Source organism: Hyperoodon ampullatus, assembly GCF_949752795.1.
Source record: "Hyperoodon ampullatus genome assembly, chromosome: 15".
Taxonomy (NCBI): Eukaryota; Metazoa; Chordata; class Mammalia; order Artiodactyla; family Ziphiidae; genus Hyperoodon; species Hyperoodon ampullatus.
This window is the reverse complement of record NC_136928.1, coordinates 50,680,404-50,824,582: the sequence shown is the minus strand read 5'-3', so window position 1 is coordinate 50,824,582 and position 144,179 is coordinate 50,680,404. Positions and strand designations below refer to the sequence as shown.

Here is a 144,179-nt window from a genome sequence, read left to right as displayed (position 1 = left end):
AGCCTTGGTCCGGGAAGATCCCACATGCTGCGGAGCAACTAGGCACGTGCGCTACAACTACTGAGATTGCACTCTAGAGCCCACAAGCCACAACTACTGAGCCCACAGGCCTAGAGCTCATGCTCTGCAACAAGAGGAGCCACCACAATGAGTAGCCCCCGCTCACCGCAAGTAGAGAAAGCCCACACGCAGCAATGAAGACCCAAGGCAGCCAAAAATAAATAAATAAATAAATAAAATTTATTTTAAAAAAAAAAGGAATGGAGCATTGATCCATGCTACCACATGGTTGAACCCTGAAAACATCATGCTAAGTAAAATAAACCAATCACAAAGGACTACATATTTTATAATTCCATTCATATGAAATGTCCAGAATACGCAAATCTCTAGAGACAGATTAGTGGTTGCTTAGGGCTAGGGGAACAGAGGGATTGGGGGATGAGAGCTAGGGGTGCACAGTTTCCTTTAGGGTGATGAAATGTCCTAAAATTAAATGTGGTGATGGCTGCAAAACCTGAATATGCTAAAAGCCATCTAATTGCACACTTTAAATGGGGAAATTGTATGGTATATAAATTATATCTCAATAAAGCTGTTACCCTCCAAAATGGCTCTTGAGGTACCTGCCCAGTCCGCGTGTGGCAGGGGTAGGGGTGGGGGGTTGGCCTCCAGGAGGCCCAGGGCACATGATGTAGCTCCTGCTACTCTGGGAGAGAGTGTGCCCTTCAATCCGATAAGAGGGACCTCACTCTGGGCCAGCACTTTAAGAGGGCTCCCCTCTGATTCTTATCTGGTCTCACCCCTCCCCACAGGGTAAAAAGTCTGTAGGGCCAAGTGGACGTGCCCACCACACTCACACCTCCCAAGAACATACCCTAGGCATATAGGACTAAGGAACTCCTTGCCCAGAAGGTCCCAAACCTGTTTCTCCAGCCTGCAGTCAGTCCTCTTCCCCACGTCCATCCTCCCTCCACAGGGTAGACTGAGATGGTGGTGAGCATAAAAGAGGTGTGATTGGAACCTGGATATGTAGGCTGGATGCCCACATCAGGCCCTTCCAAGGGTGAGGCAGAGCTGGGGGGTGAAGGAGAAGGGGACAAGCCATGGGCCATGAGTGCAGGGGGGCGGGGCGGGGGTGGTGGTGGTGCTGGGGCCAGGTCTCCCCCAAACCACCATGTTCCAGCATGGGGATCAGAGGAATATGAGCATTCTCAATTCAAACTTGACCTTCTAGGTCATCATGAAGATGTATTTTTCAAGATAGGAAGCTGGAACATTTAACAGTTTGTTAGCTCGCTTTACAGGTGTAAGATACGTAAACACATGGCTTGTGGACCTCCCTTTGTCCTCGTGCTCTGGACCCTCTCAAATATAAAGATCTGATGCTGAGAGATGCTACACTTGAGAGAAATCTATCAGAGCTTTTCTTTCTAATGAATCCTGCTGTGGGATTTCCCAGGTTGCATTTACTGATTTAGGAAACAGTTCATAGATTCTTCGCTCCAGGCTAAAGAGAAAGCTGATACTTGGCTGCCCACAACCTTGAAGTTTAATGATTTCTCTCAACGTCTCCTCAGCTTAGCCCATGGCTTAGGCACGTAGTGAGGGGTAGGCTGGAGACTGGGTGGTTCCCTGAGCCATACTAAGGAATCCGTGTCTGTCTGGCTCTCTTGTCTTCAGTCTTGCTGTTGTTGTTGTTGTTGCTTTAGGATATAATGTAATAGAGTCCAACTGGCAAGGAATTCTAGCAGAGGCTCATGGGAAACATCTGAGAGCAGGGCTGGGGCAGGCCAGAGAGTATCTCTTCATCCTTCCTCTGTATCTTCCTGATGGACAAAAACTCTGGGGGATCCTGTGCTAGTGCCTTTAGGGTACAGACCTGCAAGACACACGGTCTCTGCCCTCCAAGAAGTTACCATCTGGTTGCAAAATAACACTGACACTGATCATTAAAACACAATATAAAAACCCCAAAATATAACTTAGGGTGTGACATAAAGCGTTTTCAAGACTTGAGATCATCTCGTCCAGAGTTTCTCCTTGGCACTGTTGACACTTTGGGCCACATTATTCTTTGCTTGGAGAGAGGGGGAGCTGTCCTGTGCACTGTAGGGTAGTTAGCAGCATTCCTGGCCTCTACTCTCTAGATGCCAGTAACAGGCTCACGGCCCCAGGTGTGACAATGAAAAGTATCTCCAGACACTGCCAAATGTCCTGTGGGGGTCAAAACTGCCCCCAGTTGAGGACCATTGCTCTAGTATAAATACCCCTCCATCATTTCCAGTATAATTAATGTCTATAGACAGAGAATTGCAGGAAGCCACATGATGGGGAGATGATCGTGGGCTGGAGGAGCCTGGTTCTTGGAGGAGAAGGCAGCACCTGAGGCCATCCTCAAAGGGTGGGTAGGGTTTGGCGAATCCAGCTAGAAGGACAGCACTCCAAGAGGGGAGACAGTATGCTCGAAGACAGAGAGGCTAGAACAAGCAGCGTGCCCCACATGGTTATGAGGTTGTGCAATGCCAAAAGGTGCCCAGTCGAGGGGACAAGTGGGCACTGAAATGCGGCCCACCCTCGCCCGGCCAAGCCATGCCCCTTGGCACTGGGCTGCATCAGTCCACAGGAAGGGGAGAGATTTTCTTAGTACAGAGGTGTCTTGTGAGCCCCACCTCATATGCTCACGGTGCTGTACTGCCCAAAGAAGGCCTTTTTCTAATGACAAAAGTGCCACAGCAGCAAGCCAAGACCCCACGAATGAGCACACCCTGGGATGGAGAGGATAGAGAGCCAGCAAAGTAGCCAGCCCTCTGTCAGGGGCGGATGGAGACTCTAGCTTTCTCGGGCCCTCGATGGTCCCACTATGCTCCTCTCCACTCTGATTTCTCTGTGTGGGGCCCCCCAGCCCCCCTGCTCTGCAGAGGCCCCACATGGAAGAATAAGAAGGAAGATCTTTCAAGAGCTCAAAGTAGGTTGAATCAAAAGGAGAAGGAGGGGCTTCCCTGGTGGCGCAGTGGTTGGGAGTCCGCCTGCCGATGCAGGGGACAGGGGTTCGTGCCCCGGGCCGGGAGGATCCCACATGCCGCGGAGCGGCTGGGCCTGTGAGCCATGGCTGCTGAGCCTGCGCGTCCGGAGCCTGTGCTCCGCAACGGGAGAGGCCCCAACAGTGAGAGGCCCGTGTACCGCAAAAAAAAAAAAAAAAAAAAAGGAGAAGGAAAGCTCTAAGAGTCTGGGTCTGAGACAGACAGCAGCCAGTGTGCCTGGCTCAGATCCTTGCTGTTTCCATCCCCTCCTCAGAAAGACCCTACAGAGAGCTGGTCACCCCTCAGGGAGGTCGCCTCTGCCCAGGGCACCTTTCCTCCTACAAAGAGACCCTGCAGGGACCCCTCGCCCCATCACCTTCCCTTTCTTTGCTCATCCATCCAGCAATGGACCAGCACAAACTAAGGTACAGGTGCTCTTGGGAATACATGAAGACCCTCCAAAGGGTACGTACTTTGGTGTAAGTCATTTTAGGAGCCTCACATGACGAGTCCTCAACTTCCACAAGCGCTCTCTTATACAGCTGTCCTGTCTGAGCACATGGACGAGGGATGCTGCTTGTTCTCCCTCTTGCTTCGCTTGCACAATCACCCTTCTCCCACTTCCCAAAAGAAAGGCACACTACTTACCTGTCCCAAGTCTTCCCACAGTGCATTGGCTTAGGGAAAAATGTATGGTGCAATGAAAGGACAGTCTAAATGCCAGCATCCCTGTGGAGAAAAGGGGTGACTAATGACTGGGCAAATCAACTAGCTTCCAATTCTCTGCTCTCATTCAAAGTGAAGGAGAATCTATTCTTGTTGTCAGCTGATAGGTTTTTAATGATCTACCCATATGATCTTTGAGATTAACTCAAAAGAAGTTTATAAAACTGAGCGACATTGCTACAACAAAACTCCTTACATTCCTTTGTACTTATGTATGTGAAAAGATTTCTGAGCTCAGCTCTTGCACCTATTTAAAAAACAAAACAAAACAAAATAAATAGAATTAATACTGAACCTTGACCCCTTCTAGCGATGAGTAATATTCATCCATGGATATATGAACTAATTGGGATAGGGAAAAAAAGCTTCTTCTCATTAAGAGATGTATTTTCAATTAATCTTTATTTTTTATGCTTCCTTAGTAGCTATTAGATTTTCTAATAGCATTTGTTTTGATTTAACTGTATATTAGTTGTCATGGTACAAATCCAGACAAAATATTCTCTAACATTTAGAATCTATGGTCACAAGAAATTTTAAAAATAAATTCATTTTATATGCATAGCTTGGTTGGAGAGAAGTATGATAGGGTGATGCATAAAAGATATACAATCATAAAAATGTATTAGGATAAAATTCTGTAGGGAACGTAGAAGGAAATATAAATTCAAGGAGGAAAAAGAGATGAAATTTTTCCAACTGTTAAGGCAGAATTTCATGTATTTTTTTAAAAGGATTACAGTGGGTATCCAATCACTATAGTATTTCATTTAGAAACATTTCTCAGAGTACTGCAACACTTATATCTTTAAATGTCAATATTTGCGTACACCAGAAAGTACACCCTATGTAACTGTTTAAACTATGGAAAAATTTTGTGTGTTGGCTCCTAAAAATGTGCAAAGGGGTACGCATATTTTCAAAAAAATTTTTTGGAGTCTACAAGAAAAACATTTAGAGCACCACGTCACAGAGCTTGGCTCTTGCCTGCAAGGGGAGGGCCTACAATGAATGCAAAATCAGCACCTTTGAAGATTCCTTAAAGCTTGAGGGACCTGAGGGCACCCTTAAAGCGTTGCCATGGGGGGTGAGGGCTCTCACTATTGTGAAACTGGGCCAAGGAGCTCCCCCTTCGTCCTGTCAATACCTTCCTCCCTCGTCTTTCTCTTCTCACTTGTTTTATTTGCAGCTTTCCTCCAAAATCCACTACAGATGCCCTGTCAGGTCAGTGTGAGATCTGTTCTGCTTTGTTGTGTCCCACCTCACCGGTCCTTTCTCCCAGAAGCCTTCGGGTGGGCAGTGTCCCCACCCACCCCCACCCCCAGCCTCGCTGGCCGCAGTCTAATACCCCATGTACACGCGCGGCACCCACTGCTTCCTCCAGTTTTCTCTTGCTTTGGGCTAGTCCTCACTTCCCAGCTAAGCCATAAGTTTTCTCATCTGTGTCTCCAAACCTCTCTTCTCAGCAGTAAGAGGCGGATAAAAGAATTAAGCGCGATGAAATTTGAACAGCGCCTGGCACCAAGCCTGGCCCGCAGCCAGAACCTGGCACCCAGCTGTATTCAGCAAATACTTGCTAATCGTGCTGTTGAATTTTCTCGCTGGCCAGTGATTAGGAAGTCTGGGCTTCCTAGCGTCCCCCTTCTTCAACCAGGGAACCAAAGAGAGTTCCCAAATCCCCAGGTCTCCTTTAGATAGCTTGCCAAGTAGGGGTGATAGAAATGCCTTCCCCCTCCCGCCACCGCTGCTGCCGCCGAGTCGGATCTGGGTGCCCTAGCCCAGGCTGGTGGGGTGAAGGGGGTGGGGGGAGCCGGGAGCTATGAGGTCATACTCGGGTCACGTGACCGCTGCCCGCATCTGTCAACTGTGGTACAATTACTAAGCCGGTCGGGGCTAGCGACATTCAAACCAGTGCTCTCTTCCTCCTCCCTCTCCCAGGCTCTGGTCCCTTTCACACCAAGGGACCGTCTCAAAAGTCTAGGACCCTGAAGGCGTTGGCTTCCACATGCTACAATTTAAAGGGCTGGGATAGAAAGAAAGGAGCGTGGGGAGAGAAAAAAAAAGTCCAAGACTGCACTTACTGCTGCTGCAGTTTGAAAACTGTGCTTAAGGTTCTTTAAAATCTTTTTCTGTCAAAGCAATTTGGCATATGTATTACAGAGTCTTTTAAAAATCCTCAAACTCTAACCCATTAATTCCAGCTCTAGCATTCTTGTAAGGGAAGTAATCCAAACAGGGGCAAAGGTTTCCGGACACGAAATTCACTGTCTTGTTGTTGAAATTAACAAACTATATAACGAAATTGAATAGATTAGGGTATAAAAGAACAATAAAATATTGTTCGGTTGTTAAAAATGGTGATTTCCAAGAATCTTTCATGACATTGAAGATGTATGAAAAAATGACCACAGTGAGTATTTGCTGAGCACTTCCTATGTGCCAGATATTCTGCTAAACGCTTTCTATGGATTGATTCTTACAACCTAAGTAGACAGATACTATTATTATCCCTCTTCTAAAAACCGTGGCCTAGAGAAGGAAGCTGCCTAAGGTTGACTAGCTAATAAAGTGTGAAAATTGAGGCTTAGCAGTTATCCAAAGGGTTTACCTAAATAAATGGCAGAGGCAGGATTTGAACTCACAGAATCTGAGTCTGGAGACCAGTCTTTTAACCTCTATGCTCTTAACTCCCTGCCAAGTAGTAACTAGCAAGAAATCAGTATGAACACTGCACACATACCATCAGGCCAGTAATATGTATACACACATGTGCCCCTACACACAATATATGAGTAGCAAGAGTGGAAGGACAGACACCCACATTTTCACACTGGTATCTGTCAGTGGTACAATTACAAGTGATTTAAGTTTTCTTTATACTACTCTAAATCTTTTAAATTAATACAATGTATATGTATTAATTTAACAAGTAGACAAAATATTAAATACAGACTGATTCCACTAGAGAGCCATGTGTTAATTATGGGATTATTTATTATAAGGAAAACTTGAAAGTAGCTCAAGTGTCAATTATTGTTTGAATAGTTAAATGAATTATAAAACATTAGGTGCAATAATTTGCAGGCAATGAAAATGAAGGATACAAAGATCAAGTGATACCATTATATGAAAAATCAAGGTACAAAATGGTAGGCATATTATGTACAATCATTTGAAAATATTACTGTAAAATATGAAAGAAAGGAGAAAAAGATAACTATATCAGGATGATAAAATTATATGTGATTTTTAAACTTTTCTGAACTTCTATAATGTCTTTTATTTCTTGTATACTAATAAAAATATTTTCATTGAGTTAAGGTTCCATATCAAAATTAGCATGGAGCACATGGGAATCTTTTTTGCCTTTTTAGAATGCTTTCTGTTTTATCTCATTTCATTGACAAAACACCCCAATGAGAATACTGTAGGCACTTTCTTATTCATTAAGAAAAGTTAAGGCACTGAAATGGTGAATGAGTTACTTGGAGTAAACCAGCAAATGCATGGCAACCCCTGGGACTAGAACCCAGGCCTGCAATCTCCTACCCCAGAACTCTGGCCTATAAACCACACCACTTCCTTTCTGTGAAGGGCTGCATGGTGCTGCCTAGAGAATACAAACTACTATTACAAGACTCCAAACTCTGAGATCCAAGTGTATATTCTCTCAGTGAGCAAGAGCCTGGAGGCAGGGAGCATGCATTGCCCTATTTCTGCTCTTTGTCTTCAGAGTGAGAATGTCTAAGGCCCAAGGCTTCCCCCGCCCCTCCAAACCCCTCCACACACACACTCCCTACACACACAGCCAACCATGTCCCCAAAAGCAGGCCACCTGCGAACATGACTTGCTCTTGGATGGAGAGAGAGACCAGTAGATGTGCAATGTATCCTCCCCAACACCCTTTAGTGTACAACCTTGCCCACGGCCCCCACAGGAGAAGGATCAGGGGCCCTACAGGCCAGCATGTGTCAAAGGCCAGTCTCAAACTAGGTAGGCACCAGACAAGCAAGCCTAGAAAGAAAGATCAGGACATACGGACAACCAACAGGCACATGAAAAGATGCTCAATGTCACTAAATATTAAAGAAATGTCAATCAAAACTACAGTGAGGTACCACCTCACACCGGTCAGAATGGCCATCGTCAAAATGTCTACAAATAACAAATGCTGGAGAGTGTGTGGAGAAAAGGGAACCCTCCTACAGGATTGGTGAGAATGTAAATTGATGCAGCCACTATGGAGAACAGTATGGAGGTTCCTTAAAAAACTAAAAATAGAGCTACCATATGATTCAGCAATGCCTTGCCTGGGCATATATCCAGAAAAGACAAAAACTCTAATTCGAAAGATATGTGCACCCCAATGTTCATAGCAGCACTAGTTACAATAGCCAAGACATGGAAGCAACCTAAATGTCCATCTACAGATGAATGGATAAGAGATGTAGTGTGTGTGTGTGTGTGTGTGTGTGTGTGTGTGTGTGTACACACACACAGTGGAGTATAAGCCATAAAAATGAATGAAATAATGCCATTTGCAGCAACATGGATGGACCTAGAGATTATACTAAGTGAAGTAAGTCAGACAGAAAAAGACAAATATCATATGGTACAAGTGACTTTATTTACAAAACAGAAATAGACTCACAGACATAGAAAACAAACATATGGCTACCAAAGGGGAAGGGGGGATAGGGATAAATTAGGAGCTTGGGATTGACATATACACACTGCTATACATAAAACAGGTAAACAGCAAGGACCTACTGTATAGCACAGGGAACTACACTCAGTACCTTGTAATAATCTGTAACAGAAAAGAATCTGAAAAAGGAAATATATATGTATATATTACATACATATATATAATACTGAATCACTTTGCTGTATACCTGAAACTAACACATTGTAAATCAACTATACTTCAATCAAAAAAAGAGAGAGAGATCAGAAGAGGTCAAGTGTCAGCAACAGTGGGTGAAGCCAGCAGTGGGGAGCTGGGGGGCTGAGGAACCCCAAGGAACTGGGTCATCAGGCCCTGGTCCCTCATTTAACAGAAGGAGATGTGACTTGCCAGGGTCACACAACAGCCAGACAGAGTAGAAGTAAACCAAATCCAAAGCCCAAAGGAACCAGTCAAAGGCCAGGCCCAAACTCTACAGAGCCAGGCTTCATTTATTCATTCAAGATATAACCACTGCCATTCCTGCTCACCAGATCTTCCTGATGTCATGGGTCCAGAGCCAGTACCCTGTCCCCAATCCACCCCCTTCCCGGGGGATCAGGTGACTCCCACGACTCAAGAAGAAAAAGAAGTCACAAGCAGGAGAAGCTACCCCTCCAGAGAAACAAATCCAAACTACAAAGCATGGAAGACAAACCAATGGGCTGAGTCCAGGGGCATGACAAGTCCAAGGATTCCAGAGCCCAGTGAGGAAAGCTTCCAGGAGGAGGAGTCAGGAAGAGGTATGACTTGAGTGGTTCAGAAGGATAGATGTGCTATAAAGAGCTAAAAGAAAACCAAAAGATTCCATAGGTATGGTAATGCACAAGAAGTTAAGAGGGGGAGGGAAGCCTAGGTTTACAAATCCTGATGGCAGGGGAGGGTCCCTAGTAAGGAGAAAGGGAGGTGGAAGTGCTTGGATAGGGTAATTTCTGTAAACAGTACATTTAAGTGTTTGTCCTCAACTTGGAGTGGAAGCATGGGATACCTGAATATTAGCAGTTCCTGCTACCGAAGACAAAGGTAAAGGTAATGGTACTTTCTGTCAGGAAAAGGGATGCCATTGGCCTCAAATGCTATTTACAAAGGGCTTTTCAGGAAAAAAAAAAAAAAAAAAAAAAAGTCTTGCCTATAAAGAGACCTGTCCATTAATCTGAGCTGATGATGACTGGGTGTTTGTTTTCCTGTTTCCATGGGATCTGTGGGGTTTCTTTTGAGCAAAGGAGAGGGGCAAATGCTGTGTTGGGGACCTAACAGAGAAGCAGGGACACAGTAAAATGAGGTCATGTCCCTTCCATGCTTGCAAGCCCTAAGTGGCTTCCCACTGTACTTAGAATAAACTCAGATCCCTTTAAGTGCCGCCCACAGGACCCCTGGGATCTGGCCCTGCCCCTTCTGTCTCACCTTCACTCGCTTGGTGAAGCCCCACTGACCTCCTCTCTGCCCCTCAAGCCAGCAGAGCTTTCTCTGCCTGGTGCCTCACACTGGGGTTCCCTCTGCTCAGAACGTCCTTCCCTTCCGTCCCCTTCCCCCCACCCTGCTGTTTGCGTGGATGCCTCCTTCTCCTGCCTTAGGTGCACAGGGCCCTACCTGAGCAGAGGCCGCCAAAGGCCTCCCTGCCCATAACCTTTCACTTCTCCATAGCACTTAGATCAACCGAAGTCACCAGCTGTCTACTTGCTCCGTGTAGCGAGTGTCCCCTCCTGAGCCCTCAGCCCTCTCACTTGTGCCCACCATCCGCATCAGCAGGTTCCTTCGTAAAAGCTGGGGTCTTAACTGCCCTGTTCACTGAAAGGGATGCGGTGCCAGGCAGAGCGCCTGACATTGGTAACCAGCCAGTAAATATTTGTGGAATGAATGAATGAATAAGAGGTCTGCTGATGTGAATGTAACTGAGTGAAAACCCAGAGCTCAAATTCCAAAGGAGAAAATCAGAATCTTCACACACTCCCTATTGCTTCCCTTTCTCCAACTGAGCCCCAGGGCAACTGGCTTCCACTTTCTCCTCTCCTCCCTCCCTCCCTCTCTTCTTTCTTTTACAGAGGTTCACGAGCACCTGCTCTGGCAGGTGCTGTGTGGTGGGCCCACCTTCCCACCCACTCTGCTCCCCAACATGCCCCCGGGGCCCTGACCTCATCCAGGACCCCAGTCTATCCCTGGACCCCCTCAAGTCACATCTCTTATACAGTCACCCCCCGGTTCCTCTTCTCTGTAGACCTTCATTGTGACTAAGCTCTGAGGACAGAACACCCTGGGAAAGAGAAACGAAGGATTCTCCAAGGAACCAGCTATAGCCATGTATTTGCTAACATATTTGTCTTGCTGGGAGCCAAAGTTTTGGAGCTTTTATACATTAAGTTTTTCATAAAAATGAATGACAACAACCCAGTCTTATCAGATTTTTTGTTTGCAATCCCAAGGGTCTTATTAGCTGGCTATGACCCAGGACTGCTTCCTTTCTTCCTTTGAGCCTCAGATTCAAATGAACATTTGGCTTTCAAGATCCCTTCAAGTTTTAAATTTTGTGTGATCTTGGGGCTGTGAATCCACTCAGGCTTGGTAACAGCCAGGAGTCATCAAACATCACCCTCTCTGGGCTCATCTCCCAGTGACAAAAAAAAAACATATGCCCGATTCCATCACTCCACGGGTGTGCAGGAGGAGGTGGTGAGCTGGGCCAAGGGTCTGCCAAGACTCTGTCTGAGCTGGGGATCCCTTCTGCTGCGTCTGCGGAGAGAATGGAGTAGCCTGCCTTCCAGTGAAAGGGGTCCCGTCCTGCAGGAAAGGACCACGGGGCGAGCTGTGAGGTTGTGTGGGAAAGCTGGGGGGTTGTGAGAAAGTGAGGGTTTATCATGCTTTAGAACAGAGCGTAGGAAGGTGAGGGTGGGAGGAGAGATTCAGCCTTTCCTAGTGTTGTCAATGACGAGGCATGATGTCAGAAACGAGGTGATGAACTGGGAGGGTACAGTGAAGGAGACAGGGGAGGGCAGAGGAAGGGGGCAAAGACTTGAGTATCTCCCTGGAGAGTTCAGTGAGGGGCTGCACTGGTTCCCAGAGCCATGCGGGTTGGGGTTGGCCCAGCATAGGTCTGCTGACCCCCTTCCAGGGATCTTGGGACCCTAGGGATAGAGAGGAAGCCCTGCAGCATCTTCTGAGGTTCTAGCGTGTGCTCAAAGTATCCTTTCCATTTCTGGCTCTCCAGGCAGCTCAGGATCGGAATTAAATCTACGCTCTCCCTCCACCAACTTATCTTTGTCGACAGCCTTCCTGCGGGGGGCAGGGGGGCTGGCCTTAGTGAGGGGCAGGGCCTGGCTGCCCGCTGTTCAGTCTCCCCCAGCCCTCCCCAGGCAGGGAGTGAGCCTGCAGAAGCAGCCTCGCCATAAGCACTGCCTGGGTCTGTGTCAGCAGCAAACAGCTTCCCTTGCACCTCGGGAGGAAGTGTTAATGAGGAGAGCGGTGGGGAAGGGTTGTGCCTGCCTGCGGTTGTAACAGTTTGCTCCTTTTGGCTCCTGGGGACTGAGGAACTTACACAAGGAACACGCCTTCTTCTAATAAAGAATGTGTGTACGTTTGTACCAGACAACTAACATAAAGGGCCCAGTGCAAACATTTCTAAAGCAAAGATCCCGACAGGACTGCAGCTGCCAGAAGGGACAGGATGGTGACCAGCAGCCTACACCACAGGTCTAGGGTGGCACTGGGAGCTACAGAAAGGTGAGGGCTAAGATTTGCCTCTCCATGGCTGAGGCCCCTAAGGACGACCCAGCCCATCCACAGCCCCCTGCCTTCACACCCAGGTCCAAAGCAAACCCCCTCCCGTTTGTTTCCCAGGGAGGGAAGGGATCCAAGAAGCCCCGACTGAAGTGAGTCCTGCTTGAGTTCAGGCTCTACCCATCTGCAGCCTTCCCCCCAGGAGCAGTAGAGAGGGATTTTCTTGTCAAGAACCATCGCTGGGTTACAGGGCAGGCATCCGTCCCCTGGTCCTCACCTCACATAATTGCCCTTTTCTATGGCACAATCCATGGTTGAAGAGAAAGCCTCCATCCAGAAACCAGAGCCAGGCCGGGAATGAAGAATGTAACAAACATAAATGTCTGTTCAGACGCTACTATGTGCACACTCAGCGTCAGCACTAAAAGAACAAGGCAGCAGGGACCACAGAGAAGAATGAAGACACAGTCCCTACCAACAAAGATCTGTGTCGAAAAAGATGGGCCGAGTAGACAAAGCAGCTGGCAGGAAATAACGGCAATGCATGGAAAGTCCTCATCAACGGGGGCTGTGGTCCTGGTAGCCAGGGGCTAGGAGGGCAGGCTTGGTTCACCACCGGTTTTTGTTTTGCTGAGGGGACATTGTGAGGGTGGAGACTGGAACCCATGGGGTTGAGAGGCTGAGGAGAAGGAGGCTGGGGAGAAAGAGTATCCGGCAGCTCTGGGAGAGAGACAAGTTTGGGAAAACAGAGAGGTGTTGAAGTGCGACTGGGGGAAATTTTGTCCCACATGTACTATGTAAAGCTCTCCTCAACTTCCCAAAAAACCTTTCATTAAAACTGTTTTGCAGGGGAGATGAATTAATGTCAATTTGGGAGACATGAATTATTGTCGGGGGCCCCAATAACGGATTGAGGCCAGCTCAGAGGGCCAGACCTGGGGTGGACCAGGGGGCTAGACACTCCTGGGATATACAGCTTGAAGTGGGGTTCAAGTTCCCAGAATGGGAGGTGGCTGGGGGCTCAGGCAAGTGGGAAGGGAATGCTTTGCTGGGCCTGGAATGATGGCTGGGAGAGAAGTGGGGGGGACTCTGACGGGGAGTCCAGGGGGGCTTGTAAGATGGTGTGAAACTGTGATGGAAAGCCTCAAGCCCTGGACAAGTGAAAGGATTTATTGAGGTGGAAGGCAGGGAGGTGGGAGCGGATAGGACACAGGTCACTGATTCTGATCTCTTCTGGCCTGTGTATCAAAGAATTTGACCTACCTCACCAAAAAGCTGGGGAGACTGTCATCTCTCACCTGGGCTGATAAACAGTTCCCCAACCGGGCTCCTGCCTGCAGTCTCTCCCACCCTCCAATGTGTCCTCCACATACAGTGGCACTAGAATAATCTTTTAAAAGTCCAGCTCTCAGGGACTTCCCTGGCGGTCCAGTGGTTAAGACTCCATGCTTCCAGTGCAGGAGGTGTGGGTTCGATCCCTGGCTGGGGAACTAAGATCCCGCATGCTGTGTGGTGCGGCCACAAAACTTAAAAATAAATAAATAAAGTCCTTCAATGACCCTGCATCACCTACACCCCACCCCCAAACACACATCAGATTTCATCTAATTCCTGAGCAGGGCAGGAAGCACACGTAATCAGGCTTTGTCCATCTTTCCAGCCTCATCCATGTCACTTCCCTTCACCCCTCACACTTCATCACACTGAACTACACACAGGTCCTCAAACACAACTTGCTTTTTCACACCTCAGGGCCTTTGCATATGCTCTCCCCACCCCATCCCCCACCTCTGCCTGAAGTTCTTTCCCCAGCACAACTGCCAACACCCCGGAGCGTTCTGTGAACCTCTCTCTCTACCTGCTACTGTATTTCCACAGTACGCTGAATACAGCACTTCCACGCTGTATCATCACCATGTTATCATCTGTGTATATGTCTATAATTAGTGAAAGGACAGGACCAGATGGTATTCTTTGCAGCCCAGGAGCTAGCACAGCACCTAGCTCATTGCTGGCATTCAGAAATTTTTCAACGAATGAGTCAATTCACAACTCAAAAGGGTCCACAAAGAAGACACCCTTTAAGGAGTCTGTCCAGCTGACAAGGACCCCCTTTTCTCTTAGAACTGCCCAGACACCAACTGAACTGTAGGTGGACATCTAATCTGAACTGGGCCAAATGGATTCCTTCTAAGAAAAGAGGAACTGACTCCAAGAAAAGCAAATTTGTTTCTGGAACTACAACATGTAAACTCAGGACCATGCAAACTCCACCATTGAAAATGGACAGTAGAGGACTTCGCTGGTGGTGCAAGAATCCGCCTGCCAATGCAGGGGACATGGGTTCAATCCCTGATCCGTGAAGATCCCACATGCTGCGGAGCAACTAAGCCCATGTGCCGCAACTCCTGAGCCCAGGTGCCGCAACTCCTGAGCCCACGTGCCACAACTACTGAAGCCCACGTGCTATAGGGCCTGTGTGCCACAGCTACTGAGCCCGCGTGCTGCAACTTCTGAAGCCCGTGCACCTAGAACCCGTGCTCCACACTAAGAGAAGCCACCACAGTGAGAAGCCTGCACACCGCAAAGAAGAGTAGCCCCCGCTCGCCGCAACTAGAGAAAGCCTGTGTGCAGCAACAAAGACCCAATGCAGCCAAAAAAAAAAGATAAAATAAAAAAATAGAGTATCAGTCCTTATGTTTAAAAAATAATTATAATAAAAAAATAAAATGGACAGTAGAAAAAGTCACTGCTTAAAAAAGAAAATGAACTAGCCATCTAGAGGACTTCAGAAAGCTTTCTGATGCCCAGTTCCAGCCCTCCCCTGAGACCAGGACAGATTCCTGTCCTGAGCTTCTATGAGACACCCCTGTTTACTAATAACCTGCCTCCTACTCTGTGTTTGAGCTTCATGGGATTTCTGTTCCTTATAAATTCCTGACCACACAAGCCAACCTTTGCCCTTGGCAGAGTTGCCTGGGGATTCTTTTTTTCAAAAAACTTTTATTTTAATACATAAATCACACTCAGGCATAAATTAGACTTATAATCACCATACACATGCAGAACCAGCTACATAATTTATGGGGCCCAGTGTAAAATGAAACTGTGGAATCCTTTGTTCAAAAAGTACAGTTAAAGGTACTAAAATACTTATAAAGCTTTTTCTTTTCTTCTGCAGTCTCTCTGTTGGCTTGTCATGGTGTTTATTTGCTATTTAATGTCTAAGTAAATAAAAATTCAATATAAAATCCTTAGCATGAATTTTATCATTTATCTTTATATTGTGCAATGCCCATATAAGAGAATCACCACAATGACTGTATTTCTTGGCTTCTCCCAGAAGATGCATCCAGCTGGTCACAAGAGATGAGCCCAAGCCCCCCCACAGACACTGAGTTGTCTAATGCAGAACTCCATCAGGCACAGGATACTTTACAGGGCAAGTGCAGACCCTTATAAGCTCCTGAAGATCCCTCCCCTAGACTCAGGCCCAGCAACCTTGACAACTGCTGGGCCCTCCTTCCCACCAGCCCCCAGATCTATGTGTTGTACTGAGGCCAGGGTCAGGGAAGCCAAGCCAGGTATCCCCATTCCAATAGGCTGGCTGATCCAATCCACAGGAGACAGGTGAACCCCAGGGTCTTTAAACCTCCACACTGAGATGTGCCCAGTATCTGGTGGGTGAGAGACCCACGCTCACCAAGTCACCTGCTGAATGTGCCATGGAGCTGCCAACCTGAGCAGAGATGGCCACCATTATGCCCAGCCCTAAGATTCTACGGAGCATACAGACCCTAAGATTCTACGGAGCATACAGACCCTCCCCGCATGCACACTGGGCAGAGGGCAGCAATGTGCACTAGTTGAGGTAAGGGAAGGCAGGGCCTTGGAGCACCAGGGCGCTGGGAAGTGGGTGGTCAAGAACCCATCCCAGGGAGATGGGTAGGCTTTGGGAATTAGTACTACGTGTGAGCCAAGGTCCAAGTCCCTGACACATGCTCCAAAGTCCCACTGGACCTCACTTATAAAGCACACATGCAAAAATAAAATTAAGAATTTCCAGACAGTGGCTATAAAGCATTAGACCCCCAAGTCCCAGGCTCTTCTGACATGAAGCTCTGTGTGACTGCACTCACCATACGCCCATGAAGTTGACCCTCTACACATGAAAAAGAGTTCTAGACCTTATTAAATAACATAAGAACAAGAAGCTGAGACAAAAGAAGAAAAACAAACTTCACATACATATTAAAGAGCTTTAGAACACCCAGACCCATAGGTCAAGAATACCATTCACATCTCAGTTGGAGGACGAGCTAAAGAACAGATGCCTCTACTCCCTTCAACCCAGACTGTAGAACTGACAAGAAGCTGTAATATGCATAGATAAATTGGAAATAGTTGCTAAGCACTAAGTCAGGCTTTATTCCAAAGTATAATGCCTTTAGCTAGTCAAAGGGTATTTCATGAAGATAGACTAATACCAGAGCAAAAAAGAGGAGGAGATATTACTGGTTTCCTTTGTCCTAATAACTCATGCTTTTATAGCTTAGAAGTTCAACATGAGCTTCACTTCCTAGAGGCTTAAAGAACTTCCTGTTGGCTCTGGCTCCAAACAAGGCCTTTCGTATTTCTGGTATCTTTTGCCGGGATAAGAGATCCAGTTGACTTTCCAGAGTATTGGAAACCATTATTCTCTGATCACCACTGTAGACCTCCACACCTCCAGCCGCATCTGTAGCCAGTTGCATCTTTCTGTCAACTTGGACTTCCACACGTTTGTGGGAGACTGTCGTGTATTGAGGGATGGCTTTTTTCACTGCAGCCTTCACCAGGAGGAGGTCCTGTGGCCTGCAGCGTACAATCACCACAGGCTCCAGCAGTCGGAGCAGACTCTGGAGCACTAGTTTATCCAGCAGCCCCTGGTAAAATCCTGGGTCTGCCACAATCCTGCTGAGTCTCAGCTTTGCATCATTCAGCAACTCTGAGATGAGGTCGTTTCGGGCTCTCAGGACTTTCAGCCTTGCCTGACTCCTCATGGTAGACATCTGGATTTTCTTCTGCTGCTCTATCTGCTTCTCTTTCTTCTCATAATACTCCATAAACTTCAGTCATTGGGTTTGCACAAGGCATCCTTTCTCAATGTTGAACTCTTCCTCAGCCTTGGCATCTATTTCTTCTACCTTCTCATTGGCTTCCTGCTCAGTGAAAGCCATCATGTGCTTAATCTGCTTCTGCACATTGACATCACTCAGGGCCATGGCTGCTCCTGGAAAGGGAGGTGGAGGGAGAACTGGTGGACTCTCTGGTTCCTTTGACTTAGGGCAGTTTCAGGAGTGTCTCCAGAGTTCCACGTTCTGAGCTGTGGAATGCATGAGGGGAGGAAGGATACAGTCAGAGTCCAAAGGGAAGGATCATGGAGATCATCTATTCATGAATCATTTGACAGATGAGGAAACTGAAGCCCAGAGAGGGAAAGCAACCTGTCCAAGGTCATACCCTAGTAGAACAGAGACCAAAACCTGGGTTCCCAGAGTTCCATTTCTACTACACTCACCACCTTTTTGTCATCAAATAATAATGAGATGATTAGGGCAGACCTCCAGAAGATTTCTAGTCAGCAATGGCTCAATCACAGATAGCAAGTGGAGAGAATGGAAATGCCAAATTAATACAAAAATGGAAAGTGTAGGCACATTTTGGGTTGGAGAAGGCTGGGGAGAGTCATAAGAAACTTGTGGTTAAACAGGAAGGTTGCCTTGAAGCAAAATCCAGGAAGGTTGCCGTGAAGCAAAAAGATTTTTAGAGCCTCAACTGATACAAAGAGACAGAAAACTCATAGGCAGATAGTGGCATCCTGGAGAGAACTGCAAGGTGGGAGGGGTTGAAGGTAGTCTTTTAACTGGAAGTGGTTTCCAAACCTAGATGTACATATGAATCACCTGGGGGACCTTTCAGAAATACAGCTTTCCAGGCCCCACTCCAGACTACTGAATTAGAATTTTTGCCAGTAGGGTCTGGGAATCCATATCTTAAAAAGACTCCCTGGACCCTCCTATACTGTTGGTGGGAATGTATATTGGTGCACTCACTATGGAGAACAGTATTGAGGTTCCTCAAAAAATAAAAATAGAGTTGCCATATGATTCAGCAACCCCACTCCTGGGCATATATCCAGACAAAACTATAATTTGAAAAGATACATGCACCCCTATGTTCATAGCAGCACTATTTACAATAGCCAAGACATGGAAACAACCTAAATGTCCACTGACAGATGAATGGATAAACAAGATGTGGTATATATATACAATGGAATATTACTCAGTCATAAAAAAGAATGAAATAATGCCATTTGCAGCTACATGGATGGACTTAGAGATTACTGCACTAAACGAAGTAAGTCAAAAAGAGAAAGACAAATACCATACGATGTCACTTATATGTGGAATCTAAAATATGACACAAATGAACTTATCTACAAAAAAGAAACAGACTCACAGACATAGAGAACAGACTTGTGTTGCCAAGGGGTAAGAGGTGCAGGGGAGGGTTGGATTGGGAGTTTGGGACTAGCAGATGCAAACTATTATATATAGAATGGATAAACAATTCAGTCCTATTGTATAGCACAGGAAACTATATTCAATATCCTGTAATAAACCATAATGGAAAAGAAAAAAAAAAGACTCACTGGGATGCTTAATGAGCCCAGGAAAATACATGAAAAATACATGAAAAAAATAAGACTAGCAATAAAGAGATGGAATATATTAAAAAGAACCAAACAAAATTTGGAGCTAAAGAATACAATAACTGAATTGAAAAATTCACTAGAGGTGTTCAACAACAGATTTGATTATGAAGAAGAAATAAACAGCAAACTCGAAGACAAGCCATTTGAAATTATCTATTATTGTTGGAGAAGCAAATATTTTTAAAGTGAAGGAAGCCTAAGAGACATACGGAACACCATCAAATGAATTAATATATGTAATATGGGAGCCCCAGAAGGTGAAGAGACAGAAAGAAAGGAGCAGAAAGCTTATTTGAAGAAATAATGGCTCCAAACTCCCCAAGTCTGAGGAAGGAAACAGACATCCAGATTCACAAACAAAAATGAGAAAGGAATCAAATCATGTCACTAAAACAAATCAGTGAAACACAAAGACATCAAGAGAGGGGCAAAAAAAGCTACAAAGCAGACAGAAAACAATGAACAAAATGACAATAGCACATCCTTCTTTATAGGTAACTATTTTAAATGTAAATTAAACTCCCTAATCAAAAGCTATAGAGTGGCTGAATAAATTAAAAACAAAACAAGATCCAATTATATGCTGTCTACAGGAGACTCACTTTAGGTTTAAGAACACACATAGGCTGAAAGTGAAAGGATGGAGAAAGATATTCTGTGCTAATGGTAACCAAAAGAGAGCAGGAGTGGCCATACTTATATCATATAAAATATATTTTAAGTCAAAAACTGTCATAAAAGAAGGAAATTTTATAATGATAAAAAGGTCAATTCACTAAGAAGATATAGTAACTATAGATATATATGCACCCAACATCAGAGTACCCAAATATATAAAGTAAACATTAACAGAACTGAAGGAAGTAATAGTCAGGAACACAGAAATATTAAGAGATGTCAATATCTCACTTCCAATAATGAATAAACTATCCAGAGAGAAGATCAATAAGGAAACACAGGACTTTAACAATGATATAGATCAAATAGACCTAACAGACGACATAGCAAAATATTCCACCACCAGCAGCAAAACACACATTTTTCTCAAGCACAGTTTTAACACTCTCCAGCATGGATTACATGTTAGGTCACAAACAAAGCCTTAACAAACTTAAGAAGACTGAAATCATACCAAGTATCTTTTCTAACCACAATGGAATTAAGCCAGAAATAAGTAGCAGAAGGAAAAATGGAAAACACAAATATGTAGAAATTAAACAACACTCTCTTGAACAACCAATAGATCAAAGAAGATATCTAAAGGGAAATTAGAAAATATCTTGAGACAAACAAAAATGAAATACACATACCAAAACTTGGGATGCAGGAAAAGCAGTACTAAGAAAAGTTTATAGCTGTAAAAGCCTACGTCTAAAAAGAGAGATTTCAAATACACAACTTAACTTTATACATTAAGGAACTAGGAAAAGAAAAACTAAGCCCAAAATTAGCAGAAGGAAGGAAATAATAAAAATTAGGGCAGAAATAAATGAAATAGAAAAATGGAAAAGAATCAATGAAACTAAGAGTTAGGTTTTGAAAAGATAAAACTGACAACCTTTAGCTAGACTAAGAAAAAAAGAAGACTCAAATATATAAAATCATTATACTGATGCCACAGAAATAAAAAGCATTGTAAGAGACCACTCTGAACAACCATAAACCAACAAATTGGAAAACCTAAAAGAAATGGATAAATTCCTAGAAACATACCATGTACGAAGGCTGAACCATGCAGAAATAGAAAATCTGAACATATCTGTAACTAGTAAGGAGATTGAACCAGTAATCAAAACCTCCCAACCAAAAAAACAAAGCCCAAGACCGGATAGCCTCAAAGGAGAATTCTACAAATTTTTTTTTTTTTTTTTTTTTTTTGCGGTACGCGGGCCTCTCACTGTTGTGGCCTCTCCCATTGAGGAGCACAGGCTCCGGACACGCAGGCTCAGTGGCCATGGCTCATGGGCCCAGCCGCTCCGCGGCATGTGGGATCTTCCTGGACCGGGGCACGAATCCGTGTCCCCTGCATCAGCAGGTGGACTCTCAACCACTGTGCCACCAGGGAAGCCCTCTACAAAAATTTTTTAAAAAATTAATGCCAACTCCTGAGAACTCTTCCAAAAAACTGAAGAGGAGGGAACCCTTTCAAATTCACTTTAAGAGGTCAGCATTATCCTGATACCAAAGCCAGAAAGACACTACAAGAAAAGAAAACTGCAAGCCAATATCCCTGATGAACACAGATGCAAAAATCTCAAAAAAATATTAGCAAACCGAATTCAATAGCACATTAAAAGAATTATACACCATGACCAAGTGGGATTTATCCCTGGAATGCAAGGATGGTTCAACATACAAAAATCAATCAATGCGATACACCACATTAACAGAAAGAAAGATAAAATCACATGATCATCTCAGTAGATGCAGAAAAGGCATTTGACAAAATTAAACACCCTTTCATGATAAGAAAAACACTCCATGAACTAGGAATAGAAGGAAATTACCTCTATATAATGCAGGTCATATATGAAAAGTGCACAGCTAACATCATTCATACACAACAGTGAAAAACTGAAAGCTTTTCTTCTAACATCAGGAATAAGGAAGGCAAGGATGTCCACTCTTGCCACTTTTATTCAACATAATATTGGAAGTCCTAGCTACAGCAATTAGACACGAGAAAGACAAAAAAGTCATCAAAATTGGAGAGATACAAAATCAACATATAAAAAGCAATTGTTTCTATACAATAAAAATGAATAATCCAAAAGGAAAATTAAGAAAACAATTCCATTTACAATATCATCAAAAAGAACAAAATACTAGGAATAAATTTAACCAAGGAAGCTAAATACTTGAACACTAAAAACTACAAATCACTGCTGAAAGAATTTAAGACAGAAATAAATGGAAAGACATCCCATGTTCATGGATTAGAAGACTTAATACTGTTCATACTACTCAAAGTGATCTACAAATTCAGTGTTATTCCTATCAAACTCTTAATGGCATTTTTTGAAGAAATAGAAAAAACAATCCTAAAATTCATGTGAAACCACAAAGAACCCTGAACAGCAAAAACAATCTTGAAAGAGAACAAAGCTGGAGGCTTCACACTCCTAACTTCAAAATATATTACAAGCCTACAGTAATTGAAACAGCATAGTACTAGCAGACAGATAGACCAATATAATAGAATAGAGATCCTAGAAATAAACCCACACAAATACAGTAAAATAATCTTCAAACAAGGGTGCCAAGACTACACAATGGGAATAGTCTCTTCAACAAATGGTATTAGGAAAACTAAATATCTCGTGCAAAAGAATGAAATTGGACCCTCATCTTACATCATATACAGAAATCAACTCAAAATGGATTAAAGACTCCCATATGATCCAACAATCTCACTTCTGGATATTTACCCAAAAGAACTGAAAACAGGATCTCAAAGAGATATTTGCATTCCCATGTTCATTGGAGCTTTATTCACAATAACCAAGAGGTGGAAACAACCTAAATATCTATTGATGATTGAATGGGTAAAGAAAATGTTGTATATACATTGAATGAAATATTATTTTGCCTTAAATATGACAAGGAAATCCTGTCATATGCTACATAATGGATGAACCTTGAGGACATTATGCTAAGTGAAATAAGCCAGTCACAGGAAAAATACTGCATGATTACACTTAAATGAGGTATCTAAAGTAGTTAAATTCATAGGAGCAGAAAGTAGAATGATGGTTGCCAGGGGCCAGGTGGAGGGGAATTAGAAAGTTGTGTTTAATGGATATAAAGTTTTAATCATGCAAGGTGAAAAAGAGATCTGCTGTACAACAATGTGCATACACTTCATACTGTACTGTATACTTAAAATTTTGTTAAGAGGGTAGATTTCATGTTATGTGTCTTTTACAATTAAAAAAAAAAAGAATGCTGTCCCAGAAAGATGCACCGTCCGTTCACCAAGCTTGGTGGAAAAACAACCCCGTGTTTCTGACAAAGACCAAGACTTTGGGTTCAACCTTACAAACTGTCGTTGGAAGTTAAAAAGAAAATGATTTAGCCCACCCATTCCCCACTATTTTAGGATGTAATTTTTCTTAAACTGCACTTTTGTAAACAGAGCAAAACATTCTCTTCTCCTAAATAAGACAAGTCCATTAAATATGTTTTTTAAAAAAGGGCTCTCTGGGTAACCCTGCTAATCACCAGCTTTGGAAGCCACCATGAATGAAAGCAGAGAGAGTAAGAGATGCAGGAAGCCCCAGGTTAAGTGTGTAAAGGAAAAAATGTACCAGACAAATCCTTACCAGTCCCCTGCCAAGGGCCAGCCTTTGCTTTGGCGCCGGGCGTCTGAAGGCGGAATGTGGAACTTGGAACACGCACTGGAACCTGGCACTGTTGCTTCCTTCTTTCTGCAGACCCTCACAGTTTGACCAGGCAGCTCGAATCCAAAAAGCCAGACTGTCACTGGGGAAGGCGGGCCAAACCAGCCAAAAGGAGGCCAAGAGGAATTTCCTTGGCACAGAGGGCCTCGGCTGGGGGCTACGCTTGCATGCCCAGAATCTCAATTAAGTTGGCACATGCTGGGCTTCAGCTCTGAGGTGGGCTCACCTTAACCAAGCTGTCAGAAACAGGTACGTATGTGAACCCAGGCAGCCAGTTTATTAAGTTACTAGTGAAAAATACAGCTGTCATGTTGGCAGGTCATGGCCCTCTTTTCCTGTATGTGAGTCGCATGGGAAGCCAAATCCAAAGGTTGTTTTAGTGAGAAACCAGAGCAAGAAAACTTGCCAGACAGTCTTTAAGAATGCCACACCAGCCACAGGGGCTGGCAGGCTCTGGTCCCTCAGGGAGGACATCCTCTCCAAGCCCAGACAGGGCTTAAGGAGGCATCGCCGGCTTCCACAGTATGGCTGCTGGAGTAAGACTGCTGGAATTCAGATCCTACTTCTGCACTTAACATTTGCATGACTTTGGGAAAGCAGCTCATGCCTCGAAGCCTCAGTTTCTCCATCCGTAAAATGGAAATAATAATAGCATGCACATCATAGGATTATTGTGAGGCTTAAATGAAAGAAGTGAATGTTTAGCATACTGTTAAGCACAAAGTTAATCTTCACGCTTGGTAGTTACTGTCATCATCAGCATCACTAGTACTACTACTAATATATTATTACTAGCTCTTCTCCGCTTTAAGCCTCATCACAGTCACTCTTTGTGTGCACAGAGTACTTATGCCTGATTTGATTTCCACTCCCTAAAATAAGTGGAAACACATCCTAGTCTTGCTTCCTTATATTAAAATTAGTAGCCCTGCATGGAGTTTGGGAACCTCACAGCACTTCATGGCACATTCACCCATGGTCTCAGGTGGCCAGCCATATCCTTGGTGATGGTAGGTGAAGTCCTGGAATTCCAGGGCTCTTGGGCTGAGGCTGGGGTAGAGTCATCCCACAGCCTGTCACAGTCTCTGAATCTGCAGTCCTGAGTTCTCATGCTTCTTCTGACTCCCACTTCTACTCAGGCTATCAGTGCTGGGACTTGAAGGCAGCTGCAGGGTGGGGCAGGACTAAAAGTCAGGAATTGAACAAGTAAGTGTCTCTGCAGGAACTCGGGTGCCCGAGTAATGTGTCTGGCAGATGTAACTTCCAGTCTGTCTGGGATGGGGATTATGAGCCCACTTGAGCCTGTGGCTTGAACAAAACAACAAAACGGACTAAGAAATGTGAAACACACATGTCTGCTCTTGCACAAGGGCACAGGATTCTCCATTCAGATAAGGCAGGCTTGCACTGTAAGTGGCATCCACCCTGCCCATCTTTGGGGCTGGGGGCCGATGTAGAGCTCTCCAAGACAGTCTTACTCCCATAAACTCTTCAGTACTAGGGTTTCTTCATTGCCCCCAGACACATCAGGCTCAGTCTTACCTAACAGCTCTTGATCATACAGTTCTCTCAACTACAATGCCTTCCTCTGCTTCTCTCCACTTACCTAAATCCCACCTACATCTTCAGCCCAGTTTGAGCCCCACTACCCCCTTGACCTCTGGACTCCTCCTCAAAATGACAGCATGGCCTATTTTCCAGATATAATTCAGAGCTGGATTCAGAGTCTTCTGATGCTCTAGTTACCTTCCTTCCTCCAGGAAATTCCTTGAGGACAAGAATCTCTTTCTCTAGCAGGGGCTGGATGCAGACAGGCACTGGTTAAACATGAATTGATTGGATTAAGGCCCTGAGGCTGAGGCGGGCGGCGGGGGTGGGGGTGGGGGTACTTTCTTTTTTACTGTGAAATGTAACACACATTCAGAAAGGTGTATGGCTTAATGAATTATTATGAGGCAAATATCCTGTAACCAGCACCGGGGTCAAGCAGCAGGACATTGCCAGCATCCCCAGAAACCCCTTCTTATGACCTTAGGGAAGAAGACATTTCAAAACTGATGATTTTGTATTTGTACGCATAAGAGGCATTCTTTTTTTTTTTTTTTTTTTTTTTTTTTTGCGGTACGCGGGCCTCTCACTGCTGTGGCCTCTCCCGCCGCAGAGCACAGGCTCCGGATGCGCAGGCTCAGCGGCCATGGCTCACGGGCCCAGCCGCTCTGTGGCATGTGGGATCTTCCCGGACTGGGGCACGAACCTGTGTCCCCTGCATCGGCAGGCGGACCCCCAACCACTGCGCCACCAGGGAAGCCCAAGAGGCATTCTTAGAGGAAGTGTGAGCTTGGAAATCTCTCTTCCCTGGCCTCACCTGTGTGATCCGGTGTGCACCTTGGGGAATCCTCATCACCATTAGAGGGAGGAAGGGGTGGCAGGCGTGCTTGGTGGGCAAAATGTGTCTGTCACCCTGGAGCCCTGCCCAGACCCTGAAACAACTGTTCCTCATTCTAGCTGGGATTTGTAAGTAAGTCTGAGGGTGGATGTGTCTGGATGTGGGCTCCGTAACCCTGGCCGAAAGAGAAGCAGCACCAAACCAGGGCCTCCAGACACTTAGAGATTACAGCGTGAGGAAGGGAAGGGGCTTTCCAGAGCTTGGAGCATGGGGCAACTTGCAGGGCCCAGGAAGTGGGCGAGGAAATTTAGAATACTAAATTTAAATACTAAACATGTGGGAAGGGGGACTTTCCTGATGGAGCAGTGGTTAAGACTCCATGCTCCCAATGCAGGAGGCCGGGGTCTGATCCCTGGTTAGGGAACTAGATCCCACATGCATGCCGCAACTAAGAGTTCTCATGCCACAACTAAGGAGCCGGCGAGCTGCAACTAAGTAGCCTACCTGTTGCAACTAAGGAGCCCACGTGCCATAACTAAGGAGCCAGCGAGCCGCAACTAAGGAGCCCATGAGCCACAACTAAGGAGCCCACCGGCCTCAACTAAGGAACACACATGCCACAACTAAGGAGCACATGCCACAACTAAGGAGCCTGAGAGTCACAACTAAGGAGCACACCTGCCACAACCAAACAAATATATAAATAATTTATAAATAAATAAATAAATAAATATGTGCGAAGGGGGCATTCCCTTTTCTGTCTTTCAAGAAATATTTGTTGAACATCTACCATGTGCCAGGCACTGTGTAGGCACTGGAGACAGAGAACAAGCAGACACCAGCCCACCTCCCAAGCCTACGACATCATGAGGGAGATGTACAGGTAAAGAGGAAATCACACTACAGTGTGATCTGTTAGGAATCACCAGTTCCAAGAAAGCTAAGCAAATGAAGGGATCCAATCCCTAAAAGCCCCTCCCAAGCTCACCATGGGCTCTTTTATAATGAACTGCTCTGCAACCAGGTACACCATGTAGTGGGTGGTTTGAGACACACCATTAGTGACCACACATGTTTTAACTGGAGGCAGGTCACCTGGAAAAGGTTAGCCAGTAGACAGTATTCATGAAGGAGGATTTATCCAAATAGGCAAGAATCGATCAAGCTGTGATGGATACCTGACTCGAAGCAATGCCTTGGGGTTTCCAGAGAGGACTTTGGTTCAGAAATTTGGAAAGGTACCTGCACCCAACATGGGATGGGATAAAAGCCAGGAGAGCACACAGGCTGTGTGGCCACAGGTTTCAGCTGAAGGAGTCGTCCTCTGAGCAAGGGGTCAAGCTGGGAGGGAGAAGTACAGATGGGCACTGAAGAACAAACAATTCTGAGAAGCAGGAAGAGAGAGTGAGATTGTCTAGACAGGGAGAACACTGTGGGCAGAGACACCGTGCTGGGAATGTGTAGGAGGTCTGAGTGCAGAGAACAGATTGGTGTGGCAGCAGCAGGCAGGCCTGCAGTGGCAGTGGGAGTGAGTGATGCCTAGAAAGATGGAGTTCAACTGGGGAAGGTTTGAAATGTCAGATTGAGAGCTGGGACATTAGGCTAAGGAGCCCTATCAAAGGCTTCTCAGTAGGGATGTAACTTGGCCATACCTGGGTTTAGAAAGATTAGCCTGGTGGTGGTGGAGGCAGGAGAGCCTGGCTGTAAGTAAATGCCAGGTCGAGACTGCATGGATGAGGGCTTGGACATGAACACGAGATGGAAGGAGATGTGGTACAAGAGCCAGCAGGTTTGATGACTCAGGGACTGGCCCTGGCAGCACCTGCTGCAGCTCCACCCACAGGGCTGAGCAGCTCAGCTCAGCGTGAAGATGTGGGAAAGCGGGTGTGATGCACCCTGCTCCCTCCGGAGCCAGCTGTGCGGAGAGAAAGCAGCAGCCAGAGAGTTCATTTGGTCTGAAAGTAAAAGGAGACACCCAGAGCGGAAATCAGAGAAGTGTCCACAAAGCTTTATCTCTGCTTCAATTGCTGATAACTAAGGGGCCACATACAGTTTTAATCTAAGAACTCCATCCCAGTGGCAAAGCAGGCTTTGGTTGGGGCTGGAGAAAGCTAATGCCCACTAGAGCCAGGCAGGTAATATAAAGGAGAGAACCAGGCAGGGTCAGAAACATTTCTCCCCAAATAATTTACATTAAGAATTCACAACTTAGGGCTTCCTTGGTGGCGCAGTAGTTAAGAATCCACCTGCCAATGCAGGGGACATGGGTTTGATCCCTGGTCCAGGAAGATCCCCCATGCCGCAGAGCAACTAAGCCCGTGCGCCACAACTACTGAGCTTGCGCTCTAGAGCCCGCGCTCCGCAACAAGAGGCCACTGCAGCGAGAAGCCCACACACTGCAATGAAGAGTAGCCCCCGCTCGCCACAATTAGAGCAAGGCCGCGCGCAGCAACGAAGACCCAACGCAGCCAAAAATAAATAAATAAAATAAACAAATTTATACATTAAAAAAAAGAATTCACAACTTGATTTCTCCTTTCAAACATCTGCAGGCAGGTTACTTCAAAGGAATCAAGCTCCCCCCAAGAGCAATTTGCCACAAAGTTGCATAGCTAAAGGTTTTCAGTAGTGGTTCCCCCCCACCTGCAAAAAAAAAAAGCCCTTCTGTTTCATCCCTGCCTAAAGGGCCCAGGCTTCTGCTGCCTTTTGGAAATGGGGACTTGGGGGGCACAAGATCTGATATTTTAGAGAAGCCGGAAATCCCATTTGAAAAGTAAAATCCATTTATCTTTTTTCTTTGTCTCATTGTGGTAAAATATACATAAGTTTTTATCATTTTAACCACTAAGTAATGTTCAGTGGCATTAAATATATTTACATTGTTGTGAAACGGACAACACCAATCATCTCCAGAACTCTGTATCCATCAAACACTAACCCCCATTCCCTCCTCCCCCTAGTCCCTGGCAACCACCATGCTACTTTGTGTCTATGAATTTGATTATTCTAGGAACCTCATATAGGTGGAATCATTTAATTTTTGTCCTTTGTGACTGACTTATTTCGCTTAGCATAATGTCTTCAAGATTCATCCATGTCATAGCACCTGTCAGAATCTCCTTCCTTTATAAGGCTGAATAACATTCCATTGTATGTACGTATCACATTTTGTTCAGTCATCAATGGACATTTGGGTTGCTTCCACCTTTTGGCTATTGTGAATAACATTCCTCTGAATATGGGTGTACAAATATCTGTTCAAGTCTCTGCTTTCAATTCTTTGGGGTACTTACTTAGAAGTGGAATTGCTGGATCATATGGCAATGCTGTTTACTTTTTTGAGGAAACTGCCGTACCATTTTCCCCAGTGGCTGCACCATTTTATAATCTCACCAGCAATGCAACAAGGGTTCCAATTTCTTCACATCCTCACCAATTTTTGTTATTTTCTGGTTTTTTGATAACAGCTTTCCTAATGGGTGTGAGGTGGTACTCATTATAGTTTTGATTTGCATTTTCCTAATGATTAGTGACGTTGAACATCTTTTCATATGCTTATTGGGCATTTACATATTTTCTTTGGAGAAATGTCTATTCAGGCCTTTTGCCCATTTTAAAAATCAGGCTGTTTTTGTTGTTTAGTTGGAGGAGTTCTTATAACTTTGTGGTCCTGAGCACTCAACTCCAGCTGCCAGCCAGGTAGCCACTCAGCAGAGCCCCCGGAGCAGGGTTTTTCAAAGTGTGGGCCGTGAAACCAAATGGAATAGAAAACCCAGAGTTCATTACAGGTAGTAAGTTTAAGTGTTGTTCTGTCAAACCTTTGTTAAATATATGATATATACGTACATACGTATGAAAATGTATGGGTTACTGTGATTTGCCGTACAAAACATTTGGAAAACGCTGACCTCATGTTAATTGAATCCACCCTCCTTAGAAAACAACCATTGTTACTCAAGCAGACCCTTGTAAGTTCTCCCATAATCGATTTATCAAAGTATTCGTCCCCCAAAACAGGCCTCTTTTAAGGTGGGGATGGGGGTGGGTGGGAGTGGTCTGAGATTCTGGCTACAAGACGTATAAGCAGCTTATATGGCTAATATCTATTGAGTGTGTCCCATGGGCTGGTTGGTCACAGGACATCACAGGATGGTAACCAAGGGTGGGAACCAGGCTGCCCCTGAAGTAGGAGGCCTCTCTCTGGCTCGGATGCCCCCACGGGCCATAGCTGGTGTCATGAGAAGTGCACTGGACGGAGCATCAAAGGTAAAAGTTTCAGTCCTGATGTCACTCACAGGCTGGGTGATCTGGATAAGGGTTCACAATCTGCCTGAATTCCATCGGGATAAAGACACAAAGCCTCATCTGTTTACAGAAAGGGTGTTAATGAGGAATTTTGTGAAAGCCAAATGATGTGAGGAGTGAAGAAGCTTTGTAAAGTGCTAGGTGAATGTCAGAGGTCGTCATTCACAAAACACCACCCCAGTCATCCTGTCCTTCCCAGAATTGCACTCCCAAGCTGCCTGTGGGGTGGTAGCGATGCGGGCCAGCAGTCAGCCCAGAAAGCCTCCAGGGGCCAGAGGGTGGGTTTGAAGTCAGTGAGGAGCCCCAGGACACAAGCCCATCAGAGGGAGCTGGCTGGCCAAGCCTCCAGCCTCTGAGCCAGAGTCAGGGACAGGACCGAGATAGCAGATGCTCTGCTTGTTCAGGGACATCAGGAGCAACGTTTGGTACCCGTCCCCAGATCAGGGGATGCATTCAGATGCCAAACGCTCCTTTAGTATTGACTTAACTCTCACTGTGATAGGTCCTGACTGGCTTCACCTCTGCTGAGAGACACAGCTCAACCCCAGACGCAGGGAAGGTACTGGTTTGCAAGGAGGAGAGTGTATCCACCCAACTCTGTCCCTCACCATGCACAGTGACTTCCACAATGACCTGGTTGGGAAAAGTGCTATTTCTGACCCCCTCTGCGCTCATCTTAACACTTCACCCAGAGTCTAGTACACAGCAGTAGCATTAAGCATTATTTGTTGGACCCACAGATGAATGGATGGGTAGTGAGGAAAGAGTCTCCCGTATAGACTGTCACAATCCTAGGGATTTGTAACTCTCTTTCAGATGAGGAGAGAGGAATATGAAGATGAAAGAGGTGCTGCAGTGGCCTGCCACAAGGGGGACACCTCCTCCTGTCCCACCCACATTCCTGCAACACAGAGCTCAATAAGAATTTTTAAAATGTAAATTATTTAAATGAATTTGCCCAGGGTCCTCTGGTTGAGACTATTCCACTCAGAGAGGTGATTTGAAGGCCCAGGCAAGGCTCTCACAATCCTAACCTACACCCCACTCAGGGATGACACTCGACATAATTAACGACTAACCAACCAGAGTAGTCCTGCCTCTGCTGGAACAGGGTCTTGAAGGCCTCCTTCTCTGCTGGGGACATTACCCTTTAGATGTTGAATGAGAAAGTCAGAGGGAGCCAGGGAAAGGCCTAGGTTGACTGGAGCGTGGTGGGGGTAGAGGTGGGTTCAGGGTAGGAAGCATCTACCAACCAACATAAAATTATTTCAGGGCCTTCCCTGCTGGTGCAGTGATTAAGAATCCACCTGCCAATGCAGGGGACATGGGTTTGAGCTCTGGTCCGGGAAGATCCCACATGTCACGAAGCAACTAAGCCCATGCACCACAAGCACTGAGCCTGCACTCTAGAGCCCACGAGCCACAACTACTGAGCCCGCATGCCACAACTACCAAAGCCCATGCACCTAGAGCCTGTGCTCCGCAACAAGAGAAACCACCCTAATGAGAAGCCCAGGCACAGCAATGAAGACCCAATGCAGCCAAAAATAAAAATTAATTAATTAATTAAAAAAAAATTATTTCACTATCTTTGTAAAGGGGTTGACGGTTAGTCCTGCCCCAATGACATCTGCTGGAAATTCCTATCTTCAACTGAAGGTCACAGGAATGCAGAGCTTAGGATACAGCTATGGTGTATTAGTCTTTTTCTCTTTAGTTTGGATACTGCTATGTCTTCAATGTCACAGGTACTTTCTTCTACAGTGTCCAATCAGCTGTTAAGCTCAGTCGGTGAATTTTTCATTTCAGGTATTGTATTCTTAAATTCCAGAAGTTTGATTTGGTTCCTTTTTTTAAAAATTATTTATTTATTTATTTTTGGCTGCATTGGGTCTTCGTTGCTGCGCACAGGCTTTCTCTAGTTGTGGCGAGTGAGGGCTACACTTCGTTGGGTTGTGCGGGCTTCTCATTGCGGTGGCTTCTCTTGTGTCCCCTGCCTTGGCAGGCAGATTGTAAACCACTGTGCCACCAGGGAAGCCCTTTGTTCCTTTTTATATCTTCCATTTCCTTCCTCCCCATGTTCACATTTTCCTTTAAATCTTTGGGTTTATTTCTAATTCCTTTTTAAGTCTTTGCCTGCTAATTCCATTACCTCTGTCATTTCTGGGTTTGTTTCTATTGACTGATTTTTCTGGTTACAGTTCTCTATTCTTTACATATATAGTGATTCTTGACCTTCTAAAATTTATGTTGTTTAATGTCTTTATTTTGTTGTTGTCCTTAAAAAAATGATGAAATTTGTTTTGCTCAGCAGTTATCATAATAGTGGACAAACTCGTTCTATATGAGGCCTGGGGGTCTAGAATTGCTTTTACTTCAGGGCTAATTTAGCCCTTCTACTAATGCATAACCCTTCTGGAGTTTCTACTGATTTCTCTGGACATTCTATATGTCTCTTCACATTGGCTGGTTGAAACTCAAACATCCCCCAGCCCTGTGTGAGCCCTGGGAACCAATCAGCTCATGTTCCCTGGCAGTTCTTTGCCTACCATGGTGGAGTTTCACTCTGTGCATGAGCAACTTAGTATCAGCAACAGACTCAAGAGGACACTCCCTCCTCTCTGGTACTCAGCCTTGAAAAGCCTCCTCAGCTGTCTCCTCAGCTGTCTCTTCGACTCAGCAAGACCACTATGGTCAACTTTGGTTCCCCCTTACTGTGCTGCAATTCAGAAAGTACTTCCAGCAGAAAGGGTTAGTAGTAGTAGAGCTTGCCTCATTTGTTCCTTTCTTTCAGAAATCACAGTCCTGTGCTATGTTCAATATCTGAAAACAGTGATTTCATATATTTTGTGCAAGTTTTGAATTGCTTACATTAGGAAGGTATATAGGTTGAACGTGTCCCCGCTAAGTTTGTATGTTGGAACCTAATGCCCAAAGTAATGGTCTTAGTAGGGGCTTTCGAGAGGTGAGTAGGTCATGAGGGTAGAGCCCTCATGAGTGGGATTAGCACCCTTATAAAAGAGGCCCAACAGAGTCCCTTTGCCCCTTCTGCCATGTCTGCAACCCAGAAGAGGGCCCTCCCCAACCATGCTGGTACCCTGATCCTGGATTTCCACCCCCCAGAACTATGAAAAATAAATTTCTGTTGTTTATTAGCTACCCAGTGTGTGGCATTTTGTTATAGCAGCCTGAATGGACTAAGACAGAGGTTGGTCTGGTAGAAGTGGGAATCTCTGCTCCCACTGCATGAAGCACATTCAATATAGTGATCCACTCCTCCAACCTCTTCTCAAGAGGCTGCGGTGCAAGGAACAGAAGCTGTCAGTGGCTAACTGAACAGAAAAGGAACCTCCATGGATCATGCATAGCACACAAGATCGTGGGCAGGCTAGTAAAGCTGCTCAAGACTGTCTTTACAGGAACCATGCCCAACACATGCCTCAGGACCTGCTCTGATGAGAAAATCACTTCTGGTATCATTGCTGCCACCAAATTCTAGATAGTCAGTGTGTACAGCGGTCACTTTTGCACCAGGAACTCAGTTACACCACAAGCAACACCACCACCCACCCTATGTGCCACTTCCTGTGTTTAGTACTGAGTTGTGTACCCAACACTAAAGCTGCAACCTACAGAAAGTGTGCCCTGTATTTAACTCTAGTCACTTTAGCTCTTGAGTCTGACAATGAAAGCAAGAGTCTGTAACTTTCGGCTTCCATAAGGGGTGATCTTTTCTTCCTACCACGACTTACAAAGTGGAAGATTTCCCAAATTCAAAATGTGCTTATAATACTCAGTGACCACAACATCCACTATGCAAGAACAATCATAAATGAGTCTTGGATGGTTTTCTGGCACTCTGAGTACTGAAGCCTGGAATAAAATCATTAATTTCATTTCTGGAAGAGGGATCTATGATCCAGCCTCCTTTGGACCTTATAAGAGGTGGTCATTCCCAGATCATATGAGTATTCTGCACCAGCAACCTCTAAAGAAGTGTCCTTTTGATGATTCAGCAATGGGGGCAATGCCATCAGGTATAATGACTGGTCTCCTAACCTAGGCTGCAGCAAAAGATAGTTAGAAATGAAGATCGGAAAACATTATTAAAGATGCTTGAGCCCAAATTCTCAGAGGCTGGGGTTTACTTCTGAGTTCCTGGTATGTAATGAACTGGATAAAAGAGATCTAGATGCATTCTAGAAACATAACTAGAAATGAAAAACAAGTGAGCCAGATTTATTGGATTTTTTTATCATTCTGATCATTAGGAATCATTGACCTTTAAGAAACTGCTGCAGTGTTTAAGCCATTAGTATCTTAGCTAAAAAATGGTGCAATATATATTACATCTGAGCCCTAAGAGAAAAGGATGCAGATGGGAGGTTTTAGTGGTAGGAAGGAAAAGAGGAATAGGTATGGCACATAGCACGATGCTATGAACGTGGGACAGGTGGAGTCTGGGAAGCAAGAGAGCCCTGGGGAATGAAGAGTCTGCAGTCTGCAAAGAGAAAAGAAGCATGTATGGAGAAAAGAAGCATAACTGAAGAGCAGAGGGGACGGGGTAAAAGGATGATAACCACTTTACCTCCTTACCAGTAACTCTAAGAAGGACATTTGAAGGGGGGAAAGTGTACCTACTATCAGCCAAGAATTAGGGATTCACACCAAGCATGGATTCATGTACTGACAAACCAACTGACTGAAATTTGAAACAAATCATAGATTTGACTTAGATCCTTCTCACTTCCTTCTTCCCTTGGAATCTGCTTTTCCTAAAGTTCTTTATTTCTAGTATAGCTTGGGGAGGCCTAGAAACTTTGACTGGTGGGCAACAATCCAGATGTAATAGATATTGCTGGTTGCCTCCCCAGCATATATTCCCCCGATGCCTGCTGCCCACTGTGCAGAAACCATAGAATCTAAGTGGGATTAAAATCCTGGCCTTGGGGTGGGCCCTGATAGGTCTAATCAGGATAGTCCCAATCCCTTGTCATAGTGATGGTTTCAGGGATGGCCAGTAGCCCAGGCCTAAGGCAACGAGCATCTGACATTCTGATGGCCACCATGATGAACTCAGCTAATCTGATCAGAGAAAGTCCAAGACTTTTGTGCAATCAGTGAGTCAAGAGAAGCTCTTTCTCCTCCTGGGCAGTGTGGTGTACGGGTGGTAATGCCTGGACCTGGTACAACCATTTCGTTTTCAAGAGAGAAGGCAACCTAAGTAAGAAGTTGGCCCAAAGAGAAGAGAAAAACTGAGAGAAGTGAAGAAAAAAAATAGATCCAGAGTTTTGATTAAGCCATGCCCAAAGCTTCAGCTACTTCTGTATGTTTCAGTCAAAGAAGTCCATATACTCCCTTTGCTGTTGAAGCCAGCTTGGGTTGACTTTCCTATTACTTGCAATCCAAAGCATCATGACACCAAATGATCCATTGGAATCCAGTTTTCCATTTTGGGGGTGAATGTGAGGGAACACAAACAAAATGACAGAAACTTAATGTCCTTCTGGAGATCTACTCTCAGCTTGATTTAGGCAGTTGGTCTCATGGTTAGGCACCAAGAGGAGATGGGAAAGTTTTTAAAAGTAAGAAAGAAAACTAAAATAAGGAGGATAAAAACAGAGGAGATTAAGAAGGAATGGAGAGGGGCTTCCCTGGTGGCACAGTGGTTGAGAGTCCACCTGCCGATGCAGGGGACACGGGTTTGTGCCCCGGTCCGGGAGGATCCCACATGCCGTGGAGCGGCTGGGCCCATGAGCCATGGCCGCTGAGCGTGCGCGTCTGGAGCCTGTGCTCTGCAACGGGAGAGGCCACAGCAGTGAGAGGCCCGCGTACCGCAAAAAAAAAAAAAAAAAAAAAAGGAATGGAGAGAAGGAATGCATCAATGGAATCATACGTCAATGAGTAATGCCTCAGAGGTATCCCAGCCCTTCCCCATGCTGTGTTACCAAGCCCTGTGGACTTGGTCATCTAAATATCCTGCTAGGGACTTCCCTGGTGGCACAGCGATTAAGAATCCACCTGCCAATGCAGGGGACACGGGTTCGAGCCCTGGTCTGGGAAGATCTCACATGCCACAGAGCAACTAAGCCTGTGTGCCACAACTACTGAGCCTGCGCTCTAGAGCCTGTGAGCCACAACTACTGAGCCCACGTGCCACAACTACTGAAGCCCACATGCCTAGAGCCCATGCTCTGCAACAAAAGAAGCCACTGCAATGAGAAGTCCGCACACTACAACGAAGAGTAGCCCCCGCTCACCGCAACTAGAGAAAGCCCACGCACAGCAACAAAGACCCAATGCAGCCAAAAATTAATTAATTAAAATATCCTGTTACCCATGGCCTCCTCTTCATTTACACAGTCATGCCTGGTTCAGACCTTCGTGACCACTCTCCTCCTCACTTTCTCTGCCTTCACTCTCGTCCCCTCTAAATCCATGTTCTAACACCACTCCCAGAGTGATCTTCTCAAAAGACAGCTCTAAACTTGTCATTTCCTACTGAAAAACTTTTAATGCCTCCTTCATGTGGAACATGGGAAGTAGCATGAGCTCAGAAGACTGATCGTTTTGAAAGCTAGCTCTGCCACTTACCAGCTACATGACTTTGGGCAAATTTCTGAATTTCGCTGCACATCACCTATCTCAACTGTAGGGATAATACTAACATAGTAACAATTCCTTTGGTTACCAGTGACAGAAAACCAACCCACACCCACTAGGCAAAAAGGGAAGGGGGACTTGTTAAATCAAGTGACTAACTGAAGACCAGTAGTACAACAGGGTCCCAGGGATAACCAGAAATAGGAACTCACGAATATCCTGTGAGTCTCTTCCATTCTTCAAGGTTCTGGTGGGGCCCTGCATGCCCTTAACGTGGCTTCCAGAGGCCCATGGCCTGGCAGCATCACACAGTTCTCAATTACATACAAACCAGTTCCGCTGCACCACTAATCCTGCACTCTGCCCACCTACATGGCTCACCATTCCCAAGAAGTTGTGTGCTGTTCCTTCTTGCTGGGGGCGGGGGGCAGGGCTGTCTTTCCTAGGCATTCTTACCTTACTCCTATTGGCCTCTTAAACCCCAGGCCAATGACACCCTTCTGCAAATCCTTCCTCAGCACATCTAGAGCTAGGTACTAACAGCCTCCCTGCACTTCCCAAAGACTGTTCTTTATCCTCTACCACAGCACTGATCACATTATACAGTAATTATTTGTTGAGATCTGTTTGGTCCTTCCAGCTAACCCATCATTGGGCTGACCTGGGCATCCAGGATAATTCTCCCGTCTCCCTCCTACTCTACATTCAACTGGTGGAATCAGTCCAGAGCTCAAAGTACTCCTGGCAGTCAGTCTTGGCTTTTCTATGGGCCAAAGGGATGAGGTCACCATCATCAATCATCAATGAAGTCACCACTGCATGATTCATCTGACAGCAGTTCCCCACTTGGAGTGCTCTGATATTCCCAGAGCTTCTCCCAAAGCATCCAGAACCTGGAGTCCCTTCCATTTTTCAAGGTTCTAGAGCTAATCCTCCAGCTCTCTGGATCCCTGGTAAATATCTGCCTCACTGAAAAGCAGCATGAGAACTGAGAGGCTGGAGTTCTCAATGGGGGAAGCCTCCATCCTCCAGTCCTGGGACAGACCTCATTACCCCTCAAAAAGGCCATCCCCATGTCTCTAGCAACTGCTTCTCCCCTGGCCCAAAGCTTTTGCCAGGATCTCTCAGGACATATTGTGAAGAGCCGTAGCGTTCTCAAAGGTGAGCCCTGATCTCACCCTTATGGATGAGCTCACATTTATAGATGAGAAAGCTGAGGCCCCGAGAACAGAAGTGGCATGCTCAGGGTCACACTGCTAAGTACCGTCAGAGCCAGAACCAAATGCCCTTTCTAGGCTGAGTGCATCCGGTAGCTCCTTAACCTCTCCTGACAGACCCTCCTTTCAGAATCTCAGTCCCAGCAAATGCTGTCTGAAGAAGTAGTCCTGTAGGCAAAGGGGGCAAGTCCTCCTTTCTTCCCCTCTAGAAGAAAGTGGCAGAGACTAGTCTTGAACCAAGATCTGACTTCAAGGCACTGAACTGCCTTCCTTAACCTGTCATTCAGTACATAAAAAATATCTTCCAGATTCACTGCATAATCTAAAGCAGCTGGCAATGTAAATACCCACACTCAGACACAAATGGAGGGGTCTGGTGAGACGTCCAGTGGGACTCCACAAGGAACTTCCAAGAATCCAGGAAGTCTTGCAGGACAATGGAAATCAGACTTGGGGTTTGAGAGTTGAGGTCTGGGAAGTGTGGCGTGAGGACATAACGGAGCATTTCCCAAAGTGTGTTCCAAGTCCTTGAATGCTGGAATTAGCTGGAAGCCTTTGAGATAACCACTTCACCTCTCTGCGTCTCAATTTGCTTACCTACAACTTCACGGAGATCTAAGGGAGGTGGTCCAGTTGACCTCTGCGGTGCCTCTCAACACACCATTTTCTGATCCTGTGAATTGATGAAAGGAAGCGATTTATCTCCTGTCAGCAAGGGGAGGGAGGGTGTGGTGTCAACGTGCAGAGTATTCTCCCCCACCCCCACGCCCCCACCCCACCCCAGGGCCTAAAGTTAGAAGCAACACTCTTGGCGAGTGAACGCGACCTGGCCTGACGGGTGTTTCCAAGCATCGCCCAGGCAGGAGGACAGGGGTTGTTGCCTGGATCACAGGCCACGTCTTAGAGCTCCAGAGTGTATCACTCCTCAGGGATCACAACCTAACACCTTCGAGGGACACTGGGACTGTAAAGGGACCTCAGAGAAGGTCGCCTCTAGGGGGAGCAAAGGTACACCCGCCGCATCCAGAGTCGCAGAGTCTCCCTTTTCTGGCTGGTGCGGGGGTGCGTCAGTGGTTCAAGATGCTGTAACTCCCTCAGACACCAGTTTCGTAGTAAATGACTCAAGCTCTGCCGTGAACAGCATGGGGTGGTGGGGATGGTGAGAGGCGGGACGGAGCAGTAAGCCAGGAGTCCCTACTTTCCAGCTCAGGGACCACCGCCACCCCTCCCCCATCACCCCGTGCGTGAGAATGAAATTTTTTTAAAAATTAAAAAAAATTTTTTAACTCTCTTGCCCTTTCTTCCTTCCCGATTTCTAGTTTTGTTGTGCACTTAGAGGCCGACAGAATGGATCCTGCCTTCCGGATGGAGTTTAAATATACGTGAATAATTTTCCATGACTATTGCGTCATCATAAGAGTCGTCGCGGTTCCCCAAGAGGCCTCCACGTCTTCTCCCAGCATCGGAGCCTGTGGACGCTTCTGGGCGTTGCGCGCACTTTCGCGAGGAGCCCTCGGCTCCTCGCGAGCGCGGGTCGCTCGGCCCCCTCCCCCAGTCTCACCTTCCTCCCCGTCGCTCCTCCTCGGCTCCTCCTCCTCGCCCCCTCCCCACAACCCTCGCGGGGAGTCAAGCTAGGGTGAGCCGGCAGGGCCGAGCGGCGTCCGCGGGCGGGGCGCGGGGCGCGGGGCGCGAGAGCCGGTAGGCAGGCAGGCGGGCGGGCGGGGGCGCGGAGCCGGCAGCCCGCAATCCGGGGAGGCGCCTGGGCCCGCCCTCCTCCGGGGCCGAGCGGGGAGGGGGCCCGGGCCGGCGCTGGGCGGGGAGAGCCGCCTGGCCCCTCCCCTCCGCCGCCCTCCCCAAAGTTGCCGTCTCCCCCGGGGCCGGCCAGTCTTATGATCCAGCGGATCCTCCTGGGGAGGCCGGGCCGGGGAGAGGGCGCGGGCGCCGAGCGGCGGGGGAAGCGGGCGGGCGCGGCGACCGGGGCCCGGGCGGGGATCCGGGCAGCGACCGAGGCGGCGGCAGCGCCCCGGCCCCGCCGCCCCCTCCCCTCGGGCGGGGGGAGTCGCTGCATGGGGCCGGGGGGTCGGCCGTGCTGCGCTGAGCGGCGGCGGCGGCGGACCCCCCAGGCGGGCTGGGGCTGAGCCCGGGGCCGGGGCGGGGGCTCCGGGGGGACCATGCTCGGAGGCCGGCCGGCCGCAGCATGGCTCACGGGCCCGGCGCGCTGATGCTCAAGTGCGTGGTGGTCGGCGACGGGGCGGTGGGCAAGACGTGCCTACTCATGAGCTATGCCAACGACGCCTTCCCGGAGGAGTACGTGCCCACCGTCTTCGACCACTACGCAGGTAAGCCTCGGAAGTGCTGACTAAGGGGCCGCTCCCCGGGCCGGGAACTTTGGAGCAACTTTGGCTGAGCCCCCTCACCGCCTCCCCTGCGCGCGCTCCCCACCCCTCCCCCGTCGCGCCCTCCGCCGGGCGCCCGGCCCTACCCCCAGGCTTTCCCTCTGGCAGTCCCTAGCCTGCCGGACCCAGCCTTCTTCCCACCCCCAACTCCGGTGCCCCGTCCTGGCGCCCCGCATTTCCCATCCCCCTCGGCGCCCGGGGCCGACCTCCTTGACCTTCCTACAAACGCCTTCCCTATTGCCCCAATCCCCGAGGGGGAAACGTGGCTACGGGACTTGGGAGAAAGGAGTGGGCAGCTGGGCGCCACATCGCCCCGGCCTCACGCCACTTCACAGTGAGCCGGGCACAAGGGAAAACGGGTGGCATCTCCCTGGGAGCTCCCGCTTGCCTCCAGCTGGGTTAGGAGGGAAGGGTCCTGGTGGGGAACGAAACTGCCCCAGAGCCTAGATGATTGTGAGCTTCTCTCCCCGCCCCCACTTCTCTGCCCTTGCAGTCAGCGTCACCGTAGGGGGCAAGCAGTACCTCCTGGGACTCTATGACACAGCCGGACAGGTGAGTGTCTTGGCCCCTGGCCGCACCCCCCGCCCTTTCCCCAATTCAGGGTGTCTGTGAAGGGCCTTTGGAAACTGACGTGTCTAGGAGGGAGGGTGTGTCTGCAAGGGTCCCTCTGGATCAAGTATTTCTTTCTTCAAGTCACCACATTAGGAAAAGGAAAAAAAAAAAACCTCAGCAACAAACCCAGACCAGCCTACCCCATGTGAACCCCTGGGCTGAAAGTTTCTGCCTGTGTGTGCCTTCTGTCTGGTGCCTGGTGTGTGGGTCCCAACTCCTGTTGCAAAGTGGCAGCGGCCAATCCTGAAGCACTCTTATTTTTAGTTGCCGATGACCAGGTCTCCCCTCACAGCCTTTGTCTGGTCCCTCATTGGTGAGTGGTCTGCCTGCCCGAGGAGCCTGATTGGTGGGAAATGGCATCATCTAATATGATGGGAAGGCATTTGGTCCTGGTTATGTTTATTACAACATCATTGCACTCTGGGACTCCAGTCCCTGAAAACGTAATTTGTGGTATTACCAGAGGACCACAGGGAAAAAAGAAAAGAAACAACAACCATCTAGCCACTCCCAGGGGCAGGGAGGGGAAGGAGGGGTTAGGAGATCAGTGTGAATCTTGGAGGAAGAGCTTTTTTTTGTTGTTCCCTAGGAAGGGCAGGTGACTTTGTCTGGGTTTTCTTTGGTAGAGATTATTGTGCAGAAAGAAAATGCACCCTCCGACCATTATGTGCAAATTAGAGGTGGCTTCTGAAGGATTAAGTTCTCCTCTCTGTCTCTGTCCCAGCTCCACCCTCTTCCCAAACCCACTTTTGCTGTGGGCCTAAGATGATTTGTTTGATGAAGTTTTGCAAAATCCAGCCCTGTGATTAGACCTGAAAATTTGGGCGGAAGCTTCCACGTGTCATCCAGACTTGGGTCCTTGAGAACATGTGAGCGGCTGAGGGCCTTGGAGAGTGTCTTTAGGGAATGTCCAGTAGTACAGTTTCCTTATCTGTAAGACGGGGTTTAAAAAATTCAGACCGGGCTTCCCTGGTGGCACAGTTGTTGAGAGTCCGCCTGCCGATGCAGGGGACATGGGTTCGTGCCCCGGTCCGGGAAGATCCCACATGCCGCGGAGTGGCTGGGCCCGTGAGCCATGGCCGCTGAGCCTGCGCGTCCGGAGCCTGTGCTCCGCAACGGGAGAAGCCACAACAGTGAGAGGCCCACGTACCGCAAAAAAACAAAAACAAAAAAATTCGGACCATTCCCCTGGGCATATATTATATGCTGGATGCTTAGCACTGAGTCTGGCACACACTAGGCACACGTTAGGTCAATAAAGAGGAGCTTTTCTTTGTAGCCCTTGTAGATTTGGATTTCAGAATTGTAGTACCAGGTTAGATTCCGAAGAATGTCTTGTTGGGGGGCACCTCAGTGTGGCCTCTGGTTTCTATACTGTGAAGTTAGAGGAGCCTCTGAGAATAGAGAAACCACTGGCAGAGCACTAGGCACCAGGTGCCTGAGGCCGCCCACTTTCACCAAACTGAACCAGGTGAGTACAATGAGTCCTTAGCTTTCCAGAGCCCCTTTTCATTACCTGCCTTGTAGTTACTCCTATCATTACCAGACGTTATGGAGGGCAAGAGGCAGAACCCATTCAATCAAATGAGACCAACTTTTAAGAAGTACAGCTGGTAAACAGCAGGTTGAATTTGTTGTTTGAAAGGTGAGAGGTTAAGAATCGTCTCTAATATTAACTTCTCTCACTACTGCCTCTTCCCTTTTCTTTGTTACACCATGGCCATCTTTTGACCACGAGCCCTATTCAACAACAGGACATGTGTATGTCAGAGCTGTTCTGTGCACATTCAAATCTGGCTAATGTCTACTGACTTCCTTCTACATATCAGGCCTGGGGCAGCCACATGCAAATATTATTTTCTCCACTAAACAACCCCATGAGATAAGTGATCCTCCATCTTTGCAGATGAGGAAACTAGGGCTCAGAGAAGCTAGGTTGCTGATCTAAAGTTACAGCTACAGAGGGGTGTTGCTGGGATTAGGACATGAGTCTGAATCTGCCATAGTTTGAGGTGGTTATATACAAAGGAAGTCATGGGAGGTGCTGAGGTGCCACCTGGGTTGGTTGGGTTGCTTGTGTCTCTGTAGACATGGTCCCTGGAATCTTCACAGTCATTCTCTGAGTGGGGGTTGTATGCCACCCCTGCAGAGGAGAAAACCCAGGTCCAAAGAGTCAAGTGCTGTTTTCAGTGGAAATTGTAAGTTATCTTCTAAGTGGGATCAACCGATTTGTGAGAGTCAGATATTACTGTTTTTATCCAATGGTGGATCACTTACTCTATTGGCCAAGAGGTGTGTTAGGCCCCCTTGGTGTTTCTCCCAGCATCTAAGACTTTTCTTAGTTAGCAATAATTCACCTTTCAGCATCCAAGGGTTTATTACTAATAAGCAATCTTAGCAACATAATCATCAATGAGATTAAATGAGTGCCCACTTTGTACCTAGCACTGCGCTAAGCACCAGAGGGGTACAATAGCATAAATTTAAGATAGGGATCTGCCATGTCTGAGGACAGCATGGGTGGAAGTGTCTGAATTAGATGCAATGTGTGATATGTAGGAGATTCCTGTGTTGTACTTGGTCATTAAGACCTCATGCCTCTATGAATTGGTAACCGATTAATCTTACAATAATAATAATGATAAAGAAACATATTCACATGCATATACATATAGAGAGAAATTTTCAAGTCTTGATGGGCAGCAGAGGAAAACCCATGGGCTTTGGAACCAAATAAGCTTGGGCCCAGATCTCCACCTTGCTGTACTGGTCCTGTGATTCTAGCTATATTATTAACCTCTGTGATCTAGTAAAAATGTGGTTAATTAGAACCTGCACTGCAGTGTTATAGGTCGGCTTAAATTGTTTAATGTATATGAAAGCAGCTGACACTGTTCTTCGTTCATAATAGTAGATGTGTAATAAATATGAGAGATTATTGTGCTCCACCGTGGGCAGTTTTATGGGGGGAAGAGGTCACACGTGGAAGAGGACTGTGTATTATACTTGGAGTTGATAGAAATTCTACTAGGATATCAGATCCTAGAGGCTTTTTAGCGGAGATATGATGCTAGCTTTGTACTTCCTATTTGCCACGGTCCCCATCACTGGACCCATGGACACGGTCAAGTGCTCCCTGCTCTAAATGCCCTGTTGTGTCAAGATGGTTTCCTTTCTTGATCAGAACCTGCATCCCCAGTGATGTAAGAGAAACTCTTAGAAAAATGAAGAGTTCAGCATAAAATTTGAGAACCAAGTCGGGTATGCAGGTTCAGTCGATTCTACTTTGGGAGGTAAGGTGGGACGAGGGAGAAGCTCACAGCACTTTACAAAGTTCACTCATGCACTTGGGCTCTCACTGTATTTGAACAAGAGCACATCTCCCTTGGGTTGGAACTTCTAGTCTGTGTGCTTACTCGGGTCCCCTCTTTGACCCCAGTTGAGTTCAAAGCCATAGGTAACCAATGGCCCAATTTATATATTAAAGAACATATTACAGAACTTCAAGAGATGATTGTAGTAGATAACCTCCTGCCTTCCGGAGTAGGCTGCTTCCCCCTTAACCTCCGCTGCTATTGGCAGAGAGAGAGAGAATACATAGTGAATGTAAATGTGTCGGGCATCACGTTCTGAGTCCCATCACGTTCTCTGACTGGGCACATCCCTCCACACCCCCGACACGCTAGCATTAGGCCAAAGGGAAGCCCCCCTCTCTTGGCCAAGTCCCTGGTGGCCCAGGAGCAGCCCGACATTTTACTGCCAAGCATTTCAGAGTGGAAGTTGAAGGCGCTCCTTCCTCCTCCCTGTGGCCTGCTGGAGGGGTCCGGCTTCCGGTCCGGGCCTCTGCAGTGCTTCTCTTTTCTTGCCTGGCGTTCAGGGCTTCAGGGTCGGCTCTGCAGCAGCCCCAGTGTCTGCTCAGGGAGGTGCTGGAGGGGTGAGATTTTCCCTCCTGACTCTGCACTGTTTGGAGCTCAGGGGAAGTGAGAAGAGCTCTGGCTCTGGCAGACGAGCCAGTGGGAGCTGCCTGGCAAGCTGCTCTCGAGGTGCAGGCTCCAGGCTGATCTCTTAATCCTTGGCAGGAAGGCAGAACTTGATACCCTGAAGAGGGAAGGACGGACGCCCAGTTTATCCCAGGTCCCGGAATACACACACTCAGGAGGGTGTGTTGGGGGTGAGTTTGGGTTCCCTAGAGTTCCAGATTTAGCCACTGCCTCAGTGTGTACAAGTCCATATGTGTGCTTTTGGGTGTGCTGTTGCTATATCTGTTAACTTAAACACACACAAGTTCAAGGATGCATATAAGAGAGCTATAAATACCTTAACTCAGGTGTCCCCTGGGGTTGGTTCAGGGACAAGCAAGGTCTGTTTCTTACTTGACATAGCCCAGCAGCTGTGGCTGCCTTGTAGGCCCTCTGGGTGCCCAGGGAAGCACTTCCCCTCCAGAAGGGAATCTCCAGGGAGGCAGCCTGGGAATGCCCTGCCTTCTGGAATGCCCTGCAGCACCCAAGGGCCTAGTTTAACAGGAGGGGGGAGGGGTAAGCCCAGGGTATTGCCACTCATAGAACGCCTCCCACCTTCAGGCAGGCATCCTCACAAAACCTTCTGAGGTAGACTCTTCCCAGGTGAGGTAATTGAGAGTGGGTGGGCTTATGAGAACCAAGCCAAGATGTGATTGGGAAAAAGGTTTTCCTTAACTTTTGGAGGGGCCTGCAGGGAGCATCAGTAGGGCTCAGGAAGTACCTACTCACATTACCCAGCCTCCAGGTCCCTGCAGCCCAACACTGCATCCCTGAGGGGCCCCGGGAGCAGAGTTTGGGAGGAGCCGCAGGGTTCCTTCCAGACATCAGCTGCAACAGGTGAGATGCTGGCACTGAGCATCCTGGTTTCCCTTAGTAACCTACTGTAGATTTGTCATCTGTGCATTTTGCTAACCTTTTTAGAAGCTATTTATATTTCCAGTCTGCACTGCATCATAGGGAATGCTGGTCTCCTCCTCCGCGTGGGGAAGGTGGATGGCCTTTCTTGGCTTCAAAGCCTTTGCAGTGGCCGAATGCCCTGTGTCCCCCCTCTTGGCACTCTGATGTGGGTTTGGGATGTGATCCTCTGATCCATCCGGCTTCACTTCTCTCATGATTCTCTTGAGGTTTGGTGACATTTACGCTCTGGGAACCAAAGCTTACCAGCAGGTGTGTCAGCAGTGGTGTTATAGGTGCGCCCAGATGCCATCCGCTCAGCTCAGGAGTTGGTGGGGGAGCAGTGTGTAGCTTCCAGGGGGCTGAGCATATATGGTCATTTTTATGTGTGCCAGGATGTGAAAAAGGTCGGAAGCATTGCTTTAAAGCTCATGGATTAGAGGCCTTATGGAGAACTGGGTGTTTGTGGTTTTGTTGTGGAATTGGGGGTTTCAAGAGATGAGCCCTAGTGGTATTAAAACAAAACAAGACAAAGCCGTTCTCCATGGGGCTATCGGTTTCTAGCAATGACACGTGTTGGCAGCAGCTGGTACTACCAAGAAGCCTCAGGTACAGAATAGCAATATGCAAGGAGGAGGAATGAGAGGCTGTTACAAAGAAACTAAGCCCACAACCACACATGTCTTTAAAATTCGGGTGCCTCAGCTGAATTTCCTTTCACTCAGAGGGCTTGGTTTTGCCCTAATTTGGTGTGTTTGGGTCAAGGAGTGGCTTTCCTTGCCCTCAGCAGTTTGCTGTTCCTCTTTTAGTTTCTGGCAGGCAACTGCTTTGCACGAGGAAGAGAGGGGAGACCCAGCCAGGGAGGCTGCGCGGGGCGGCAGGATGGCCATGGCGGGTCATCCGAGCCCTTCCTGGCCACCCAGCTCTCCGAGTACAGTTCTTCCAGATCCACTGCCTGCTGGACTGGCTCGATTCTCTCTAAGCTCCATGAGGACAGGTGACCGTGTCTCTTTTTTTCCACCGTGTTTCCAGCACGTAGCCCAGTGCCTGGTGCGTGGTAGGTCTACAATGACTGTTTCTTAAATTGAGTTGATTTGCATTTGGCTGTCAACTCATTTCTGCTAAAAGATTAACCAAAGACTAGGGTTATTGCTGTTAAATAAGAGCTTCTGGCACAACCCCTTTCTTGGAAAAAAGCTTTGTTAATTTAGTAGAAGTCTCTAAGTTTCAAAGGAGTGACAGGCATGGAGGTAAGCAGGAGGCCAGGCGCTATCCCCTGACCCAAAACCTGGGGGCTTTCAGTGGTCCCCAGTGGGCCCGTCCCCCAGTGCTGTCTCTCAGGTGCCGGCCTCCACGTCTTTCCTGAGACCTGTCACTCTCAGATGCCCTGAGGAGGAGGCAGCTCGGCAGTGACAGTGTGGGTTCTGGATTCCCTGGAACATTTTTGAATCCTGCTCCTCCTCTCTGTAGCTGTGAGACCATCAGGCAGCCAACTTCTTCCCTCCCTGTGGACGGGGGAGATGATGGCCACCTCGCAGGGTTGCCATCAGGGTTTGTTAGAGATGATGTGTAGTTGTCCCAGATGGCCTCACGCTCAGTCAGGGGTGATGGTCCCGGCCGGCTTTGGGGGCTCTACCCCAGTTCAGTTCAGCTGGTGCTGATTCAGTGCCTCCTCTGTGTTCCAACCTCCTGTGGGAGAAGAAAGGGGGAATCAGATGGCAGAAAGCAGTGGGGAACACTCCTTATGTGACATTGAGTGGTACACCATCCCAGTTGACAAGAGGTAGTAGGGGTAAGCTCTGGAAAGCTGTAGGCTTGCAGGAAGAGATGGGAGGCAGTACAGTAGACTGGTTACCACTGTGGGCCCCCACATTGGACTGCCAGGGTCTACTTTCCAGCAAGGGGCTTGACTTCTCAAGACCTCAGTTTCCTCATCTGTAAAATGGGGATTATAAAATCAAATCAGAGCTTCCCAGCTCCCAGGTAAGGGATTTTTCTTAGCCTCAAGGCAGCTGGGTAGGGCCTGGGATGGACAGCCCTGGGCTCAGGTTGTCCCTTCCAGCTTGAGCCGTCTAACCTCAGTCACTTAGCCCATGGCCCCTCTACCCCACCCACTGTGTGCTGAACGCACCTCTCTCTTCTCTGTCCCAGGAAGTGAAAGCTTGGGAACCATTGGGCTGAATGAGGTCATGCAGGCAGAGGGGCATGGAAAACGGATATTCTGGGTGGAGAGGAACAGCATGGGGAGCACAGGCACGGGGTGTCCCAAATGTGTCTTTTTATGGTACCTTGGATCCCTGCTGTCAGTGTCAACGTGTGGAGTAGGGATGAGAACTAAATTATGGAGTTTTTCACCCAGTAACTGACGACTTAGTAATTAGAGAGATATCAATCGGGTGCTGCCTTGCTTGTTGATTTTAATAGAAAGAACAGAACATGGGGGAAGGGGCCTCTATTATTGTTGCTGTTTCTTTTCAAGTGACTGGTGGGAGTAGCGGCCCAGCCACCTCTCTCCTGATGCCCACACTCGCCAGCCCTTCCCAGACTCAGGGAAGACTCTGGGGTTTAATAATGACACTCTTGTCACTGAGTGGCACTTTTACAGGGTGTGAAGCACGTTGCACATGGTGCTCCGTGAGGCTTCTCACCTGCTCTGAGTAAAGGAAGCAGGTCGTGGTTTCCTCCTTTGCAGGTTCAGAGAGGTTAAGTGACTTGTTCAGACCACACAGCTGGTAAAAAGGCAACACCAAGATTGCAGGCCAGACTGCCCAACTCCAGGACCTGGGTTCTCTGTGTTAAACCACTCACAAGAATCAGCTTGATGGTGTTATATGTCTCCTTTACATCACGTATATTCTGTTGCTGATGATTTCATTAAAAAGTACATTCTGGGCACATTGCTTTTCTGGACAGAAGAGTTGGTGGAATGGTGTCTATAGATGGGACACTAGGAGCTGCTGCTGAAATGGCTCCTTAAAGATACCTCCACCCCACCTCCACCCTGGGAGATTAAGGGTGTTTTGTCCATTTGTTCATTAACCTCCATTGTTGCTGAAAAAGAGGACTTCCCCTGCGTGGTGCAGGTAGCTGCATTGCCAATGAGGCTGTGGAAGAAACTTCATGCTGGTGCAGGTGTCACCTGTTCCCCGGAAGGAGCTCTGCACCCCTTTGCATTGTCACCCCTGCTCTGCCTGCCAGTCCTGACTTGACATGAACTTGCTGTGCGGGGGCTGCCAGGCAGATGTCTTTTCCATCCCATAGGGGCTGCCCCAGGCTTTTCTTTTCTCCCTTTAGGAGTTTCCTTATTTAGGTAAAAACTGCCATTTTCAGCCTGTTTGTCCCTCTTCCATCGGGGTATGCCCTGAATATGCACCCAAAGACTTCCTCTGCCACCCACTCCTCATTTTGCCTGCCTTCCTGAGCATCCTGTCGACACCACCTCCGCATGGGCTCCCACATCCCACGTCCCACAGCCTGGGCTGCGTCCCGCGCTGTGACTGCCAGGACTAGATGAAAACATTCAGTCAGTCAGCAAACATTCCTTGAGCACCAAATCTGGGCCGGTACCTGTGCAAGGGGCGGGGCTTACGAGACAGATCGGGCCCAGGCCCTGCCCCCAGGAGCTCACAGTTCAGCAGAGAGGGGAAGGGAGAGGGTGCCTGTTCATCCGGGGCACAGAGGAGGCTGGGTTCTGTCCTTCCCAGGAGATTGAGAATGGGCACAGCAGCCTGGGGTTCTCCAGGTCGATTTTAGGTGGAGAAAGTGCTCAGATTGGATTCTTACATGTACTAGATGCTCAGTGAGGGTTTGAATTATTGCACTCGTTCTCAAATGTGGTCCTCAAACCAACATGCATCTTCTGGGAATGTGTTAGAAATCCAGACTCTTAGGCTTCACCCCAGACCCCTGGAATCAGAAAATCTGAGACAACTCTGGTATGACAAGCCCTCCAGGTGATTCTGATACTGGCCGAAATGTCAGAGCCACCACGTTAGTAAATGTGAACTTAATATACCTTGTCTTAGCAAGCCACCTCCCCGCCTCCCCTCCCCCAATACACACACACACACACACACACACACACACACACGCGTGCGCACACACACACACACACACACAAACTCTCTCTCTCTCTCTCTCTCCATGCTCTACTTATACACTGTCTCCAGAGTGCAGGTACATAACTTATCCGTCTTTTAATCCTTATTCATCTTTTAACCCCTGCCTATCCAAACACGCCTCCACACACCCTCATCTCTAGTTCTTTATGTGTGGTTGGGATGCTCCATATTTGTTGGAATGAACTGAATCATTCAGCCACTGGTGCTGCCTTCCTCACCTGCCTGGTGGAGATGGGGCCAAGGCACTATCAGGAGAAAACGGAGGCAGAACTTCTTAAGCTGCCCTTGACTCCACTGGTGTGCTGTCTGGCCCAAGGCCATGCACACAGTAGGCTCCAGGGGTATTCCTTGATGAGGCCCAAGTGCCAAGCCATGTCCTCCCCCGTACATTAAGCGTAGCTGAGGTTAGCACTCTGGGAGGTGACAGGCCTGCCCCTGAGGACAATGCTGGTTTGGTTTGTGCTAAATAAGTTCCAAAGCAACAGATGGGCAATGATGTCCTTTTGTATTAAAACTCCCCACTGGGACGGTTGGAGGAAGGGCTGTTACTGACACCCTTCTCCGCAGTAATTACTTTTCTGGCTGACCATGGCTTTCTGCGTAAGTGTCTTCCTCTTCCATTCCCCTGCCTTCCCTCCACTTTTAAATTCCCCCTTTCTTTCTTTCTTTCTTTCTTTCTTCCTTCCTCCCTCCCTCCCTCCCTCCCTTCCTTCCTTTCTTCATTTTCCACTGCTCTCTCTTTTTTTTTCCTTTTTTTCAAAACTTGTTCCAGTGTAGAAAAGCCATCTTCTTTCAAATGGCCTAACGGTTGGGATTATAAATGAGTTGGCTCAAAGTATGCCCCCCTTTAAGAGCTGCCACTGAGATAAAGAATTTAATTCTGATTGTCCAGCTCAATTAAAATTCCACTTACCAATTTCGTCTCTTTTTGTGGCTGAGTTGAGTTATTTGTAGTGAGGTGGATGGACCTAGAGTCTGTCATACAGAGTGAAATAAGTCAGAAAGAGAAAGACAAATACTGTATGCTAACACATATATATGGAATCTAAGAAAAAAAAATGTCATGAAGAACCTAGGGGCAAGATGGGAATAAAGACACAGACCTACTAGAGAATGGACTTGAGGATATGGGGAGGGGGAAGGGTAAGCTGGGACAAAGTGAGAGAGTGGCATGGACATATATACACTACCAATCGTAAAATAGATAGCTAGTGGGAAGCAGTCGCATAGCACAGGGAGATCAGCTCGGTGCTTTGTGACCACCTAGAGGGGTGGGATTGGGAGGGTGGGAGGGAGGGAGATGCATATGTATATATGCATATACATATGTATATGTATAACTGATTCACTTTGTTATAAAGCAGAAACTAACACACCATTGTAAAGCAATTATACTCCAATAAAGATGTTAAAAAAAAATAATAACCAAAAAGAATTTAAAAATTCCACTTACCCCAGCGTAATTTTCAAAGGGCCGTCCCGCCCAGCAAGCTGGTTCAGGGTTCACAATTAAGGTGTTCCTTGTGGCCTCCCTGGCTCTGCAGGTATAGGGGATGGGATAGAGGTGGGAGGGTCCCTGCTTTCTTCAGACAGGGGCCTTGTCTAGCAGCAGGGAGCTTCTGGTCTTCAGCCTGCAGAAAGTGAGAAGTCCTTCTGAGGAGGAGGCACCCCGTGAACTCCTCCTCTGAGACTCCAGCCCTCTTAGGGTTGAACCCCATCTTTGAATTTCAGCTGAGAAAATCATCTATAGGCTACAGTCTAGCATTCTGTTTTATTCTTGTGTAAATCTTTATTCAGCACCCAGATTGTAAGCCCTCAGAGGGGGTCTGCATGTGGCACGTAGCACTTAGCACAACCCACAACCAGGTGTGTGCTGGATTTAGGAGAACCTGTTAGAAAGATGATCATGAAAAGAACATCTCCCATGACTTTACATCACCTCCATATTGGTTTTCTCATCAGCTCATTTTAAAGGGAATTCTGTTCTGTCTTGACGTTATTGAAGGTTTTTAAAATCAGGTTATAGGTGGTCGGTGTAATGCGTTGCCTGCTGAGGCACAGTAGAACTCATTTCTTAACTCAGGGAGTCCATTAGCAGAAAGGCTGCCAGGTCTCTTTGGATAAAATATTGGCCAGGATGTGTGCAGTTCTCCAGCAAGTCTGGATCTGTAGGATTCCTTCAGTGTGTTTTGTGTCAGGTGTCCCTCTGTTACAAGCATGGGGAGCCCTGACATCCTGCTGCTGGGCCAGGCAGTGTGGAAGCATCAGAGTCTAGGCAAGCTGGTGTTACAGACAAAGCAATTCCTCAGAAATTCCTCGTGGGCCAGACTGCTTGTTTACTCCTCTTTCCTTTTAAAAAATTGAGATATTATTCATATTCAGTGGGTTTTATATATTCACAAAGCTGTGTGACCATCACCACTATTTAATTTCAGAACATTCTCATCACCCCCAAAGAAACCCTGTACCTATAATCAGTGACTCTCCATTCACCCCTTCCCCCAGCTCTTAGCAACCACTAATCTACTTTTTTTTTTCTTTTCTTTTCTTTTCTTTTTTTTGGTACGCGGGCCTCTCACTGCTGTGGCCTCCCCCGTTGCGGAGCACAGGCTCTGGACACGCAGGCTCAGTGGCCATGGCTCACGGGCCTAGCCGCTCTGCGGCATGTGGGATCCTCCCGGACCGGGGCACAAACCCATGTCCCCTGCATCGGCAGGCAGACTCTCAGCCACTGCGCCACCAGGGAAGCCCACTAATCTACTTTTTGACCCTGTGGATTTGCCCATTCTGAACATTTCATATAAATGGAATCATACAATATGTGGCCTTTGTGTCTGGTTTCTTTCACTTAGCATCATGTTTTCAAGGTTCATCCATGTTGTAGAATATACCAGTACTTCATTTCTTTTTTGTGGCTGAATAATCCCTTGTCTGTCCTTTTTATTCGTTTTCATCAGTCTTCATTACATGGACATTCTTCCCGAACCCTGGAAACCACTGGTCATGTACTTCTGGTGCTGTCTTCACCCCAGCTCTGGTAGGGCTAGGGGCTGGTCTTCCTCTACGCTTTCAGTGTTCCAGTTCTCCTGTTGCCTCTGTTCATAATCCTCCCCACCCCTATCCACACCCTTATGTCTTTATTCATCAGATATGTGAGTATCTGTTAAATACAGGTGAGGTGAGGAACATGAAGATCCACCAGATAGGGTTCTTTCGCTGTAGGAGCTTAGAGTCCATTGGGAAGAGAAGATGTATACAGATGACCAAAATGCGAACAGAATATGGGACGTGCCAAGAAAAGGTAAAGTGTGAGGAGTGTCATAAGGCTGCCTGACTCTTAGGCTGCTTGCCTGGAGCCTCCCAGAGAGCCAGGGCCTCAGTCGGGCCATCAAGACTCAGAGACTTGATTTTATTGAGGAACTCACATATCATCAGGTCCACCGGTCTGATCTGTGTTAACTCATAGAGATCTGGATATAAATAAGGTTGTGGAAGGATTATTTATCATGTGGTCTTGGTGGAAAAATGGACTCAAGCCATAAACCAGTAGCTCACAAGGAAGAAAAGTGAACAGCCAATTGAACACACAATATGCAAAGATATGCAAATAAAAACTTTTTTTTTCACTTATCAAATTGAACAACATGGGAAAAATTGATATTCAGGAGTCAGGGAAGTGGATGCTCTATGTACCGTTCAGTAAAAACTGACACAATCCATTTGGAGGTTAATTTGGCAAAGACACTTAAATTTTCAATGATCCATTTCTATGAATTTATGCCAAGGAAACATTCAGTGTACACAAAGATTTACATAAAATGGTATTCTTCACAGCCATATTTATAATAGTGATAAATTATAAACATTAATGCATAGTAAAAAAGGATTTGTTAAATGATAGCATGATATGTATTAGAATAATCACAGCCATTAAGAACTGCTTTCAACAAATATTTAAAGATATATGAAAAGGCTAGTGGTGTGTTAAGTGTGAAAACGCAGGAATCAAAACTATATATTGCATTATTACAACTTTGAAAAGTCTGCATATGTATAATGTGTAAGAAAAAAATTGGTATAAAATTGTCAAAATGTTAAAGCAGTTGGCTCTAGGTAGTGATATTGAATACTTGTAGAAATTTACTTCTTTATACTTTATTCTGTTTTTCTCCAATTTAAAAAAAGTCACTTTATTTTTATTGAAGTTATATATGCAGATGGTTTAAAGAGTCAACAGTTCTATAAGATCCTGTTATGGAGAAACAGAAGATCCCTCTCCACTTTCCTACAGAGAAGTCCTTTTCCACTCCCCCGAGGCAACCGCTTTCAGTTCTTAGCTGTTTATGTTGGTAAAAGAAATCCTCTGTTGCCTTCACACCATGAATGATGAGGCTTTAGCTGTCTTTTGAATATGTCTTCCACTTCCCATCCACCTATCCCCAGTAGCTATATTGTAATTTCCATTTGATTATTGATCAGTGGTTATATTTTTATCACTGTGTTAGCATAGCTGAGCCATGTAGTGTACTATAATTACTTTTCCCTCTTTGTGCAGCTTTTTGTTTCCCTGGAGTTACTAATTATTTTCTTCCCTTGCTTAGTTTTCACCACCTGTCTATTTCATTCTAAATTCACCTTTCCATACCTTCCAGCATATCAAGTATTCTGTCAGTTTCTTCTTGGAGACATTCGTCATGAGCCTACTGACCTGCTTCAGTTTGGGCTAGTTGCCTCAAGCCTACTGCACAGCTGTCATCCTAGGATTTTCCTTCATCATTATTGGGATTCCCTTTGGCTCTATGTCTTGTATTAGATGCCTATTTTTATTTTTCATGTCTTCATAGTTTATTTCTTCATTTTGGTAGAGTATATATTTTATTAGTTTCCTGAGAAAAGATGCATTGTAGGCAAATTTTTTGATACCTGGTATGTTTGAAAATGTTTTTATTTCCTTCATACCTGCTTGACATTTTGAAAATAGATTGGAAATCATTTTTTCTTCAGAACTTTGAAGGCATTGTTCCATCATCTTCCAGCTTCAATTTATGCTGTTAAAAAGTCTGATGTCAATCTGATTCTGGATTCGTTTTTAGGAACCTGTTTTTCCTGTCTGGAATTTCACACTCATGGTCTTCAGGGTAGGGTGTAGCTGGCTATTGTGGGCTATTTCATCCTAGGGCCTCGTGTCCTTCAGTTCTGAGAAATTTTCTTGGTTTATTTCGTTGATTTCTTCACTTCCAATTAGTCTCTTCTGTTTCACTAGAACTTCCAGTATTTAGATATTAGAGGCTTTGGGGTGGTCGTCTAATTGTCGTATATTTGCCTTCTCTGTGTCTTTTTGCTCTATTTTTGGGAGAGTTCCTCAATTTTATCATCTGCCCCTTCTATTTTTTTTTTAATGTGATTCTATTTTTAATTTTCAAGAACCTTTTCCTGTTCTTTGGATGTTCCTTTTTTTTTTTTTCTTTATCATCTAAGTTTGGTTTGGCTTGCTTTTGGTTTGAATATCTTCTCTAATTTCTCTGAGGGTATTAATGATAGCTTTTTGAAATTTTTGTCTCCCTGCATAGTCTCTCGTTTTGATCTCTGCCTTTTGTGGCAGTTCCTCAGGTGTCTACTCATATTTATGAGAGTGGCATTGGAGAATGGGAAACTCTGGATATACATGGGGCTGGATGACCCTGGCCCTTACTGAAGGTCTGGGTTTCTCAGCCTCAGCACTATTGATATTTTGGGCTGGACAGTTTGTTATGAGTGCTGTCCTATGAACTGTAGGATGTTTAGCAGCATCCCTGTTGTCTTCCCTACCCCAATCATGATGATCAAGAATGTCCCAGACGGGCTTCCCTGGTGGCACAGTGGTTAAGAATCCGCCTGCCAATGCAGGGGACACGGGTTCGAGCCCTGGCCCGGGCAGATCCCACATGCCGCAGAGCAGCTAAGCCCGTGCGCCACAACTACTGAAGTTCGCGTGCCGTGCTCTGCCATAAGAGAAGTCACTGCAATGAGAAGCCCGCGCGCCACAATGAAGACCCAACGCAGCCAAAAATAAAATTTATAAAAAAAAAAAAAAAGGGGGGCTTCCCTGGTGGCGCAGTGGTTGAGAGTCCGCCTGCAGATGCAGGGGACATGGGTTCGTGCCCCGGTCCGGGAGGATCCCACATGCCGCGGAGCGGCTAGGCCCGTGAGCCATGGCCGCTGAGCCTGTGCGTCCGGAGCCTGCGCTCCGCAAGGGGAGAGGCCACAACAGTGAGAGGCCCGCGTAACGCAAAAAAAAAAAAAAGAATGTCCCAGACATTGCCAAATGTTCCCTTGGGGCAACGTCAGCCTTTGCTCCTTCTACCCCCATTTGAGAACCACTACTGTAGGGTGATTCATCTGGGTCTTTTCACTGGGGAACCTGGTCCTTCCTCTTACACTGTTCATATTCCCCAGAAAAGAATCTTCCACTCTACTGCCTGAGTGGTTCCTGCTGGGCTGCCACTGTTCTGGGAGGTGAGGGGAGGAAGCAGGGTAAGGATCTCAATTTTCAGTGTACCCTGGCCTTGTGTGTTCAGTATGTTCAACTGGGCCCTGTGTCCTCCCACCCAGGGAACCCTCTGTTCTGCCCTTTCCGGGGAATAAATATCCTCTGCCTTTCATCAGGGCTGGGGAGAGTATTTATCATGATAGAGAACAGATCTGGGGTTTAACTGCTTCATTAGCAGACTGTCAGTCCGCCCTCTTGTTTGTGGCTCCACCTTCAACCCACTTTCAGAACACACTGCTCCAGCTCCCACACCTTTAGGGGGTTGTGTTGTACGGAACCGGGTGCTTCTTAACTTCTCCTCATTGCTGGCCCAGGATCTGGCTCCCAGGGTCTGCTAAATCAGTTCCTACTTGTTCTTTGGTTTTCTAGCTTCTAAAATTGTGTGGCTGTTGTCTCCTTCCCTGTTTGCTTTTCCTGTGGCTTTATGCCTTTTTTTTTTTTTAATTACTGTACATGTCAGAGGATTTTGGAAAGATCAGAGATAAATTCATGTGTTCAACTGGCTAGCATCTAACTGAATTCTTCTCCAATTTGTTTTCATAGTTAGAAAACATAAATATGAAGATCAAAGCTATAGTGATAGATACCTTTTCAGTGCCTGTTATCCAGTGTACCTTTCCTTAGCATAAGGTACCCAGGAAAATGAATTCATTAGAAGCTTTCTTGGGATTCAGGCTTTGGAGCAAAAGGTCTTAGAGGAGATGTGAATTTCATCTGGATCCTGGAACCACATGGTCAACTGCCCCTCCCACACCAGAGCTCTGCTTTCTAGTGTTCAGGATGTTTGTCCACCACGTTTAGTGTCTTACCGTTGGGCAAAGCTAAATGGACACAAATATTCTAATTAGGCAATTTCTCCTTTGCTAGACTCTATTTAGAGTCTCTCTAGACGATAACTTTTAAGTCAACATTTTTCAGACAGGCCAAAACATACTCTATTAGGTTACAGCTTCCTTTAGTTACATTTTAATCACCTTGATTAGATTCGGGTGTTTGTTTTCAAGAATCTCAGTCATCTCTTAGTAATGACCCATATCGCAGATGACTAATGACGATTGTGGTTTCATTTTCATGAATTTAATTCTCAACGTGTAGCCATATGTCAAATTATTAGGGTGTCCTACTATAGTTCCCCTATATTTATTAACTACACCTCCAGATACTGACATTGGGACGCAGGAAGGGGCACTTGCAGCTCTGGGGATGGGGGTGGGGGAGGGTCGGGACTGTTTTCCTAGGTGAGGAGGTGGCGTGAGTGTGTGGCTTTGGGGTGGGGACAGGACATGGGTAGAACAGGTATTCCATGCAGCCTTTTCTAGTCCTCAGGTGGTAGACATACTCACTTCTGTGAATTCCGTTGGCACTTAGCATGTGTGTCTCTTGTCATTAATCTCGTGCCTACATCAGAGGCCTTCTCTGGACCTGTTTATCCCATTTAATCGTAACAACAACCTCTGAGGTAGGTGATATTATCCACCCCTCCCCCTGCCCTTGCTTTAATGGATGAGAAAACAGGCACACTAAAATTACTAGTGTGAGTTACACGTGCAGCCCATGAGAGCAGCACTGGACCTCAGACCAGGCCCACAGGCTCCTGATCTGTATGTAAGTCGTTTAATTAGTGACTTGCCCTGCTGCCAGGGTCTTACTAGATTGCTTAACTAAGCTAGTGGCTCTCTGAAGGGAGATGTGTGCTGTTTGACTTTCCAGGAAGCAGCAGACTCCCTAAAGGGGTTGATGTGTGGGCTTGGAAAGGACTCAGCTTAGTGGGTTACACCGGGCAGGGCTGAGAGTTGGAACCTCACAGGTTCCCGTGCAGCTTGACCGGGCTCTATGGTCCACACCTGCTATGGTTGAAAACTGCCTCCACCTCCACCCTGACCCACCCAACTGCTCCAGCCACAGTCTCGCCGGCACTTCACCGATGGCCCTGGCCTCAGCTGCTGCCCTCCACCCCAGATGGGGGGATGACAGCTGCTGGCCCAACACTGCCTCCAAGGGTTTTATGAGGATACGCAGAAGAGAATGGATGTTCGAAACCCCTGGAATGACCGGGGTTTTTCTTGCAAAGCTTTGTTGTTTCCTTGTCTGCCCATAGTGTTGCTTCTTTTTGATTTTGTTTCACGGGCTCTTGGTTTGTTTTGGTCAATGTCACATCTTCCTAGCCAGGTTCTCTGTGGTGGGAAGTCCAGCTCCTGGATTGGCTGAGCTTCTGGGAGCACGACGATGCTCATACAAACGTGGGTCCAGTGAACCTTTTACAGGCAGCAGCTGAAAACTGCCTGTGCTGTTTGCAGCACAGGGCAGAGAGGGCCTGGCGGTGAGGGCTGGGTGGCCACATCAAAGTCCACGTGCATCACGATTCTTTTTCAGTTCTCAGGTCCCGTTAACCATTGTTTTTAAAAAAATACATTTGAGGTATATTAGTTTAGCTATCTTCAGTTGTTTTAATAAAATTCCTGACTTCAGTTCTTGCCTGCCATGTAAACATATGCACTTAGTAAGCAGCCACATTTCTCAGTGTGTTTTTCACAAAGTCGCTTTTACCCTCAATCCTCCTTTTCCACCGATTTATTCCTCTGTGCCAAATCTGCCGAAACTGAAGAGCTAAGGAACACTACTGGGCATGGTGATAAGCTCGCAGCCACCACACAGGCTCCACGCTAGCTCATTTAATCTTCCAACAGTTTAGTCCATTTTATAGATGAAGGAAACGGAAACGGTAAGTAACTTGCCTGGAGCCACATAGCCAGTAAAACTATGATTCAAAGATTTAAAAGGTCTGTGTCTAAAACCTGTGACCTACTGCTTGCTTAGAACAAAGAGGCCAGGAGGGTCCTAAACTAGTTGATGGGAGAACTGCCTTCCTGCCTCATCTCTCCCCAACTGTCCTGTAACTTTGGACAAGTTGGACGAGTTTCTCTGAGCTTCAGTTTCCTCATCAGTAAAGTGGGAGCTGCCCTATCTCATAGGCTGATGGTGAGGATTTGGTGGGATAGTAGGGCTAGTGTGAAAGCAGGAGCAAGGTGCTCTGTGCTGTGAAGCAAAATAAGGCTAGAGTAACGTAATGCGGCGACTCGTTAATAAGCCTGGAAAAGAGCTCTGCTGGGAGCCTCCTGTAGCACAAGAAGGCCAGAGCTGGAGGGGAGAAGATGAAGTGGGTGATGCAGAAGAGGCAGAGTAGGGGTTATGAGATATGCCCGCAGGAGGGTAAGCTGTGCTCCACAACGTGGAAGCGTGTCACGGTGATGAATGCAGGTCCTGAGGAGTGGATGGCTTGGGTATTTCTGCCAGGGACTCCCTGCAGGGAAAGGGTGTTTCTGCCACGTGCAAGCACCTCTCTGAATTTCAAAGAAATCTGTGTGTGTATGTTTGTGCACGCATGTGTGTGGGCCCATGAGGACCCAACTTTGCATACTTGTGGACCTATGTTTATTTTCCTTAAATTAAGGTGAAATTCACACAACATAAAATTAATCATTTTTAAGTGTACAATTCAGTGGCATTTAGTACCTTCACAATGTTGCATAACCTCCACCTCTGTCGAGTTCCAGAACATTTTCATCACCCCACAAGAAATTGTGTGTACTTTCTAAAGGGTCTGTTCTGTGAAAATGTATTTGTGAACAGCATTAGGTCATCCTGATTTTGCCTACCTGCCCAGAAGCCTCCCTCCCTCATCTGCCTGTCCTGTGTCTTTGGCCAAGGAGTGTGGTCCAAGACCTCAGATTCCAAATGGGTTTGCTAGTCATGGTAAACTCCTCCATGCAGTGTGGCTGTCTCTGGTGGGCATGGAGAAAACCAGCATTTCAGGGTTAATCAGAGGGTAGTTCCTGAGGCTTCTCTCACCGCTTGACTGCCTGTTCTTAGTGTATTAGAAGTCTGTGTTTAAGGGTGTCTGCCAGTGAGAGACTTCAGTCATCGTAAGCCTCTTCCTCAGCCTCAGAGGCAAAGAAGGTAGGTGTTAGTCCACAGTGGAGGAAAATGATGTTTCCTCCGCATTTGGCCATCTGTAACTCCTAGTTCTATGTTGGTGCCCTTGCCGCATGGGAAGCCCAGGTGACCTGAATCCACATTGCCCAAGGGTCCTCTGTAGTTCAAGCATTAAAAGGGTAAGAGGGCTGTTCCCCTGGAAGTGTCAGGCCTGGTACTTATATATGCCTGCCTCCAAATAGCTGGCCCTGGGCAGCATCCACTCCCCTGTGATACAGGGACCACAGCACTGGCCAATGTAGTGGGGATCCCTGAATAGTCTCCATGATCTGCAGAGATGGGGCCAGTGAGTAGCAAATCCTTCCATACTGAGTGAGGGGTGGAGGGAGAGAGAGGGAGACAGAGACAGAGACGAGGAGCAGCAGAAGGAGAAGAAGGGGTGAGGAAAGAGCTACCTTCAGTCATCTAGGGACTACTTCATGCTGATTCCACTACTTAGATCTTGTGCTCACCCAGGAACCAATATCAGGCACACCTCAGAGATACTGCGAGTTCAGACCATGCAATAAAGTGTATATCGCAATAAAGTGAGCATATGAATTTTTTGCTTTCCTAGTGCATGTGAAAGTTATGTTTATACAGTGGTCTATTAAGTGTGCAAAAGCATTATGTCTAAAGAAAAAGTGCATACCTTAATTAAAAACTATTGCTTAAAAATGCTAACCATCACCTGAGCCTTCAGTGAGTTCATAGTAGTAACATCAAAGATCACTGATCAGGGACTTCCCTGGTGGTCCAGTGGTTAAGACTTCACCTTCCAGTGCAGCAGGTGTGGGTTCAATCCCTGGTGGGGGAGCTAGGATCCCACATGCCTCACAGCCAAAAAACCAAAACAGAGAACAGAAACAATATTGTAACAAATTCAATAAAGACTTTAAAAATGGTCCACATCAAAAAAAAAAAAAAAAAGATCACTGATCATAGATCACCATAACAAATATAATAATGATTTTTTAGAAAGGCCTGAAATATTGCGAGAACTACAAAAGTGTGACACATAGACATGAGGTGAGCAAATGCTGTTGGAAAAATGGCACCAATAGACTTGCTCGCTGCAGGGTTGTGACATACCTTCAATTTGTAAAAAATGCAGTATCTGCAAAGTGCAATAAACTGAAGCGCAATAAAATGAGGTATGCCTGTGCTTTGGCCAGGGGGCAGAGAATGAGCCCCTTGGACCTTCATTCTGAAGGACCTTCAGTCCTTCATTCTGATTGGACTACTTGGATCATGTGCCCACCTAGGAACCAGTGACTTTGGCCAGGGGGTAGGGAGTGAAACTCCATGATTGGCTTAAATCCAACCGGGAATTCTTTAAGCTAAATATGGGGTCGGGGTTCCCAGGGGCATGTGTCTGAATAGAGGAGTGGTGGGTCTTGAACTAAATCAGTTTTGGAAAGAAAGAACAAGTAGGAGAAGGATGCCGGGTAGACAGTCAATGATATCCTCCATCCTAGATAAAACAAATGTCAAGACAATGGAAAAAACGTGGTGGTGAAAAACAGTAGCAGGAACTAAAATGCTGGAAGAATTGCTCCGTCTGAGGCTCTGCGCCTTACAGCTCACCTTATTATTCAGGAAGGTGGGTTGGACAGAGAAAGGGCCCTGATCTTAGGAGGCAGTTGGAATCTTGACTGAAAGTGGTAACTGCAACCTGAGAAATTCACCTGTTAGTGGAGGATTCAGACGCTTTATCCACCATCTCCAGCTTTGCAGCCGGTAAAGGAGGTGCAGGCCACCGTGATCTGGCTGCAGTTTGCCCTTCTGACTTCATCTCCCACACGCTACCCTCATTCATTCAGCAAGAATTTAATAAGCAGTTACTATAAACCAGACTTTGAAGAGTAGTCCTCTGCCCTCAGGGAGTCCTGTGGAGGATACAGATAAAAGAGGTAGTTGTATTACTATGTAAGAAATGGGACGACAGGAGAAGGTGTTACAGAGGGACCTTGATCTGAATTGGGGGTTTAGAGAAGGTTTGTTGGACCAAGAGATTTTTAGACCAAAGCTTGAAAGATGAGTAGGAGCTGCCCAGGTGAGGAGTGTGGAGAGGGAAGAACAGACTGGCTGGGCAAGTGGTTGACTTACTTTGTGTTTGGGGTTGATACTGAGGACTCCCAGGGTTATTGTTTGATCCTGATGGAGTGGTGATGTCTTTTCATGAGACGGTGAACTCAACAGGACTTGCAGATTTGAGGGGGAGGAAATGACTTTAGTTTAGAAATGTCGAATTTGAGATACTTCTGGTTCAGCCAAAAGGAGGCATCTAGAGCTGGGTCTGGAACTCAGAGGCAGAGAGCTGTTCCAGATACTTGTTTCCCACTGTCTACTCAACACCTTGAGCTTAACGTGCCCGAAATTGGCCTCTTGAGTTTTCTCCCTAATGTGCTTCTCCACCTTCAATCTTCCTCATCCCTGTAAAAGACATTACCCATCCAGCTGCACAAGCTGAACCCTGGATTATTCCAGAAGGCTCCCTGGAGGCATCTGTCAGGGCTTTTCTGCCTTGGGCCTTTTGCCCCTAGTGTCCTATATCTGGCTTCTCAAAGCATCCCTCACATCTGAGGTTAGACATCGCTCCCTCCGAGAGGTCTTTCCAGACCACCCAGACTGAAGCTGGTCGTCCCGGTTATTCTCTCTCTCCTGGCTGTTTTCCTTCACAGCACCTATCCCAGTTCGCATTTATAATCATTTTTGTCCCAATTTGCTAAATACCTGACTCAGTGCCTCTAGTATATTAGATCCATCCCCCCTTTGATAACAATTTTTATAACATGTTTCTCCTATACTTATCTTCAAATGAAGTCTATAGCTAATATAACCTTTCTGTATATATAATTTTAAATCAGTATAACATCCTGGCAGTAATAGGAAGGAAAAATAAAAGGAAAGTAATTCATAATAAAAATATTTATTTCAGGGCTTCCCTGGTGGCGCAGTGGTTGAGAGTCCGCCTCCCGATGCAGGGGACACGGGTTCGCGCCCCTGTCCGGGAAGATCCCACATGCCGCGGAGCGGCTGGGCCCATGAGCCATGGCTGCTGAGCCTGCGTGTCCGGAGCCTGTGCTCCGCAATGGGAGAGGCCACAGCAGTGAGAGGCCCGCGTACCGCAAAAAAATATATATATATATGTATATATATATATGTGTGTATATATATATATATATATATATATATTTCAGTATTAAATTCCTAAGTTCCCAGGGCTGAGTACTCAGAAATCATAATGAAGTAGTCAGGTGAACAACCATGAATGCAATAGCTCTAAAAGTTGACTAACGGATTTGTGTTTTAGTGAGATATATTGCCAGTGGTGTGCAATTTTCTGCAGTGGTAAGCAACTCCTGTAATGTTTGAACAACATCAAGTAAATCTACCTTTCTACTAATATGCAACAGAGATAGATCCTAGATTCAGATCATTATTAAAAGGTTTTTCATAGTCATGCAGTGCCTAGAGGTACACTCATCAATCATGCAGGACCCAGGACTGTTTTTCACTACACAGGTCAGGTAGCACCCTGGCTCCCACCCCTAAATGCTGGTAGAGTTCCCCCATTCGTGCTGATGATCAAAAATACCTCCCGCATTTCCACAGTGTCCCCTGGACCTAGAGTAGTCCTGCCCTAGTGGGGAGGCACTTGCCTCTCCTCTGTTGTACCGTGAATTCCACGAGGGCAGGATCCACGTCTGAATCTCACTGGAGTACACAGTGTTCAGCACCTAGTGGGCATATATTTGTTGAAATGAAAGAATGCATGACTATTCCATCAACATGAAATTTGTACCAAAAAATGTTAGGAAAGGAGTACACTGCACAGAAGTGTGACCTGACATTGACCTTCCTTCTGCATGCCTTAGGCCAGCTGACCTCTGTTTTAGTGAAAGAGACTTGCAATTATAGCTCCAGACGATGTAGAATTGCAACTCTTAAATCCTTTACAATGAAGGAAGTCATCTCACCATGCACAAAAGAAACTGCACTGGCTCTGAAGTTGTGGTTTGTCTTTTTTTGGAAAGTCAGGCTTGTCTGTTGAAGAGCTCAAAACACTTGACCAGCTCTCTCATTTATCTTAACATGTGTATGCTATATTTATTCTCCCCTCACAGATGGGGAAATGAAGCTTGCCGAAGGGCCATATTTAGTTGAGTCTTGATCCTCTGCCTTGGGGGGTCAGCTTAGATAAAACAGTATCCTAAAACTCAATTTTTATGCAGTAGTTTAAACCTCCACCCACATTAAATCTGTTACTAGGGCTGCTCACAAGGGTAAAAAGTGTTAGTTTGTGCGTTTTTAACCATGTGACGTGGCGATCTAGTTCAGTCCTCTCCTTTTAGAGATGAGGAAGTGCAGGTTCACGAGACACGGTTAGATAATGGCAGAACCAGTTCTCCAGCTGGTCGTCTTTCTGCCACCGCACATTTAAACTTTTCTCTCTCTCTTTTTTTTTTCTCCAGCTAACCTAAACAGGAGTTATAATAAGGCAGGCAGCCAAAAGGAAGATAATAATGGAAAAGAAGCCAAAGATCTGGTCCACTAGCTGCTAAATAATTAATAAATTAACTGGGAGACGGACTTATTCTAATCAAAATATAGGAAGATGACAGTTGCTTAAAGTTAGAAGCTGAACCTTCAGTTTCAAGAATTCTTTTACCAAGAGCTAATCAGGCTCCTGATAAGTAAATACCATCTCACAACTGAACAGAGATTTTAAAAAAAGGAAAGGAAGGAAGGAAGGAAAAAAAGTCAAATATTTTTAAAGTTTTTGAAAAACAATGACCTCTTAGGAATTTCTAGCACTTAAAAAAAATTCTCCTCCCCAAATTTTCTTTAGTCCACCTGTAGCAGGAGAGTGGTATGTGTAAACTGAGTAAACTCATCATCGATGCATTTTGAACCAAACTTACCAAAATATTCCACAAAAGAACTCAACCCAGCTTCCTTGAAAAAGTTATTTTTAAAGGGGTGAAAGGTGATATTTCACAAAGTTAAATACAAAATGAACTTGAAAGTGACAAAAGGACATAACCAAAAAATGAGGTTTCATAGACTACTGTTACCAAGAATTATTGAAGAAATGTTGATAATTTATAAGATTTCTGACAAAACACTTCATCTTCAGCATCTAGCTTCAGTCCATGTGTCCTCTTGGCTTTAGTATAGCACCTTTTAGGGGTTAGAGTGATTCAGGAGCCATGCCTGTTACCTATTTTAGGCTTCTCACCAGAAACAGATGTTTCAGATGGAGATTACTACTCCTTCATTTACCACAAGCCACCAGTTGTCAGGGACATTCTTACTTAGTTGCCTTACATTTTATATATCTCAAAGTAGTCAAAGCTGTTTTAGACTTTAGAAGTCTGGGGCTTGTCTGTTAAAGAATTATTCAATTGTGGTCCCACTTTTTCTAGGTTGTTACAGAGGAAAAATGGTTACAGGTTTTGATAATGACTGTTTTCTGAATCAAAGTAATGTCCTGGATTATTCAGAGGCATAATATATTCTTATAGCACTTATAGTCTTCAAAGCACTTGTCGTTGATAATCTCCCATTTTACAGACTGATAAACAAAGGCTCTAAGAAATAAGTGACTTGACCAAGGCCACATGCTAGTAGGTCATATATGTTCCAATCCTCTCTGTTCTGTAAGGCCCAACCCAAATGCCACCTCTTCTAAAAGTCTTTTTTTAGAGTCCCCTAATTACTACCTTTGGTTTTCACCACATTCTGACTTGTAATACAATGTCTGCATACATTTGTCTCCCTTGCCGTGAACTCCCTAAGGGCAGAAACCGTTATAAATGTTTTTGTCTCTTCCAACTTATCAATTCTTCCTCCTCAGTGCCAACTTTAAGCATGTTCTCTCATCAGCACCGCAGTTTCTTCTTCTGTTCTAGGCTGTGGCTTTGAGGTCTACAAAGTTCTAGTGAGGTGCACGGGCACACCATGGGTATTATTGCTCATTCGTGTTCGTTGCCATATTTTTAACATACAGGTATCTTATGAGAGCTTTGCAAATGTTGAAATTGTTTTACAAGTCAGAAAGGATCTAAATCTTGGCCTTCCTTCATTTCCCTGATGGTTGCACATTCTGGGCACATAGTAGTGATACCAACCAGGGTTCTTGGCCTTCCCCAATCAATAGAAATTGACTAGAGGCCAGACAAGAGATTCAGGCAAGGCTTTATTGGGACCCCTGCTGCAGCAGGGGGAAGCGAGGGAGAACAAGCAGCAGGTTTCCTTGCTTGCTCACTGGCTGAGCAAGGGCAAGCTTGTTCCTTACATGGGGTGAGGGTAGGGGTGTGTCCAGGGGTTGGGCTGGAGGGGTGGCGTGTGCAGGGGGCATGCGCAGTACCCTGCTTTTCCTCCTGACACCCTGTTTTTGCTCCAGGCTCTTCAAAAGTGGCAGTTGGGTTTTTTGGTCTCTTTGTATTGATCTCTTTTGGGTCCAGAATTTGCCCCAACTGCTTATGCACACAGTTATTTTTAGTCTCATATAGTTTCTTTGTACCTTGTTGCTCCAGGAGAGGTTTATTCAGGCACAAGCATTGCAGCACTGTAGCAAAGGTTCCCAGGTCCCAACCTTTCTCAGTAGGTGCTTATTAATGTTTCTTTGATTAAGCATTTATATATTCACCTGCTCCAATTTACACTCTCCCATTGCTGTATCTGACTGCCTTTTTCTATGTACGTGTCTTGAATTCCCAACTAAACTATAAGCTCCAAAGGGGACGAGGGGACGATTATTTCTTTTATTTGTGTGTACGTGTCCTTAGAACATCTTCCATGCAGTATGATCTCAAAACATCTTTGCTAATTGATTTTCAGTGACCAGTTGTGTGATAGAATACCACAAAAAGCACGGCAAGGCCTATACCACCCAACGTGAGTGATTTTGCTTAAAGTACATATTTTGGATAAGTATTTTAAATAGGTGTACACATTCTAAAAACATCTATTTTATTTTATTTTTTTAAAACATTTTTATTGGAGTATAATTGCTTTACAATGGTGTGTTTCTGCTTTACAACAAAGTGAATCAGTTATACATATACATATATCCCCGTATCTCTTCCCTCTTGCGTCTCCCTCCCTCCCACCCTCCCTATTCCACCCTTCTAGCTGGTCACAAAGCACCGAGCTGATCTCCCTGTGCTATGCGACTGCTTCCCACTAGCTCTCTATTTTACATTTGGTAGTGTATATATGTCCATATATACACTACCACTCTCTCACTTTGTCCCAGCTTACCCTTCCCCCTCCCCGTGTCCTCAAGCCCATTCTCTAGTAGGTCTGCATCTCTGCGTCTTTATTCCCGTCTTGCCCTTAGGTTCTTCACGACCATTTTTGGGTTTTTTTAGATTCCATATATATGTGTTAGCATACGGTATTTGTTTTTCTCTTTCTGACTTACTTCACTCTGTATGACAGACTCTAGGTCCATCCACCTCAATACAAATAACTCAATTTTGTTTCTTTTTATGGCTAATATTCCATTGTATATATGTGCCACATCTTCTTTATCCATTCATCTGTCAATGGACACTTAGGTTGCTTCCATGTCCTGGCTATTGTAAATAGAGCTGCAATGAACATTGTGGTACAAAAACATGTATTTTAAACAGAAGTCACTAAAGCGGGAGGGAGCACCCAGGTCCACGCCAAGGGAACAAAGGTGGTACAGAAATGGGCACACTTTTGGGCTGCTGGCTGAGCTGGGCATAAAAAGGGGTCTCCGGACTGATGGCCATTTGCTACAGTTCTCTGTTGCACCTGAAGGTGTTTTGTTTCCTCTCAGAGCACATTTCGTTGGTCTCTTATTGTCTGTGGACTCTTGTCAGATTGTCAGCGTGTGATATTGTTGAAGGGTGAAGCTTGTCATCCTCACAGATCAGGCACTCTTGATGAGAACGGAGAGCCTAATCACTAAGCTACCAGAATACACTGTAAAAAAATGGATCCCGCTGGTACTTAGCCAATTGCTAAGAAGCTAAAGATTTTACTAAGCAGTTCAACAATCCTGTTGACCAAATTCACCATTGTTTTTTTATGGTTTTGATGTACGACAGTTGTCTTTAATACACTGAGAACATTTCAGTTACCAGGCTGAAATGTTTAAATATCTACCTTTTAAAAAAGTTTTTTGGACTAAAATGTAATTGATTTCTTAATTAGGAGGACACTAGAGAATTGGCTTTGAGGAATTCTTTTAAAAGAAAGGGCAGTTCCGCATTTAACTTTCTTTGTGTTGTCAAATTTTAAATATATAGCTGGAGAGGAAAGAATTGCATGCCTCAATTTATTTATCCCCAAATCTAAAATTTCACATTAAGTTCACTCAAGATATTGCACAGTAGATATGAACAATTGTATATGATGCAGGGTGCAGTATGCACAGGGGATCGTTTATTTTTTTAATTTGCTATCTATTATTAGACTTCTAATTACTCAGGCTGGATGGAAGCAGAAAGGTCTCATTCTGATAATCACTGCCAATTATTTAGCTGGAGATTACAGGCAGAAGGAGTTCATTTTAGATGGTTCAGACTTAAGAAGTAACATTTCTTTCCAAGGAGTTCTAAACACACTTGTCTTTTTTTTTTAACCCCAATTCTTCACATTTTAACTATTCCAACAAAAATCTACAGTTTAACAAATCTAGAAATGATTAGTCTAGTTCCCTTCCTTTGTGCCCACATGTCTCTTGAGGAAAATCAGTATGCACTGTGGTTATGAAAGGAATCTGTACGATAGACTTATGTTCTATAGAATGTTTGGATGAATATTTGAATGTTAAGCATTTCTAAAGAACTTTGCATTCACTTGCTTTTTATTTCTTGTAATACCCTCCCAGAGAAAGAGTGCACTTTCTATTTCCCTGATGAGGTAAAATTTTCATTAAAAAAATCTAATTTGATTTTCTGAAAAAGTGTGTAATTCTTTTTTTTTATTACATTTTAAATAGTCTTAAGGCTCTCGAATCCCCCAAATGACTAATTAGTACAGTAATAATATATCATTCTCTTTTATTAATATGAAAATTATACTGTCCTCAAGAGACCTCAGTTTGATTTGTGTGTTTTGATGCCAGAGTAGAAAATTTTATTTTGTCACTAAAGGAGTTTCTTCCCTGTGGTTGGAGAGAGAACGATGCAGAGCCAGGGCTGATGTGCCACTGATGGGACCCTGCGTGGACTGGCAGAGAATAGGAGAACCAGTTTCCCGTGGGATGAAGAATTTACGTTAAAGAGTTGAAAGCATTCTTCTGTGTGCTTGGCACTCTCCTGAGTGCTTTAGTTGCAATATCTCATTTATTCCTCATAATCCTATGAGATAGTATCCTCATTTCTAATTCTGTGAAAACTGGGTCTCAAAATATGGATGAGGAGAGATTTGTAGCAAGAGACCCCCATTCCCTGACCGTGCTGTGTGCAAGTTTGCTCAGGAACAAACTGCTAGGTAGTTGCCAGATAGAATGCTAAGATCAAATACTGTCCCTTTAATTCTTCTTCTCGACATGCAGTTTGAAATAGGCAGTAGAGTACAAGAAGTATACTTAATTCACCAAATTGTACTATTTAACACTCAAACATTTTTTTTTCATTTTTTTTATTGGAGTATAATTGCTTCACAATGGTGTGTTAGTTTCTGCTTTATAACAAAGTGAATCAGTTATACATATACATCCGTTCCCACATCCCTTCCCTCCTGCGTCTCCCTCCCTCCCACCCTCCCTATCCCACCCCTCCAGGCGATCTGATCTCCCTGTGCTATGCGGCTGCTTCCCACTAGCTATCTACCTTAGGTTTGGTAGTGTATATATGTCCATGCCTCTCTCTCGCTTTGTCACAGCTTACCCTTCCCCTTCCCCATATCCTCAAGTCCATTCTCAAGTAGGTCTGTGTCTTTATTCCTGTTTTACCCCTAGGTTCTTCATGACATTTTTTTCTTAAATTCTATATATATGTGTTAGCATATGGTATTTGTCTTTCTCTTTCTGACTTACTTCACTCTGTATGACAGACTCTAGGTCTATCTACCTCATTACAGATAGCTCAATTTTGTTTCTTTTTATGGCTGAGTAATATTCCATTGTATATATGTGCCACATCTTCTTTATCCATTCATCCAATGATGGACACTTAGGTTGTTTCCATCTACAGGCTATTGTAAATAGAGCTGCATTGAACATTTTGGTACATGACTCTTTTGGAATTATGGTTTTCTCAGGGTATATGCCCAGTAGTGGGATTGCTAGTTCATATGGTAGTTCTATTTGTAGTTTCTTAAGGAACCTCCATACTGTCCTCCATAGTGGCTGTATCAATTTACATTCCCACCAACAGTGCAAGAGGGTTCCCTTTTCTCCACACCCTCTCCAGCATTTATTGTTTGTAGATTTTTTGATGATCGCCATTCTGACTGGTGTGAGATGATATCTCATTGTAGTTTTGATTTGCATTTCTCTAATGATTAGTGATGTTGAGCATCCTTTCATGTGTTTGTTGGCAGTCTGTATATCTTCTTTGGAGAAATGTCTGTTTAGGTCTTCTGCCCATTTTTGGATTGGGTTGTTTGTTTTTTTTGTTATTGAGCTTCATGAGCTGCTTGTAAATTTTGGAGATTAATCCTTTGTCAGTTGCTTCATTTGCAAATATTTTCTCCCATTCTGAGGGTTGTCTTTTGGTCCTGTTTATGGTTTCCTTTGCTGTGCAAAAGCTTTGAAGTTTCATTAGGTACCATTTGTTTATTTTTGTTTTTATTTCCATTTCTCTAGGAGGTGGGTCAAAAAGGACCTTGCTGTGATTTATGTCGTAGAGTGTTCTGCCTATGTTTTCCTCTAAGAGTCAAACTGATTTTTAAAACATGTTATACTTTTGATAATAGTCCTTTTGTAACTGACTGGGGTGCCAGCATGTTTCATACCCATTTTGCGTCATCTCTTCATTGATCATTTCTTAACACCAGAGCACTGCTTTATTCGAAACCAATTAGAGGCCTCCACTTTTAAAAATAAATGCTAAAGAAGATTGGGGGTGGCATTTCCCGTCTTGTCCTGAGCCAACACTTGAGAAATCTTTCAGTGCCCTTGGCTCCAAACTGCAGGTGTGCCCTTCAAAAGCATCGCAGAAAAACAGGAGGGTTAACTCCAAAGTCAAGAGTTTGAGATAATGATATGAGTTTGAGTGTAACATTGTAGTAAGAAAAATGTCAGAAGCTGACATGAAAGGAAAATTGTCCCATGAGAGAAATACTACCTGAAATTCTGAGTGGAAGATGTTTTTAATATGCCTTTAATTCCACATTCATGCAGTTCTAGTAGTGAAGCAGGTCATTTAAGACGGGTGGTGGCTTAGGCCAAAAATGAAGTTTCCTTGAAACCAGATGAGAGGCTAGCCCTGACAAAAATGGAATCCTGACTGTTCACTCACAAAAATGTAAGCAAGTAGAATTTTGTGTCATAGGAAATAATCTAAATGAAACAGGATCTTCACTGTCTTTTGTGATGGAGAGATGCTAAAACAGCCATCAATAGTACAGCCCTTCTATAAAATGTGAAGCAGCAGTTTAAATATGGAAGGCATATTTTGTAATAACTTATAAGGGAAAAGAATCTGAAAAAGAATAGATATCATGTGTGTGTACAAATATATATATAATATATATATATATATGCACACACACATACATATATATATAACTGAATCACTTTGCTGTACACCTGAAACTAACGCAACATTGTAAATCAACTATACTTCAATTAAAAAAATAAAATAATATAGCAGTCTAATGTATTCTGGTCTGGAACCATGTCCAAGACATACTGAAAGGTGCAGAACAACATGGGTTGCACGGTTTTCGTCTGTGTACAGATGTTTAAATATGTACAGTTGTAGGCATATACATGTACAGAAAATAACTGGAAAGATACATATGAAAAATCTACATTTCAGGAAAGAAATGGAAATTGGAGAGGAAGGGGGATTTTGTGGATTTACTCAGTATGTTTCTATCTTTAAATTTTCACACAAACATGCATATGCACACACACACACACACACACACACACACACACAAAATTAAGAAAACTATATAAACAGGGAAAGCAAAGATTTAAGGTCTCAGTGAAGATGTATAGTGGTTAAGGCATAGGTTCTGACGTAAAACTGCCAGGGTGTGAATCCCATCTCCTTTACTTGCTATGTACTTCCTTACACAAGTTATTTAATTTCTGTTGCCTCAGTTTACACAAATGCAACATAGAGATGATGGTTCTTATGTCATATAGTTGTTACAAGATTAAATAAGTAATACATGAGAGAGCATATGGATCATATGTTTAATAACATAGTGAACATTCAGTATATAATATTTTTATAAATGACTATACTTAAACATCTAGCTACAATCAATTCTGTGTGCAAACTTTTCAGTTAAAAATGCTTCCAGTGACAACTCTTGTCATCACAATGTATTTTCTCAGAGTTTCACTGTGGACGTTAATGATACTGTCATATTTTACCCCAGTGGTGTTCAGAGCTTCCAAAGGAAGAATAGCAAAGACAAATGGAATTATGTTGTTTTTTGTACTATGTCATACATTCCATTTGTGGAATAGTCCTGACTTTTTGCTTCTTTGACCATCTAATCTAATGTACATATTTGTTAGTAAACTCTAGAAATGGAAATAATGAGGTTTTTCTTTCTCCCTTAGGAAGACTATGATCGTCTGAGGCCTTTATCTTATCCAATGACTGATGTCTTCCTTATATGCTTCTCTGTGGTAAATCCAGCCTCATTTCAAAATGTGAAAGAGGAGTGGGTACCAGAACTTAAGGAATACGCACCAAATGTACCCTTTTTATTAATAGGAACTCAGGTATGTCTGCTTTGATTTTACCCATTTAAGAATAACCTCTGTGGCCTGCCTTGTGGTGTTGCTCTCAGGCAAATGGCCCCAAGGTTTAGCAAATGAGATAATATATGTTTAATCTCAGTTGTTATAATAAATTCTGTCACATTTTTGGAAAAAGTAGTGTCAAAGAAAGCAGTTACTATATTAGTTGGTTTTAAAGATGAGGTTCTTTTGTAATCTTTTTTGATACGCGGGGTTAAATGGGACTACATGCTTTATCTTTAAAGACTGAGAATGTTATGAGATATTATTAACATTTCTTAACTAGATTGATCTCCGAGATGACCCCAAAACTTTAGCAAGACTGAATGATATGAAGGAAAAACCTATATGTGTGGAACAAGGACAGAAACTAGCAAAAGAGGTAATGCAAACTTTACAGAATTTAAAAATAAATGTACATGAAGCTAAGGTAATAATAGAAGCTAATGTTTATTGTGCTTTACTGTATGCCAGGCACTGTGCTGAGTGTTTTACATGCATTAGATCATTTAATCCTTGCCTCTACTCAGTGAGGTTGGTCTACTAGTACCTCTGTTTTATGGAGGAGAAAACAGAGGCACAGCCTTGTCAGGTAACTTGTAAGGTCCCGCAGGTAGTAAATGGCAGAGGTGGGCTTCAGTAAAGGCCTCACTCTGGCCTTTACACCTGTGCTACACTGCCAGCAATATTTTCCTAGTAAGTCATGTGTACAAAGATGCGTCACAAATAGGGGCTGCTTAATCAGGCCCTTTCTTCAGTGAAGACTCATGGAGTAGGCAATGGAGTGGAATAGGAGGACAATTTAAGTCTGCAGTTAAAAACAAAAAATTATGACTAGGTTGGAGAAGAAACGTGTTGTTGAATTCTCTTCCACAAGAGAATTTTTATGAAAGGTGGAAAATATTATCATTTTAAAAATATAACTGTGATGCACAAAATACCTTTTAACTTACATTCTTCCTCTCCCCAAAGTGAGGCTTACTTTTTTCTCCATTTGCCCCTAACATGATTGGATTCTATTTTTTAGATGTTATGACTTTAATAGGACTTTTGTGGAAATGGAATATAATAAGGTGTTTTTAAAAATACTCTCAGGAGGCAGAAGAAAGCAAGAAAACTTTTTGGAGAACAGTTTTTCCTAAAGCAAAAGATAAATAGCTTTACTAACAAGTTACTAACAAGGAATTTCACATATTAAATTCTGTCATCTAGGAGAGAAGGAATTTCTAAATTTCATAAAGGTAGAAGTCATAAATGAAAACATTGATGATTTAACGTAAAAATGTAATATGACATCAAATGCCAGAAATAAAATTAAAAGTCATGTAACAAACTTGACATTTATGGCAGAAAAATGGGTTAATATCCTTAGTGGACATGAACCCCTTGCATATGGATTAATCAGAAAAAGACATATGCATACCCCAATAGGAAAAGGGACTCAGAACATCAATGGGAGATTCTCAAAAAAATGCGGATTGCCATTGAAGATAAAAAATATGTTCATATTCCTTAGTAGTCAAATGCAAGTTCAGTTTCCATCTATAAAACTGGCACACAAAAGAAGAGACATTAATTAGAATACCCACTGTTCCAGGTGTAAGCAAATGGGTACTCTGTTGTTCTGTTGGTCTTTGAGTAAAAGCCTTGACAACATGCAAAAGCCTTAAAGTCATGTACACTTTTGATCAAGCAATTTCATAGGGAGGAGTTTATCCTAAGAATATTGTACAGGATGTGTTTAAAGAGATAGCCATAAAGTTCCTGCATTGTTTATAATGGCAGAAAAAAAAACCCTGCATCTATTAAACATTTATACTAATTTACTTACTGAGATGTTCATGTTTATTATGTAGTTTAAGGGGAAAAAAAAGTGGTTGCAAAACACCATTTCTAGACCTGTCAGCAGCATTTGGCACAGGTGGTCCCTTCTTGAAACACATTCACTTGGCTTCCTTGAACGCCCTCTCTTGGGCTTTCTCCCCGCTCGTTGGCCTCTCCTCCATCTCCTCATCTCCCCATCTCTGAATGTTGAGGGTCCAGGGATCAGCACTCTGCTTCTTGGATGTCTTTCCTTCTATATCCATACTCAGTCTTTAAGCTTGGTAAGCTTCTATCCGTCTTGTGGTTTGAACAGTCTGCTACTGAGATTCCCAAATTTCTATCTGCAGCCTGGACCTCTTCCCTAAACTCTAGACTTGGTTATCTAACTGGTCATGCAACAAGTCCATCCGGGTGGTAAGCATCTCAAAACTAACATGTCCAAAACAGAATTCCCAATTTTATCCTCTAGGCTTAGTCTTCTCAGTTACTCGGATCAAAAACCTTGAAGTCACGCTTGACCTTGCTCTTTCTCTCATACCATTCAGTGAACCCTCCAGCAAAATATATTTCTCTACGTTCAGAATATACCCAGAATCCAAACGCTCCTCTCTGTCCCCTCCTCTGGCAGCCTGGTTCAGGCCCCCTCCCTCTCTGGCCTGGATTACTGGAACAGCTGCTCACTCACCTTTCTGCTTCTGTCTGTGTCTGTTAACCTGTTCTCAACACAGCAGCCAGAGTGAGACTTTAAAAATAGAAGCCCCATCAGCTCCCTGCTCTGTTCAGAATCTTCCAGTGGCTTTATTATCTTCCGAATAAATAAAGGCCCAAGCCCTCACCCTGGCGTACAGGCCCCGCTACCTCTCTGCCTCACTCATTGTGCTCCAGGCACTCGGCCTCTGTGCGGTTTCCCCAATCTTCTGCCTCAGAGCCTTTGTCCTTTCACTGCCCCCTCTGCCTGGGATAGTCTTCCTGATGTAGACATTGTTCATTCTTTCACTCAAATATCACTCTCTCAATGAGGCCTTGCCTGACCTCTCCCTACTCCCTATCTCCTCCCCCATTTTTCTCCAGACCACATATTCTACCTCTATATTTATTAGTCCATGGTCTTCTCCCTCTAAAATATAAGCTTCATGAGAATAGCTTAGGGACTTAATTTTGTTCCTTGCTGTATTCTCACAATTGGCAAATGAGAGTGCTCTGAAAGTTTTCAATGAACGAACGAATGGATGGATGGATGGATGGGTCCCCTCTCACAGTAGAAGCCAAAGTCCTTACTCGAGGTCGCTACCTCGAGGCTGCCTCACTGACTGCCTCTCTTGCCATTACCCCTGCTCACCCTCTCCTGCCACTCTGGCTTCTTTCCCACCCCCTGAATGCTCCGTGCATGCTCCTGCATCAGGGTCTTTACGTCTGTGGCTCTGTCTGCCTGGAAACTCTTCCCCTAGGTATCCCTCAGTGCTCAGACTTTACCTTGGTGAGCAGCTTTCTCTGACCACCACCACTGTCCTCTGCACCCTTTCCCTCCCTCACTCTGCTTTTTTTTTTTTTAACCTGTAGCATGTGCCACCATCTGCTCTATATTCCTTTGTGTGTTCCTCCCCCAGTAGAACTTAAGCAAACGTAAGCATCACACAGCAGAGACTTTGCTGTTTTGCTCAGTTCATTGACATGATCCCCAGCACCTAAAAACAGCCTGGCATATAGTAGGTACCCAGTAAATATTTGATGAATGAAAGAATTTTCCATAGAGAAAGTCTGGAAGAATATACACTAGTATTTTAACAGTTAGCTGTCTCTGGGTATCATAAATATGGATGATTTCATTCTTTTTGCATTTTATGATTTTCCTTATAATGGTGTATTTGTGTGGTATCAGTTGTTGTAAAAAAAGACTGTATATATTTGTGATTTTTTTTTCTCCCTCCCAGATAGGTGCGTGCTGCTATGTAGAATGTTCAGCTTTAACCCAGAAGGGATTGAAGACTGTTTTTGATGAGGCTATCATAGCCATTTTAACTCCAAAGAAACACACAGTAAAAAAAAGAATAGGATCAAGATGTATAAACTGTTGTTTAATTACGTGAGAAACGTCTTCAGTGGCCAAGTAAACTGTCCATTTCTCTCAGAAAGCATATGAAATGCTAAAGCTATACCCAGACCTCTTAAAAATAATGAAGCAGTTTAAAACTTGAAAGGAAAAAAAACAAAACAAAACCCTGTCCTCAGAATTCTATAAAGTTGATTAAGAATGTTTCTTAAAGGTCCAAGAAGCAACAAACAGCATCTGAAGCCACAATCTATTATAAATACTTTATTTCAACTAGAAGGTACAATCTCTCAGGGGTTTCATAGTTTAAAAAGCTACAATCACATCATGTTGTAACTATATAAAAAACAGTGCTGTTAAGTGGAACTGCCTGGCTTAGACCATATACATGTCTGCACAGTCTTTATGGAATCTGCACAAAGAAATATCTTCTCCCTTTGCTCCAATTAATTGTTCTTGTATGTAAGTTTCTTTCTATTCCAGTATATCCAGAGTGGTGAAGTAACAAGGCCAGCCACGTAGCCAAAGGTTGCTCCAAGCGTGCAGGAGATGGGCCATTCCTGAGGAGAGAGTGTATGAGATCAAAAAGAACAAATGTTTTATTATTACTTGAGCACAAGTGTAACCTAAATATTTCTATATTAAAGCTTAATGTGCTTTCTTAAAGAATGCCAAAAGTGTAATAAGGTCATATCTGCATTTATCATGAACACTAAAAATGTACACATTTTAGTTAATGTGCATTCAACTGTAACAGAGGTTTCTGGCAATTGTAGATTTAGTTTGATGCTCCCCAAACTGCATGAGATACATGCTGAAATTACAAACTAAAACTTCGGGTCAGACTTTGCCATAATCCTGGACTCAATTTAGCTCTCTGAACTAGTTGGTAGTTTTGTTTTTCTAATTTCCACATTGGCTTGTATATCAAATGAAACGAAAAGGGTGTATGCTGACCAAACCACAAGAAACTTTAAATTGTGTTAAAGAGAAAAGACCTAGAATTCAAGCATGTTACATGGAATTTATAACAAAGCAACTGCTTTCATAATAAAACTGATTTCACCTTTCAGATATAGATATTGGAACCACAGTAGAAGTTACAGAACTACAGCTTATGTACACACCTAGAGTATAAGTTAAATGACTTACTGGCTTCCAAATACCCATTTTCTCCAGCCATATTACATTTCACAATATTACATCAAGCCAGAAGTAAGTAACGTTGACTTATTTCATCCTTGAGCAGTGCATGGTAGTCCCTAGGTTTTGAAAGGTCCTGCTTTAAAAACATTTTCTCATGTTTATCTATGAAGCTTATTTGGTATACTGGAGCCATTTCTAATCTTTCTCTAGGGAAACAGGCTGTATAACTGTGGTAGAGGTGAACCATCTTAATGACTAGTTCTGTTACCTAATTAAGCTTTCTTGTTTGGTCTGCTGTTGACCTACCTTATTCCAAATGCCATGCAACAGACAATAGTGTTAGACAAAGTTTCAGTCAGTGTGAACAAACTAATGCAGTTCAGAGAAGCATAATCTAATCCATAAAAATTTTCCCAGCCTTTCCTACATTTAAAAATGCTGTTGCCTAAATTATGATTTCTTTATGTCTTTGGTGAGCTTCTGTTAATTTCCATGACTTGAGCTTATAGCTATGTCTATTGCACAGATTGGGTAATGGAACACTAAACTTTGATACTTGAAAATGACAGCCTTAAATGCTCATAGCAGTCACAAATCTAGGATGTACTGTCTTGTATGTGAGCTTTGTAGAGATTTTAAAAAAAATATAAGCATCATCTTCCCCATTGATGTGCGGAGAGTCTACTGGATAACTGGTCAGGAGCTTTCTCTCCTGAACTGGACAGTGGATGTCTTCTTTCTTCCAAGAAGTGGTGGTTCGCATTAAGTACCATGGCCTTATGTATGCTCAAATGGAATCTGATGTAACTTTCTCATTTAATTTTGGTCTGCTATTTTTAGATAGAATTGAAAAGAACTGTATAACTCAATTAGTGTTATTAGCTAAGTTGTCCAACACATGGTATAAAGGAATTAAGACAGTAAAGTATTATACATTTATTTCCAACTTGCCTTTGGGGATTTGATGGGAATTTTTTTTTCTTCCTCAAATTCACATCTCTGAAACTCTTCACACTTGGTTTCCTAGCCAATAAAGTTAAAATCTAGAATTTGTCCTGCCCTAAGAGAAATGGACTAGGACTCTGGTGTCACCTCTGTTTCTTAACTGGGCCTCATTTTCCTCATCTGGGAGGTAGAGGAGATGATCTCTAATCTCTCCCATTTATCAACTCTTAGGATTTTCTTCTTTCTTACAATAATCATTGTTGGACATTACCTTTTTGGCTTCATGTTCTTAAGATGGTAAAAATCCTGTATATAGATTATTAGAACTCTAAGCAAAGATGATTGTATCATCTGAACCTGAGGTGCCTTAGGTACTCTATTGACCTTGATGGGGTTTGGAGTTTCCCATTGCTTATTAAGAGCCTTTTCGTTGCTTTGGTTCTTTAGTATTTCTTTTTTGCAAAATCCTTCCTGCTAGTTTAACTAAAACCAAAGATTTTTTTTTTTTTCTGTTCATAAACAGATTGTAGAAAAGCTGCCTTATTTTCAGAAGCATGTCTTCATTTAAGACTTAGGTTTCCATTGAAATTCAGGCTAATCACTGGAACAACTAGTTCAAAGTAATGAAATATCTGGAAAATAAAATACTTCAAAAATATCTTACTGACATGAATTTTGCTAGTGAATGAAAACACACTGCTTCAAATACGGTCATGTACGAATGAACTTAAACTTATAGTTAATATTTTTTTGCACATAGGTAATCAGTTCTGAAGTTCTTAAAAATAATTTTAGGGGCTTCCTGAAATCTTATTTAATATTTTGCTTATATCCTTATTCTATCTCTAAAGGTACATTTTAGGTTAGCCTATGTTGAATTATCACATTTCCAATAAGTAGAGCCTGCACTAATGGTTTTTATTGTGAATTATCTTAGTTACTTTAGGCATTGCTTCCATTTGGTTTTAATTATTAATTTTAAGTACCAAATTAAATACTGGTTTGTTGGTTGTTGCTTTTTAAGTGATTGTTGCTTTAATAGTGTCCCATCTTAACACATGGGGTTACAAATAAAATAATATGCATAGTTTACTATCTATGTAAAGCACTGACCTTCTTACCTTAGTAGTTTTTATTTAACACTCTATGTAAACATTTGGGATAATATTCTTTCCTCTGTTTCTCACGTGGTGGATCTACGCATCATCGGCCAACTGTGAGCATCTGCACTTTGGTAAAGAGCACATTGTCAAAGTGTAGGGAGAATCGTAATCCCTCATGAATTCAGCCAAATTCCAATTTGGGTTTCTAAATTCTATTTTAATCACTTTGTAATTACAGTGTGGCTTTTTGTTTCCAAACACATATATACACATTTACACACACATTCTTTAAACAGCTGCTATACTTCACCTCCAGTGGAATGCCAAAAATGAAGTAAATATTAGTTAGAAAGTTTTGCCTTAAGAGGGGTTAAGGCTTGGAACACCTGCTATTCAACATGTCAAGGAATCCATGCCATCAGCAAATTAAAATGTTGGACTGGCTTTGGAGACTGTTTGCTAGTGATGGACCAGGCTTTCCTGCTTGATTTTTTCTGAAATAAGTAGTCCTTAACTGTAACATAGTCATTTTTTAAAAGAGAATTTCTTTATATAAGGGCAACTTTCCTTAATAGGGAATGGCAAAAGGAGCTGTTGAAGGGAGCTGGGGAAGGTTGCCAACGAACAACCTTTCCTCAAGCAATTTCCTGCTAACCTTAATATTGCTTTAAAAACATTAAAACTATCCTATGGCAACAATTCATTTTGACTTGTCAAACAATCTTAGCTTAATCACATATTTTCATAATTAGATCTTGAAGTTTTCCATTTAAAACTATTGTCTCACATACGGAGATGTTTCTATTTAACGTTCCTCATGCCACAAATAGAATTTTAAAAACACACATGGTATCATCTATTGAAGAGACAATTCAACTGCGTTGCTATAAACATTTCTCCAAATTATGATAAACTGAGATGGCTCTATATAATTGTTTTGTTGAAGGAAAATAGAAAACTCAAAGACATTCATGTAAAGGAAGTCACAAGTGATTACCACCAAACGACCATCTTCTTTTTATCCAGTTCTTTATAAATTTAAAATTTTTTTAAATCACTAAATAAAAGAAAAATTCCTCTTGCATAACAAAAGATAATATGGACAAAAGATAATGCAACAAAAGATAATGCAACTGGGTAAAATTATTACAGTTACTGTCAAAAAGAAAAACTTAAAAAATGAGTAGCTGCATCATGTGAAGAAAGTATCTTGCTTAGAGTACTAATATTATCCTTTCTCTAAATCAAATGATTCCTTATATGTTTCAGCACTTTAAAAAAGGTCAGTGTTCTCTTAAAATAATCAGCATTAACAAAGGCCTGATACATAGGCTCTTGGTACATGGTACTACCAATAGTTATTTTTCTCTTAGAAATAAAACAATTTCACCCTAATAAGCTTTAAAAAAAACACCTTAAATAATACAGATATAACTTTTTTCTGTTAAAAATCAATATTATTGCTGGTTGAAAGACATTTCAAAATTATATAAGTTTATTTCTTCCTGAAGACCACACTGCTTTCTTCTGATCAGGTGTTACTATAAAACTCTGCTTACTTTTTAGGAAAGGAAAATGTACCAATATAAAGAGTTTGATATATTTCAAAGCATGTTGTAAGTAGTACAGAATAGTGATTAAGAACACTGATTTTTGGGACTTCCCTGGTGGCGCAGGGGTTAAGAATCTGCCTGCCAATGCAGAATGCAGGAGACAAGGGTTCAAGCCCTGGTCTGGGAAGATCCCACATGCCGCAGAGCAACTAAGCCCATGTGCCCCAGCTACTGAGCCTGTGCTCTAGAGCCCGTGAGGCACAACTACTGAGCCTGTGTGCCCCAACTACTGAAGCCCGCATGCCCTAGAGCCTGTGCTCTGCAACAAGAGAAGCCACTGCAGTGAGAAGCCTGCGCACCACAACGAAGAATAGCCCCCGCTCACCTCAACTAGAGAAAGCCCCGGAGAGGCAACGAAGACCCAACGCAGCCAAAAATAAATAAATTTTTAAAAAAACACTCATTTTTATATTAGACTGGATTTGAGTCTCAGCTCTGCCATTTGTTAAATATCTGACCCTGGGAAATTAATCTGGATGGAATCTAGGATACAACATGACGCAAAGGAACTTATTTACAAAACAGAAATGGTCTCACAGACAAAGAAAACAAACTTACGGTTACCAAAGGGGAAAGGGGGAAAGAGATAAATTAGGAGTTTGGGATTAACAACATATACACACTACCATATATAAAACAGACAACAGGGATCTACTGTATAGCACAGGGAACTATATTTAGTATCTTTTAATAACCTATAATGGAAAAGAATCTAAAAGAGAATATATATATATTCTGAATCACTTTGCTGAACACCTGAAACTAACACAACATTGTAAATCATCTTTACTTCAATTAAAAAAAAAAGTTTAGATCAATGGAATGGGAAGAAAGCCCAGAGATAAACCCATGCACATATGGTCACCTTATCTTTGATAGAGGAGGCATGAATATACAGTGGAGAAAAGACAGCCTCTTCAATGAGTGGTGCTGGGAAAACTGGACAACTACATGTAAAAGAATGAAATTAGAACACTCCCTAACACCGTATACCAGAATAAACTCAAAATGGATTAAAGACCTAAATGTAAGGCCAGACACTAAAACTCTTAGAAGGAAACATAGGCAGAACACTATGACATAAATTGTGGCAGGATCCTTTTTGACCCACCTCCTAGAAAAATGGAAATAAAAATAAATGGGACCTAATGAAACTTAAAAGCTTTTGCACAGCAAAGGAAACCATAAACAAGATGAAAAGCCAACCCTCAGAATGGGAGAAAATATTTGCACACAAAGCAATGGACAAAGGATTAATCTCCAAAATATACATGCAGCTCAATATCAAAAAAACAAACTACCCAATCCAAAACTGGGCAGAAGACCTAAACATTTCTCCAAAGATACACAGATTGCAAACAAACATATGAAAGGATGCTCAACATCACCAATCATTAGAGAAATGCAAATCAAAACTACAATGAGGTTATCACCTCACACTGGTCAGAATGGCCATCATCAAAAAATGTACAAAAAATAAATGCTGGAGAGGGTGTGGAGAAAAGGGAACCCTCTTGCAGTATTGGTGGGAATGTAAATTGATAAGAGCCACTATGGAGAACAGTATGGAGGTTCCTTAAAAAACTAAAAATAGAACTACCATATGACCCAGCAATCCCACTACTGGGCATAAACCCTGAGAAAACCATAATTCAAAAAGAGTCACACCCTCAGATCCAGCAAATACTGGATTTCATTGTTAATTTCTTCTTTGCTAGTTATTTGAAAAGCAAGTGTATCATATGATTGAACTTATAAATGGAGAGATGACCCACAGTCATTATCCCAGACAGCATTCCAATTCTGCAGAAACCAATACTGACCCAGACAAAGAAATTATTGAAGGCATTGGGTTAAACATACAGATCTGTGTGCCATTTCTTTATGAAGATACCACATTTTGGACTTCTCTTTTTGTGAAATCTAGAGATTGTGTTGCAATTTCAAGAAGAGGGTGGGACTGTATGAGACAATGACACTCTTTTAACAGATACATTTTTGGTGTTATTCTTTTTAAAAATCTTTTCCTGTTTAAGCAGTAAATGGTTAGAATTGTTTAAAAAAAAAAAAAAAGAGTCATGTACCACAATGTTCATTGCAGCACTATTTACAATAGCCAGGACATGGAAGCAACCTAAGTGTCCATCAACAGATGAATGGATAAAGAAAATGTGGCACATTTATACAATGGAATATTACTCAGCTAAAGAAAATAAACAAAATTGAGTTATTTGTAGTGAGGTAGATGGACCTAGAGTCTGTCATACAGAGTGAAGTAAGTCAGAAAGAGAAAAACAAATACCATATGCTAACACATATATATAGAATCTTAAAAAAAAGGTTCTGATGAACCTAGGGGCAGGACAGGAATAAAGACACAGACGTAGAGAATGGACTTGAGGACACGGAGGGGGAAGGGTAAAAGCTGGGACGAAGTGAGAGCATTGACATATATACACTACCAAATGTAAAATAGCTAGTGGGAAGCAGCTGCATCACACAGCGAGATCAGCTCGGTGCTTTGTGACCAACCTAGAAGGGTGGGATAGGGAAGGTGGGAAGGAGACGCAAGAGGGAGGGGATATGGGGATATATGTATACATATAGCTGATTCACTTTGTTATACAGCAGAAATTAACAAACCATTGTAAAGCAATTATACTCCAATAAAGATGTTAAAAAAAAAAGTTTACCAAAATGTGACCCTGGACAAGTCACCTAACCTTTCTGTGCCTTGGTTTCTCATCTACAAAATAAGGATCACTGTAAAACTCACCTCATAGAGTTATTGTAATGATCAAATGAGACAATGTGATGTGTGATACTTATAACCATACCTATAACAGTATCTGGCACATAGTACAAGTGACCAATTAATGTGAGTTATAATTGATAATTTTTAGTTCATATTTTTAATAGGCACATATGAAATAAGTTGTCATTACAATCAAGAATACCATCATTCCTCAAATATACCATCTCTAAAGCTATTTTTAAAATCCTGCCCAAATTTTAAGTACTTTAAAAGTATTTTTTAAAAATTACATCTAGGGGCTTTCCTGGTGGCGCAGTGGTTGAGAGTCCGCCTGCCGATGCAGGGGATGCGGGTTCGTGCCCCGGTCTGGGAGGATCCCACATGCCACGGAGCAGCCGGGCTCGGGGGCCATGGCCGCTGAGCCTGCGCGTCTGGAGCCTGTGCTCCGCAGCGGGAGAGGCCACAACAGTGAGAGGCCCGCGTATCGCAAAAAAAAAAAAAAAAATTACATCTACATATATATGGATCATGTTTAACGAGAAGGAAGCATGAATTCCGTTACACGGTAGTTGGATGTGTATATACACACATCCATATAATTTCAAGGGTTCACAGACTTGAAGCCCATATATGGACTCCTGGTTAAGAATCCCTACACTTGGAACTATATTCAACATCTTGTAATAAACCATAATGGAAAAGAATATGATACATATATATAACTGAATCACTTTGCTGTACACCAGAAACTAACACAACATTGTGAATCAACTATACTACAATTTAAAAAAAAAAGAATCCCTGTACTCTTCATCACTCTACCCTAATAAGTATTTTTATTAACTGTTCTAGTTGGCCAAAGAAATACAATGACCTTTCACTTTTTGGTTTCAGAATTTTAAGGATCAATTTCAATGATGTAGATGGCATTTGTGTGAATTGAGAGTAAACAGTTTAAATACATTTTAATTATAATATGCACAATATATCAAGTGCAAATAGATTACATTTTTACTCCATAGAACAGCTAGTTTGGTATATCACTGACTATGGCAGTTTATAAGCTGCTGCAGGTTTCATCAGCTATTTGGGATTGGATAATGGTGACATTTTTTGAAATTAGTTTAAAATATTCAACAAAAAGTTTAAAAAGCTAATTATATAAAAACATTAGGCTACTTTTAAAAATACCTTATATTTTACTTGGGAGCTTTACTTTGCTTTTCTAGGAAATGGCATGGGACAGTGGAGTGAGAATGATCTGAGATGCAGGGCCAGGTCAGCCACTTACTGGCCATATGACCTTTGCCAGGTCACTTAACACCTGAGCCTCAGTTTCCCAACTGCAAAACAGGGATAATAATACCTCTTGTACTTAAAACATGGGGCTCTTGTATTAAATGAAGTAATACTTAAAAAATCTGTCATGAAAGCTACGAAGTACCATGCATCAGTATCATTCTGTATATTACATATTTTAACTTGAAAAAATTAAACTTACATGATCACTAATGGAAGTACTTCTTAGGTATTCTAATAGGTAATAATTAGAGCCTGCAGTTTAGAACAAATAAAATATTGATAGTTTATGAGCAATGTTATATTGTGCTGTAGGAACTATTCCCTTGCCCTTGTAATATAAGCATCTTTAGTACCTGCTTTTCTTCACATGAAATGTCTGGGGAGCATAAAGCTTACAAGAGAAAACTCTCAAGAGCTATATAGCATATGGCATTATATTAACCATATGTAGCCTTACCACTGAAATAGATGGGTGATTCTTGCTCCTAGCTGTCGTTTTTCATAACTTTTAAGAAGTATAAGTACAGAAACTGATTTTAAACCAACCACTGGTAGGCATTTCTATCATTTTTAAGAGTCTCCATTTGAATGGCTCTGTGTATTCAAAACTATTTATTGAGAGCCCTTACTATAAACCAAGCAGTTAAGGGGCAAACTAAGATTATTTAATTTTTTAGATAAATTTTAATAACACAAACTTTAAAAAATATATTGCAAAATAATTTTTGGAGAGGTATGTACTATGATAGATATCATGGGAAAACTGACCTATCTGCAGATCAAAAAACCCAGAAACACTGAGAACAACTCACAACCATTAGGATTACTGGCTCTTTCAGATAAAAAAGGAAGATAAAACCCAGGCAGTTCTAAATTTCACACCAACTACTTTTTAATATGTTTTGTTTATCATGCTTACCACAAATTTACATTTGCATGACTGATAGAATTCATTTTTAAAAACTTACTTTCAAAATTCTACTGGTTTTAAATGATTATTTATATTTCCCTCTGAATTTGGTTTTAAGTGATGTGTTTTTCCAGATGTCCTTAAAGCAAATGCTATTGTCTGATGCAGGAATACATGTACAGATGAATCTACTCATCTGGATACATTTCTCTAGTTGTAACTCTTCCCTGTGCCATGTATACCATACCACTATCCTGTGACTAAGAACACAGATTTAGGAAGAGCTATTCGTGGAGAGGTCCACAGTCTCCAGGCTGGAACTTCTTGTCAAAGTGACGATAAATGGTCCTTGGCAGGACCATGCAAATGAGTTGCCTTAGCCAGCACTCTTCTCCCTCACATGAAAGTCCTGCTAGCAGATAATTTTCAACCTCACTGCCCAACAGTGAACCCACCTTTTAAATCCCAAACCATTTTCTATCAGTTAAGCATTATAGTTTTTTTTCCATGCTCGAAATATGTAACTCACGTTTCATATAAATATTTTATTTTGGTCCGTCTAAAATACTGTATAACACCTTTAGTAACAGAAACACCAATTAACCTAAAAATATGCACCCTTCAATAATTAAATCCATAATCTTAGCTTTATCCCTCACTCTGTCATTACTTGCAGTGATTCATTTAATTATCCTTATGATCTCCAGCTTTAATTTATGAAAGTATTATCTGTGGCATCTGTGACTTATAAAAATGAATATATATGTTTCACAGATATTAATTTTTTAACCTGATAAAACCAGAGAAAACAAAAAAGTTTTTAAATATAACAATGCCTCTCATTTATCTGGTATCTGATGGGAATAAGTACAAATATTTTTAAACAACTTAAAATTGTTTTAAAGACAATCTCAATCCATTTTGCTTTTTAATTTTATAAGAAATAAGTATGCTCAGAAGAGATTTGATTCTCTGGGTCAATTCCATTTTGGAGACAGTAGCATGGAAGTCCAGAGTTTAAAGATATTTGTTGGTTTTCTAGGTACAAAAGCTTCACATCTTAGCTTCAAATACTCTCCTACAAATACATGAAATTTTATGGTCTAAAATACAAACACTACCAGAGTGGTCACGGCACTTAAATGAAATTCTCACGTGAAGAAAGAAACGCAATATAATAACTACTCAACCTTTCCCGCAAAAAATCTAAGCTATGGCCATTTTTTAAAAAGAAAAGCTATGTTTCAGAGTCTCCGGGGATAAAGAGAATCATGGTGTCCTGGGGCGCTGGATCCTGAGTCTTCCTCTAATCAGCAAAGAAATGTTGAACAAGATGTGTACCCCTCTCCTCACGCTTTGCTTTCTTTTGTGTAGAAGTGGGACTGAACCCTACCTTGCACTAGGGTTACCAGGATTAAGTTGCCTGTGTGACAGTGCCAAGCCCATGCCTGGTACATACACAGACAGATACGACGTTTTCTTTCTATTGCCATCCAAAATGTCAGACAGAATTGAAAATTACATGAAATCCAAATACCCTAAATACCTAAATACCAGGGAAACAAAGATGGTTTAACAATCCACCCTACCAATTTAAGGATTATTGGGCAGAATGAATACGATAAACTGAGACAGTTAACATGCTCTAACACTTGGAGAACTCAAATAATGGAATTTGCAGGGGGTTTTGGTAATGCTAAAAAAAATAGTCATTAACCTACTCCTTTTATAGCTCATAAATGCCTATAACATTAATTAAGCAGTAACTATGTGTCAGGTTCTGAACTAAGTACTTTAGAAGGATTATATTATTTAATCCTCACTAGTAAGTGGCAGAGCCAGGATTTGAACTCAGTAATCTGATGCCAGAGCTCTTAATCATCCTGTTAGCTGTCTACCTATTAATAAAACATGTGGGTTTAAAAACTTCATGGTAAATTTCCTTTGCTCAGAATAACCAACAACAATTCCTAACCTCCTGTTAATTTTTTTAATAACATGAAATACTAGCCAACTTTTGATAATTAAGACATTTTCCAGATGAAAAGCTCATAACCATCTATTCTTCAAAATATTTAGAGCATATTAAATCACAATATGAATGTAAATTATCATTACCAAACAATTAAATTCCAGTCCTGGTAATATTTAAGTATCTGTTATAAGTTACACAGAATATGTATTTTGTACACAGTAAGAACTCAACAAATATTTACTGATTAGCTATTTTTACAGCAGATAATGCATCAAATTATAATGTACAAAGATCTTCCATGGTCAAAATATTCATTTTGTCAGTAACTATAGCTATAAGCTTTCTCTGGGGCTGAAGAAGGCTGTCTGGGTTATGGACAATTCAAACGTTTATAATGTAATAACTAAGGCAAGGAAGAGAAGCAAGATGACTTTCAATTATTTTTAAAGAAAACAATAAAGATGACCAACAACATAGTGGGCAGCCACCGACCACATTCTCTTTCACCAAATTCTCTTGCTGCCTCCTAGAAAGGGAAGGCTTCCTCCAACTATAAAGATGCCTGGTATCTTTCATCATTTGTCATTACTTAAAATTATTTAAAATTCCTATTAGTAAGTGAAAAACATTTTTCATTGAGGTTATATATTTTCAGTGGGCCTTTCTAGTCATTTAATGATGAAACAATTTTAAAAATATAAATATTCTTGAAATTGCTCAGTACAGAACTCACATCATTATAATCTTATGTTTGGCCTCTGGAAATTTTATACAAAGTCAGATTTGAATTCAAAGTAGAAAAAATGGAACTAAACATGCAAAAGTTTTTGTGAGGTGGATGGTGTGTATGTGTTTTTAAAGAAAGTATAATTGCTTAACCAGATACCCTTGTTTCTCTGACTGGAACATCAGTAAAACCAGATCCCAATCCAGAAAAGCTTGCTTTACCACAAACATATCAAATCTTTATTGGGCTATAAGGAATGGAGAACTAACCTCTCTTCCTAATACTATAATATTACAGTTTAGATAATGAAGTATATATAGTAGTTATCGTCTCGTGAAATTTTACTCTAGAAAAATCTCCATTCTGAGGTGATGCCATGATCTTTCATTTGGTTTATTGTTTCTCTGGCAGATTCTGTCAGCACCATGAGCCACACGGAGTACTTATTCTGGAGTGAGGTTTATGAAGAAAAAAACCAAAACAGAACAAAAAACTTGTTCACTGAAAATAAAAAGTGAACAAAAAAGATGCCTCGGGCTTCCCTGGTGGCGCAGTGGTTGAGAGTCCGCCTGCCGATGCAGGGGACACGGGTTCGTGCCCCGATCCCGGAAGATCCCACATGCCGCGGAGCGGCTGGGCCCGCGAGCCATGGCCACGGAGCCTGTGTGTGTCCGGAGCCTGTGCTCCGCAACGGGAGAGGCCACAGCAGTGAGAGGCCCACGTACAGAAAAAAAAAAAAAAAAAAAAAAAAAAAAAGATGCCTCATCATTTCTCTAGTTTATCAGTAAATCATTGCTAAAAGGGAAAGGGGCAGGTGATTATTATATGAATAAAAGATGATTAATTATACATCAATTCTATTATTTCACCAACAGTATCTATCATAATTTTAAAAGATGATAGTGAATAAGTGGGTCATTAACTTGGAATACTTTAAAAACAACTCAACAGTAAAGATTATTAAACAACCAGTAATATTCCAGTCGAATGAAACATTCTTAATGAAGACCAACATTTGTTACATATTAAATTAGCTAGTTAGAAAATCCTTTTGAAAGTCAATAATTCAAATAGAAACTTTATATTAATTTTAAAAGTCTGATACCATTAATTTGGATCCGGCTCACCTCTTATTGTAAACAAGAACTGAGGTAGAAAAATGAGAGTCAGTAGCTAAAAGCCCAAACAATCAAAAATAGATAACTGAATTGTAAATAATCAAAAAATATATTTTCTACGGAAACCTAAACCCCGATTGTACAAAGGGCATCTACTCCCCATAATTCAACATCTATTTCTGCATAGTCTTATAAAGAGAAGATTTATACAAGTGTAATATATCAAACTTTTACACTCCAAAATATTCCATCTATATGCACACTAACATGTTAATTACATAGTACCTTACCAACTCATAAGCTGAGGGCCAATGGTGCTTTATACATCGATACTTTGTATTTAGATTTAATTGCATACATCTGAAAATAAGGAATTAAAATACAATTTCCTGTATATACTTTTCAATGATTTTGATTGTCCTCCAATTTAGAAATCACTGACACTACTGAATGAAATTAAGTTCCATAAGATTGTAACTTGAGTACAAATGAATCCCCATTTCCCAGTGGTCACTGAGATGGCCAAGAAAATATAAAGGAAACCTTTATTAATATTATAGCCTTGGGAAGGGTATCAGTGACACCACACACCCCAAACCTCCAGGGATTTCCATAACATATAGTAGAGAAGGGCAAACCTACCAGACTTACTGAATGTAAAAGAACAACTCATTTGTCTAGGAGACACAACATCTAATAGAAAGCACAAAGAATGGACTTAAAAAGTAGGCAGTTAAGTGCAAGACATATAATTCAGATCCCTCAAGGGCCTTTGGAAAGTGACATACATATCAGAGATTTAACCCAGCCACTTATTACCTAGGAATTTACACTAAAGAGAAAACTGGAGGGACTTCCCTGGTGGCGCAGCAGATAAGACTCCGCACTCCCAATGCGGGGGCCCGGGTTCGATCCCTGGTCAGGGAACTAGGTCCCACATGCATGCCGCAACTAAGAGTTTGCATGCCACAACTAAGGAGCTGGCGAGCCGCAACTAAGACCTGGTGCAACCAAATAAATAAATTAATTAATTTTTTTTAAAAACCTGGACAAATCTGCAAAGATATATGCTTTATGATAATCACAATAATTCGTAATAAATTAGTAATAGTGAAAACTATAAATAATCTAAATGTCCATTCATAAGAAATTGGTGTATGATTTTACCCAAATAATGGAGTATTATAATACATATATGCAAATTTTCACTGACATGGAATGAGCTCCATAATATGCTGTTGAAGGGAAAAAAAAGATTAAAAATAATATGTATATTATGAATAGTTACACACATCAAGAGAGAGCTGCAAAGATTACCACCCAAACACAAATGGGAGTTGTCTCTGGGTGGCTGGATATTTGATAATTTTTACTTACTTTTTATAATTATTAGTATTGCTTAAATTTTCTAAATAAATGTATACTGTCTTTGTGATCAGAGAAAAATTCTCTTCATGTTGGAAAAAGAAAGTATATTTATTTTTTAATACCACAATTGATTTGGGAGAAATCATCTTAATAATTGGAAAAATCCATTAAGATATAGATTCAAAGATGTTTATCATAGCACTGTTTATAATAGTAAAAATAGTACTAATGATCAATAGTGAATTTGTTAAATAAATTTTGGAATAACTATATAAAGGTGTACTATGAAGCCATTAAAAATTACAACAAAGATGTATCCATCACTATCTCAGTGACCTTGGAATATTACATGTCCTCTAGGTATCAGTTTCCTCATCTGTAAAACGGGGATAAAAAGAACATGTATAGTGTTTCCCCTAGCTTATTAGCTATATCCTATTGTCATAGAAAACAAAAAACCTGATGTTTATGAGCTTCCTCTAATATCACAAGCCCCTATTTCAAAACCTACTTTGCTATATGCTTTAAGAAAAAAAAAAATCTCAAAATCAAGGTTCAATTTGGCTATCAATCAAGCTAAGAAAATATGAATCTAAGACTACAAAGGCAATGTATATCAAAGTTAAAAATAGGGAATTCCTGAAACTTCTAGGCTATTAAACTCCTATACATATTCTCAAACTAAGCTTGTTTATCCACCTATACATGTAGAAAAAAATAGTGTTAGAAGATAGAAACAGGCTGATCTGGATGCCTGTGGCACTGAGACAGGCCCTAATAAATCACCCAGATTACAGTGACAGAGGAAATTGATATCCCTACTTAACTGAACGATAAAACAATTTAAATATACATACTCGTTAGCTTCATCAGTTTTACCATCACTGTACAAACATCTACTTTGTTGCTTTAAAGAGTTGAAACCAACCTGCCACGGTCTTCCCCAATCGAGTGGAATAGGAAAGGCTCCAAGCCATGTTCCTACAAAACTGGAAACTGTAGTGATCTGGAGACTATTCTCCCAAATGGATGTAACCCTATAAAACACAAATATATAAATTATTGGTGGTATATATCTTAGCTGCTGGGGAATCAAACAAACAGCATAAATTAACACTATACATATATATATATATGTTGTTCATTTAAAATAAGCATCTGATATTGACACAAATATTTGCCATGAATCATTAACAATTAATTGGTAAGAAGATACAAGTGTTTTTCAGCTGGAAAGGTAATATATGCACATAGTGAAAATCAAACAATACAAAAGAGTGTCTGCAATGAAAGCTAAGTCCTCCTCTCACCCTTATCATCAACTCTGATTCCTTTTCCCGGAAACAACTGCTATCACCAGCTTATTACATATCCTTCCAGAAATATTTTATACATATACAAATAAAGACACAATTTTGTTTAGAATGATATATGCACATCTGCATATATACACATATATGTATATATCCTTCAAAACAAAACTCAAATGCACCATTTTATAAACCCAGTTTTGCTGTGTGTTTTCCCTTGTTAACAGTTTTACTAGTTTTCCATTGTCCAAAGGAAGCATCATTTATTCAACTAGTCCCTTATGGCACATTTCATTAAAGCAAATCAACTCTATTTGGTGGGGAAGGAATAGAGAAAGAAAACAAAATATTACAAAAGATCCAGTGATTCTGCCTACCATTCTAATTTATTAAGTGCACATCTTAGAGTGTGAAGGTAGAAAGACATAATTCTGCCAGTGTCTTAATAAGTTTTGGTTCCAGCCTGCCCCTCATAGTGTGATCACTTAACCATGTGGAATAAGAGTCTAGTTACAGTCGAGTAAAACCCCACCACCATGCAGTAACTGGAGTCCAAATATTCAACTGTTTCAAAAGCAGTGTTTAGTTATTATGAAGTTTATGAAAAGCAGTTTCTTCCAGCTAGTGTGGAAAAAGGGGAAAACATTTGTTTTGTTAGATGACTGCTTTCATTAGAAATAGGCTAATTACTACACACAAAATGTACACTGAATTAAAGTAATCCTGAATGACAAGTCAGTGCATAAACCAATGCCCCATCACCTGTCCATCTCATTACTACCCCTCCCCCACTACACAGGTTAAAAGCTTTAGCCTGTTTCTATTGAAAACTGGGGCTGGAAGAAGATTGGAGGCAATCACCATACATCCCAATTTGCATTATTTGCTGGGCTTTATTGTTCTTTTTTATTTTGTGATACACTTAAAAATGCACGTCAGGGGCTTCCCTGGTGGCGCAGTGGTTGAGAGTCCGCCTGCCGATGCAGGGGACACGGGTTCGTGCCCCGGTCCGGGAAGATCCCACATGCCGCGGAGCGGCTGGGCCCGTGAGCCACGGCCGCTGAGCCTGCGCGTCCGGAGCCTGTGCTCCGCAACGGGAGAGGCCACAACAGTGAGGCCCGCGTACCGCAAAAAAAAAAAAAAAAAAATCCTGTGAAACCTGCACTCGGATGTCTCACCACAAAAGAGGCTGAACAAGAAACTATAGTTGTTCCAGTAAACATTTTTAGATGGTGAGCCCCAATTCTACATTATAAGATGTACAGAAGCAATTTGATCTGTAGCAATTTTATCACAGTGATAAATTATCCCCGAGGAGGGGTTTTCAAAGTTTTCTTTTGGTAACAGAAACCTTTTTTCAAGCAAAAAGCTAAGTGGAATTCTACCATACAAAAAAAAAAAAAAAAAAAGCAGAGCTGATCTTGCTAACGTGGAAGGAGAGGCCTATAGTTCTGCCTGCTTGGGTCTCCCTCAAGTGCATGCCACCCTTCCCTGGCCCCAATCCCCAGCTGCAGTGGGCCCTTACAGCATCACTGAGAACCATACAGTGCTCAGAGACACTCAAGGAACAATCAGCAAGCTGTCATGAATAGAAAAGTACCTCATTAATTTTTTTTTAATTTCAAACATCACTAGAATATAAAATTAAAACTTACCCATTTCTACTGAAAACTCTTAGCCACGCTTTGAAGTTTGGTCCTAACAAACATAAACAAGGTACAGTAGTAAAAGTGGACAAAGTAACTGCGAGTAAAAATGTTTCCAACGCCAACCTAAGAAAAAAACACTGTATTAATTTTTTTCAAAGTGTTAAAGGTGCATGTACACACACATGCATAATCTTTTTTACTTAAATAGATTTAGTATAAAACTATTTTCTTACACTTAGAAAGGTAACATGAGTCTTACCAAAACGATGACTATAAAAAATGTTACTACCAAAATGCAAGCTATAAAAAACAATCTAGCAAATATTTGGCTTTGATGATAGAGTTCAGAAGTGTTAAATACCATACGATACTGAGACTGTCCATTGCAAGAAAACCCATTTCTAGATCATTAACTTTTTCCTCAATAGTCTCTGGAACTTTCTCTGCAATCCACGGTTCAAATTTAGCTTATATCGGAACCACTTGGAGAACTAGGTAAATTTGTTTCTGACTAAGGCCTGAGAATTTGCATTTCAATAAAATGCTGATGTTGTTGGTTTTAGAACCACACTTGGAGAACCACTGCTCCAGACATTCATTGTACTCTAAAATGGATTACAGAGAAATAATCATTTCCCATTACAAAGGTCTTGTCCTCCCCACTCTAGAAAATAATTACCTGTTAATCTATTATGTGTATATATAACCAGATATATATATATATATATGTAAAACTATACATATAGCTGTGTGTGTGTGTGTGTATGTATGTATTGCATCACTCATTTCAACATGATCATTTATCACTGCTAAACCGAACTTTCCCAAACTATAATGGAACATTATATAAGACATATTAATGAATTTGGCTTTCACTAATTCAAAATTGTTCAGTTTTGAAAAGGTGTTGAGTTAAATTTTACCTTTAACCTATAAACATTAGCTTCTACGTAATTAAATACAAGAATCTATTGACTTTTCTTAAGAAAACAAACTCTTTTCAAGCACTTCAGAATCACATTTACTATTTATAACTAATTTATACATATCATTATAGTCAGTTTCCTTAGAGGTTCTAAGGGCCACACACCTATTGGTATATGACAGTTTCTCATCTACCACCCCCTTTAAGCAATTGCGTGACAAAAGGCTACGTAATAGAAGCATTTAATGAATTGTTATTCCATTGTCTTTTAAAAACATAACACTGCCAAGGGCAATGATGTCAGTATCCTTCTGTGATCCACTGATTAAACACACCATGTTTTTTCTCTAATCACCAATAGAATTAGCACTTGGTTTAATAAACAACTGTTTTAAAATATAGTTGGCTTAAGGTAAAAAATTTCAGACTTACTCTATTAGTGGTGCTCCATATAGAACAAAAATTACATGAAAGGAGAAACAAGACATAAGGAAGTAGATACAGCATTTCAAAAATCTGGCTACCTAAAAAAGAAATGAATAACTTAAAGAATCAAGAGAATGACTAAAGGACAGCAAATGCTTTGATTTTATCTACAAATACAACTTAGTCCTACAATGCGTGTCCTACAATGTCCCATATTCTTTGGATCTGCTCCTGAAGTCAGATCACGTGTTCTTTGCACAGCATTGTAAAAAAGCCACAAGACAAAAATCGATCCCCATGTTCCACTCACCTAAACAACAGTAGAATCAGAAAATGTTTTTGTTTCTATGCTAAGTATTGAACTATGTTGTTAATCAGTATTTATGAAATATTTACCAATAAGTGTGCTAGGATACAAAAAAACACAAACACAGCCCTTCTTGTGTGATGATACATGAAATATTTATAGAAAATAATGATTATAATAATTTTTTTTCATTTTAAAACAAAATTCCTAGGAAAATTGGACCAAAAAAAAGCACAATATTAAATAATTCCCCAAATCATATTCATGTTACTGTATGATCCACATAAAAAAAGACCTGCATATCTGCAAATCAGTGTGTGGGACCTACTTGATTTCGAGCTCAAGAAGATCTAATAATAAAACACACAATGAGCGCTTTAAATCATAGGGCAGTAAATGTGTTTTAAATTACCTAATAAAGAACATACACATAGTACTGAATAATGTTAAGTGAGGACTTTATTAATTTAAATAATAGTCAAGTGTTACACTGTAGTGAATATTCCAGAAAATAGATTCCAATGTCTGAAAACTTCAACTGCTATTTAGTCAAGGAAGGCCAAGCTTGAAACAAGAGCTTATTTTGTAATTTATGAAAAACCCATTGTGTCTTTCAGAAATGCAAAAGATGAATGAAAATAAACTGAAATGTCTTATAAAATAAGATTTAAAGGTGTGATTGCTACATTTATATTTATATATATTGCTACACTGAAGATATATTTATCCTCAATGATGACATGAAACATGACTATATAGGTTCACAATGCTATGATATCCAATTAATACATGGCAAGAATCTATCAAACATTGTGGACAGTCTTCCAGCAAGCAATAGGCTACTGACTAGAAAAAAAAAAATCAGCTTCTTTATTCACTGTAAATAACCCAATAAGTACTTGACTAATACTTTATTCATCCAGTAAAACCAACATTACTTACATCTAAAAATCAGTTGTCAAGAAATAAGCCTTACCTTGTATGATAATGAACTTCTTTTAGAAGATGCATTTGGTTTCACTACTAAATACAATACTAAATTGACGGCAGTTACAGAAACAGAACAGATGCACAACCATGTCAAGTGTGTTCCCAGTACTGAGAAGTTCTCCAAGAAGAATGATGGAATGAAGATGCTTAGGATAATTGAAAATATGCATAATAGATGGACATACAGTAGTCTCTTGATGTCAGTATCTTTCATGGTGTTTTCTTGAGTGGCTATCTAATGAAGAACAAATTAAGAAAAGAGCATAGGCAATAATGACTTTTTCCATTGTCCTAAATGCTCCAACGTCTAAAAGCAAGCCATGAACCAAAGTCAATTTTCTCTAGGCAATAATGTCTTAGTGTTAGAATATAGGAAGATGCATATGTGTAAAAACTAATAGACTAATATACTATAAACAACTCTCAGAGCCTGAAAAAGGACAAATTTACTAATTTCTTAAATATTTGTGTCTAGTTTCTGTTAAACAGTCATGTGCTAGGGCTAATTAAGAGATTCGGTTTTTTTTCTTTTTGCCAAAATCAGAGGTGAAAACAAACAGCATATGTTAATGATTTGCCCTGTTGGAAATATAAGCTATGCTTTCTAGAAACGCCATAATACAATTTGGCTGAACTGTTGGCATTTTTATCATTATGGACCCTTGTCTAACATCACAGTAGTTCACATTTTCTAACAAATGCCAAGTAACACCAGGTACACACTGGAATGGTGGCCAGTGTTACCAAGAAGCTTCAAAGAACATTATGCTAAACTAAGGAGTCCCAGTGCTGCAAAAATACCAAAATGACAATGTCAGTTACAGATGCCAGATTCCAACCAAAAGCAGAGCATGAATGGAAGGTGGAAAAATATTTACGTTCTCTCTCACTCTCTCTCTCTCTCTCTCTCTCTCTCTCTATATATATATATATATATATATATATAAAACACGTTATTTTATATATGTATGTATTTACAAATTACCTAACAGACAGCTTATACATAGTATTGACTAATGTTAAGCAAGGACTTTATTAAAGTAGTAGTCCACATGTTACACTGTGGTTAATATTCCAGAAAAAATATATATATGTGTGTATATTTTATAGACACACACAGGGCGCCCACTGGGGCAAAGGGGCGAATCCACGCCTTATACTAACACTCTCGTTTAATTCACACCTTACTTTTACAAGGCAAACACTTTACTGATAAGGAAACAGGCTAAAACAGATTAGGAAACACTCCAAGGTCCCAAGCTCCCAAGTGCTAAAGCCATTTCAAAACCTAGCCTCTTTGATACAAAGATACGCACTAGGGGTTCGAGAAAAGAATGCATGGCAAGAAAGGAGAAAGGAAATGTTTCTCACAGGTCCTAGCCTCAGCTGAGGGGCTGGGAAGGGAATCCAGAATATATTCTCTCAATAGACACACCTTCAGATATTTTTCTGGGCCACCCTCAGAATCGCAACTGACAGCAGCAGATCTGGACCTAAGACAGTGAGTGGTACCCAAAGTCAGATGCTTGCTGAATGACTGAATGAATGAATGAACGAACGAACGAAGAGTTGGTCCAGTGTTGCCCCTCCTGAGAAACCAGCCCTGTGTTAGGCCCTGGCGAGCCCAGGAGGACTCTCGTCAGGTGCCTCCTCGGGTGGCCAGGGCCCCGGCCTCCACGGCCTGACCTGGCCCGAGTCCTCAAGCCTTGCAGCGGGAGAGAAGGCTCTTCTGAGCGGCTCCTAGAGGAGCCTTCGCGGAAATCGGGGGACCTTAACCTGCAGCTCCATCCCAAACTGGGTCACTCCGAACTCTGCGCAAGCCTCAGCCGACGGGAATGTGGGCAACGACGGACGAATTGAGAAGCATAATCAAAGAGCACAAGCGTGGAGACCGAGAGAAAAGAAGGGACAGACACAGAAAGTCGGATCCGAAAGAGGCCAGTCCATCAGGGCAGCCCCTGGGTCACGCAGGAAGGGCGGCGCTGGAGGGGCCGGCAGGCGCGGGCCGGCAGGCGCAGACAGGCCAGGGGCAGATATTCCCGGCCAGTTGGGCAGCTGGCGGAAGTGCCTTGCAGCGCCGGGAGGCTCGCGCACCCCGAGCCTCCGGCTGGGCTTACCTAACTCTCCCGCCCGCGGAAGAGAACGGAGGGTTACTACCTCCCACCATCAGGTGTGACTCGGACCCCGTGCCTCGCGCAGGCGCAGGCCTGTGGGGAGGAGACCCAAGGCCTCACAGCCAATCGCAGAAGTGGAGAGGCGGGCCAAGAAGGCAGCCCCGCCTCCCCACTCGCGTTTATTCCTCCCGCGGCTTTCCAGGTGTTGGATAGGCGGGGCGGAGGGCGGAAGGGCCGGAAGTGGATTTTCGTAACCCGGAAGAGGAATTCTTCCCTGGCTGTATTGTTAACTTCTTCCAGCTGCCGCTCGTTCTGCGGCTGAGGGAATCGTCGCGGAAGGATGGTGTGCGAAAAATGTGAGTTAAGGAGACTCTTCTGCGGGAGAAGGAGGCTGGGAGAACCTAACTGGAGTTCCCCGGGAACTTTGCTCTTTGTTTTTCCTTCGGCCACAGGTTCTTGATTCTAGCCTCTGTCCTCCTATACTGCCCTTTGACCATTCCTGCCCTCCCCAACGACCGTATCGTCCTGTCTTTGCATTCAGAGTGGTCTCAGTTTTGCACCTCTTTGTCTATTTCCGTTGCTTCCCATAAACCCCGGGTATCATCCTGTACTGCTTCTTGACGGGCTTCCTCCCTTCACAGACCCGCCGGGTTGGAATGGATCTTAAAAGTCACTTCCACAGCATCTGGAGTTGATGGATTTAGCAAATAAAAGTACCGGACGCCCAGTTAAATTTGAATTTCAGGAAAACAACAAATAATTTTTAGTGTAAATATGGCCTATGCAATATTTGAGACTTGGCTCTGTTTGCTGTTCCTCACTACAGTAAGTGCTTTGTCCCAAAGCACGCACTTTTAGGACATTCTTTAATTAATTAATTTAAATCTAACTGGGTGTCCTGTATTTTATCTAACAAACCTAAGTCAGTATCCCATCCAATGGCTTAAATGCTCTTTGCATGAATGCATAGAGGATTGAGGCACAGGGGTAGGAGAATCTCACCACCTTCAAAGCAGTCTGTGTAGATTTCACTGGCTTTTAGAAAAGTCTCTCCTCCCTATAGTTGCCATCCAGTGATTCTAATGCCAACCCTTGAGATTTCTAGAAAATATCTTATGATTTTTTGACCTCACAAACTGGTTATGTGTTTAAAAAGAGCTGTCATATCCCCAAATCCCTTTTTCCTACAGCTAGATATGTCTGACTCTTCTGTGACAATTTCAAGTCCTCTTATCCTGATAGTTGTCTAATTAACGTGATCCACTTTGTTTATATCCCTATAGTATATAAAACTTTGAACACAGATGCCCTTGAGTTTGAATCACAGTTTTTATATTAAGTGAAAGAATGACCATGGATGGTTACTTTAATAAATTCTCAGGGTGCAGAGAATAACTTGGGATTTCTATATTTGGAGGCTGGCATTCAGGAGGAACCCTCCTCAGTGAGGCCTCAGCTTACCTTTTTAACTGCATTTTCACTAACCCTTACCCTTTTCACTTCAGCCAAACCAAACAATATTATGCCCATATGTACCCTGAGTTTTCAATGCCTTTCCCCAGCATGTGTCCCTTATCCAGTTTACCTTCATCCTCTTTTCTCCTCTTTCTTCACAGTCTCATTGCCACTAACCCTCTCTATTGCCCTCCCCACAAAGCTTCACTGGATTTCCCTAGCCAAGGTTATTTCTTCCTCCATGGAATTTCTCCTAGTACTTGAGCTCTCAATTGTCATACTATTTACTTTCCATCTTATATTTTAGTTGAATAATTCTTAACTTTTTTTTTTTTTTTTGGTTCTCTGAGCCCTTTGAGAATGTGATGAAAGCTGTAGACTTAACATAGTCTATTAAAAAATGGATATACAGGGCCTCCCTGGTGGCGCAGTGGTTGAGAGTCCGCCTGCCGATGCAGGGGATACGGGTTCGTGCCCCGGTCTGGGAGGATCCCATATGCCGCGGAGCGGCTGGGCCCGTGAGCCATGGCTGCTGAGCCTGCGCGTCCGGAGCCTGTGCTCCGCAACGGGAGAGGCCACAGCAGTGAGAGGCCCGCATACCACAAAAAAAAAAAAAAAAAAATGGATATACAAAAGATTTGTGTACAATTTAATCTTGTTCATATATCTCCTAAGGTCTACCTGTGAAACTCAGGTTAGAGACTACTATTAGAGAAATCAGTGTGCTATAAATTCCTTGAAATCTAGAGCTTTATCTAATTCGTTTTATTTTTATCTGTACTTTGTACAATGGCTTATACATTAGAGATGCTTAGTAAATATTTATGGAATGAATAGATTTATCAGATTTGTTTAAAGGATATATGTACAGAGGAAGCCTATTATAAGCCATACTATTATCCACAAATTTTACTGAAGAGTCAGTTATCCATTGCCCACAGTTGATATCTTAAGTCTCAGTTCACTGGTCCTGACCCCAGCATTAACAGGCTTGTACGTAATATGACTGGTGATGCCATTGCGAACTTTAGGCACAATGTAGTGTATTTATTAAATAGTAAACACTAATCCCCCTTACTTTTACTGTCTTGTTATAACAGGTGAAAAGAAACTTGGTACTGTTATCACTCCAGATACATGGAAAGATGGTGCAAGGAATACCACAGGTATTTTTCCTTTTAGAACATGGAAACTGAATCAGATACTTCCTGTGAATAATGTTTTCACTTTTACATTATTTGTAAAATGATATGTTGTTATGTGTACAATGTATTTTATCTGTTAAACATTAAGGAACACTAGATACCCCAACAATTTAATATCTTTTCTATTTAGTTCTCTCAGTGACATGTCAGAGTTCCTAATTTGATAGGCAGGAGATAGCAAAATATTTAAATGATTTTTAAGCAATGAGTATATCACAGTAATTGATTTGATTCAGCTTAATTAAGGTTAGTATTGAAAGCCCCCTCTCCTCACCTGATTTTTATATTCTTGAACAAATTATTTAAATGTTTTCACTTTCATAATCATTAAATACAGTGAAGATGTTTTCAAAGGGAAGAAAAAGAAACATTTTTACTGTATTCAAGATCAATGGCACCAAAGTAGCGGCATCTAGATTTTACATTAGATAGAGTAAATATAGACCCATTCCTAAAGTCCTACTTTGAGTCTGAGAAATAAAATGATCGCCTTTTACCCAAATTTTTATTTTCCCAGTAAATAATTGTGTGTTTTGTTTTTAAGTAGTGTCTTTGAAACCTGGCTACTAAATGAAATTTTTTAAAATTTTGATATAGGCTAGTCTATTGGTAGGAGGTCAAAAAATGAACTTTCTAACTAATTGTTAAATGTTTCATGTATGTGTTATGTGTGAAATGTGTAGACATACCACACTAAAATACATGTATATTTCAATGCAGAAAGTGGTGGAAGAAAGCTGAATGAAAATAAAGCTTTGACCTCAAAAAAAGCAAGGTAGGTATAAGAGCATCTATAAAGCAGTCATATAAATTTCCACTCTTTTTAATATTAAGTGTATTGGAATGAATTTGTTTTGCCTCATTCTGTTGTGATAAAACATAGAGTTAGATAGTTCCAAGCATGCATAACCAAGCTGTCTGTTATAACCTGCTCATTTCACCCTGTTCATTTTCACTGTATCAATATATAAAGATATTATACATTATGTTTATAATTTCACCAGAAAGCATGACTTATTTTTTCTAGTTCTTAATTTTCCTGCAAATCAGAGGCCGCAGAGAAATGTGGACAGGTCATGAGCTCTGGAGTCAGACCTAAACTTGAATCTAGATTTTGTTACTGTCTAGCTCTGTAACCTTAAGCAAGTTAAACCAGTTCTAAACTTTTCTGAGCATTACTTTTTTACCTAGGAATAGGGATAAAAATGTCTCCCACCATAAAAACAATTTTTGACACCATGCTCTATTATATCCAGTCTTAAAAATTCCATGAATCCTTCCAGCTGCCATCCCATTTCCTTGCTTCCTTTTACAGAAAAAGTTTTCAAAACCCTTATCTAGATAGTACTTTCTCAGTGTCCTTAAGTTCTATTTACTCCTTCAGCCACTCTAGTCAGGCCCCCATCTCCACCACACTCCTAAACCTACTCTTGTCAAGAACACATGTGACCTTTAAAAGTGATGGCTACTTCTCTGTTCTTACCTTATTTAACCTTTCAAAAACTCTCTTTTTTGCAACGCTTTATTCTCTTGGCTTTGAGATACCACACTCTCCTTTCCTCTTAACTCACTAACTGTTCCTTCTCAATTGAGTGCTTCTGGTCTCAATCCTAGACTTTTTTTTTTCCTATTTATAAATTTATGATCTCTCCTCAAGTGACTTTAGTCCAATGGCTTTAAATTCAAACTGTATGTTAATGAATTCCACATGTATATCTCAGTCCTGACTTTTCTGAGCTCCAAACATATATCCAGTTGCCTCCTTGACTTTTCCAATTTGATGTCTGACAGGCAACCTCTTTTTCCTTCAGTCGAATCATAGTCTTCTCATCATTGCTCTGTGGTCCAATCTAGCTGTGCAAAACTGGAATCCCTCACTGATTTCTTAATTTCCCTCACTTCCCATATCCACCAGCGAGTTCTTTGGCTCTACTACCAAAATATAGCCTGAACACACCTGCTTCTGTTCATCTCACTGCTATTACCCTCTTCTAAACCATCATTGTTTCTTACTTGGGTATTGTAATAACTTTCTGTCTCCCTGCTTCCTCTCTGGTTCCCTATAGTTCATTCTCATAATAACCAGGGTGGTCCTTTAAAGGGCATGTAACTCCTTTGCTCAAAACCTTGCACTGATTTTCTTTTTACATTGAATAAAAGCTAGGTCCCATACCATGTTCTTTCAGGGTCCTCTGTGATCTGGCCCCTCCTGCCTCTCTGACTTACTATTGTGCCAACTCCTGCATCAGATATGCCAAGCCCACTCCCACTGGAAGAGGTTTGTGCTTACTACTCTCTCTTCCTAGAATGCATCGCTAAGAGCTTAACATAGCTGGCTCTTTCTTGTTACTTGGGTCTCAGCTGAAATGTCACCTCCTCAGAGAGGGTCCCTAACCAGCATCTAAACTAATGTCTTCCTTCCTTCCCCTCATGTCCACCACAGTATCCTCTCTGAATTTTCTCTACAACAGGTATTACTATCTTAAAAGTGTGGTTGTTGGGCTTCCCTGGTGGCGCAGTGGTTGAGAGTCCGCCTGCCGATGCAGGGGATGCGGGTTCGTGCCCCGGTCTGGGAAGATCCCACATGCCGCGGAGCGGCTGGGTCCGTGCGCCATGGCCGCTGAGCCTGCGCATCCAGGAGCCTGTGCTCCGCAATGGGAGAGGCCACAGCAGTGAGAAGCCCGCGTAACGCAAAAAAAAAAAAAAAAAAAAAAAAAAGTGTGGTTGTTTTCTTACTTATTATCTGTCTCCTCTCACTAGAATGTCAGCTTGATGAGGGCAGAGGCTTTGTCAAGTTCATCTTTGGTATTTAATAATAATAATATAGCTTTTAATACATAAAGTGCCCAACACATAAAGGTGCTTATTAAATTATGGGTATAAAATAGCATGATAGACTTAAACTTCAATGCATTGTCACATTATGTATTGTTGACTGACTTATTGATGTCTTCTAAGACCACGCAGTTATTATTGACCAAGTTGTTATGTTTTACAGAGTGTATAGTTTTAGGTACTTCCAGTTCCTTTATGCTCCCAAACTTACTTCAGTGTCATTAATAAGTAGCTATTACTTTTGGGTATTTTAAACATCTCACTTTGGAAAGTGTACATAAGATTTCTGAGAAATTAAAATGTACATTTTAGAATAAAATACGGTTTTAAGAAAAAGTAATCTCTAGACATGTAGGTCCAAACAAATTGAGCTTATTATTAAAAGGAAGAGTAGTGTCCACTCTTAACTTCTCTTATGGGAAGTAAAGTGACATTCTTTTGGATTTGGAAAAATTAACCTTTAAAAATGAGCTGTTGTATCATACCAAGAGAAGAAACCAGGTCTAGGACAGTGTTGGTATTCAGTATATGAGTACGGTTACAAAAAGTTATTGCCAATTTAATGGGAAGTATTTCCTCTAAAGTTATTTTGCCCTCCAGTCACTGTAAGGTCACATTTTTTTTAGTAGAAACTTATTTATCCAAAGGGATTGCACCAGTTAATTGAAAATGTCAGTTAAAGTGGGCAATCATTAAAAGATACACATACCTTATTTTAAGTCAAAGCACATAACTGTACATGCAATCATCAGTCATTTGGCATTGAGACAAGGCTTTGTGAATATGAGTCGACTTTATAATTTTCCTTACATAAATCATAACCAGAATATATATTTCCAGTATCTTTAAGGTAGAGCAAGAACTGACACTTGTAAAGTGCCAAATCCTTCCACTTAGGATTTTTCCTCAATTTTTAAGTTTTCTTACCCATGCCTAATTCCATAGCAGTTTTAATGATTCACACTTACCTGGTCATCCTAAAGTATTCATTTAGTTTTTAATAGAATCAATCACTCTTTTTGTACTCTCATTACATGAGTTTCCATAATATTTAATTATATCACATGAATAGATTGACAGATACAACTGTTATAAACAGGTTTGGGATTAAGTACAGCTGACTCTTTACAAGCATACAGCTTACATGGAAGGGGCAGAAGTGTGGAGACATATTAAGAGAGTAGCCAGTTAGAAGAGTGCTATGCCTATCAATTGTAGAGCTTGATAGAGGGAACAGGGAGCATGAATTCATCACATTGTTACTTGAGTGAGGTTATTTAAGAGTATTTCTATTGTATTGTACATTTTTCTTTCTTTAAAAAAAAATCTCTAGATTTGATCCATATGGAAAGAATAAGTTCTCCACTTGCAGAATTTGTAAAAGTTCTGTGCACCAGCCAGGTTCTCATTACTGCCAGGGCTGTGCCTACAAAAAGGGTAAGTTTCCTTTAATACCATTTTTGAATTCATATCAAACCCACTTCTTTTGATACTGATTTGGATAACATAGTAAAGGAGTAGCCCTTCATAAATTAGTCAAATGCTCTTTTTTCTAAGGCAAAATAAACGTAGAACTTGTCATAGTTAAAAGTATATATTTTCTTTTTTTCTTTTCTGATGCTGTTAAGTTATGTTCTAAGCTTCAAGAGTGACTTAAATAAACCAAATCATTTGTATTGGTTAGCTATTTGATTAGTATTATTAGTTGTTATTAAGATTTGATTACTTACATGAGTTTTTGTTTGTTTCAGGCATCTGCGCTATGTGTGGAAAAAAGGTTTTGGATACCAAAAACTACAAGCAAACGTCTGTCTAGATGTATTGAAGTTTCTGGCTTTCCGTATGATTTTACTTTTTGCTTGAATTTTCAAGGCATAATATAGATGTTCAAGTTACAAAATAACATGTCTTAAGACAAGTTTAAACCAGGGAAGTAGATTGGTATTCATTTTTTTGCTCTCAAGAAGTTCTGAACAGCAGCAGTGTAACTAGTTTTTGCCTTAAGTTTTTATTTTCCTTACAAACATCTTATTGAACTGGAATAAGTGACAAATTTAACGAAAAATATTTTCCCAGTTCTGTATGCACTTTTTATTTATCATTACTCATGTAATTTTTATTATCCTTTCCCTCTACTTTATAGATATTGCAAAAGTGTGAGAAGGAGGTTGTTGATATTTGGCTTTGAACTTGGCATCCAGATTTGGAATTTTTCCCTCATTCCCTTTTGGTTGCATAGTTCTTAGGATCAGCAGTCCCTTAATTAATTGCAGCTTCATAAGGCATTTAAATATCTGAGATCATTATTGCTAAATAGTTCCTTAAGTAATTAGCCCAGGCCCAAATCAAACAAAAATTGTATTTATATTATTTTATATTATTTTTTATTTGTTCTTGAAGCCAAAGTGCCAATACCTTTCATATGAGAATGGGAATGCAAGGAACACCCCACATAAATCCAAATGAATACACTGGATTTCAGAAAAACACATATTACACATATTACCTTGAATTCAGACCATCACGAAAGCCAGGAGAACAGTGTGCTGATGATGTGTAACGAATGAGTCACCATTCCTTGGGAAAGCACTTTGAAGCAGAAGCCAAACTTCTTTTTAACCTCCTCCTCTCTCCTTCCCCCACCAAAAATAAATAGACTAAGCAAACATTTTGACTCTTTTTTTTAATACATATATAACATAGACTGCTGAAAGACTACTTTGAGGTTTCTTTTTAATTGAAGTAAAGTTGATTTACAACGTTGTGTTAATTTCTGCTGTACAACAAAGTAATTCAGTTATACATATATATACCTTCTTTTTAAAATTCTTTTCCTTTATGGTTTATCACAAGACATTGAATGCAGTTCCCTGTGCTATGTAGTAGGACCTTGTTGTTTATCCATTCTATATATAATGGTTTGCATCTGCTAACCCCAAAATCCCAATCCATCTCCCTCCCCACCCCACCCGCACTGTTTCTGTTTCTTAGATAGGCTAATTTATGTCATATTTTAGATTCTACATGAGTGATATATGGTATTTGTCTTTCTCTTTCTGATTTATTTCTCTTAGTATGATAATCTCTAAGTCCATCCATGTTGCTGCAAATGGCATTATTTCATTCTTTTTTATGGCTGAGTAATATTCCATTGTATATATGTACCACATCTTTTTTATCCATTCATCTGTCAATGGACATTTAAGTTGTTTCCATGTCTTGGCTATTGTGAATAGTGCTGCTATGAGCATAGGGGTGCATGTATCTTTTTGAATTGTAGTTTTGTCTGGATATATGCCCAGGAGTGGAATTGCTAGATCCTATAGTAGTTCAATTTTTAATTTTTTGAGGAACCTTTGTATTGTTTTCCATAGTGGCTGCACCAACTTACATTCCCACCCACAGTGTAGGAGGGTTCCCTTTTCTCCACATTCTCTCCAGCATTTGTTATTTGTAGACTTTTTAATGATGGCCATTCTGACCGATGTGAGGTGGTACTTCATCATAGTTTTGATTTGCATTTCTCTAATAATTAGTGATGTTGAGCACCTTTTCTTGTGACTGTTGGCCATCTGTATGTCTTCTTTGGAGAAATGTCTTTTTAGAGTTTCTGCCCATTTTTTGATTGGGTTGTTTGTTTTTTTGTTACTGAGTTATATAAGCTGTCTGTATGTTTTGGAAATTAAGCCCTTGTTGGTCACATCATTTGTATTCTCTCCCAGTCTGTAGGTTGTCCTTTTAATTTTGTTTATGGTTTCCTTTGTTGTACAAAAGCTTGTAAGTTTGATTAGGTACCATTTGTTTATTTTTGCTTTTATTTCTATTGTTTTGGGAGACTGACCTAAAAAAACATTGGTACGATTTATGTCAGAGAATGTTTTGCCTGTGTTCTCTTCTAGGAGTTTTATAGTATCATGTTTTATATTTAAGTGTTTAAGTGTTTAAGCCATTTTGAGCTTATTTTTGTGTATGATGAGAGGGTGTATTCTAACTTCATTGATTTACATGTGGCTGTCCAACTTTCCCAACACCACTTGCCGAAGTGACGGTCTTTTTTCCATTGTATATTCTTGCCTCCTTTGTTGAAGATTAATTGACCGTAGGTGTGTGGGTTTATTTCTGAGCTCTCTATTCACTTTGAGGTTTCAGACAAAGATTTTTCTTATGCTGCCTTCAGAGGTACAGGACTTCTGCTTTTGAAACCTGCAGCTTACTGTGGAACACCAAAAAAGTATTCCTCATTGCCAAGTGCAATATAAATACATAACACTATAAAATGGAAGAGTAGATAACATGATGATATATATGGTATTGATATCACATTTTTATTTGTTTAAAAATACTATGGAAAGTATTTAAAGTTTTAACTGTTTAATTTGTCTATAAGGTTTTTTTCCCTAGGATACATTCTCATTCTTACCCAGAAAAATCATAAGGGTAATGCAAAATATAATAAATAACAACAGCTCTGAGGGCAAGAAGTATCTTCTCATGCTTTAATTGGGGATTTTAAACTAAAATCAATACAAGGGACCCATAATAGGACCTGGTTAAGAGAGCAACCCAGATCCATCAACAGCTGGGTTGGTCAACTTTGGGAAACTACATTTCTCATGTATCAAATGGGATCTGGACTTCCCCAACTCATATTTCATATTCATGCCTTGACTAGCCTTCTTCTGTAAATGATCCAACAGCCACACTGAGGTTCTCCTATGAAGATATTTGTCAGTATTATACCTCAGAATAGTTAAGTATTATAAACCTTCATATTGTTGAAATAACAATATGACTCCCATAAATTGAATAGAAGAAGTTATTAAATGAGGAAGAAATTCCCAAAATAAAACATGAACGTAAAGTAGTTTTTAAAAAGAAGACATAAAAACAGAAACGATAGCATTAAGATGACAAGATTAAGATCAAACGTAGCTTTTACTAGAGTAAATAACATGTTTTTTAAAAAATCTCAGATTGTATTTAATATGTGTATATGTCAGAAACAACTTAAATTCAACAAGAGCACTTCTTAAGTTCATTCATTTAAAATATGCAGCCATCAAAATGGTACAGGAATTACATATATGTGCAGAAGTTTATATATACAGATAGAAGACATCTGAAAGCTACTAGTACTGTTTTTCTCTTTGGGGTGGAACTAAGGGTTGAGAAAAGAAAGACAACCCTTTACAGCCTCATGCCAACTACCTAATACTTTTTAGCTTCTAGTTCCCTTACCTGGGGGAGCAGGAGAGTACTAATAATTTTAGTATCTTAGAAATATATATTTACATGCATAGATATGTATATATATTTTTTGAGAATTTCAAGCAGAAGAAATATATACATTGTTCTGCATTTCAGCTTCTTAATGTTTCTTCTATTTACTTTACCATTTTCTCTCTATGTCGTTACATGTTTTTTTTCTTGATCACATGATGAATACACTGCAGACATCATACCCTTTAATACTACGTATATACTTCATAAGAACAAACATACTAAGTTTGGTTATCAAATTCAGGAATTTAACATTCATATAATACTTTCATCTAATTTATAGTCCCTATTGCAATTTCATTTGCTGTTCCATTGGTAATTTTTGTTTTCAGCTACAGGATGTAGTCCAGGATCATATGTTAGATTATCATGACTCTAATCTGGACCAGTTCTTCGGCCTTTTTTTGTCTTTTATAGTATTGATTTATTTGAAGAATACAGGACAATTAAAGTATAGATTATCCTTCTTTTTTGGGTTTTTCTGATTCTTCCTTATGGTTAGATTCAGGTTATGCAATATGGGCTGAAATACTATGAGTGATATGTCCTCCCAGGGTCACATCCAGACTCCCAGAATGTCCCATTGCCTATTATTGGTGATGTTAATTTGATCACTTGGGTAAGATGTTGTCCAGTTTCTCCACTGTATAGTTCCCATTTTTTTCTTTTGTGATTAGATAATTTGTGAGGAGAAAGTTTGAGACCAGGTTGATTGATATTCTGTTCCTCATCAAACTTTCCCCACCTAGATTTAGCATCTTTTGATAATTCTTGTCTGAATAAATTTTTACTGTGCTGTTTACAAAATGGTGATTTTTCTAACACATTATTCTTTCTGTATTAATTAATTGTCATTCTACTCTACGGAAGAGGTTTCCCTTTATCTTTATCATGAGTATAGAATAAATGCTTTTTTTCTGACCATTTGAGTGTCAGTTACAAATAGTTCCTCTTTACCCCAAATATTTAAGTGTGTATTTTCTAAGAACAGGGATATTTTCTTCCATAACCACAGCACAATTATCAAAATCAGAAAATTAGCATTAATATAATACATTATCTAACATTTTCCATATTTCACTAGTTGTTCCAGTAATGGCCTTTGTTGGGGGGGGGGGGGGAAATAGTCCAGGATCCAATCCAGGATAACACATTACATTTAGTTGTCAAGTCTCTAGTCTCCTTCAGTCTGGAACAGTTCTTCAACCTGTCTTTCAAAAATGTCAAGGTCATGAAAAACATATACCAGTTATTTTATAGTGTCCCTTAATTTGACATTTTCTGATGTTTGTTTATGATTAGATTGAGCTTATGCATTTTTGGCAGGAATTTCATAGAAGTGATGCTGTGTCCTTTTCAGTGCATCATATCCTGATACCAGTTGTCCCATCACAAGCTGTTAATTTTGATCACTTGTTTTAGGTGGTATCTGCTAGATTTTTCCACTGTAAAGATTCTTAATTTTTTCTTTTAAATTAACAAGCATTTTGTGGGGAGATACTTAGAGACTGTAAATATTGTTTCTCACCAAATTTTCATACACTAAGTTTAGCATCCAGTGATGTTTCTTGGCTGAATTACTTGCTACTCTGATGGCTGCCAAATTGTGGTTTTCCAATTCTGTCACTCCTTCTACATTTACTAGTTGGCATTCTACTGTAAGGAAAAGACTTCTCTTTCTCACTTATATTAGTATGAACTCATAAATTCCTATCTTATTCAGTCTGTTACTCTCATTTGTTTTAATGTCAAATTGCCCCATATTTGGCCAGTGGGAGACCTTTTAGGCTGGCTTCTGGGTCTTTTTGACATGTTTTTATCATTCTTTGAGAAATTTCTTACTTTTCAGCACAAAATGTTCCAAGTTTATCTTGTTTTTTTCCCTCCACCCTATCCCTGAAATCAGCTATTTCTTCAAAGATCCTTAGTTTCTTTTAGTAGAGAATGGTGTTTAGAAACTAAGATCTGGGCCTGTTGGGTGTCATTGTTTCTAGGCCCCTTCAACAGAAAGAACTAGGAAACATATATTAAAAATCACCAGTTTTTCTGATATCTCCATTTCCAATCCAACGCCACAGGGTTCTTCCTTGTCTTTACCCATTCCATATTTGTACCTTCTTCCACAGTGAAAATCCGGACCTCCAGCATCATTATTTGCAGAATTCTGATTTTTTTTTTTTTTTTTTTTACTTTTGGTTGCACCACGTGGCATGCGGGTTCTTAGTTCCTGGACCAGGGATCAAACCCGAGCCCCCTGCGGTGGAAGCGTGGAGTCTTTAACCACTGGACCGCCAGGGAGGTCCCCAGAACTCTGAATTTTTTAATACTGGTCATGTGTTTTGTAATTAAAAATAGTTTTAAGTTTTAAAAAATCTAAGTAAGCAAGTAGGAGAATTATACATATGAATGTCATTCATTAGTCTGTTACTACAGAAAAAAAGTTTGGGAACTTTTGTGCATGTGCTGTCTTCCAGATAAATTTGGTAAGTGAATAAATGGTAGTAAATACTTGTTTCAAATCAGCTAACATTTATTGGATCTATACTACATTCACATCCTTAATCAGACTACTGTTATTCGTTCCAACTTTTTTGCTCATAAGCAAGAACTTGATAAACATCCCATCAAATTAATGTAAAGTTGTAAAAGTAAGGGGTGATGATAGGCACAAAGAAAATATATTGAAAGAAATAAAGAGAGAGACTGGTTCAAAAACAACAATTCTAGCAAAAAAAAAAATAGGAACTAGACTAAGGTGATACTAGGAGAATCGAAATGAAGGGACAGATTTGAAAGAGCTGATAAAAGATTTGACAGCCTTGTTGACTAAATGAGGAACTCAGAAGTTGAGTCATAGTGGGTCTCATTTAGATGTTGTAATAGTATTGGTTCTCCACCAGAGGGCAATGGTGTTTTTTCTTGGTTTTTAATTTTCCATCATGCTAAAAGATTTTGCAGTTTTAGCAACTTAAAGATCAAATAGATGGACGTAAATCTCCAACAACATTGTGAACAAGATATCCAGAGAAACTTAACCATACAATAAAAATCCTGGAAAATATTTACATATATACATATGCATATAAGTATATAAAATTTGTACATATGTATGATTTTAAAATATAGAGTTGATTAAACTGGCAAGAAAGTGATGATGATCCTCAGAGGCCAGAAACAAAGGGAAAGTGCAAGTCCAAAGTGTAAACTAGCACCAAAGCCAGTACTTGCCTTCAAGAATATCTTCCAATCTCGCAGTGCCTAAAGCCTACATCTTAAAGCATCGTGAGCATGGAAGACAAAGCCCTGGACTTGAGCAAGGTGGGAAGGTTAGATAAGGGACATGTGCATTAAGCATGGAGCCCTACAAGGCAACGATTTCAGTGGATTTACTTTAAAACCCCACTTATACACAAAAAGGCAGTGGGAATACGTTCCTATGGCCTTAGCCCTGGGAGGACCAGGGGAAGAAAATTAAAATCTCTCCAGAGACTTTAGCACAAAGATCCAGAGATAGAAAATATGAAGTAGAAATTGAGACATGAAAGGTAGAGGCAAAAGGTCTGACCTACATCCAAAACAGACATGTTTAAATTTTTTTCATAATAAATAGTTTTTTTAAGAACAGGAATGAAAGAGACATTTTTAGGCAAGCGAGTTTAAATCAGCAATGTCCTCAATAGAGGACATTCCATAAGGCATACTTCAGGAAGAAGAAAATGAGCTCAAAAATTAATGAAATGTAAGAAAGAATGATCAGTCCCAGAAAATGGTAAATATGCAGGTAACTGTAGACAAACATTGATTATATAACATGATAATATCTAACTTGTGGAGTTAATAAGAAGTAAAATACTAGGAAATATTAAAATATAGTTGATCAGTTTAAGTACTCAAAAAGAAAAAGATATTGACAAACTTTCAACTTGGTCAAGTTAAAAAATACATGTTAAAATTTCTTAAATAACAAAGAATAAAATAAAGAGCATATTGTCCAAACCAGAGGTATTATATGGAATGAGGGAAAATATATTAATCCAAAAGAAGTCAAAAAAGGAGGGGGTGGGGGGGAAGGCATTTAGAGAATAGAAGGGACAAAGTAAGATGAAGGCAATAAATTCAAATATATCTCTAATCACACCTGATATGAATGTACTAAATTTTCCAGTTAAACAAATATTGTCACTTTTTAAAAAAAATTTCCAGCCGAATGCTAAAGTGTGTTTATAGTAAAAGGATGGGAAAGTATATCAGGCAGACACTAACTAAAATAAAACTGGTGTGGCTATATTAATGTAGAAAGAGTAAGTCTTCAGGCAAAAAGCATTACTAGAGGGAATAAAGACCATTACATACTGATAAAAGGTTCAAGTTTCCAAGAAGATAAAACAATTCTAAGTTATATATTGCTAATGATATAGCTTCAAAATATATAAAGCAAAAATCGACAAAAGTGTTCTAGTGAAAGATTTTACGCACTTTTTGCACTAATTGATGAAACAAGCAGACAAGCCTCTTAGATAGCCTCATCCACCAGAGTTCAGACAGCAGAAGCAAGAAGAACTACAATCCTGCACCCTGTGGAACAAAAACCACATTCACAGAAAGACAAGATGAAAAGGCAGAGGGCTATGTACCAGATGAAGGAACAAGATAAAAGCCCAGAAAAACAACTAAATGAAGTGGAGATAGGCAACCTTCCAGAAAAAGAATTCAGAATAATGATAGTGAAGATGATCCAGGACCTTGGAAAAAGAATGGAGGCAAAGATCGAGAAGATGCAAGAAATGTTTAACAAAACCTAGAAGAATTAAAAAACAAACAGAGATGAACAATACAATAACTGAAATGAAAACTACACTAGAAGGAATCAGTAGCAGAATAACTGAGGCAGAAGAACGGATAAGTGACCTGGAAGACAGAATGGTGGAATTTACTGCTGCAGAACAGAATAAAGAAAAAAAAAATGAAAAGAAATGAAGACAGCCTAAGAGACCTCTGGGACAACATTAAACGCAACAACATTTGCATTATAGGGGTCCCAGAAGAAGAAGAGAGAGAGAAAGGACCCAAGAAAATATTTGAAGAGATTATAGTCAAAAACTTCCCTAACATGGGAAAGGAAATAGCCACCCAAGTCCAGGAAGCGCAGAGAGTCCCATACAGGATAACCCCAAGGAGAAACACGCCGAGACACAGTAACCAAATTGGCAAAAATTAAAGACAAAGAAAAATTATTGAAAGCAGCAAGGGAAAAATGACAAATAACATACAAGGGAACTCCCATAAGGTTAACAGCTGATTTCTCAGCAGAAACTCTACAAGCCAGAAGGGAGTGGCATGATATACTTAAAGTGATGAAAGGGAAGAACCTACAACCAAGATTATGCTACCCGGCAAGGATCTCATTCAGATTCGATGGAGAAATCAAAAGCTTTACAGACAAGCAAAAGCTAACCGAATTCAGCACCACCAAACCAGCTCTACAACAAATGCTAAAGGAACTTCTCTAAATGGGAAACACGAGAAGAAAAGGACCTACAAAAACAAACCCAAAACAATTAAGAAAATGGTCATAGGAACATACATATTGATAATTACCTTAAATGTGAATGGATTAATGCTTCAACCAAAAGACACAGGCTTGCTGAATGAATACAAAAACAAGACCCATATATATGCTGTCTACAAGAGACCCACTTCAGACCTAGGGACACATACAGACTGAAAGTGAGGGGATGGAAAAAGATATTCCATGCAAATGGAAATCAAAAGAAAGCTGGAGGGCTTCCCTGGTGGCGCAGTGGTTGGGAGTCCGCCTGCCGATGCAGGGGACACGGGTTCGTGCCCTGGTCTGGGAGGATCCCGCATGCCGTGGAGCGGCTGGGCCCGTGAGCCATGGCCGCTGAGCCTGCGCGTCCGGAGCCCGTGCTCCACAACGGGAGAGGCCACAACACTGAGAGGCCCGCATATAGCAAAAAAAAAAAAAAAAAAAAAAAGAAAGCTGGAGTAGCAGTACCCCTATCAGATAAACTAGACTTTAAAATAAAGAATGTTACAAGAGACAAGGTAGGACACTACATAATGATCAAGGAATCGATCCAAGAAGAAGATATAACAATTATAAATATATATGCACCCACCATAGGAGCACCTCAATACATAAGGCAACTGCTAACAGCTGTAAAATAGGAAATCGACAGTAACACAATAATAGTGGGGGGCTTTAGCACCTCACTTACACCAATGGACAGATAATCCAAAAGGAAAATAAGCAAGGAAACAGAAGCTTTAAATGACAATAGACCAGATAGATTTAATTGATATTTATAGGACATTCCATTCAAAAACAGCAGATTACACTTTCTTCTCAAGTGCGCACGGAACATTCTCCAGGATAGATCACATCTTGGGTCACAAATCAAGCCTCAGTAAATTTAAGAAAATTGAAATCATATCCAGCATCTTTTCTGATCACAACGCTGTGAGATTAGAAATGAATTACGGGATAAAACGTAAAAAACACAAACACATGGAGGCTAAACACTACGTTACTAAATAACCAAGAGATCACTGAAGAAATTAAAGAGGAAATCAAAAAAATACCTAGAGACAAATGAAAATGAAAACATGACAATCCAAAACCTATGGGATGCAGCAAAAGCAGTTCTAAGAGGGAAGTTTATAGCTATACAAGCCTACCTCAGGAAACAAGAAAAATCTCAAATAATCTAACCTTACACCTAAAGAAACTAGAGAAAGAAGAACAAACAAAACCCAAAGTTAGCAGAAGGAAAGAAATCATAAAGATCAGAGCAGAAATAAATGAAATAGAAACAAATAGCAAAGATCAATAAAACTAAAAGCTGGTTCTTTGAGAAGGTAAACAAAATTGATAAACCATTAGCTAGACTCATCAAGAAAAAGAGGGAGAGGACTCAAATCAATAAAATTAGAAATGGAAAAGGAGAAGTTACAACAGACACCGCAGAAATAGAAAACATCCTAAGAGACTACTACAAGCAAGTCTATGCCAATAAAATTGACAACCTGGAAGAAGTGGACAAATTCTTAGAAAGGTATAACCCTCCAAGACTGAAGCAGGAAGAAATAGAAAATATGAACAGACCAATCACAAGTCATGAAATTGAAACTGATTAAAAATCTTCCAACAGGGCTTCCCTGGGGGCGCAGTGGTTGAGAGTCCACCTGCCGATGCAGGGGACACGGGTTCGTGCCCTGGTCCAGGCAGATCCCACATGCCGCAGAGCGGCTAGGCCCGTGAGCCATGGCCACTGAGCCTGCGCGTCCGGAGCCTGTGCTCCACAACAGGAGAGGCCACAACAGTGAGAGGCCCGCGTTCTGCAAAAAAAAAAAAAAAAAATCTTCCAACAAACAAAAGTCCAGGACCAGATGGCTTCACAGGTGAATTCTATCAAACATTTAGAGAAGAGCTAACACCCATCCTTCTCAAACTCTTCCAAAAAATTGTGGAGGAAGGAACACTCCCAAACTCATTCTATGAGGCCACCATCACCCTGATACCAAAACCAGACAAAGATACTAAAAAAAAGAAAATTACAGACCAATATCACTGATGTATATAGATGCAAAAATCCTCAACAAAATACTAGCAAACAGAATCCAGCAACACATTAAAGGATTACACTCCATGATCAAGTGGGATTTATCCCAGGGATGCAAGGACTCTTCAATATACGCAAATCAATCATTGTGATAACACCATATTAACAAATTGAAGGAGAAAAACAATATGATCATCTCAATAGGTGGAGAAAAAGCTTTTGACAAAATTCAACACCCATTTATCATATAAACTCTCCAGAAAGTGGGCATAGAGGGAACCTACCTCAACATAATAAAGGCCATATATGACAAACCCACAGCAAACATCATTCTCAATGGTGAGAAACTGAAAGCATTTTCTCTAAGATCAGGAACAGGACAAGGATGCCCACTCTCACCGCTATTATTCAACATAGTTTTGGAAGTCATAGCCTCGGCAATCAGAAAAGAAAAAGAAGTAAAAGGAATACAAATTGGAAAAGAAGAAGTAAAACTGTCACTGTTTGGTGATGACATGATACTATACATAGAGAATCCTAAAGATGCCACCAGAAAACTCCTAGAGGTAATCAATGAATTTGGTAAAGTTGCAGGATACAAAATTATTGCACAGAAATCTCTTGCATTCCTATACACCAATGACGAAAAATCTGGAAGAGAAATTAAGGAAACACTCCCATTTACCACTGCAACAAAAAGAATAAAATTCCTAGGAATAAGCCTACCTAGGGAGACAAAAGACCTGTATGCAGAAAACTATAAGACACTGATGAAAGAAATTAAAGATGATATCAACAGATGGAGAGATATACCATGTTCTTGGATTGGAAGAAGCAATATTGTGAAAATGGCTATACTACCCAAAGCAATCTACAGATTCAATGCAATCCCTATCAAATTACCAATGGCATTTTTTACAAAACTAGAACAAAAAAATCATAAAATTTGTATGGAGACACAAAAGACCCCGAACAGCCAAAGCAGTCTTGAGGGAAAAAAAAACGGAGCTGGAGGAATCAGACTCCCTGACTTCAGATTATACTACAAAGCTACAGTAATCAAGACAATATGGTACTGGCACAAAAACAGAAACATAGATCAGTGGAACAAGATAGAAAGCCCAGAGGTAAACCCATGCACCTATGGTCAACTAATCTATGACAAAGGAGGCAAGGATATACAATGGAGAAAAGACAGTCTCTTCAATAAGTGGTGCTGGGAAAACTGGACAGCTACATGTAAAAGAATGAAACTAGAACACTCCCTAACACCATACACAAAAATAAACTCAAAATGGATTAGAGACCTAAATGTAAGACTGGGCACTATAAAACTCTTAGAGGAAAATGTAGGAAGAACACTCTTTGACATAAATCACAGCAAGATCTTTTTTGATCCACCTCCTAGAGTAATGGAAATAAAAACAAAAATAAACAAATGGGACCTAATGAAACTTAAAAGGTTTTGCACAGCAAAGGAAACCATAAACAAGACAAAAAGACAACCCTCAGAATGGGAGAAAGTATTTGCAAATGAATCAATGGACAAAGGATTAATCTGCAAAATATATAAACAGCTCATGCAGCTCGATATTAAAAAAACAAACAACCCAATCCAAAAATGGGCAGAAGACCTAAATAGACATCTCTCCAAAGAAGACATACAGTTGGCCAAGAAGCACATGAAAAGCTGCTCAACATCACTAATTATTAGAGAAATGCAAATCAAAACTACAATGAGGTATCACCTCACACCAGTTAGAATGCACTTCATCAAAAAGTCTACAAACAACAAATGCTGGAGAGGGTGTGGAGAAAAGGGAACCCTCTTGCACTGTTGGTGGGAATGTAAACTGATACAGCCACTATGGAGGATAGTATGGAGGTTCCTTAAAAAACTAAAAATAGAATTACCATATGACCCAGCAATCCCACTACTGGGTATATACCTAAAGAAAACCATAATTCAAAAAGACACATACACCCCAATGTTCATTGCAGCACTATTTACAATAGCCAGGTCATGGAAGCAACCTAAATGCCCATCGATAGACGAATGGATAAAGAAGATGTGGTACATATATACAGTGGAATATTACTCAGCCATAAAAAGGAACGAAATTGGGTTATTTGTTGAGACGTGGATGGATCTAGAGACTGTCATACAGAGTGAAGTAAGTCAGAAACAGAAAAAGAAATATCGTATATTAACGCATATATGTGGAACCTAGAAAAATGGTACAGATGAACTGTTTTGCAGGGCAGAAATTGAGACACAGATGTAGAGAACAAACGTATGGACACCAAGGGGGGAAAGCCGTGGGGGTGTGGGGGTGGTGGTGTGATGAATTGGGTGATTGGGATTGACATGTATACACTGATGTGTATAAAATTGATGACTAATAAGAACCTGCTGTATAAGAAAAATAAAATTTAAATTTAAAAAATAATTTTTAATAAAAAAGTTTAGAAAAAAACAGCTAAAACATAAAACTTCAGTAAGATTTGAACAGTACAATTAACTAGCTTGACCTAATGGACACATAAAAGATCATCCCAATAACTGAATAATTTGCATTTTTAAGCATGCCAGGAACATTTATTTTAAAAAAATAATCATGTACTAAGCCGTAAGATAGGTCTCAACAATTTTCAGAAATTTGATATCAGAAAAACCAACCTTTAATCACAACACAATTAGGTTAGAAATCAACAGCAGAAAGATTATTTTTTAAAACTATACAGTCGGCCCTCTGTGTCCTTGGGTGCTACATCCATGAATTCAACCAACTACAGGTTGAAAATATTCCCCCCCAAATTTTCCAGAAATGTCTAAAAAGCAAAACTTGCTTTTGCCATGTCCTGGCAACTATTTAGATAGCATTTACTTTGTATTTTACAACTATTTACATAGCATTACATTATAGGCATTATAAATAATCTAGAGATGATTTAAAGTTTACAGGAGAGAAGATGTACATAGGTTATATGGAAATACTACACCATTTTATGTAAGGGACTTGAACATCTGTGAATTGTGTGTGGGGGGGGGAGGGGTGTCCTGGAAACAGTTCTCTGAACATATCAAAGGACGACTGTATTCGGAAATGTAAGACATACTTCTAAATAATTAATGAGTCTGAAAAATCATAGTGGAATTAGAATATACTTAAGATCAAATAATAATGAAAATAATTTATCAAAACTTGTGGGATACAGCTCAAGTGGAATTCAGAGGCTTTAAATGCTTATATGGGAAAAGAAAGTCTGACAATGAGCTAAGAATCAGACTGAAGTTAGAAGACAAATCCAAAGAAGGTAGGGAGAAGGAATTAATAAAAATAAGATCATAAATGAATCACATGTAAAACAAAGATACAGTAGAAAAAATGGAGCTCAAAAAGCAAAAAGTTCATTCTTTGTAAAAACTAGTAAAATTCTAAAACCTATAGCAAGACTGATAAAGAAAAAAATCAGGAATAGTCAATTTTAAGAATAAACAATGGAACATAATTATATTTATTTATTTATTTATTCATTTATTTATGGCTGTGTTGGCTCTTCGTTTCTGTGTGAGGGCTTTCTCTAGTTGCGGCAAGTGGGGGCCACTCCTCATCGCGGTGCGCGGGCCTCTCGCTATCGTGGCCTCTCTTTGCAGAGCACAGGCTCCAGACGCGCAGGCTCAGTATTTGTGGCTCACGGGGCTAGTTGCTCCGCGGCATGTGGGATCTTCCCAGACCAGGGCTCGAACCCGTGTCCCCTGCATTGGCAGGCAGATTCTCAACCACTGCGCCACCAGGGAAGCCCTGGAACATAATTATAGATAAAGCAAAGCAAAAAAAAAAGAATATTATGGATGCTTTTATGCCAGTATGAGTTGAAGAATATTAGATGAAATGGATATTTTCTTATAAAAATAATAATGATTGACTCAGGAATAAACTAGAATACCTGAAAGGTCCTATAATCACTAAAGAAATTTTATCAGGAGTCAAACATTAGAATGAGATGGTTTTACAGGTGAATTATACAAAAATTCAAATAACAAGTGATTCCAAACTTACACAGACTTTTTCAAACAAGAGAAAAAGTGGGAATACTTCTCAACTCACTTATAAGGCTAGTATAACCTTGTTACCCAAATCAGGCAAGTACTGTAAAGAAAAGAAAATTACAGAGCATGATCAGTCATGAGCATAGATGGAAAATATTAGAAAACTAATTCAGCAATGCATAACAGTTGATAATATTATTTTGTGACCAATACGAGTTTATCCCAGGAATGCAAGACTGGCCAACATTTTTAAAAATCTATTCATTCATTCCCCACATTAACAAATTAATGAAAAAAACTATATGATTTTTTATAAAATCCAACAAACAATGAAAACTAGAATAGAAATTCCTTAACCTAGTAAAAGGTAACATCAAAAGCCCACAGCAAATATCCTATCAAGTATTAAATCCATTGCCTTTAAAATTAGTAACAAGACAAGAATGCCTACTCTTACCACTTTTTTCAACATTGTAGAGATTCTAGCAAGTGCAGTAAAACAAGACAAAGAAGAAAAAAGGTATAGAGATCAGAAGGAAAAAGCAAAACTAATTATTTGCAGTATTCCAGTATTTTGTGGATCCCAAAAGAATCCACAGCAAATTATTAGGCTGAATAAACAGTTTATCCAATTTACCACAAAGGAGATCAGTACACAAAAGTAGAATGCATTTAAGCATACCAGCAAAAACAAAATGTAATTTAAAAATATACCCTATATAATACAAATCAAAAATATAAGAATAAATATAACAGAAGATGTCCAAGTGCTTTTGGAGAAAGTTATAAAATTTATTGAACAAGATAGAACTCAAGAAGCTGATCATAAAATTTATATGGAAGAGCAAAGGGCCAAAAGACACTTTTAAAGAATAATAAATTGGAGGGTCTTGATGTACCAAGGATCAAAGTTTTTCATAAAACTGAAGTATTAGGACTCTATTGTACCAGCACAAAGACAGAAACAGAGAGACCAGGAGTCGATGAATACATATATGGGAAGGTGGTATATGACACAAGTGGCGTTGTAAATCAGTGGGGAAATTCTTCAGTAAATTCAAACTGGATCCCTGTACACAAAAGTCAAATCCAGGACTTATATGTGAAAGGTAGTCCTGTTGTCCAATATCAGAAAACAGTTTTCTAGATTTTGTCTGGTTTCTTAACTGTTTAGAGCAGTAAGGTAAGTTTGGTTCCTGGCAGTCTATCATGGTCATAAGTGGAAGTCAAGTGTGGTTTTGCAGAGTTTTCCTCTTCCCACACAGTCTGTTTCCTCCACGTTGCTTTTATGTTTGTTTAGGTCTGTGTCTTCCTTGTTAGTTTTCTTCAAATGTCTGGCCTTTTTTTCTTTCTGCTTACTCTTAATAGTGTGGGGAGACTATTGGAAACTCTGCTTGTGTTGGTAGACAAGTTGACCATGAGTTTCATGTAAGGTAGAGGTTATCAACAGTAACACTACTGATGTTTTGGATTGGATAATCCTTTGTAGTGGGATGCTTTTCTTGTGCATTGTAAGATATTTAGTAACATCCCTAGCCTCTACCCACTAGATGCCAGAACCCCCAACCTTACCAAGTTTTGTGAAAATAAAAAATGTCTCCAGACATTGCCATATGCATCTTAAGTTGAGAATCACTGATTTAGGGTGATTCTATCTAAGCTGTTTGCAAAGGGACTGTTGAAGTCAGTATATTTAGATACTTCTTTTTGAGGTGGTCATATTCTCCACAGAATAGTCCTCCAATTTCTCTTGCCTAAGGATAAAGTGGAAGAAAGCAGGAAGCCTTAGTATTCGATATACAGGCATTCACTTATTTTTCCTGTTTTAAGTACTTCATACTGACCCTCAACTGTGCCTGGTTTTCCTCCATCCAGAAACCATCTGTTTACCCATCTCTGGAGCCTAAATCTCTAGACTTTGGCCAGAGTGTGGGATGGGCAATCACCAGTGATGTGGAGTATGGGGAGGGGAGAAATCCAGGAAGCTACGTGATCCTCAAACAGCCCTCATTCAACCAGTCTTCCTTATTTCAACACCCTGTTTCACCCCACTTCCAGAGGCACCATCAATCCTTGAGTCTTTTGAGGATTCTGGAGTGCATATAGAATTTATTTTTATCTTTACTTAATGTCAGTTTACAATTTGGTCTTTCAAGTTTGCCAAGTCCATTACTATTTGTCTGCTTTCTACCCTCCAAAATTTGGTTCCTTTGGTATCCTCTTTCACTCTCTTTATCCTTAGGATTTATGCCACCCCCTTAAGTGCCTTTACTGTATTTTTATGTGAGGAGATTGAGCAGGATAAAAATTAGATATGTTTCATTCCACTGTCTTTATCCAGAAGCTTCAATTCCATATACTTTTTTTTTTTTTTTTTTTTTTTTTTGTGGTACGTGGGCCTCTCACTGTTGTGGCCTCTTCCCGTTGCGGAGCACAGGCTCCGGACATGCAGGCCCAGTGGCCATGGCTCACGGGCCCAGCCGCTCCGTGGCATGTGGGATCTTCCCAGAATGGGGCACGAACCCGTGTCCCCTGCATCGTCAGGCGGACTCTCAACCACTGCACCACCAGGGAAGCCCTCCATATACTTTTGATAGTTGTCATGTTTCTAATTGTCACCAGACATTTACCCTTTGGAATGTAGGCCGTCAGGTGGAAGGGAACAGATACAGCCTTTATTTCCTTCCCCTCTTTCTACTTCTTATAGATAATGTTATAATTGGGAGGTGGGAATGAAGAGAAAGATGTTAACAGAGGATATGGGAGATTAACTGGTTGAAACTGAAGTTCATGTTGAAGGGTTATGGGAGATATGAATACAATAAATAGATAAGGTGGGACCAGATTATGAAGCCTACAATACTGCTTTGAATATATCATATTGGATCCAGGAGGCAGTAGAAAAGCATTATGGACTTTTCATCTGAGAAGTGATTTGATGAAAGTAGGTTTTATAAATATTACTCTTAAGAGCTCTGATAACAGATGGACAAGAATAGGGAATGAGTAGAGGCAGAGGAGCTTTCCAGGAGACTGTGGCTGATATCCAGATAGGAGTGATAAACTAGGCCATAATGGGAGGGATGGGAATGGAAAGGACAGATTTAAAAGTCATTGACAAGGAAAATTCGATTGTATTTGTTACCCCCAGCAGGTACAGAAGTTAAATAGATCACAGTTGAATGTACAGAATCTCATATTCATGGGTGGTAGATCTAAGCACATTAAATAAAATGTTGGTGTGGCAGGAAATGTGCCTGGTAGAGCACCGCATGATTCAGTCATTGAGAAAAGGCCCAATCAAGACAGCTCAAGAAAAAGGAAAGGGAAGCTGTTGAGAATTCACAGAGGGGTCTCATTGGAATATAAACATTCCTGAAGAACAACCAGCCTTCTGGGACTGGAAAGAAACAGAAACACTTTCTCTGTTTTACTTCGGCTTTTTCCATGAACATATCTTGTACAAGGCCCACAGACGGCTATTCTAATCCCTGAGGCTGTGTGACCTTTCTGGCTACATCTCTACCACCAACTGCTTCTTCCCTCTAGTCCTTCAGTTAAATTACTGAGAGAGAATTTGGACCCAGCTCCACCTTTCACTTCAGGGCACAAGTTACACATACCTGAGCAGCCAGCAGTGACAGAGGATAGGTTGGGGAAGGGGTGGTTACACAGTGATGTCCAGTCAACACAACCACAAACACAGCAGGCACATTGACCCACCCAGGTGAAAGAATTGTTTTAATGAATTTGAATTAGAAAGGAAACTGAAACTTTTTGGTGTATAACCTTACCTTTTAAAGTTGGTGTCAGCTACAGAATCCCCAAGCTACCTTACAAAGCCACCATGAGTGGTGGAAGTGTGAAAAGATTATAGGATTGGCTTAGTGTGCTTATTCCTTCTATGTAAGTAGTTTGCATTTCAGACTAAAAACTCTATGAATCCAGCACCAGGTCTGCTGCCTACGAGTCAGCTGGCCTCTTTGACAACACCAGACAATCCTCATCCAGGCTTCCTTATGTAATGTTTGTAGAAAAAGAGCACAGTTTGCTGACCAGTAGACCAATACACCATCATCATGGCTCCACAGAAATTGGTCTGCTGTGGTGCTCCAACGAACTCATAATTTTTTCAAATGAGCTTATAATTTTTCTACATCTGTGCAGTTGTTCAAGATCAAGGGTCAGCAAACTATGATTCACAGGCTAGTTGCCTTTTTTTTTTTTTTTTTTTTTTTTTTTGCAGTACGTGGGCCTCTCACTGTTGTGGCCTCTCCCGTTGCAGAGCACAGGCTCCGGACGCACAGGCTCAGCGGCCGTGGCTCACGGGCCCAGCCGCTCCGCGGCATGTGGGATCTTCCCAGACCGGGGCATGAACCCGTGTCCCCTGCATCGGCAGGCGGACTCTCAACCACTGTGCCACCAGGGAAGCCCTAGTTGCCTATTTTTGTATATAAAGTTTTATTGGGACACAGCTATGGCCATTCAGTAATAGATTGTCTATGGTTTCTTTTGTGTACAGTGGCAGAGTTGCAAACCTAAAATATTTACTACCTGGCCCTTTAAGAAAAAGTTTGCTGACCCCTGTTCTAGATAGTTCTAGAAATGATCAGCATTTTGGGAAAAAATCTTGGGTAGATATAAAAGACTAGCGGCTGCACAGTAGTGGTACAATGTTTTCCCACACTGCTACTTTTATTGTTTCTTCGTTCCTTAATCACTTTATGGACCACATTTAGGGCCAGAAGTCACTCAGACATCTCTCAAGATTGTCTTATTGGCCTAAACTCCTATTATTCTACATTCATAGATTAAACTATTAAGTAATTTGATCTAGATGACTAAAGCAAATGTCTTTAGTCTGTTCTGATTATTTACCCTCAGATTTTATTTTCTTGCTACATTCACTCAAGAATAATAGTATGTAATTATTTCCTGTGTGATCTGGAATGTCGGGGCCTCTTGCCAAATGCAGTCCTTTGATTTGTTTCCACAACATGGAGCTGGCCTTTAGTTGATGTGGTTGAGGTTCCCCAAACAGGATATTAATTTTCGCACAGCTGGAGAAACATAATCCTATTTCATGATTTAGTGGGCCAAAGATCCTTCTACCTTCTCTCACTATCCTTCATTTATAAAATAAATGTTAATTTGGTTTCTTTGTGGATCGTTTGCAACACACCTGTATTTTCAAGGAACTCACCCCATACTCAGGTGAGCATACTCAGCTAAGGTAGCCCATTTGGAACAAATGAGCTTTGGCCAAGAGTTTAATGATAAAAATACATTGCTTAAGAAAAGTTCTAATTTCGGTCTCTGGTGTCTCCTGCATGGTTTTGCCAACAAATTATTCTTCGCCTGAGATACAGGATCTTTCAAGTCAACTGCCATCCCTCTCCAAAAGGTGAGGGGGAGCGACTTTGCGGCTGTCGCATTGTGAAGGACCCACCCCACCCCCACACGTTCCTTCCCTAGGCTCCTGATTCAGCACAAATTGAGAAACAGGGAAATGGAACATTCTTGCCTAGGCTTGCAGCACTTAGCTCTTTTGAATGAGAAAAATGTGTGTTCATAATCACCAAATTTGAAATGTATGGCTACCGGAAATTTGGGCTGTTTCAGAGCCAGATTAGGTGCTCCCAGAGCCCTCTCCCACAGCCTGTGGCCTGGCCTCTCAGAGTCTGCCCTGCCCCCAGAGCCCTGGTGCTACTTCTCTCAAGTTCTACCTGTTCTTCTTCTACCCGAAAGCCTTCTCTGACACCTCAAGGCTTGGCTAGGTGTCCTGCCTCAGTGTTTCACTACAACCTGCATTTTCCCCATCATAGTATTGGCATTGCTCCTTCTCCTGTCTTTCCATGGGCTCCACCCCCATCCCCAACTAAATTATAAGATCTTGAAATCCAGCAACCCTGTCTTTTCTGTTCAACAAGACAGATAAATTCACCAAGACCAAAACAGGGTTGCTTGTTCCCCAGTGCATAGCCCAGCATAGGAATTCAATGATTATGAATGAATGAACGAACGAACTGAACAAACTTCAGATCTACCTAGGGCAGGAACATCAGAGTTGGAGGTGCCTTTCCAACAGCCCCAGGGGCAGGGAAGTTCCGGAGAGAGCCGTACCCCGCCTGGCAGTGCGTAGCGCCTTCCCTTTCTTCCCATCACCACCCTTCCTCTCCCAACACCCAGTCTGAAGGCTGGAGAGCCTTCATGTACCACAGAGAGAGCTTTCATCCTTCACCCCATCCCTAGAAAAGATCCCTTTATTATTCAGCATGGTGTCTAAAAGTCATTTAGCTCCGGATGCAATCACTGCAGAAAACATGAAGAGCCTTAGAAAAACTGCACCACTGCTGGGGATCTTATTTTAATTATTCTATAAAATTTCACTTTATGCTTAGTGTCTGATTTCATTTGGGGCTGGTTTCCTCTCTTGCAGGCCCTGGATCCATGAAATCTGTATTAATTTGTATATGTGGCAGAATAGTATCAGCCAATCCCTTTCCCTGTGTTTAACCTCCTTCTTTCTTCCCCTCACTCAGGAAGCTAGCCTAGTTTCTGCTTCTTACCCAGATGAGGGATGTGATAGCTAGAAGCAGAGAAATGAGTGTCTTCCTGGCTTTTGGCTTCAAAAGCTGCCCTTAGGAGAAAGAAGATAAATTACACCATAGACAAAATACTTGGAGGAAAAGATAATAAGAGTAGAAAAGAGCTCCTTAGTCCTGTGGGGATGAATTCATGGGAAAATACCAAGGGCAAGAGACATTGCTAGGTCCTGGGTGCTACTCTACAGGCTCACCCTGGAAAGGTGGCACAATCCCAGATGTTTGTATGGGGCCTGGGAATAGAGAAGATGTTTTCCTTACATCCTCAGTAGAGCCCCAGGAAGGTTGCAAGACCTCAGAGAAGTGGGTGCATGGTGAGTCGCTGCTGAATGGGCTTTAGGCAGCAGAATTTTCCATGCCCCAGTGAGACATAAAGCATGTCTCCTTGTGCCCAAGACGATGCCAGAGAAATGGAGGGTGCCTCTGAACCTGAAGGGGTCATGCAACCAGGATAAAGGATGTCTCAATAACTACCAGTGTATTTGGTAGAATGACCTTGAGGACCAGATTCCTCACTCCCTCCACTCCCCCTCCCCCACTGCATACCTTGACACCTCATAAGCCCCTCCCAGGAACTAGACACAATCCAGGGGAAAGGGGAGGTTGACATCTACAAATTCACTGAGATTAAGTTACTGACAGTGCAAAGAAATGGAAGATTGAAATAAAAATCGGGTTATATTTCTTATATAAATTTGTGGATAAAGACATGTATCCACTGCTCGTATCTTACATTTAGGGATGACATTTCCCACAGAGGAGCAGTGCTCAACTAGCCACTAAAATGTCTTCTTAACAGGTTTCAAGTTTCTAGATACCAAATGGTGAGTGTACTATTCAACATATGCCATGAAAGTAGAGCCAATAACAGGGGGAAAGTTTCTCTCCTAATGGTAAGGTGTCCGAATTCTCTGACCCAATCAATAAAGTCAAATGATCTGACAAGTGTAAAGACTGCATTTCAACATTGAAAAAACTGATTTTGCTTAAACTCAAGCTTAATATTAACTCTACTTTTAGTTTCAGCTGATTAAGAAAATACATAACAAAAGGCTAAGCTATATCCAGCAACATTGTAAGATAATTTCTTTTATTCATCATAAAAACACTTATGCATATTTGAGAAGTAATCCATATGGATGAGCACATTTTTCATTCAGTCTACAGACAGAACATGTACGTGGGTTTGCAGATCCTGTGAGGTAACTCTACCACTCCCAGAGGTCTGAGGTCCACAAGTTGGGACCTGCTGGGCCAATTAATTTGAAATCAGCCTTATTTGGAAAATCCAAAATGTATGATGGCGATGCCTTACAGAAATACCTCTTTTAGTATTCCAGTCTGTGGACTCTGGCAGAAATAATAGATTTTTGCAAAACAGATCACTCTTTTTTTTTGGCTGCATTGATTCTTCGTTGCTGCGAGGGGGCTTTTCTCTAGTTGTGGCGAGCGGGGGCTACTCTTCGTTGCGGTGCGCTGGCTTCTCATTGCAGTGGCTTCTCTTGTTGTGGAGCACAGGCTCTAGGCGCACGGGCTTCAGTAGTTGTGGCGCATGGGCTCAGTAGTTGTGGCTCGTGGGCTCTAGAGCGCAGGCTCAGTGGTCGTGGCCCACGGGCTTAGTTGCTCCGCGGCATGTGGGATCTTCCTGGCCCAGGGCTCGAACCCGTGTCCCCTACATTGGCAGGCGGATTCTTAACCACTGCGCCACCAGGGAAGTCCTGATCACTCTTTTTTGTTTGCAAAGTCTTCATACCAGCTGAATCACAGCTTGCTTTTCACTTCTCGTAACACCTTGCAACATCGCAAAATATTTGCTGGAGTTTGGGAAGGGCGGCTACAGAATTAGTAAACTGAAAGGAAGCCTGCCTTCACTCCCACCCCTGTCAGCACCTTCTGTTCTAGCAGACCGAAAGGCAGCTTGAGAACTCTGATTGCTTCTCCAGATAAGGACAACTCTTGGCACCGTTGCCTGGGGCAAGAATGGAAGCAAAGGAAACATTAGGGAGTTGTGCAGGTGCCAGTACATAATACTGTCACTTCACAGAATGAAATTTATAAATGACTCCATGAAGGTAAATTGCTATGGCAACCAGCCTTCTCAACTTTTGTATCTGTGAATACAATAGTGAAGACAATAATGAAGACAATAGTGAAGACAATATGGGCCATTTCTATTTGGGAGTATATAATCTGGGTTTAATGAATAGCTACCATGCTCTAACTCCTAGTACTAGGCTCATATAATGCTAAACCAGGAAGGGACCTTTGCAAGTATCTAGTTCACATCCCAGGTTTATAGACGGGGAACTGATACTCAGAGAAGTGACGCTACACGGCTAACATGTCTCACACCTGAGCCCATGTTTCCTCACTTAGTTTTCTAGTGCTCTTTTCCTTTCACCATGCTGCCTTTCTGAATGGACTCACCCAACTTCCGTGAGTGGATAAGAGAAATGGGACCAGAGTTAGACATAGGGCCACCATCACTTCTTACTGAGATGTCAAATCAAGTATTATGGATACACTGGTATCTAAGTATATAACTTTCTCCAGAGTTATGACAGATTCCATATTCCAACAATTTTCATTTAGCCAGCTGATACTAAAAGTAGAGTTAATATCATGCTTGCGTTTAAGCAAAAACATTTTTTTCATTGTTGAAATGTAGTTTTCACACTTGTTAGATCATTTGACTTGATTATTGGGTCAGAGAATTTGGAAACCTTACCATTAGTAGAGAACCTTTCCCCCAGTTGTTGGCTCTACTTTCATGGCATATGCTGGACCACCAAAGGTACTAGGAGAAGACATAGCAGTGTGGAGAGGTAGGTAGTGACCTGAAGAGACTTGATCCAGTATTACGGTTCTATCATACATAGGTTAGCAAAGAATTAGAATGTACCAAAATTATATTGAACAGGTATAGTAGGTAAACTTCTTTTAGTGATTCAGAAAACATCCTTTAGGAATTTTCAAGGCCTAGTTTCTTGAATGACAATTTCCATTGCATAAATACATGCAAAGGTGCTTTGGATAAGAGCTTTCCTTCCAGTTAATGAATCACCAGGGCACAGAAAATTTGGCTATTAGGAATCTTCATAGGTTCTTGCTGAGAGAAATGGCAGAAGTTTGGAGTATTTAATACCTTTCTTTTGAAAGCAAATCAAAATCCAAAGTTAAACTAAACAGTGAAATTAAGGAGTGTTTTAGTTAGAGTATTATTTCATTTTAAAGGGACATGTAAATACAAATACTTAGTTCCCCAAAGTCTTTAATCATCTGGAGATCTTGTTAAAATACAGATTCTGGTTCAGGAGGCCTGAGATGAGACCCACAGTTCTGCACTTCTAACAAGCTCTCAGTGGTATCAAAGCAACTGGTCCTTGGTTTACATCTTTAGAAGAAAGGGACAAGTTTACTTGCTGCCCATCTCTTTAAATGTGTTTTCTGTGGAGGTCAACCCTGACTTTCAGATCTATCACCACCCCAGTCATAGGAATCTTTCTGGCCTCTGAATTCCTAGGGCTCTTATTATATAAGTCATCCATGAGGCACTTAGGTACTTCCGTGTACTATGTCCTGTATATGCATGTCTTGTATCCCCTACTAGATTATAAACTCATCTGTGTTTGCTCAGCCTTCTGTGTGCAACACAGATGCTGAGTGAAGAACTACTGATGACTGATTGATACACTGAATATCATTTACTCCTTCCTCAGAATGCTACACATGCTGTTGGAGGCCAACAGTCCTGGGTTCAGAGCCTCATTATGTCACCTGCAAGGTGTGCTGGATAGTTTTCATGCAGGGTATTAGCTCCATCTAGTGGCTTACTGCTGCCTAAGCTTCCTCACAAAACTGTCTTTCCCTAGTACATTTATTTATTTATTTGTTTGTTTGTTTTTATTTATGGCTGCTCGCTGGCTTTCTCTAGTTGCTGTGTTGTGGTGCCCGGGCTTCTCATTGCGGTGGCTTCTCTTGTTGCTGAGCACGGGCTCTAGGCACACGGGCTTCAGTAGTTGTGGCTCATGGGCTCTAGAGCGCAGGCTCAGTAGTTGTGGCTCACGGGCTCAGTTGCTCTGTGGCATATGGGATCTTCCCGGCCCAGGGCTTGAACCCGTGTCCCCTGCATTGGCAGGCAGATTCTTAACCATTGCACCACCAGGGAAGCCCCTGGCAGGCGGATTCTTAACCACTGCACCACCAGGGAAGCCCCTGGCAGGCGGATTCTTAACCACTGCACCACCAGGGAAGCCCGTTTCCCCTAGTACATTTGATGGTCGTTTGATTCATTCATGCAACAGTGTTTATTGAATGCTTACTGTGTGCCGAGCATTGATTTGTCTGCTAAATCCACAAAACAGTGAACAAGATCGACATGGTCCCTGCCTTAAGGGAGTTCTTGGTCAGATGGGAAAGATGGAACTTACATAATTTGTCAAGTAAATTTTTGTTTTTACTTTTGTTTTTTAAATTTTTATTATTTTTAATTGAAGTATAGTTGTACAATATTATATAAGTTATAAGTGTACACTATAGTGATTCATAATTTTTAAAGGTTATACTCCATTTATAGTTATTATAAAATAATGGCTATATTCCCTGTGTTGTGTAATACATCCTTATAGCTTATTTTATACATGCCAGTTTGTACGTCTTAATCCCCTACCTCCTTCCCTCTCCCTGCTGGTAACCACTAGTTTGTTCTTAATATCTGTGAGTCTACTTCTTTTTTGTTATATTCACTAGTATGTTGTATTTTTTAGATTCCAAGTAAATTTTGAATTCAAATTGTGAAAAGCAGTATGAAGAAGAAGTACAGGATCCTGTGAGTTTGTAATAAGGCTTCCCTAGAGAAGTGACACTGAAGAGAAGGAGTTGGCCAAGAAACAACATCAGGCAGGTATCAGACACCCAGCAGCATCCCTCTGGAGACCTCAACTCCCATTTAGGCTCAGCATCCTGCCAGTTCATTGGGAGCTCCAACCTTGAGCTATGGCCTCTTTCATCAGTCATTTAGCATCTATCAACCCACCCTATGCAAATCAGTTTACATTACATCATCACTAATCTTCTCATATTATCCTTTTACAGACAATATTCAGAGAAGCTGTCATTCGCACAAAGATATAAAATGACATGTCAGAGACAGGATACACATGCCGATCTTTCTGCCTCCAAAGTCCATGTCCTTTCTTCTACTCATGCTGTCTTCCTAATGCCAAGCCCAGATCTCTTTATTCTGCTGCTTGCCTTCCACTAAAAGGAAATCATTAGGGGAAGTGTCTCTTAGGAAGAATGAAAACATGAAGGGAAAACAAAATAATAGCTTGGTGGGTCATGTGTGAAGGACATCTTACTGAGGGATCTGAATCACCCTTTGTCCCACCTTTTCTGCCTTGGTCTATGACTAACCCCTTCTTTGGACCTCAGGTTTTGATAACTGCCCCAGCCTGACTTTCATGGGTATAACTTTCATGGCCTAACCTTCAAACCCTCCCAGTCTGGCCCATTTCTAAGATGACCAATCAACATGGTTTGCCAAGAAATGTCCCAGTTTTAAAGCTGCAAGTCCTGTGTTATAGGAAACCTCTTAGTCTTGGGCAAACCAGAATGGGTTGGTCACCCTATGCACCAAACAAAACTGCAGCCATTTTCTGATCCACTGAAGTTTTGCTCCTGGTTTTAAATCACAAGAGGGTAAAGAACATTATTGAACATTATTGGGGAGACTTTCTTTACTTTTTTTAAAATATTTATTTATTTATTTAGGCTGTGCCAGGTCTTAGTTACAGCATGCAGGCTTCTTAGTTGCGGCATGCAAACTCTTTAGTTGCGGCATGCATGCAGGATCTAGTTTCCTGACCAGGGATCGAACCCTGAGCCCCTGCATTGGGAGCACGGAGTCTTACCTGCTGGAACACTAGGGAAATCCTGGGAGACTTTCCTTCCTGATGGAGGAGATCTCTCCAATTTACTTTTCTAAAACACAATGATGGACCATAACTAACCAAGCCAGCAGAGCAGTGCCTGGCCCATAAGAATACATAAACTGTCACCATGGCATTCTCAGGAAGAGGAACTCATGTGTCACCTTGTACTGATCACTTCTATAGCTCAGTTTGCCCATCTTTGTACAGTGGAAATCAAAAGCCCTGCCAAAACTTTCAGAAGAAACAGAACAGGCCATGATCAACAATGAAATGGATAGTGGTTAGGAATGTGTGCTCTGGAATCAAACCACCTGTGTTACATCCAGCTCTGCCATTTAGATGTTCATTTGTTATTTCACAAACACTTATGGTCCAGGCACTGTGCGAGCACCTTACACATATCAGCTCACTTAATTCTCATAGCAGTCTTATCAGGTAGGTACTGTTATTCTTCCCATTTTACAGATGAGACTGAGGTGAAGCACAGAGAGGTTATTTAACTTGCTCAACTCGTACAAGGAGCCAGAACCTTGGGCTGGTTTGTTGACATCTCTCTTCCCCTAGTTCCCCCAGAAAAGTGGGGCTAATAAATTATGATACCTCCTTCACTGGGTTGTTTTGCAGATTAGGTGAGAAAATCTATGTAAAGCACTTAGCAAAGGGTCTAGAACATAGTAGACTCTCCATACTGAAACACAAAGTATGTACTACTTAATTGGAGGGACAAAACACACATTATATGCTATAATATAATCAAAAACATAACTGGAAGTTAAAGAAAATGCCTAAATGCGTAAAGTAGTAAAAGTCTGGGGTGAGGCAGGATGCATAAAATACCCTGAGCTTAGGAAAAGGAGGGCAGGCCTAAAGGTCTTATTTGCATGAGAGACAATTCTCCCATTTCTTTGGGGAGAAATGGCAAAGAGGACTGTAAGGATTGACAATTGGTCCCAAAGCTCCAGGCTTTACCTTCCTGAAAGAGGGACAATAAAAAAGTCCTCAGTTCTGGGAAGAAGTTCTTGAAAGCCCCAGGTAGGAGAGCTGAGGTACCTGGAGAAGTCCACACCTGGGCCTGGGCTGGGCTGGCCAGGGAGGCCTGTACACGCAGCTTTTTCTGGCCTCTGGCTGGGAAAGCCTGGGCAGGGGCAGGGCTCCAGCCCACATTCCAGATTTCTACCATGACCTGCTTGCCAGTGTGAAGCCACTGTTGTCTTGGCATTATCTCCCTGGCTTCATCCATTTAGACTCCCATCTTTGGCTCACAGAACTCAGCCCTCTCCTCTTCACCTGTTCTATTTTTGATTTGCTCCCCTGATTCCAGGGAAGACACATGCCCATCTGCCCCAAGCAGGGGGAACTTGAAGGCAGAGGGGATTTAGCAGGGATGGGTGAGGTAAGAGGAATACCTTTGATAAGAGACATGGCAGCGTTACTCACAAATAGCTCTAGACTCCTGGCAGAGTCCTAGGAACTTGCCCAAGTTCTTCATCAGAGGGGGCATTAAACTTCATTTCGGAAACCTAGTAAGAGTTGTAATTAGCAGCACAGAGAGAACAAGAATCCTCTTCTGGGTTGAGTGACCAGGGCAGTAAGCATTGAATGGACATAGCTTGTCCAGTCAAGCTGTGGTCCCTTTCTTCTTCTCCTGCCTCTTAAAAAGTGGCTGGAGCTGTGGTCTTGGGCTCAGGGAATTCTTCCTGGCTGCACTGCTTTGCCTACAAATGGATTCTCCGTCTCTCCTAAGCTCTTTTGGATAGATGACTGGATTGGATGGGACCGGATTTGCATTTCCATTTCTCCCCTGGATGTTGCCCTCTTCAAATCATCGGCACCCAGGATTGGCAGATTCCATTTCTCCCCCTTGTGTGAGTGCTACTCCCTGTCCAGAGTCAGTCCCTCAGGACCCCTTGTCTGTGTGGAGGATTTGGACGTTGGTTGCTGCAACCTTGGTGCCTGGCATTTCAACCTTGGTTTCTGCGGTCTTGGATTGTGGGTAGGAAGTTGCAGAGTGGAGCCACCACATGGCAGAGTGGGGCACAGCAATGAGGAGATTCTCCCACAATGATTTTTGTGGGAGGAAAGGAGCACCTGGGAACCCAGGTAGTGGAAGGCAATTAAGTTGTTGCCTACAAATTGACGTTGCCTGGGGAGACACAGCTAAAGTTATCATGTGCCTCTAGGGTTCCTCTAGGAAAGCTTCCAAGAAGAGACTGAAATTGAGCTTCAGGTGGGCTTGAAGGGTGGTCCACCCACATTGTGCATTCAGGTCTGCATTTCAGCTCCAAGTGTTGCAGGAAAAAGGAGCGTGAGAGGATGGTCATGTCCCAGGTCTCAGGTGAGTCCCTGGGATGGGCTGCCAAGTGAGGGTCCTTGGCTTTGCGCAGGAAAGACTTCAAGAGTGAGCCATAGTAAAGTGAAAACAGATTTATTCAGGGAGATACACACTCCATAGACAGAGTGTGAACTGCCTCAGAAGGCGGGAAGCAGCCCCAGGGCATGAGATCATCTGGGAAACTGCGAGCAGCCCCGAGATGTGGGGTAGTTAGTTTTTATGGGCCGGGTAATTTCCTAGGCTAACAAATGGGAGGAATATTCTAACTATCTTGGAGAAGGGGTGGGGATTTCCAGGAATTGGGGCACCGCCCACTTTTTTGGCCTTTTATGATCGACCTCAGAACTGTCATGGCACCTATGGGTGTGTCATTTAGCATGTGCTAATGCATTACAATGAGCGTATAATGAGCTTCAGGGTCTACTGGAAGTCGAATCTTCTGCCATTTTGGATCTAATGCGTTCTAACCGGTTTTTGTCCTATCCTCTCAGATTTGAGGGGAACCTGTCTATGAAGTAAGGTGTGGACTTATTTTATTTTTGTTTATTGTGATTTTAAAGGGCAAGGAGGAGAAAATAGAGACTGAGGCAAGGAATGGGGAACTAGCATTTACTGAGCCCTTCGAGTGCTTGAGATGGATGCCTCACACGCATTAATTTATTCTTCCTCACTCTGATCTTGGGAGGTGTTATTTATTCCATTTTAACAGAGGAGGAAACAGAAGGTACTTTGTAGCACAAAGTACCACTGCTAGTAAACAGAGAAGCCAGTTGCTAATTTGCTCTTTATTTAGTGTAAAACTTAATGAAAATTTTCTGAATAATTCAGTCCTTTAAAAAAAAAAAAGACTTCATGAAGCATGCCATCCAATGAGCTGTGTGACCTGGGAAAAGTCAGTGAACCTCTCTGGGCTATAGTTTGAATTTCTGTAAAATCAAGAGGCTATTCTGGAGTGATCTACCATCTAAGAGCTTTTGACCCAGTCTTTAATTACCCTTGCTCTCAAAGAAGGACTTCCTCTTGCCCAGCCCAAATCTCGCAAGACCCTAAATCGTACTAATAGGAAGTAAGTGATTTGTACTCATCAGGAGTACATCAGGAATTCACAACCCTTTTGGCTGGACAGCACTTGTACAGCTATGCTGTAACTCCCCCTAAATCAGGACCTATGAATAGGCAGGAAGATGAAAAAATATAGTGAGTACTGAAGGGTTTCTACCTCCCCTGGGTTTCTACCTCACCACTCTCCGACAGCCGCTGCAGCCAGTGTGCCTCAACCCTGCCATTGTTCCCTGTGCAGCACAGGTGCTCCCCCGCAGCTGACCACCAGCATCATGGGAAGGGCCAATGCCTACCATGCTTTATCCCTGGGCAGGCCTAGCCAAGACACAGAGGCTGGACTGGCATGGCCTCCCCTGCACCCTGGGAGAGCACTGCCCAGGTAGGGGAAATAAGATAATATTTATGAGAAACAATAAAATCTGCAGCAGCATGTGCACCTTGAAATTCTAGGAGCCATGAACTGAAAAGGCACTCCCTGACTCCCCGTGCAATTTGTCCTCACCTGGCCTCGGTGGGGAAGGGATCACACATACACACACATATACGTGCATGCATGGACACACATGTACACCTATGTATTTATATGCATGTATGCATACCAGCTGTCTCCTTGGGGTTTGCTAAGCCTCTTACATGAAGCATCAACAGCCCTAGGAAACTGTACTTATGAACTCTAATTCAGCTGGAGCTTGCCAGCATTCCAGGGCCAAGTCAAGGCTTTTAAATAGCTGTGGACTAGATTCTGACCTCAGAGCACAGACTGGACAAAAAAGGGCCTAAAGATCCAGGGAAGCCAAAGCCTACCTTTCTCACCATCCATGTCCCTCTCTCCTCTCCAGCCTCCCAACCCGCCCCCCCCACCCCGCAATACATACACCAAAAAAGCATTAAATCCCAGAGTGGGCAATTGGGTATAAGAGAGACAGACACCAGTTGAAGCTTTGTGAGTGGGTGTAGCTGTGCCCAGTGCTTGATCCAGAGATGACCACCAGAGGCAGTGTTATAATTTAAGTCAAGTCGTCTTTGGCACCCGCCTGCATCTCACAGTTTAGCCTCTTTGTTCCCATCCCAACCCTCCTCAGGCACCCCTCCAAGCTGCTCTGTGCAATTCAACTAAATTTATAGGACACTCCTCTGCTCGGCACTGTACTGAGGAATACAAAGTCATTCTGGTACTAGGTCTGTTGCAAGCTCTGTGACCTTGGGCTTCTCAAGTGACTGTGCTCTTGCTCCACCTTAGAGAAACTGGCATGATGCAAGAAAGATGACAAGGAACTTGTACTTAGCGGGAAAAGCCTAGGTTTCTCATCAAAAGACTGGCAAATAAACCCCTATCTGTATGTTTTAAGTTAAAATAAGATGCTTAAGGCTTGTGTGTTTCCTTGTCTTATCTGCTCTAACCAATGTTTTCAAGTAACTGATCAACAGTAGTCCCACTTGCATTTGATGAGAACATCTGCGATGATATCTTAATTCCTTTTTTTATTAACATCTACAATTTGTAAGGGACTAAGGACGCACTGTGCTGGAACCAAAGGGAGGAGGTACTGGAGGGGTGGGGCAGGGTGGGGGGTCTTGAGCCAGGTTGATTGACAGGAGAAAGGATCAGGCTGGGGAAGGACACATGGACCCAGGTCTGGATGCAAGGCCAGAGTGGGGGGTCAGGGAGGAGATGGGGCTGGCTGGGGCACAGGAACTTGTAAGAGAGTAAACAGTAGGAAATAGAATTGGATAGGTAGAATAGGGAAGAGGGAAAAAAATTATTATGTACCAATTAGTTTATCATATGATTTTGCATACTATATACAGTTTCATTTAATCCTAACATCCCTGGGAATAGGTGGGCCTGGAGATGGTGGTTCCTCAGCCTCTAACAGGGTTCATCAATGAAACTAACTTACTCGCTTAATCTCAAACAGCTAATTAGTGGTAAAACCTACATTCTAATCCTCCATTTCTGTCTCCAGGTCCAATGGCTATTTCTTTTCATTTTACCGCACCTACCAAGTTACTACCATGTTAACTTTCTAACAATATTATATGAAATGGATTATATGTGCAAATGAATATAAATAATATACAAGTATTATTTAAGAAAATTAAGTGCTTATGAACCCACCCCTCAACTTAAGTAATAAAATATTACCAATATTATTGAAGTCCCATATGCCCCTCTCTTCCCAGCCCAGAGGTAACCACAATCCTGAAATGGGTGCCAATGATACCTTTGTGCCTTATAATTTCACCACGTGTATTTGCTGTGTCATTGCCATTTGCCCCTCCAGATCCATTCTCCAATCTTCTCCATCCTTCCCGGTGCCCCCTGAGGCTGCCCTGTATGGACTGTACCAGGAGGCTCCCTTGATGCCTGGCTTTCTGATGGGTTTGGCTGAAGTGAAGTGCTGACAGGGAGATCAGAGGATGAGGAGAATGAGGTTGGGATGTTAGCTCCCCTGCCCTTCCCTGCTGGGTCACCCACGATAAGTCGGTTGCATTCCTCTACCAAAGGCAGGCAGCCCTCCGTGCTGCTCCCTGCCCACCCCTGGCTCCTTCAAGCCTAGGGAGGGTGAAGCTTCGGACTGTTTTGCCAGCCCCCAGGGCACTACACCATTATTTGTGGTTACCCAAACCTAGTGTTTCTCAATCTATTTTTTTTTAATTTTCACACCCGCCCCCAGCCACTATGTAGCCTTTTCAGATTTTTTTTCCTAGTCTTCTTCCCCACCATGAAATTATAACACCACAGACATACTATGTATCTATTTATGTACTATACATATCTGTGCTTTATACATGACAAGAATAATACTTTTTTGCCCTCAAGAATCAAATTTTGCCCCCTTGGGGATAATATTGGCCTCATTGAGAATGCATACCCTAACCCAACTCACATTTTTTGTAAAGAGTACCTTTAAAAAGCTTCATCAGCCACCCAGCTTGTGTGTGTCATCTCTTTCTTGCTAGAATACTGACTAGAACATACCTGTGTCCCTGAACAATATGTTTTTAGTTTTTCTGTGTTTTGATCTTTACATAAACGAAATGACATAGTGTATTTTTCTTGGTCTTGTTTTTCTCACTCAATGTAGTTTGGGAGATTCATCCATATTGAGATGTGTAGCTGTTGTTCATTTTCACTGCTGTATAGTATTGCATTGAAAGGAACACATCAAAATTTACATGTTCATTTAGTGTTGATGGATATTTGGGTTGGTTATTCTGAACATGTGGCAAAAACATTCTTGTAAGTGTCTCCAGGTTTGGATATGGATATGGATATCCATGAATGTGGATGTGGATATAGGTATAGGCATAGATATAAACATAGATAGAGAGTATCTAGGGTACATACCTGGATGTAGAATTGCTCGTGGTAGGGTATGCCTATCTTAACCCTTAGTAGGAAATACCAAATTGTTTTCCTATACCTGTACCAGTGTACACTCACACTGATAAGGAGTTTTGGTTGCTCCACATTTTTTCCATCATTTGTTTTTGTTAGACTTTAACATTTTTGCTCATCTGGTGGGTATGAAATGGGTATCTCACTGTAGCATCTTGTCACTTGTTCATTAGCCATTTGTGTTTCCTTTTCTTTGAATGCCTGTTTATGTCTTTTGTCCATTTTTCTATTGGGGTGTTTCTCTTTCTTCATGATTCATTGGTATCCTCTGTATATTCTGGACACTAATCCTTTGCCAGTTACATATGTTGCAAATATTTTCCCAGACTGTGGCTTGGCTTTTCACTCTCTTTAAGGTGAATTCTGATGAATAGGAGTTTAAAATTGTAAGGTAGAAAAATGTATTAATCATTTCCTTAATGGTTTATGCCTTTTGTGACTTATTTGAGATACTCTTTCCTATTCTGTAGTTTTTTTAAAGATCTTTTAAATTATGCCTTTTACCTTTAAATTTTTATTCTGTCAGAAATTCATTTTTGTACATAGTAGGGATCCAGTTTCCTTTTTTTCCTTATGTTAATAGAAACTAATTTTCCAGTCTCACTGAATAGACCCTCATCTCACTTGCCTATCTTTAGTGCCTTCTCAGTCATATATTTATACATGTGTGGCTCTGTCTCTGGATTCTTTCTTCTGTTCTATTAGTCTGTTAATGTATCCCTGAACCAATAACACAGTTCTAATTTCTATAAGCTTAATAATAAGTCTTGATATCTGGTAGAGTAAGTCTCTTCTCTTCTTATCTATTCTTTGCTCTTGGCTCGTCCCTGTAAAAATTTTTAAATGTTTGTCAGCTTCTTAAAGGGACTTGTCATGGGTAAAAGCGGGAGCAGGGAGCAGCATCTACATGCAGAGCAATGAGGACCACTTGGGGCAGAGTAGGTGATGAAAGGTGGTGCCAGTGACCAGGTCATATTTGAAATCCAGGAACCAAGGCCTCTGGGAGCCAGAACAAGATCACCCAGTATGGGGAAGCTCAGCCAATGTCAAAAAGTGATATGAGGCTGTCTCTGCTTATTTTTATTAACCCAGTGGCCCAGGGACATCATAAAGGTACTAAACCTCTGCCTTTGGGGAGGTTTATTAATGAACTGGAATTATTTATTCTGAACAAAGAGAAAAACTAGGAGTGACTTAATTGCTGAATACTGTTCTAGGCCAAGAAGGCTATAAGTGAAAATGGGAAAAGAGGCCAGAGTTGGGGATTCAGACTCATAGGGATCAACTAATATCACAAGGAGACAAACCTAGCTGAACCCATAACACCCACCTGTTTTCTTCCAAAAAGAATAGATGGTTCTGGTACAAGTCCATGTCCATTTACTGGTATTTTTGTTTGTTTGATTGTTTGTTTAGACAGCACTGAGCATTTGCTATGGGCCTGCCTCTCTTCCAGGAACTTACCATGTAGTAATTTATTTAAATCCTGCCTACCCCAACCCAAATCAACTCAGAGTGCATATCCAACTGATGATTTTCCTGTCGGTGTGCTCCTATGAGGAACAGACCACTGAGGGAAGCTGAAGAATTCTGTGTATAGACTTTCCAGAGCCACTCCTCAAGCCAGGCTTTTAAACATTTCCTAGTGATATTGTTTATTTGACTAAAGCCAGGTGTCAAGTTATGCAGTTTAAAAACAAAAAGAAACAGGATTGTGGTGACAACATTTTCTCTGTGGAAGCAGGCAGAAGGAAGGGGATGAGCAGGAAGACGGGTATTCTAGAACAGGCTGCCTGGAGCAGCCATCATACACTCCACAGAGACTGTATGAATAAGACCTGGCCCTCTGCTACAGGCCAGGAAGCCCACGGTATCAGATTCCAGGTATTGGTAACAAGCGTTTTCCAACAAGAAGGCAGCACCTCAAATCCTTTGTGGAGCAAGACAGGTTATAAATAGACCTATAAATTTTTTAAAGTAGAAGGCAACAGGCTTAGCACAGCTATTCTTCCTTGCTGGTTCTCCTCCCTATGCTGCTTTGCCTATTAAATCCCTGCTACCAGGCAGATCCACCTGCCTCTTAGCCAATCCGCTGCAGCAGCCTCAGGAGTGCTAGGCTGGAAACTGGCTTCTATTGACTCCAGGTTGTGACCTTGTTTGTGGAAAAGAGTAAATCTTCCTATCTTCTCTCTGGCTAATTGGGCAGGAGGTAGAGGAGACAAGAATTTATGCTACAATTTGCCACCTGCTGACTAGAACACTAATGTATCCATTTCAGAGGCAGGCTCTGATTTTAGTGACAGGCTGAAGAGAAAAAGGATGTAGGCTGGGTTTCTGGAACATGTAGTGAAGACCTGCTCATGAAGCTTTTAACTACAGGATCCAAAGAGTGGTATTTTACTGGCCAAGTTATATGTGGCTTGTGTTTTGTGTGTGTGTGTGTGAGAGAGAGAGAAACAGAGAGACTGATTTCATCTCTCCTCTAACAGATCCAAAGGCATCTGAGCATTCAGGGACTTAGAAATTATTTAGCCCAGGGCGTCTCAAATTTTGTT

At 42.0% G+C, this 144,179-nt stretch overlaps 4 protein-coding genes across 8 annotated transcripts; 2 read left to right on the top strand and 2 right to left on the bottom strand.

Annotated features, from left to right (window-relative positions):
• Nucleotides 1-16,716: 16,716 nt before the first annotated feature.
• ATP6V1E2 (ATPase H+ transporting V1 subunit E2) lies at nucleotides 16,717-17,451 on the bottom strand (the record flags this gene model as incomplete). The annotated part of the gene is given in 2 exon segments (XM_079720708.1): nucleotides 16,717-17,301; nucleotides 17,305-17,451. Coding segments are annotated over 2 exon segments (732 nt in total).
• Nucleotides 17,452-40,079: 22,628 nt separating this feature from the next.
• Nucleotides 40,080-77,361, top strand: RHOQ (ras homolog family member Q; the record flags this gene model as incomplete). Of its 2 annotated transcripts, XM_079720472.1 has the most annotated exons (5): nucleotides 40,080-40,197; nucleotides 40,748-40,806; nucleotides 73,138-73,302; nucleotides 73,607-73,735; nucleotides 77,076-77,361. In XM_079720472.1, the coding sequence occupies 5 exons, from the start codon at nucleotides 40,080-40,082 to the stop codon at nucleotides 77,229-77,231; spliced, it is 627 nt and encodes a 208-aa protein (XP_079576598.1). In that variant the 3' UTR covers nucleotides 77,232-77,361. The 2 variants fall into 2 exon arrangements, 1 of the variants encoding a protein (XP_079576598.1); XR_013811272.1 differs by lacking the exons at nucleotides 40,080-40,197; nucleotides 40,748-40,806; nucleotides 73,138-73,302 and having other exon boundaries at nucleotides 73,606-73,702; nucleotides 77,076-77,213.
• Nucleotides 77,362-77,443: 82 nt separating this feature from the next.
• Nucleotides 77,444-97,992, bottom strand: PIGF (phosphatidylinositol glycan anchor biosynthesis class F; the record flags this gene model as incomplete). 4 transcript variants are annotated; one of them, XM_079720471.1, is made up of 5 exons in its annotated part: nucleotides 77,444-77,754; nucleotides 93,085-93,193; nucleotides 95,122-95,238; nucleotides 96,473-96,564; nucleotides 97,750-97,992. In XM_079720471.1, the coding sequence occupies 5 exons, from the start codon at nucleotides 97,975-97,977 to the stop codon at nucleotides 77,641-77,643; spliced, it is 660 nt and encodes a 219-aa protein (XP_079576597.1). In that variant the 3' UTR covers nucleotides 77,444-77,640. The 4 variants fall into 4 exon arrangements, with proteins under 4 accessions (XP_079576597.1, XP_079576595.1, XP_079576594.1 ...); XM_079720469.1 differs by having other exon boundaries at nucleotides 93,081-93,193; nucleotides 97,750-97,977; XM_079720468.1 differs by having other exon boundaries at nucleotides 93,092-93,193; nucleotides 97,750-97,977.
• Nucleotides 97,993-100,217: 2,225 nt separating this feature from the next.
• Nucleotides 100,218-107,339, top strand: CRIPT (CXXC repeat containing interactor of PDZ3 domain; the record flags this gene model as incomplete). Its single annotated transcript, XM_079721126.1, has 5 exons — nucleotides 100,218-100,233; nucleotides 102,433-102,498; nucleotides 103,258-103,312; nucleotides 106,706-106,809; nucleotides 107,124-107,339. 5 exons carry the CDS (start codon nucleotides 100,218-100,220, stop codon nucleotides 107,186-107,188), a joined length of 306 nt encoding a protein of 101 aa, XP_079577252.1. The 3' UTR covers nucleotides 107,189-107,339.
• Nucleotides 107,340-144,179: the final 36,840 nt, after the last annotated feature.